The 144,179-nt window shown below is 33.8% G+C and overlaps 6 long non-coding RNA genes and 1 other non-coding gene across 7 annotated transcripts; 5 read left to right on the forward strand and 2 right to left on the reverse strand.

Annotated features, from left to right (window-relative positions):
* The first annotated feature begins 6,247 nt into the window (after positions 1–6,247).
* Positions 6,248–9,173, forward strand: LOC149484954 (uncharacterized). The gene is made up of 3 exons (XR_016316331.1): positions 6,248–6,533; positions 8,338–8,551; positions 8,992–9,173. It is a non-coding gene; the product is annotated as an uncharacterized LOC149484954 (long non-coding RNA).
* A 1,704-nt stretch (positions 9,174–10,877) lies between these two features.
* On the reverse strand, positions 10,878–116,446 carry LOC149484955 (uncharacterized). The gene is made up of 2 exons (XR_016316330.1): positions 116,156–116,446; positions 10,878–11,048 (listed from the first exon to the last, which is right to left on the reverse strand). It is a non-coding gene; the product is annotated as an uncharacterized LOC149484955 (long non-coding RNA).
* Positions 51,397–51,468, forward strand: TRNAM-CAU (transfer RNA methionine (anticodon CAU)). The gene has a single exon. It is a non-coding gene; the product is annotated as a tRNA-Met (tRNA).
* LOC149484957 (uncharacterized) lies at positions 89,439–90,664 on the reverse strand. The gene is made up of 3 exons (XR_016316245.1): positions 90,375–90,664; positions 90,187–90,248; positions 89,439–90,112 (listed from the first exon to the last, which is right to left on the reverse strand). It is a non-coding gene; the product is annotated as an uncharacterized LOC149484957 (long non-coding RNA).
* LOC149484958 (uncharacterized) lies at positions 93,856–95,170 on the forward strand. The gene is made up of 3 exons (XR_016316246.1): positions 93,856–94,429; positions 94,556–94,617; positions 94,692–95,170. It is a non-coding gene; the product is annotated as an uncharacterized LOC149484958 (long non-coding RNA).
* LOC149484959 (uncharacterized) lies at positions 100,054–101,199 on the forward strand. Its single transcript, XR_016316247.1, has 3 exons — positions 100,054–100,271; positions 100,398–100,459; positions 100,534–101,199. It is a non-coding gene; the product is annotated as an uncharacterized LOC149484959 (long non-coding RNA).
* Positions 116,447–123,555: 7,109 nt separating the features above from the next.
* On the forward strand, positions 123,556–125,400 carry LOC149484960 (uncharacterized). The gene is made up of 3 exons (XR_016316317.1): positions 123,556–124,131; positions 124,258–124,319; positions 124,394–125,400. It is a non-coding gene; the product is annotated as an uncharacterized LOC149484960 (long non-coding RNA).
* The last annotated feature ends 18,779 nt before the right edge of the window (positions 125,401–144,179 follow it).

Consider the following 144,179-nt stretch of genomic DNA (forward strand, 5'->3'; position numbering starts at 1 on the left):
ACCACTGGACGTATCGGGCTGAAATTTAGCATGCAGGTAGATGTTAGGACGTAGGCATCCGCTAAAAAAGGATTTCTCGAAATTCTTGCGGGAACGGGGAAAAACGGGAATGCACGTACAAAGTCGTGGGCGGAAGCTATAGTTCCTCCATATAATCGATTTCATTCTTATATATAGGTAGGTATAAGTAAGCCTTAAATATTGCTAGATATTTAAATCTTTAGATATAAAGTACATGATAATGATGGCATATTTCAAATATAGGTATATAAATAACAGTAGATCTGTTTGAAACACTTTTAATCTCATGCTACGACCTGGTTAGGATTTCTATCAACCAGCTAATAAAATATTGAAATGACAATTTATGTGTTTGTTTGCCGATCAACCATTACCATAATCACATTTTTAATTGATATTGTCTAAAATATAACCTAAGGAAAGACAATTTTATCACTCTTTATCTGCTTTAGAAAAAACATTGTCACATAAAACAACTGCAACCAAAGTCAATTATTTAGGCTATGTTCTTTAAAACATAATGTATTCAACGTAAATGCGCCGGCGCCGGTCTCAGACGCGTAATTTCACGCATCGCGGTACGGGCAAATTGTGTGTTGCACCTACCATACATACACACTAAACGGTCATAATCTTCGCTTTTTATTTCTTACATTTTCCGTTTAGACGTTCAACTTTTTGTTACAAATCTTTCTATTTATGATACAGGTAAAAACAACTCCATTTCAGCAATAACCATAAATTTGTCTATGAAAGAACAGATTTCTTTGTGTAATGGACAAAGTAAAAAACTGTTGCGTGTGTTTTAAACATTTTAGACATTCTGAGATACATCATAAATTTGCGTTACGGCGTTATTTTCAAAATGCTTAAATTATACGAATGTTTAATTATTAATAGATACTTAAGTATTGGTAGTATCTACTTTTGTTCATGACAGTAAATTCTTTATAATATTAATATGTGGCAGTTGATGTCTATAGATAAGTAAAAAAAATACTTTGCTGCGCCTAAGATGATATACCTGCTTGAAGAAAAAATAAATTAATGTATGGATCATTGATATTAATACCTACTTAGGAAACAATGAATTTCAATAGGAATCGCATTGGTACTTTTAAATTATGTAGGTAGGTAAGTATTTTCAATCGTAATTCTAAATGCATTCAGTTTTTAGATTCCTGTTGAGGAAAACACAAAAAAACACAGAACTAATGATTTAAAAAATACTTTCTGTTATTGTTTATTTTCAAATTCATAATTCTTTTTACTTTCTTGCATTTGCAATTGTATAAATCAGAAGTTGATATTCGCAAAACTAACAGCAAACTTAACAGCCATTTACCTTCCTCGCTTTGCTATTAATACGCATCTACTATCGATTCCTAAAGCATATAGTTAACTATAACATAGTACATATAGTAAACGATAACACGACTCATTTTCCGTACAAATAAGTAGCCAGTAAACTGTCTCGTCCATTGTTCACAATCATTTGTGTGCGCGCTGCGTGAAATGAACTTAACCGCCTACACACACACACATAGGTACATACACACCTACACACATACGCATTATGTAAATAATCGTCACTTTCCATACGAGGTAATGATGTAGTTTTGGTATTGGTTCGTCTTTGTCATGTGGTTACAAAGAGGTGATGTTAAAATGCATTGGAATCACTACGGAGTAGAAAACAAAGTCGCTGCCCGCTAACTGTCTGGCCCTATATGTGTTTAGATCCTGAAAAATAAGGTGCAGATTTTGATTTTGATTTATTTAATAGATAGAGTGGTTTCAGTGGTAAGTTTTAATATGGTATTTTTTAAGTTGTAGACAACGGGCGAAGCCGCGGGCGAAAAGCTTGTAAAAACAATATTTTAAGCTAATGTTGTAGAAGGAAATGTTATAATTTCATAACATACATAATTAAAAATATGTTGTTCATAATTAACACTAGTATATCGATAATTGGTGTAATTATAAAAAAAATATAACAGTCACACATTACATTATAAATCAAACTGAAATATGCGTTCAACAATATTAACAAATAAAAACGATTCGTCGAAATTTGTCACGCCACTACAATAATTTATTTCTAACCGTGTTTACATTAATTATCCCAGTCAACACATTATGTATATAATTATCTATACACATACAAAACGCATGCAACGCAAGGTGTGAAATCTCGATCGACATTGAAAAAACTCACAGATAACTCGCTGCATGTATAAATTATGTTACGAATTAATGAAGCAAGGTCGCTTGAATACATTTTCCGTTTACTTTCGTGTTCAACGTGCTTACTACGTCATTATAATTTATGTTAACTATATAATAAATTCATTACGACGCGCGCTCAGATACGAACCATTCGTTCCGCTACCCGCCGCTAGATGGCGTTGCGTGTACTGAAACAATTTGACGTCTGTATTTTCTATCGCCTGAAGCTTGTAATAAAAGTTTGTTTTGTGTTTTTAAAGGCCGCTTGTCTAGGCTGCAGACTCAACACTGACGTAGTTATGTTAATATAGTGAGTCGGTTTAGTGGGATCATTACAATATTTCAGTAAGTAATGCTCAACCGCACGCAAAGTTTGTTTTTAAGGTTTTTGACATTGTCTCTCTAATAGAGGCTATTAATGAGACGTTTTTATTAAATGGATTATGTTGTAATGTGGTAGTGTTATTGTGGATGTGAATTATGCTGGGTTTAGTGGTTATAATTATTCACTGTTAAACGTAAAAGTTTTGATAAATATAGAGGTTTTGTGTAAAAATAAATACTGTTACTAGTCAATGTGAAAAAAACATGTTTAGGAACTAATGAATGAAAACATTTTGACTGTAGTTATCTTTTATAGGCTAAAAAATGCGAGGGAAATAAGTAAAACAAATCTCTCGTGTTTCAGAATAAGGTTTATTGTGACTTTACGAATATTTTTTTATTTCTTATTAGAACTTAATTAGACCATATCGACAGGATTGTATAAATGAGATTTCACCTTATTTCCATACATTGTATACTGAATAGTAATATTGTACGCAGGTAATTTATACTTTCATACTTATTTGTCATTTTGACTACGATTTAGAAGTATTATCAGAATCTATGAGTTATTAAGAAAATAATATTTATGGAGCACTTTATCTTTTACTTCCAAAACTATGCGTACATCTAATATACATTTGTTTATTCCTATGCAAATTCCCTAATAACTTAAGCAAAAACTAGTGTTTTCAATAGATTATTCCCTCTAGAGTGACATTTTAGTGCTAACGGAAAATCACAACACATACTCGTATATAAATTATCAACTGTCGTACATTCCATTTTCCGCACACACGCATAGATTTCCATCTGTCTTTGTGTGCAACTATCTCTTTCGCACATATTACAAGCGCATTTCCCATCTCACTCGCCTATAGTGAAGTGATGTATTTTGTAGTCTATTATGCAGCGCTTAGTAATTCAGATGGTTGGTCATAAATTGAAATTTTTCGTGACCTTGAGGTGGAAAGTTGGGTTTTCTTTGCTTTTCTTTGTATATTTTGTTCCTTTTGCAAAGATTGATTGTTAAAAGTTAGCTAGGTCTAGAGGTATGCTTTGGCGGTAGAGCGATGTTTTTCATAATGCATAATTGCTGAATTTACTTAAAAAATATAATTTTGTAGGCTACGACAGTTCTGTGAAGATTCTCATTTACCTATGCATTTCTAACTTATAAAGATTTACTAAACGATTGCTTGTTTTAAAAACGTTTTCGTGTCTTCCTCACAAATACGAAACATATAGGCTACCAAACGTATACAAAAATATATTAATTACAATGGCTGTCGTGGCATAGGAAAAATCCCGTCCTAGAGTGTGGTGTACGTTATCTTTCAATGACCAATCATACAAAATACATTTGCTCGTCCACCGGGCGGGTCGGGCGGGGGGGGATGTAGGCGTTGCCGCGCATGCGTCCCGTTGTCAAGACAACCGCACGTAACTGCGTCTGTGTGAGTTACAGCGTGGATATCAGCTTTTGGTGTTCCGTTTAAAAAATTAAAACAGCTGTTTATATGTTGTTATTTTTCTGATTAGATTTTGGTTATAAAATATTAAATAAACTTGTAAATTATTGTGATTAAAGACATGATAGCAAGATATACCTAAGTTCTTTGATACCTATGGAAAAAGAATCGATATGTGCCTTCGTTATAAAAGAATGCGTTTCTTTATTGAAAATTATTGGAAGCATTCCAATCGTGAAACAACAACATAACGATTAATAAAAAACAACTGTATTTTTGAAATATTTTAATGCATATCAATTTTTTGCATGAACAATAACATCCCGTAGATCGGCTATATAACAAGAAATAATTGTACAAAAACGACAAGATATCATTCAAGTATTAACATTAATAAATAATATAAACAAATAAGCGTTCCAAACCGAATCAAAAGCACATGTCTTCAAAGTCAATGACACACTGCACTAAACGATTTATTTACGCATATTTCTAAATATATTAAATCGATGACGTCACAACACGCCATTACACCGTACGAGGACTACAGCACACATGCGCGCGGCGCGCACACACGCACACCGCATGTATTTACTGCGTCACGTCGCACGCACACAGACGCACCACGCCCCACTATCTATGCTATACGTAAATTCCGTAGAGACCTGAAAAGGAGATTTCCAAGGGCCTTTTGAAACCTTCGGCTTTTAACCGTTAAAGCCTTTGTGGACTCTCACGGGAGATAATCGTAAAACCGAGGATTCTTTGATGCCTGATAGAGGGCCTTAAATGTAAGAGCCTGGTATGTACTACCGTTTATATAAGCTTATGTATTGCTATTTGTGCTTGACAATCGATTACAGCTTTGTTGCACGTTATTGCAGTTTAAATATTGTTTATTCACGGCAAGAAACAGCATATTTAAGGTTAAAATGTTCTTTCAAAAAAGTGTCCGCAAATAGAGTGTTCACATAATATCTACCGTTGTTCTATAAAAATAACTATGTTGACGTAGTAATAACTAAAATATCATTATGTCTCATAAAATTCAGTTTTTATTATGAAATTTATATGTTCTTTACTACTTTCATTTCGTAGAATTTTCATTCAATTTCCCAATTCGCTGGTAACATGTTTAGGTATTATCGATGCTAAACTTTATGACATTTTACGATCTGTATGAACAATAAAATATTTCAAATTTATATACTGAAATGAAAATAGTCTGTTATGTTATGGAATCATATAGATATTGTCCAGATGTTTCCTAATATATTAAAATTATTTATGTACCTATCGTTACATGGTTAAAGCTGAAATTTGGCTAGAAACCACACTTAAAAATTTAATAAAGTATAAATTACATACAAATAGGTACATTTAACAGCAGATCTAAATACACAGATATTCCTTTCTATTATCACAGTTTAACAAATCATGTACCTAACAGTAGGTAATATTATTTCCGTGGGTTCGCATTTAGTCATTTTTCTCAAAATTGTTCTCATTTAGGATCAAATCCACATATTCTGATCGATCGACATTCTAACTCTCTCTGAAATCGTAAGAAGCGGAGATCATCTATCTCAACTTCGGAAATTCTTTAGAAAACAAAAGCGAAATAACTAAAAGGTACTGAAAGGACTATAATGTCATTGTCATCACAAAAAGCATTCATACACTTCTGGATCTTAGGAAGTGATGAAATTTTGTTGTTCAGTGAGCGTCCGGCAGATTCACAACCTACCACCACTGCAACTTTCTTTTAAAAAACAAAAATGTGAATCATACTGTCACTGTAGGTACACTGAAATGGTAAACACTAAGCATCTACCAGGATCGCAGGAATCGCAGAGGCCCTGCACGCGTGCTGCGAGCGCCTTCCAACCTACCACCACTGCAACTATCTTCTAAAAAACAAAGTATATTGAGTCACTGTAGATCATGAACTGCATTGTCCTTGTTACCACGTATAGCATCTACCAGGATCGCAGGAAGCGCAAAGACCCACGCCGGCCGCGCGTTTCGTTACCACCTACCACTGTATTGCATGGTTTTTTCAGGAAACAAAACTAACCAAATGAGAGGAGCACTGTAGTTCATGGATTATAACATCACTGTTACCACGTATAGCATCTACCAGGATCGCAGGACCCGCAGAGGCCTACGGGCTGCGCGCTGGCAGCCTACCTACCACCACGTTTTTTTTCAGGAAACAAAAAAGCGAATCAAATAAGAGGCACTGAAGGTCACGGCCCCATCGATCCGACGAAAGTGAGACCGCCACTACTAACACCGTCCCGTTGGCTATGCAGCCTGAATTAATCGCGCATATATTTGAATACATTTGAAGCGGTGGTCGTCGTCCTCTTAAGTTCAACCGATTTTGTTTCGTGCACGCTTTTTCGGGATGTTTGTAGGAGAATCTAAATATGAAGTAGCTTTGTTGATCGCAAGGTTGGTATCACCTGAGCGTGGAGACGGTGCGTTTGATGCATCTGCAATAAATAAAAAAGATAGTTTTCAGGTTTTACATGCGATCTGTTAAAGATAATTACCCGGAAGGTAATGCTATAAAATTAATCCCAAATTGATTATAAGAATGCAATTTAAGTTAAATTAAAGAAAAATCAATTAAATACTTTTTTCCAGTTTTCGGTTCAGCTCGAACAAAATGATTTTTCTTTTACACATATCTCAAAATTTAACGGAAAACGGCAGAAAGTTACCATTATTATGAAATAGTGATTAGCCTATATCCAGCCAGCAGTGAAAGATGTAGGCTGATGATGATAATGATGATGATTTAAAAATGAAACTAATAATAATATCCGAAGCTACAAGTTGACTACTATGTAGGCAAGTTATCTTAAAAGCGAACCATCATTTCCGTAGCTCAAAAGGATATTAACAATGCAGTAGTTTATACAATTGACGCTTGTCCTCTGGAAATAGCAAGCTGTTAAGATACAGTCATATGAACTGAATATTTTATTTAATACAGTATGTATTTTATATTATGTAACTAGATTCTAAAATTCATACGCAATAATTGATGGCGCATTGTTTATAAGTAACTAGCTTACCGCCCGCGGCTTCGCCCGCTTTGTCCTAACCTAATAAATTATATACTAAAACCTTCCTCTTGAATCACTCTATCTATTAAAAAAACCGCATCCAAATCCGTTGCGTAGGTTTAAAGATTTAAGCATACAAAGGGACATAGGGAGAGAGAAAGCGACTTTGTTTTATACTATGTACTAGTGATAAACACGTAGGTAAGTAGTTTCATAAATTTTACGACATATTTTGTTAAGATCAAAATATCTGTAGTCATTTAGATGTAGGTAGTTACTTTGTTTCCTTTTGCAATTTAGATGGTATCCTAAAAATTTATCTACAATGACTTCAAAAACCAGCATAATATTATAGTAGGTATACAATACAATCCTTACAAAAACTTCTTCTGATTCTTGTATTTTCTGTTAACACATTTCTTCATTGATCGGTTGAAAAAGAAGGGTTTTCTACATGTCCTACACAATATAACTCGTCTATTTGTATCACGCATTATGGTCGAGCCCCTATGGAAAGTGGGGTATTGCTATTCCTGTCTCGTCCCTGCAGATACCTTACGAACATTGTCTAATATGAACAAAGCGGTGTGTTGTATTTTGTACTCAGTATAATTAAAAAGGTGGCACTATATTTTTCTATTTATAGAAAAACTGACTAGTACCTACAAGAGAAGAAAATTTGGCTGATTTTAAATGTTACATTTTTCCTTACTTTTCATAGATGCTTCATCTAAAAATGAACTAGGTATGTAACAAGAGGAGACGTTTTCAATTCGGGCCAGTAGTTACTGAGGTAAGCTCGATCAATCAAACAAATAGTATTTATTAATAGATATATTCGTAGGATTATATTTATCATCCTCCTTATTATTAATGAGTCTGAACCAAACTATCACAGTATTTTCTTGTACCAGTTCACAGTTGTTATCGAATTCTTGAAACCTTAAACCTACAAGTGTAATTACGCAAAAATGTATGATATGTCATTAAATTCTACGGTCTAGAGGTCTAAATAAATATCTTCCATTTTTTTAATCAGTACTGTAAGTACAATTTTGTATTCAAACTTAAGATACCTAAGTAAATAGGAAAAGCAATCTTTTACGTACCTACATATGTGATAATTTTAAAAAATAATTCCTATTTCGCTGTAACTTAACTAAATATTTATTATTTTCAATTTTTAAAATTACACATAGATAAGATAAAGTCAGCCAATACTTATATAAGAAATAAGCTTACGTAAAGCTCGTATCGGCGGCCATCTTTGCCATCTCTATCGATATTGCTCGCTGTACCAGATTAAAACGCTTAGACGTGCCTACAGCATTGTGCTGCGTTTTATACAGATTATTATGAATTAATTAATATATAACACGGTGTTCGATGGGAGGAAATTAACCATATATGACGTGTGTTGAAACATAGGTGAGAAAATTAAAGTTTCATTCTATTTATTATCGTTATGGTAATAAGGTTTTGGAGCAATGATTGTTGGTAATCATTATCACTACATAGTATAAAACAATGTCGCTTTCTCTGTCCCTGTGTATGTTTAAATCTTTAAAACTACGCAACGGTTTTTGATGCGGTTTTTCTAATAGATAAAGTGATTCCCGAGGAAGGTATTAGTATATAATTTATTAGCTTTTGGAAGAAGTTAGTTTGACCAATAAAATAATGGCATCGCGAATCATAGATTGTACCTACCTACACTTTTTAAGTTCAATTGTATGCATGTCGTTGGAAAAGATATTCATTTACTTATTTTTAAAAGTATTATCAAAATCAAGTGACTCCTCAAATTAAATTGCTTACTAGTATGTTAGTTTACCTATATGTAAAACAGCGTTATTTGCTTGTTTTAGAATCGAAAACTCTACCATCATAAAAATTTCTACTCTTTAAACTTGAAGTTCCTCCAATACTTTTCAAAGCTTCTTTTAATTCATATGAAGACATAGCCCACGTATCCTGCTCGGGGGCAACGACCTGATTAAGATGCGACACACGCTTGACTTTTGTCGCCGACTGAATAAGGTCGGGCTCATTGTGGATGTGGGTTACAAACAATGTTTGATTTGTTTGTAATGACGCTGAACAGGATACTTAAAGTTTAAAAATACTTCATGGAGGGAAAATCTTGAAATTGTACTTACAAAGCTTTAATTAGCGGCTTTTAGTGTGATTTGGGCAGATGATGATAACGACTTTGTTAATCTTCTTATATATAATAAAACCGGCCAAGTGCGAGTCGGGCTCGCGCACAAAGGGTTCCGTAGCAGCAAATATAATAAATTACAGTTAAATCAACCTATCTCAAAAACTATAAGAGATACTTTGATCAAACCAAAAATCGTTGAAAGAGTTAATTAGCATGCATCACCTCTATTTTTTTTAGAATTTTATACCCCGTAGTTATAAAAATAGAGGGGGGGGGACATACTTTTTACGACTTTGAGAGCTGATATCTCAAAAACCGTTCACTTTAAGAAAAATGTTTCTTAGAAAACTTTATATCATTTTAAAAGACCTTTCCATTGATACCCCACACGGGTATGTACATCGAAAAAAAAAATTTCATCCCTCAGTTACATGTATGGGGGGCCCCACCCCCAATTCTTTTTTTTACTATTTAGTGTCATATTTTTGTAGCGGTTCATACAACACATATTCCCATCAAATTTCATCACTGTAGTACTTATAGTTTCCGAGTAAATCGGCTGTGACAGACGGACAGACGGACAGACGGACAGACGGACATGACGAAACTATAAGGGTTCCGTTTTTGCCATTTTGGCTACGGAACCCTAAAAATGAATCGCAAAATGTGTTGGTAAGCGCATAACTCGAGAACGGCTGAACCGATTTCGATAATTCTTTTTTTATTATATTCCTTGAAGTACTAGGATGGTTCTTATGTAGATAAAACGTAAATATTATGTACCACGGGCGAAGCCGCGGACCGCTAGTTGTCAATAATTGTAGGCAGAAGTTTATTACATCTATAACCTATTAACAGGTATGTATAAACTTTTTTTAATTTATAGGCACCTTACTTGTATTAAATAAAAGTTAAAAATGCATTTTCCACAACTTATGTAAATGTTTATGACCCAATTATGTAAAAACTACTAAATCAGTGTGGCTTAAATTTCTTACATATAGAGAACTTGTTCTTAAATTATACGTGGGCTTAAGACTCAAAAAATACACTATACACATATTTCTATCTATCTTTTTTCCACAGCCACAGTAAATTTAAGAAACAGTATCGTATAAAAATTTATAACTCTTCAAGGTCTGGAATCGCGAAACAATAAGTTTTCACGGGCAAGCCGGGACATCTGCTTTCTTTGAAAGCGTATCTTATGCATTTTACATGAGCCAGCCTACACACATGCAGTGACGCCACAGATGGGGGAAAACAGTAGACAATTTAATAGATAGTTTTGAAAGTTGTGAAAATGTTGAATTGAGGAATGGTGTTATTTATTATGAACTAATGTAGAGCTATTAGAGCAAAATATCTCAAAGTTAATGAAGGAATGATGAATTATAATCTATATAATAATAATCGTTGTAAACTTTATTAAAACTGTCAAGATTTTAAGGAAATTCAACCATTGCCCCTATTACTTAATACGTACTAATCTATTTGTTACTTTTTACAAGTGTTAATTGATTTTAAGATGAGCAAGTGCTATTTAGTTTGTTTGCCTGAAAGAAGGTACCAATAATAACGCAAAAAATGAAAGTTTTAAATTATATTTTTAATTGAACACCTCCTAAATTTTCTTCGCGTCCTGTTTATTTGAAATTCTTCTCTTCTTGTAGGAAACCTTTTGGTATCTGCTTGTAGCTTCTCAACTCTGTGTCCACTCATTACACAAAATAATGTATATGTGTGCGTGTGAAGGCTCATCTGCAACAAACAAAATATTTGATTGTTATGATAGGTTAGTGACATAGAGGTGCAAACTAGCATCCTTGGTATAGGGGTAAGTGAATAATATGTGAGACTAAACAGTGTCTACCTGTGTTCAATACGGTAAGGTAAGTTTCCAAATTGAACTATTAAAAATAGAGCATTCGGTTTCAGAACTTTTGTGGTCAAACCCATGCGCTACTATGCTAAAGAAATACGTCAATTTGCCTGGTTGCAAAAACTATTTGCAAAATCTTTTAACGATATTTAGCGTGGACAAATATTATATTATGGTAGGAACAATATCTCAAAATTGTTGCAGTAATAACAAGTGAAATGGCAAATCGTTAAATAAATACACAAAATATTCAATTTCGCATCCAAATTTATCAAGCAGCTTTTGATTCCAGAAAAGATAGCAATTTTCGTAGAGCACATTCAATACGAATTTGAAAAAAAAAAAACATTTACACACATTGTAAACTATAAGATGAGAGATATTACAATTTATACAATTATTCAAGATCCTACGAATGTAGGAACGCAATTATTCACCGAAACTAAATTAAAATAAACCACCACCTTCAGCAAATATTTCATAACAGACTTACAATATTTACCTTCCCCGGACAGGGTGGGAGGGGTTAATGAACCTGCCGGGATGCAAGCCGACATTGCTATAATAGTTCCCAGGATATACTAGCTTGTATCTAGATTATCGATTTTGAGAAGGTTTCAATTTAAAGGTTGTGTATGCTGTTTAAAACGAAATATAGCTGCTGTTTTGTATTTCTAATTTAATGCTGTTTGAATAGTGGATTTTTTAACCATATTTATTTGTAGTACCTATGCTTTATGTACTTATGTTACGTTTGTTGATTGGCGACGTTTGTCGCATACAATTTGGTGACGCATCTTCTAGCTCGATTTCCAAGTCAACATTGTACATTTTCTTGATGATGATTGAAATATACAATCTTAAAAATATCTTTTATGTCATATCAATGTTTGTTTTTCTAAACAATATTATTATTTTTGAGAGATGTGTTTACATGGTTTAGGGCCGATTTTTTAATGCTTGGTTAAAACTTATCCGTCCAATAAAGTATTACACGATAATATTAAAATGTCACGTAAACTATCAAATACGGGCAATTAGAATACGTTTTTAAAATGGTAGTTTTATACATTATTCGATGAATAAGTTTTAACCAAGGATTGAAAAATCAGCCCGTTAGTTAAATATTTGAAAATCAAAGGCTGTTATGTTCTTTCAATTTCAAAATTCCATATCAAAGCAGAATTAAAAAATGACCGCACCGATTTGACTATGAGAGGACTATTTTTACCTATATAATAAACACAAACAGAGAGAAAAATTGGGATTTTTTTGTTGAAATCAGCAAAGTCACAGACCTCGAATAGTTCACTTGCTATCAATAGTATATCAGCAATCAGGCACACGAGGATATAAGATAAGGGAGTAATAAAATTACTAATTCCGCCTGAATGTCCTTAGAAAGCTCATTTGGCGGGTCCAATTAACATAAAAGCGACCTCATAAAACCTCTCCTAAATTCTATGTGTTACATGTGACTTTGTTTGCTATTCTGTTGGCTAAGATATAAAAGATTATGGTTTTATTCCTAAAGATTAATGTTAAAGTATGGAACATTTACTGATAATATGATAGATTTGAGAAAATAATATGTATAAGTCTTCATAATGGGATGCTTCTTTAGAAAAAGAATGGTAAATTATAATTTTTCTACTACTTCTTGGGTGGAATATTTACTTTGACGATTAAGAGAGAATTATAAGTTTTGCTTTTTGTGTGCAGATTGAAAAATCTAATAAGAAATTATACTATCCTTTATTTCGGTACTATGCAATAATAATTCTTTAGCTTTGTTATTCACAAAATTAAAAGAAAATACAAATCATTTATATCGAACCGATCTAAACGAAAAATGCATTTTCACTGTACAGTGTGTCAGTCAATTATAAAAGAAATTAAGGTTCCCAGCAAAATAGAAAATCCTATAGAAACGAAACAATCACCATCACATTACAGGAAGACCAAAGCAGCGCGAGTCAAGACGCATGCGCAGGCGCAATCGATAAATGATTCTACAGTCTGACGTTGAAAACACCAGCTGTTCCCTCACAATGGGGCCATACTGACATTTCAATGGTCCCCATTCTGGAAATTTGTAGAGCCTTCCGCTTGAATGGGAACAAGTGAATCGGCGTCCATTTTGTCATCGCTGTCTCATGTCCTACTGTTTAATCAGTTAGCATTCAGGTACCGCTGACGAGTAATTGCTGTGATTGAAATGTTATTTAGTGCTTTGAGTGTGAACGTTTAGATGGTTAAGGTTTTATTAGTGGGTTATGTTTTGGTAGATGCTGAAATGTTACGTGTGTGTTTGGGAATGTGTAACGTATCAGCTCAGAGTGACGTGAGTGTATGTACAGGAATGTGTACCTTACACTTTAGTATAGACATAGGTCAGATAGATAGTGTCTTTGATCAAATACATGTTAGATTTTATGTTACATGCTTTTTGGACATGTTTTCATATATTATTTTTTTACAGGTTATTGCGTCGAATTATCTTTATTAAAACTTTTCTGATTACAATAATATATTAATTTATAATATTAAAAATGTTGTTGTTATAATCTAACATAGAATAACTAAAAATAAAATCTTTGCTTCCAACAGAAACATGGAAAAAGAAATCAAAGGCGAGCACAATTGAAATATTCAATGAATACAAACATACTTCGAGAGGCGTACAAGAGAGCAATTAGAGTCGAAAATATTATCGGGACCGAGAACAATAACGAACCTTACCATTAAAATAAACGGAATATAAATCAGTTGGGATGAAATTAAAAAAAAACCGTCGCGACGGATGCATAGGAATATGGCGTCTACTCTGGGACCAATCAAAATTCTTCGTCAATTAAGTGAGTGGAGATCGCAAAAGGAAAATTGAAGGAAAACTGAGGGTGGCTTTGGATAGTGAATGATTGGTGACAATCGCTTGTCGATGTTTTTGTCGATGCTTTTATTTGTATAATTTTATCGACCTTTGTAAGATTTGATGTAGAGTTTAGAAAAGCTCATAAATATTTTGTATATCTAACGCTTTTAATTTCAACGTAAATATGAATTATATTATAGTTAAATTTTATAAAAAGAAATATCAATAATTCATCATCTACTTGTAACTTTATTCTTTTTTATATTAAATTGATTAAGTTAAACAGTTATTTTAATATGATATTGGTTAACATGTGGTTCATCGCTCTAAAAGCATACCAAACAATCCTACTCCTTAAGTCGAAATCCTCACTGCTGAGGGTCGTGATCATTTTGGAGTTGTGATTTCCTAGTTATTTTACGCCATTTGTCTCGATCTTCTGCGATGTGGATTGCTTCAGGTACGCTAGTTTCTACGGTCGTTTTAATTTGATCTGACCAGCGCATTGGGCTACGGCCTCGGGGCCTTTTTCCTTCTACCCTGCCAGTTAGAAGGACTTTCTCCAGGTTGTCTCCCCTCTTTCTTGCAATATGACCGAAGAATTCCAATATTCGTCGCAAGCATGTGGAGGACAGTCTTTTGGTAATACCAAGCTCCTCGAGAATTGATTTATTCGTTCTACGTGCCGTCCATGGGATGCGAAGCATGCGTCGCCAACACCACATTTCAAAAGCATTTATCCGAGAGTAGTCTGCCTTACGCAATGTCCAGGTTTCGGAGCCATATAGAAAGATGGAGAAAATTAAAGAATTGACAAGTTTCCGTTTAGTTACTAGAGAAATATTTCTATCTGCCCACACTCTGTGCAGTTGAGACATTGCGTTTTTGGCGATTCCTATTCTTCTTCGGATATCGGGTTCGCATGAGCCATTGTTGGTAATAATGGAGCCTAAGTAGACAAAACTATCGACGGTATCCAAGTTGGTCGTGTTTGTCGCATCCATCTTGTTTGTGCGATCGACAACCATTAGTTTGGTCTTTGCTTTGTTAATAGTTAGCCCCAATTCATTGCTGATGCTTTCCAATTTGTCAAGGAATGAAGCCATTTCGACTTTATCATTTGCTATAAGCGTGGTGTCATCAGCATAACGCAGATTGGTGATTTTGGTGCCGCCGATATTAACTCCACCATCCCAATCTTCACAAACTCTTCTCATGATGTATTCACCATAAATGTTAAATAAAATGGGTGAAAGAATGCATCCCTGCCTCACTCCTTTTTCAAATTTGAATGGCTTGGACAAAGTATGGTCAACTCTTACAACTCCCTGGCTATTGTAATATAGTGATTGAAGCAGGAAGATTAAGTGCTGGGGTACACCGAGTTCAGCAAGTACCTTCCAGAGACAGCTCCAGTCGACACAATCGAAAGCTTTGCTATAGTCGATAAAGCACAAAACTAGTGGGATATCGAATTCATAAGCTTTTTCGACTAACTGTCTTACGTTTAGGATTTGTTCGCGTGTGCCTTTGCCCTTCACGAAACCTGCCTGTTCTTGAGGAATTTGCCAATCGAGATAATATCGAATTCGATTATTTATAATATGTAGTAATATTTTGCTACTATGTGAAACGAGGGCCAAGGTACGGTAGTTTCCGCAGTTTCTGGTGGAGCCTTTTTTGTGGAGAGGTAAAATAATCGATTTACACCAATCAGTTGGCCAATCACCATGTTGCCATATGTGATTACAGATGGAATGAATATAGTCTATACCTTTGTCCCCGAGGGATTTAAGAATTTCGGCGGTAACATGGTCAGAACCAGGTGCTTTTTTAATCTTAAGTGCCGCGATAGCTGCAGTAACTTCCGATCGTAATATTGTGGGTTCCAAGTCAAATTCATTCCAAGAGGTGGATGCGTTATTTAAGTTGTTCGTGCAGCAGTATAAAGCCGAGCAGTATTCACGCCAACGTTCAGCAACATCATTTAAATCATTAATAGGATTTCCGTCTTTATCGTTGATAATCCATGATTTAGGTTTAAAGTTCTTAGAGAGTAGGTGTACTTTTTTGAAAAGGTCGGATGTCTGATACTTCAAAGCATGAGATTCAATGTCGGTGCATATACTTTCAATAAAGATGTTTTTGTCCTTCCGGCATTCCTTCTTTATCAGCTTACCTAGTCTGGAGTATTCAAAGCGTGTGTTATCATCCAGCAGGCCTTCCGCCTTAAGCTCTTTTCGCCTCAGTATTAGTTCCCAAGTAGAATCTGTTACCCATGTCTTTATCTTCTTTGGAGTATTTACGCAATTTCTGTTCTGGATAATAGTATCAAGGCCGTCTAAAATTGCAGTTTTAAAATGTTCCCAACGTTCATTAGCTCTTAATTCAACAGGCAGACCTGCGGTTGTATTTTCTACAGCTCGACTGAATTGCAGTTTCTCACTAGGATCAAGGTCTCGAGGTTTGGATGGTTGAAATTTCCTGGCTGCCTTCAGGCGAAGATTAAATCTGGCAACAAGTAGATTATGATCAGTGCCACAATCAGCACCAGGAAATGTCTTTACATTTCTCACAGATGATCGCCAACGGGAGTTCACAATAATGTAGTCGATCTGGTTTCGATACCGAGCACCAGGAGATGTCCATGTATAAAGACGGCGAGGGTGATGTTGAAAACAAGTATTGGTGATACATAGGTTTCTTTCTACGCAAAATTCTATGAGCCGTTGACCACGTTCATTCCTTGTTCCTAAGCCATATAATCCAACAGCAGATCTGATATGATCGTCATTTTTAGTGTCTCCCACCTTGGCATTCGTGTATGCGTGTCAAATGTATGCGTGTACTAGAGTACACACGTAAGAAGTGAAACTTCTTTATGACCTTAAAAATGTCACGAGTATGGCGTAACGACAAAATGTCACGCGTACGGCGTAACGCAAAAATGTCACGCGTAGGTACGGCGTAACGCAAAAATGTTACACTAAATTTTTGTCCAACCCCGATAAAGAAGTTTCACTTCAAAAATCGCAATTATTAAATCAAATTTATCGACAGCGTCCCATCCCTAGCCAGCTAGATATATGAAAGCTATGGAAATAAAGTTTGTTCGTCCCGCATTGTAAGGCAGCGCTCGTAAATGGATTTTATCACTATATAAATATCCCCTTACCCGCTGTTACGTTACGGCACGATACGTCACGTTACGTCACGTCATTGCAGATTTACGTGACGCGGGATTCCCGGATGATATTTTATTACGTCAATGATATATGTGGATTTTATGTTGCAAGTGCAGTTATTGTGTATTGGCTCGGCTTAATATAGAAGAAAATTCTTAAGACAGTTGATTTACATTTGGTGACAAATAAATTAAATATAATATTTAAAAGCTAATAAGAATATCGCACTAATAATAAAAAAAAAATCTCTATCATGGTGAAATTGGTTTTTAGAACTGTTCCATGATTTAGTTAAATTAACGTATAGAAACACAAATCTTATATATAAAAATGAATCGCAAAATGTGTTGGTAAGCGCATAACTCGAGAACGGCTGAACCGATTTCGATAATTCTTTTTTTATTATATTCCTTGAAGTACGAGGATGGTTCTTATGTAGAGAAAACGTAAACATGTACCACGGGCGAAGCCGGGGCGGACCGCTAGTTATGAATAGAAATGATAAGTAAGTGGTCAAGTCATCTACTATTAACATTTAATCTTTAGTAGAAAAAAGCTACGAAAGGCTATTAAATTATTGAAAAAATTACCGTTTGGGGATGATTAACATCTACAGACATTTTATTATTATAAGAATCTCAGTGTCTCTATATTATTTCACCATATTATGTAAATCAAGTTGATTTGAGTTTTAATAAAGGCATCTGCTGTTTTGCAGTAACAAATGTTTTATATCAACGCAGCATTGTTGATGAGGCCATGAGTTCAAGAATCTCATTTATTTTGATAACTCCTATATTAGAATTGAACTTTTCTTCAACTATTTAAACCTTCACTAACAAAACTACCATGCCATATTTACAATTACTAAGGAAGCAGTTGAAATCGGAGAAATGAGAAATATAAATCTATACTAATATTTTAAGCTGAAGAGTTTGTTTGTTTGTTTGAACGCGCCAATCTCAGGAACTACTGGTCTGATTTGAAAAATTCTTTCGGTGTTAGATGAATGGGCTATTCATCGAGGAAGGCTATATAATATTATCACGCTAGGACCAACAAGAGCGAAGTCACGCGGGGGAAACCGTGGAGCACAGCTAGCATGAACTATTCAGGAAATACCAGGACATCACAATTCAAAAGATATATCTCTATATTATCACGCTCAAATTAACATGCTATCAAAAAAAGTACCAGGGCGGCATAAAGGCAAAGCAGTTTATCTTGTAGCGGTCATTTGCGACTTGGGCTTGTGGGCCGGTGAAATTACTCGCAAAATGTCCCACGGCTCATTCGCTCTAAACGGTGCATCTTTGATACCCAATTGACCCTTCTATTAAAACCCCTTCGTTGCGGTAATCGAGGACCGGACCAGGTGCTCAATAATCTTTTTGATGTTAGTTTTGGTATTTGTTGAATTAATAGATAGTAAATGAAGGTCCTTGGTGGTATTGGTATAGAAGCTTCTGGAAGCATTGGTTTCATAGTTTATACTCGAAATATGCAATCAACTTCATATCAGAATGTCAGTTAGGTATGGTTTTGTGTTCTTACTAGAACAAATAATTAATAGCAATTTTGGAAATCTGCTAAAGTATTTTTAATAAAGACAGCAAATTATTCAAAAGCCATCGCGATCTCGGATCAAAAGCAAGATACAATCTTATCTATCTACAAGTGATTCAGATATCATAATATGGAGAGTAACAATCTTGTATTAAAATTGGCCATTAGCCGTCTAAAATATGCCATCCAATAAGAGAATAAAGCCTTCCTTGTAAACTTTTCAGGAACAGTATATATCCCAATCTGGAAGCTACGTATCTATAGAATAGCAAGTAATTATTGTATTACCCGCATTTAGGTATCTTAGAATCTAACTCAATAAAGCAAACATTAGGGCAGCATAAAAAGCAAGCTCCGTGACCTCGGCTGCGTATTTAGGCTGCAGATGCACGGGTCTAACAACCTTATACTAAAACAGAATATCGATTACTTTCGCTACTATAATGTAATCCCCCGCCCACTTTTCGCTTTTTTAGCAAATGATGGGAATATGGTTGTCTCTGTTCTGCCCGAGCGAGGGTGTACTCCCCGAGTTCCGTCCTTTTCACTCCAAGCGCCCCGTCGTATGTAAATGATCGTCTCCGTGTGGATGTGTGCGTGCCACCCTCGTAGACACACCACACAGTGACGTTTGAGGTTTACTGCCCTGACAGCTTTTGTCCTATTTTAAATACGATTTTGATGTGAAGCGACGTTCGGGAATTCTTTGAAAAAGACAAGATTTGCAATAAATAGAATGATGTTTCATTTTTAAATACTAGCATACTATGATAAAGTAAAATTCGGTTTCCTGTCAGTATGTAGGACAATGTTGCCAAAATTTATGATTCCATATAGGTAATTTGCGGCGGGAACATCTTCTATTTCTGTCTGTGTTAATCAATTAAGGGCCGATTTTTCAATGCTTGGATAAAACTTATCCGTCCAATAAAGTATTACACGATAATATTAAAATGTCACGTAAACTGTCAAATACGGGCAATTAAAATACGTTTTTAAAATGGTAGTTTTATACATTATTCGACGAATAAGTTTTATCCAAGCATTGAAAAATAGGCCCTTAGTGTACCTAGTAGCAAATTACCGAAACGAATATTCTTTGACACTGAAAAGAATATTCTTCACCAAGAGGAACAACCAAAACTATCTATAAATTTAACAGATCACATTATATTAAGAGATAGGGTAATTCCGGGGTAGATGGCCATACAGGAGAGATGGCCTATCGAAATATTTCAGGTATTCGTTCACTAGATGTCACTATTTAACGGATAGTTCGCTGCGCGTAGTGTGTGAGGGCAAAGGTACGGCAAAAAATTAAGCGAAAAACAAAGAAAAAGTAAGTAAATCCTTTGTTTTTTTAATCGAATAGCATGAATATTTTTTAGATGTCAACTGTTTTTCACAACTGTGGTGTTAGTTTCTTAAAATAATGGTGATATTTGTATTTGTTGTAAAGTATACGAACAGTGTTACGTTTTAACCTCAAAATTATTTGTTTCATGTCATTACTTGTTTTAGTTTTTGATGTGGCCACCTCTCCCGGAATATAAGGACAGATGGCCAATTCCAGTCGGTATATGATGGCCATAGTGACATAATATATAAATTATGTTTTGTACAAATAATTGGTTTATTTTTATATTTGTTTTAGATGCCTAGTATATACAAGAGAAAGGCAGAGGCTGTGAGAGGTCGGAAGAATCGTTAAAAGCTATTAATGCTCTAATGATAGCTTATCTGTACGCGCGGCAGGGCTCCAGTGCCAAATACCTAGAAAAACATTAGAATGAAGAATAAAAATAAAAAGAGCGTGTGAGCCGAGCACATGTGTCACAAGTGAAACTTCTTTGGCAAGATTCAAAGATACCAAAATCATTGCCTTACATGACGGTATTATCGTGATGCGACCTTGAAATTTTACTCTCAACGTGCTTTAAGAAGTTTCACTTCAAAAATAATGTCAAGAAAGGACCAATGGGACCTACTTCATTTGGAGAAGAAAACGAAAAGAAATTTGTTACTTCTATCAAAACAATGCAAGCTAAAGGCCTTGCTTTAACGATGGATGACGTGAGATAAATAGCTTACGAATTAGCCAAACGGTTAAATAAGAAGTAAATGCATAATTTGAACTGCTTGAATGCGTCCTTATCCAAGACAGTGAGATATTATCTCCTAACTGCCTCTTTAACATGGATGAATCTGGATTACAGCTCAACAGTCGTCCGGGACACGTGCTTGTTAAAACGATCACTTAAAACTACAAAATGGGACTAAAAAGTAATCGAAAGCCTATAATTGAGTTATGGCCATCTTACCTCTAGTGCCATGGCCATCACGCCCGGACATCTCGGGAGAGATGGCCAATTGTGATTTTTAAAAAACTTAAATTAATAAGGTGATCAGATTAGAAATTATTACTTTTATGTTTAGAATATCATAGTTGAATCTTTAAAGTTTAATAATAAATAAAAACAATCACAAAAACAAGAGTATTTCATTTCTGATAGAGCTTAGAAAAAACTATGGCCATCTACCCCGGACTTACCCTACAGAAACACAATAATGAAAATAAATCAGAACTCTCTAATGTTAATACAAACAGAAACACAAATGCTTTATTCGGACCCAGTTAAACATAATGTAATTCATAAAGTAAATGCAAATACTTGAAACGGAACGTTTTGCACGTTATCAAAGGATCTTTACCGCTACTGTGACGTCACGGGCGAAACGCCGAAAATGGCGTTTACGAGCAATAATTTACATTTCGTCGCGTGTCCCGGGATTGATTTTGTATCTGGTAAATCGAATCACTACACGGAGTTATTTTGTAATGGTTGTATCGCGTGATTTTTTCCACATTGTTTATTTTTGTAAGGTTGATATGGCACTGTCGTCGCGTGTGATTAATGCCTGCTTGACGCTGGATATGTTAATGATATGAGTATTTGAAGGTCGTTGTGGATTTGCTGGTCGGTGTGGGTGGTTTGCTGTACTTGGGTTAGTTGTTGAAGATAGTAGGATCAGCAAAGAGTTGTAATATTGCTAAAATAATAAGAACCAACTGAGCTGATGATGGCTCTTTCAGAGTTACTGCATTTATCGATCACGTGTCGATGATTTGAAGATTTTAACTAACATATTCATTCTTATGTTCTGTTATAAACACAAAGGTAGAGCCATATATATATAGAGCCACATTAAACAACAGTTCTGTCGAATAACGTGAATAACACGATTGATTATTTTTTTAAGGAGCATATTCACTGAGAAAACGTAACGGCTATAAATAGACAAGTTGCTGCTATTTACAACCGAGTAACTTGCTTCGGAGGGAGCCTGCAAAGTTTGTTGCTAAAATTATACAAGTCAACTTTGTTAACGTATGTTGGTAATATAAACCCACTAAATTGGTCAAAAAATACGTATTAAAGGTTTGTTGCTTTTAACCTATTCACTCAGTAAACATAACAAACCTATTTACTATATTGAATCGTGTTACTCTGTTAATAATACCCAACGTGCTCTGCTGTTTTTAGCAAAGTAACTCAGTGAATTCAAATATTTTGCTTCGTAAAACTAGCTAAGTAACACGATAATGTTAATCATATTTATTGGGTAGGGACAGCCAATCTACTTTGTTACTTCTACTCAATTAAAAATTTGTATACGTAGCCAAGTTACTGGGTACTGTCAATCGTGTACATTGGGTAACTATAACTAAATACATATACTCTTTCTAGTCAATTAAGATTGGTATATTTAGCCAAGTTACTTTGTATTCTTAGACGGGTTAATTAGGTAACCATAGCTAAACTACTTTGTTGCATGTACTAATTCAAACGACACATATTAAACTATATATTTTCAGTATAAGCGGAAATGTTCGTAAAACCTATACAAGGTGTAACAGAAAGGGGATATACACATACGAACAGGGCGTGATGTACTGATGAAACTGAACAACTTTTCCCAAGGAAAATGGGTCGAAAGATGAAAAAAAAAATTAAACATCTCCATTATTTTCATCTTTTGACCTTATGTTCTTTGGGAAAAGTTGTTCAGTTTCATCAGTACATCACGCCCTGCTTAGATGTGTACCCCTTTCTGTTACACCCTATATACAATGTGAGGTCAGCTCATACTGAAAATATTTACCTAGTTCGATATGTTGTAATTTGTACCATTATTAGTGCAGAGGGCAAAATTTTGGCATGTCGGAAAAAAAGCCAATGAAACGTTCATGTAGGAAAAAAAACTTAGAAGAAACTGAAAGAAAATTATGCACATTAATGAAATTAGCTTTATTCAGTACACGATACAATCATTTCAAGTAACATACTACTTACACTTAAATACTACTACTTTTAAAAATAGTACACAATTCTTAATGGCAAGAAACGATACTGGTGTTCTGTGTTTTAATTTGCACAATAACAGGATGAAATATAAATCATGAGCAAACTTTTAAGGAATGACTCAGACTACGAAGTACAAACCTGAACAACTTATATTAGGTATAAGACCAAATCCAACATCGTAAAAGAAATATCAACTGTTTCATATACAAAAGTGGAATTATCTACTATGCCAAAATCTACGGAACAGCTGATTTTATTTCACGATGTTGGAGTTTGTTCTCTAATGAAAGTGGTTTAGGTTTGTTTACATAAAAAACAAACAACCATTATGGTAATGTAAGCAAGTTACTACACCTAAATTGTACTTATAAATGTATTTGATAAGTCAAGGAGAATAAGTAATCGTTTTGATCTAATAATTTTATTACAACCCAACAAGTAAAACCGTCATTTTTTTAAACATTTAATCTAATTGAAACATAATTCACATTCGTCGTCGGGGAAATGATCATAAATGCTAAACAATAACAATAACTTAAACATTTTTTGAACCAAAAAAAATTAAAGTACAATAAGCTCTTTACATATTGTTCGTTTTCTATTATAAAATGTTCTGGTTGAACCTCGTTACAAAATGTGAAGAAACCACACCCAAAACACTTTTTAGATAAAATGAAATGTGTCTTCACCCAAGGCCATTTTAAGTATTCCAGCAACTGGAAATGATTTTTATCCAAAAAATTGTCAACATCTAGGATTATAGACATGTTTGATGTGTAGATATTAGGTATATCCGAACTTTATCGTATCTTATGTAATTTACATATTAAAGTAATAGGTATATGACAATATCTTGCTTGATCAGAAGTAACTTACTAATTCAAATATTTTTGGCTTGATTGTGGGGAAGCTTTCAGTGATTTCGGTATATTGTCCTTTGGTTTTCAAAATCTTTTTCTAGCTGTAAACAAATTAAAAAAAATTAAGTAGGTATACAAAAGTAATTAAACTAAAGCAGACAATAAATTCAAAAAAACTGAACTCACCAGAAGATATCCTTTGGGTTTTTTAAGATCCGCATATTCATTGTATTGAGGTATTGGAGCTATGGTTAACCCTTTTGCAGGAATTAGCCTCGTCTCTGTAGTTTCTTGCCACTTTAGTTCTACGGCTGTCCATGGCTCAGAGGAGTTTTTGAGCCATAATAGTTTGTCTTCTGCATCTTGCTCTTCTATAATAGTTTGATGAATCAAAATGATGATGAAAAGTTATTGTTTTTAATGTAATTTTGAATCTGCCTTGTAGGTGCGGCGCTTCAACAGACACGTTCGTCACTCGACTATGATTTGATAGAAATGGCTGACTTTGCGGGCTACGCAGCCAATTCCTTGTTTAATTTTTGTCAAGTTACTCGGTCAAAAATAGTATTCGCTCCATTGTTAATTGCCGAGCTGTGCTTATCTACCAATAGATAAGTAACTTGTTTGTTTTTAAGTAAGAAACACGGTTATATGTATCATAGCAAGTTATTTAATTTTAGCCAAATAATATTATGTCTAAATTTAAATGATTTACTTGTCATTCAATGATAATGTGAGCTTGTTTATTTTTAACCGAACTCTGTGTAAATAGTAACCAACTATGGTTAAGTCTAAAATTAAATAACTTACTTATCATTAAATAATAACGTAAGCTTGTCTATTTTGAACCTAATTCGGTAAAGGTAATATTGACCGAGTCGGTAATTTTGAAATAAATAAGTACTTTTTTAATAATAGCCAAGAATATTTAGCAATACTTGCTTGTATAATACTAGCAAAGCTTTAATACACATTTTAAATAAGTCTTGATTGAATGCAGCAGAATAATTTTTAACCGAGCTAAATTGGTACTTTGCTAAAGCAAAATTTTCTCAGTGTTGAAGTAATCTGTGGCGAAGCATTACATAATAAGACTGTTTGACTTCTTCCTTGGGTGAACATTTAGCAAATATGACATTTTAATACAAGTAGGTAGATAATATTTATATTTTTTCATTGTTTTTTCCATCCCACTACGCATTTACAACATAATATGTATTACAAAACGAGCACACATTATATAACTTTCGTAGTAAATTCCAACAATAGTGTGACGTCACATCGCGAGATAAGGCCGTCCGCACACGACACCCAATTAAGATCTTCATTAAGCTTTGGTCTGGTGATCATGACGCACAACGCTGAGGTATGCGCCCCAACGCAGCGTCACGGCGCAGCATTTACCTTCCCTGCGGAGAGGTGGTCAGTTGATTTTGCCGCAGCTACCAAGGTAGACGTTAACATGAACAATTTTGCTGTAATTATCAAACTTTTATGTTTTTTATCTTTATTTTTATATAAAGAAGGATAGCTGCGAACTAATTCTATTAAATTGTCTTCGAAAAAATTCATATTGTCGCATTCATATATGCCGTGACGCATACCCGCACACCGCAGCGTTCAATCGAGAATGACGCCGCGCTGTGCGGGAGTACACCTCCCCACTCACCGCGCTTGCCCTTCGCCGCGGACGCATACTGCGACGGAACAAGAGAACATTGTCGACGTTTTTCATATGATTGAGTGTCCGGCATCGCAAACCGTATACCTCAGCGTTGTGCGTCATGATCACCAGACCAAAGCTTTAGGCCTTCCCCGAACGTCCTATCTAACACGTCGTGAAAAAACAACTTGCCTGAGCGAAATAAAATAAAGTTAACACTAGATGTTACTTTTAAACCATATGTGAGAACGGATGTTTATTTGGAAATTTGCAGAGGTCCAAAAGGTAGAACTCCTTTAAAATGAGACATTGAGATTTATCTATAAAGAAATGTGTTGCTAAGCGCAAATCTCGGGAATGGCTAAATCGATTTCGTTAATTATTTTTTTATAGTATTCCTTGAAGTACGAGGATTGTTCTTAGAGGAAACGTAAACATGTACCACAGGCGAAGCCAGGGTGGATCGGATCTATATAATATCATAACTCTGTAGTGCAAAATTCTTAGACAGTATTCGTAGAAAATTGTCAAAAGGTTGAGTAACTATGCAAATTTTTGCAAGGAAAAATTAGCTATTACACCAATAAAGATCTCATTTCCGATATAATAAGATCGTGTTGGCGTCATATTGACAGTGGGTATAATGAAATAATAGGATTGAACCGGCGACCTCTACTTGTAAGGACATGCAGTCTCAGATAATCGTTCGTTTGTCTGTAAATACCCGTGGATATGAGCCGCAGTGAGCTTGTAAATCTATGCTTTGTACTGTCGTGGAGAGAAGTGCTTTAGTTATAATTATTAGCATAAAAGACTAGGTCCTTATATCATAAATGAATTGTCACTCTTGACAGAGAAATAAATACAATATATAGGATGACGATTTCTTGGGGCAGTAAAAGTTAAATTCATCTTCATGAAAGTAATTCGAAATTCGTCGCTCCCGTTGAAACTATATGACATTCAAAAAGTTTGGCCAAATCGAAAAACTACATGTCATTAAAAATACGTTGTTAATTATGACAGGATAAATGTGAAAGGTATTCATGCATGCAGGCCTGTAAATAAAAATATTTTTAATTAAACAATTTAGATTTAACGAATTTAGCCGTATTGAACATGAGAGATTCTTAAATGTTTATTCAGATAAAATTTACGTTTAAATTTAAAATAAAATACAATAGTATTTTTTCGCTGACTGTACATCCACGTACTGATTTATCATATTCCGTCGCAGGTTGGCGCGACAATTGTAATGTAAAACCGACATTCGTGTTTGAAACTCGGCTGTACCTCAAATATCTCGACTGTACTTGACTGTACCGACAGACTTAGACGGGTTTATGTGCTTATATGTACCTGGTATATAATGTTAAGACTAGTTGAGCTATCGGTGTCGAGACTATATGGATGTTATTATGTGTACAGAGATTCTAAAATTTACGATGATGATTTTTATTTTGCAGACAAGAAAACAGTTCAATTTTAAAGTATGGATGTAAAAAGTGTGGTAATAAGAGCACAAAGCAGCTAAGTTTAAATGTACTGAATGTAAACAAATCACAATAAAGCATGCTGACTCTTATTTAAAAAAAATGAGGAAACAAAGTTGGCAATACGTTTCGCATTGCCAACGTTCAGAGATTTTAAAAGATAGGTAAAATAAAGTGTAAAAAATCCTGAATTTCTTCACTTGCCACTCGCTTTTCTTCCAATTTAGCAGACATTGGCATTTCGTAAACGCCAATTCAGAACGTATCAGTGGACTGGTAAGAAAGCAATGACTAAACTTATTGTGTAATTCTAAAAACTGGACTTACTGTCAACTTATCAATGGCCAGTATGACAGGCTTAATTAGCTGTGGCTGATGGATTCTCACTCTAATTGCTAGGCAATAAGAGTCATGCCGCACAGCACGTAAGCAAGGCTTCGATTCCATTGCAAGACTTTTTTCTTTCGGTATCCTGCGATACATGGAGTACGAAATGTGGATGAGATTTTTAATTCTATAGTTTGGTATGGAACTGATTTGCATATAACATCACGAGCTATTTTAATCAGACCATGAAACATAACATTACAACTTTCCAGGAAATATGGGATATTTATAGTTGTACCAAAATTCTTAGAAAGTTGTAGAATCTGGAGATTCTGAAGGCATGATGTAAAGCTGTTTATCATTCTATTTTAACATCATCGAAAAACTAAGTGATTACGATGATTTACCGCCATGATACTACTTATGTGTTTTGTGCATCCGTACCATATTAATTGTGGCTTAATTTACCACCATAAGATGACTAATTTGTTTTGCCAACCAACCAAGATCTCTCTCAACACCATTCGTATTCCGCTCAAACAGCCCATTGACTACCAATGCGTTTGATATGATCAATTATCCTTTCTAGACCGGAGTGATCAATGAAATTATCATTATCATTCATATTGGTTGCTAGGAGGTCTGTTGGTTGTAAAGCGGTCCCTTAAATGGTTAAGTACCCATTGCTTAGTGTCACGCATAGCCATTTAAATGTTTTGTTAATGTTATTATGGCGGTGCTATTATTTCTAATTCTTTAATTACTTTTTTATATTGTTAAATAATAAGATAAGTGGAGAATGTTGTACTTTTAATTGTTGATAGTTAAGGTTTTTGTTACAGAGCGGACAAACAATGGAACTTTATAAGGAAAATTAAAACATTTAATGTAAAGTGGCCCTGAAATCGAATAAAAGATGCAAGATGCACAAACTTTTGGTTGAATAATTGCAGGTTACTACAACCAGGAAGTCTTTATCTTTAGAAGACTGCTTAAGGATACAATTTTCAAATATAAAATGTAATTATTGAAAGATATGAATCGTTTTTGCCTCCTCCACTTGTTCCCGCTCGCCACCGTTTAGAAGACAATGAGCACGGCCCACACCGCGTCACTCTCAAACCTTTTGGCCTTATTTGAGCCTCCCTTTTGTTTCGGCTTATTTATTTTGTTGTGCGATCTTATTATTTCGCTACCGTTGACCGCATTGCACCGCATTCGTTTTTGTTCGCCGAAGCGCGTGGAATGAAGTAATACAGCCGTGCTATCGTATTGTTTCGTTTTTTCATTTATTTTCAGTTTTGTTAACGTGTTACCGGATTAACAGTTAATTATCGGAGTAGAGACGATTAATTTGTCACGTAGGAAGGTTTTTACCTCAAATTCCGTAGTGCGAGTGAGAATTTTATGGGCGAATTTTAATAGCAACAGCTTCTGAGAATTTGCGAATATGTCCGTTTGGTATGAAACTATCAGGAAATTATATTGAATTCTTCACATCTGCAAGATAAAGTTTATGGCCGGATTCTTATTTTAATATAGCATTGAGGTTTTTCAACTTTACTGTATCCAGATATAAATGCTTATTAAAAGAAAATTTTATTGTTGAATTTGCTTTCCTTATTAGTTTCATAGCTTATTCATTCTTTAGTTTTTGTATCCATATTGATGACAGTTTTATGTCTATAAGGCTTCAGAAATTCTACCATATTTTGCCCTGAACACTTTATTATCTACATTTGCACAATTGTGTCTCTATCACACTATATTTCAGAATCTAATTACCAAACCAACACCACAAACCGAAATAAATCACACGTATAATTAGTTAATTAACGGAATATATATTGGAATTCCGGAGATTACAGCGACACAAGCGCTAAAAGCAACTCGCTGTTACCCCCCAGGTAGCGAGGGGGGTTGTGATTAACGCTGCGCAAGCGCTTGTTGCGCTTAATTAGTTCTCTACTTCACACTCGCCTAAAAAGGAGATCTCAGTTAGCTAAGTAGTGGCCCGTGTTAATTCCTTTTGTTTCAGATTTTGGATGACATTCGTGTAAGGTATTTGCCTTTTATTTCTATAACGAAGTCTTTAGTTCTATACAAGATGTTTGTAACGATGGAATAATTCACGACTTTGGTGTGATTTTTATAAAATTCTTTAAAAAGTAATAGTAATTCAAATAATTTAGCAAGCCCTTGAATTCTTACCTTACAAGGTAAGTTGATTTGGCTTTAAGGTCTTGATAAAGCTACGTACTTGGTATCACAAAACATAGAGTTAACAAATGTATAGACTTTCCAAACATTAAATTTGATTATACAATAATGTTGTTATTACTATTTACTAGATAAAATTTGTAGAGAAAACATTATTTTATAACCACCATCTAACAATTACTTTTGAATCAATACGAATTATAAAAAAAAGCCTGTGATTGAGAACAAGTACCAGTAGACCTACCTATACCTATTTCACTACCTTATTTTTAAGATACCATTATAAACACTTTTTCCCATTCGTAGTTACTAAGTATATCTAAGAGAAAGTACCTATATTTACGGGAAACGTTTAGAAAAGAACTACATAATATTATAACGAATAATCGCAAAACGTAACGCTTCTGAATACATTATCTCAAATGACATCGCCATAAGGAAAACATAAAGGTTAAATAAGCGAACATAAACCGATTTCATACCATGTTGCATAAAACCAAAAAATACAGCGAGTCCGTAGACAATGTCTGAACTTTTTTAATGCGAAAACAATCGCTCCTGTCTTAGGAATTTATTGAATCGTACATAACAATCGTACACCTGAATTTAAACCTTGAAACGTTCACATAAGATGCATTTTACCGTTGCACTTAGATCGCGAACAGGTATTTCCAGAAGGATTGATCGAATCAGCTGTCTGTCTGTCTGTCTCGATACAGTGACATCTTTAATTTATGTATCGACTGTTATTTTAACATTGAATATGTTAATTAACTTAATTACGTGACACGCCTGTTTTTACTTGTTAACGATAATTAAGAGTAATTTTTTTCTGCAGTTATCTAGCCTGAGTGATAAATGTGCGTTTTGTTTTGAAAACAAATCGAAGGTGATATAAACAATGTACGGGTAGGAATGTTTCTTTTCAGCGGTCTATCTGTGGCTTCGAAGTTTTGTTTGCGAATTTCTGCCTATACCTATCTATATCTGTGTTATATACCTATCTATGTCATTTACGACTACTTCTTAACAAATTAAACAAATTAGTTGTCATAAAAGATAGTAATCAATGTCAATTCTGTTTATGTACGGAATTAAACGTGGTATGGATGATGGATCCCTGATAATTATGTCCAACCTAAAGAAATATAATTTGTAATCTATACATATAATAAAATCGTAGGAAAGTCAAAACTGTACATTGAATATTTTTTTAAAAGAATACATAATCCATGATCTATAATCGATATAGAAGCCAAAAACATAGTTTTTAGAATTTTTGTCTGTTTGTCGGTTTGTCTGTTTGTCTGTTTGTCTGTTTGTCTGTATGTTTGTCCAGGCTAATCTCAGAAAGTACTGCACGGATTTACTTCAAATTTTGCATGAATATTACTAACAGGTCGGGTCAGGCTGTTATATACATATTATCATGCTATCACCTTCGGGGGAGGAGCTGTGAACCTTTATTTTTCTTACGTATTCCGTGTACTACGACAGCGTACAATATAAAGACTCATGTTTAAATGTTGTTTTTGAGTAAGCCATGTTATTGTCTACCTTTACACTATAAAAACTACATCATTTAAGTAATTTTGGCAGAGAAACAGTATAATGAATCTTAGTAGTATAAAGACAAATTTAAAACAGCGCCATCTATGAGATTTCATTAAAATTAAATCAATTTACATAATATTAACGCTCCTTGGAAATTCATAATTTAAATATTATGATGTTGGTGAGTTTGTTTTTTTTTTAAAGTTAAATAAATAATTCATATCTTCCCAGAGTAAATTTCAGGTGCGCTTATATTTCATGTGAATATACTAAATTTTTATAAGTGAGGGTAGATGTTAGTTACAGTTATATAGGTAATAGACGTAGTATTTGTATTCTCTTTGGGTAATAGTAGATAACAGTGATTGTGTTCATTGGTTACATTTTTAAAAATCTTCGGCTTTTTTTTAATTTTCGCCTTCTTGCGTTCCCTCAAAAGGTAAGTTGTAGCTTTTATATTTATTGTTTATTATAATTATATAGTTAGACTCATGTTTTTAATTAGTTAAAGTTATGACAAAATAAGAAAATGATGAAATTTTATTTTTATCATGTATAACTTTTACAAGACTATATTATACGCCCAAAGAAGGTCACTTTAGTTCTTGATAAAACTTTATTTGTTAGTAGCTTTTTATTAAAATTAGGTACACTTATCTTTTGATTTTTTTTTATTTACAGATTCAATGTTCATAAAAATTGACGATTTGCGTGAGGATTTAGTGGAAATTAGTAACCTTGCGCGTGGTCAATCAATATTCAATACATATTATAATAAAATTCTAGAAAAGTGATGTCTGTACAATGAAAATGTATAAAAAAAATAGCAGGGGTTATTATTAAATCGATCTCAAACCCAAAACTGTAGTTATAATTTTTTTGTCTGTTTGTCTGTATGTTTGTGCACGCTAATCTCAGAAACGGCTTATCCGATTTAGATGCGGTTTTCACTAATATATTGTGGTAATCTTCATTTAACTTTAAGTGTTTATTTCATGTTAATCGGTTTGTAAATAAAAAAGTTATGACCATTTAAGTATTCACGGCGAACATTTGCTAAGGCATTCCATGGTACACTATTATACAGTGTACGTTAAAACGTAAGTTATCTGTTATACGCTACAGTTATTATTCCTTATAAATGTCCAGGTGATCATATCGAAAGTCCCCAAGGGTGGGGGGGTAAGCTGAGGTAGTAGGGGGGGAAGGGGTCAAATTAGAATTATGCTTACTTCTAGGTAAATTTTATACATAAAATGTCCTTTAAATTATGTCGTATTATATTTTTAACCCCTTTTAACCATTTTTAACCATCAAAAAGATGGGTGATAAGTGTTTGACCGCTATGTTTGTCTGTTTGTGCCACCGTAGCTCGCTAACAGGTAATACGAATTAGATGCGTGTTAGGCAGCATATTTTCCGACGCTGGTTCTTAGATAAAGTGTATCAAAATCGGTTCATCCATTTATTATACCTAGGTATATAGAGGTAAAAGTGGGAATGTGGGAAAAAATATTAGTTATATTTTTATCCAATTCGGTTTATCCATTTATTAGATTACAGCGGTGAAAGTGGGAATGAACAATAATCGAATGTGGTCAAATAATATACTCAAGCGGCATATCAAAATATAAAAGAGCAACGTGTTTTATCGAAATCGGTTCATCCGTTTATTACATTTAGGGGTGACAGTGGTTAGATAAATAAACCAAATGGAGCATCAAACGACAGGATATGACGTGTACATATAGGTATAATTAGATAATATGGTTTACATCAAAATCGGTTCTGCCATTTACTAGGTGTGGAAAGAGAAGGGTTGAAAGTCTGTGAAAGAAGAGGGGGATATGGGAGCGAGAGGATAGCCACACCCTGGAAATTTTGAACTCTACTCAAAGCCACATAGGCCTGGCTCTTGGCAATTTTTTTTCCTAAAGATACCACTTCTTTTGCCACTGTGATCCATTACAATTTGTGCACGGTTACGGCCCAACTTAAAAGATGTCAAGGAGCAACAAACTTATAGATATCAATATGATGTAGGAATGTAATATGGAGGTAGAGGTAGGTCTCGCTCACTTGAAAATATCACATGAAAATAAGAAACCGAAGTTAAAAATTTAAAAATTAAAAAGAAAAACCCAACGCAACGAAGGAAAAGGAATAAATAATAATTTTACAAACTTCCCGACGATCTTTAAAATTAAGTACCATTATAAAAAAAAATATAATTGTATATGATATTATGATAATGATGGTATGGCAGCTCCGACGACTTTGTTTTTTTATTTTTATAAAATATATTTAAAATGGTATTTATTTTTAAAGATCTTCGGGAAGTTTGTAAAATTAGTGAAACTTTTATTACATCGTCTCAAACTTTTTGGTCTGTGTAGCGCATGTCGCGTGACGGTCGGCTGCCGAGTAGGTATAAAGCAGTGTTCGGAGTCATTATCGTACAAATACGATAATTTTGTGCCTAAGTTTCACTTTTACCGTGGTTTCATAAAACCACACAACATTTTTTCCTTTTTCTATGCACTTTTCTTCGTTGCGTTGAGTTTTTTTTTATTTAATTTTTATTGCACGGTCTAAACGGTTTAGTTACTACGGCGTGAGACAGGAAAGATCTGAGCGCTGAGACAAACGTCAAAACGCAAAGGAATAGAATCCGCTATCGATACTAATTATTGTCTTAGGGTCAGCTCACACCGAGACGCGACGCGGCGCGACGCTGCGCGCACTTTTTTCATAGAGCGACTCAGAATATACTTTATTCACTACACGAAAAGATAGACATTACATTGTGAGAATTCAGATTACGTTGCACCACGCAGCGCTGCGCCTCGAGGTGCCTCGCGGCGTAGCAATGTGTATCTTTTCGTGTAGTGAATAAAGTATATTCTGAGTCGCTCTATGAAAAATGTGCGCGCAGCGTCGCGCCGCGTCGCGTCTCGGTGTGAGCTGACCCTTAAGCGTATGATGTTTTGATAAGGATTTGTTCACCTTACCAACGACGACGACGACCACGAACAAAATTTTCATCCAGTCGTAATTTAACAAAATTGTGCAAAACACAATTAAAAATAAATTATTAAAATTTCCTGTCGTTCTGGTGATTGGAATTTTTATTTTTGAGATCAACGAATGAAAAAATAGATTTTTCGTAGAAACGGTTATATATATTGTCAAAAACATCCATACAAGGAAGGAATTTATTTTTATTTTTTAGCTCAGTTTAGTAATAAATTTTACTAACAGTTCGTTTAATTATTTATGGTAGTACGTGTTTATTCAATAAAAGTTAAGTAGTAACTACCTACTATGCAGTCACTATTCCACGCGGACGAAGTCGCGGGCACAGCTAGTTACTTATAATTTTCTATGTACCAAGGGAAGAAATAAACAGTTATGATACAAAAAATAGGCAATCTCTCAAATTTGCATAAAAATACGTATAAGTTTTAGGTATACATAACTATTTCTGACTGAATTATTTATATTTTCTCATACCAAAAATTTTAACACTTCCAGGCTGTATCCAGTAATTTTAACTCTCCAACTATTTTGGTCGCAAATTGGTCCCCGTCTAAAGGTCATTTAGTAATTAACAATCCCTGGAGCAATCAAACTTGTCGGTGATTGGCTGCAATTCGGATTGGCCTGGGATCTGGGATCACATTCCAGGATCAAAGGTTGGAATATTTTACGTTTGACACCCGCCATGGCATGGCGGCCGCTTTTTGTATGAGCCAGTGATCAAAGTGTGTTTTGATCTTGGAATTATTGGGTGCATAGTTTATTTGTGTTTTGGTTTCGGGTGTCGATGGGTATGGTTTGATTGGTAAATGAAAATGTATGGATAAATAGTGGATTAAATTGCAAATTTGTACATCATTTATTAGCTGTTTGCTTTGGGGTTAAAAAGGACACCGTTGACGTGAAAATAGTATTGAATAGAATCTCATCATTTAAGTATGTAAATATCTAGATTCTAGATATTAGGTACAATACCTAGGTATTGTCCTGCAAATCTGCAATACTTAGTATAAGCTTACTATCAAGAACGTAATAAAGGAAAAGTTGACACGAAATCAAATTAAAATTCAAAGATGACAAACAATACATTAACAATTCAACAGTCCCGCTTCCATCTTAAGTCATAAGTCAAATCTTTCACAAGAACAAAGTCATAAATCCCCTGAATCCGTAAAAACCCGCCAAATAACGCCACAGATTCAAAATAATTAATTTTCGGTATTCAACGTGTAATATTTCATTGGAGTCTGTACGAAGCGACGATTTCATTGCTGTCTCGCTTGCACTTATCAAATTTGCATAATATCATGTCACCTGTCCTTTTCACTTCGCAAATGATTCCCGCTATCCAGCTTGTCACTAATCACGTGTTCTGAAACTGGGAGCGTTGGAGTATGAATCGTATTACTCGTAGTTAGGGTTGATTATTGTTTGTTTTTAATTTTATATGGAGGGTCGTTGGTTAGGTAAAGTTTGTGAAATAATTTCACGTAGATATCGAAGTTGGGATAGTCTAGTTGTCGACTTGCGGTACAGATAAGGCGAAAACAATTATTTGACGGAGGGAAAATGAGGGAATATTATGAGGCTTTAATTGAAGAATTGTTTCAGATAAAGTTTAATAGGTACAGGCTCGTGTGGAACATTTTTTCATAATGCATTTAATGAAAAAAATTTATATGCTGAACTAGGTTATTACTTTTAGGTTTTTGGTTAACTGTTGTGACAAAATAAAAAATAGTCTATATATCTCTTGATTACGTAAACCGAATAGGTAATGTTGTCTCTGTTGTAACTTGTAAAGTATTACTTTTTAAAAGGTAGGTTTTATGTTACAACTGCAATGATCAAAGTAAAGCCTTCGTCGGCGTGATTCTCTTTCCCAGTATTTAACTGACAAAGTCCTTAAGGCTTTCGATATCGTTCGCGCAAGTCATTAACCTCCAAGATGTCCGGTGTCCGCTTCCGGCGTGGCGCCGTCACTTCCGGTGTGACGTCATGTCCGTTGCGTGACACGCTTGTGTACTAGATTTTCAGATTCGTGTGATGTATTGCTGTGTGTTTAAATGCTTTTTTTTATATAAATTCAAAGAGAAACACCAAAAGGAAGGTATTGGTTGTTATTTAAAAAGATCTTCACAGTGTAACTCGTAAAATTTGGTGGAAGGCTGGATCTGATTCCTGCAGGATATGGTATTATTAGTATTGAATACAATACGACTAATAAGAAAAAACACTGAATCTTCTACAAAATCACAAAGAAGAATATAAATAGGTATTTAAGGAACATTCAGCAACGATTAAACGTAAATAGCTGAGTTGGAATTTAGACAACGACAACACAATTTCCGCATAAAGTTCTACAATAATGTTCTCTCTACATACAAAAATCACAAAACACAACCATTACCACCATACGAACCTGAGCAATTACAAAAACGTGACGTCACCGTCATTCCATGACCATAACTCAAAAGCGAATCAGTAAAAGCTGAGTTTTATGTTATCACACGTGTCCCAGAGAAACGGCGAAAAACATGGATCCAGCTCATGTTAATATTTGAACCGTTTTTATTTGAAATTTCCATTTACATCCCCCCTCGTGGCTCATACATATTCATGGCTGGTGCACCCTCACTTTCCTGCAGTTCATATCTATCGCTGAAAGAGATTTGATTTTATTTGAGAAGCTTCAATGTGATGTCTGTGCCTTTTTATTTATGTTTTGGAACGTATTGTAGCTATATTTAATATTATTTAGATTTACCTTGTTATAGAATAAGATGCACGTTGAACTCTTCAAGAGAAACATACTTAATGTACTTAGTATTTAAATTACTAATGTCTTTATTATAGAAATAAATTAACTGATAAATAAATAAATAAATAAATAAATAAGTTAAGTTTGTCCTTACTTCTTCTCTTTATCAGGAACTCCTGATTTAAACATTTATTTCATGTGTCCTTCCTAATAGTTCTAGTAGAAGTGTTTATTTTCAACGTTTATAGAAATATGAAGAATTTATTTTGTTAAGTAAGAATAAGGCCTGAATTTCAGGCTCTTATTTTTAAAATTTCTCAATTATTTACTCTACCAATTCCTTGTCCGCTTTTCATGTAATTTTTATTTTCATAACCTAGTGACTAGTCTATAATAATATAGCTGTTTCACCACTAAAAATCAGATTACACGCATATCCTGAAACCCAAAGTACCGTAAAACCAACCTTCAAACGTATTTAGAAATAAACATGCGACGATAAAATCGTTTTGTGTAGACGCGAAAAATAATAGCGGAGTTAATTGCTGTAAGTACTAATTACGAACACGTTAAACAACTATATTCGGTAAATATTTAGTTTTGCGTTTGCTTGGGTAACGTATTTTTGGGCAAAAGTGTGTGGCTGTTTCTTTTTGGTTCAAGGTTGGGGTTGTAATTGTTACTTGTAACTTTAATAAATAAATAATAATATATTTCCCTTTATTAATGTTTACTTTCTTTGAATGTCTCAAGTTATAGGTTTCCGGTGAACGAATGATTTTGACTTAAATAAACGCTATTTAAATTTTGCAAGATAGCAATGAGTGTCATTTACTTATAATGTTTTATTTTTGAACCACACATGCCTCTACTATTAACATTAAAAATGTACGTAGGTACGTGTGCTTTTTACGTGTTACGTTAAAAAATTCTACTCATAATAACATATTTTATCTAAACCATATTTAATAATATTTTAATGAAGCAACGGTCAGCATAATTTCCAAAATATGCTCAGAACCCAATTATTACATGCTTCAAAACATTCTATTCATATTCTATCCTTACATAATATATAACAGATAAGTACTCATGTAAAGGGAACCCTACATCACACAGAACTTGACTAAAACACTTCCCAACCACTCCATAGATCTCAGCCATCACCGACAGTAGCGTAACAATGTTAGTTCCACTCGACTCCATAGTTTTTTAGTTCCTCGCCTGCGTTTTAGCACCGCGACGAATTACGACGACCCTTGACAGTGTCTTATGTATTATGGTTAACCGACTTCAAAAATGAGGGCCTTGGTTCAATGTCGTATATTATTTTATGTTTTTTTACGAATTATCACAACAGGTCATTCGTATTGCGTACTTACGTAGATTACACATATAAAATAATAATATGATTGTATTGTACTTTGATTTGTAAAATTATTATGTGAAAATAAATGATTTATTTATTTACTTTAACTAAAGATGTAATAACAACTGGAGTTGTTAAAAAAAGGTGCTATAAAATTGAATTACTAGGACTTTTAGAATGTACCATACATTCCAAAAGTATGTAACGACTGACCAGTATAATCTCTCCCATAGCAACGTATGTTATAAAGAGATTTTGTGAACCTAATTATGAGCAAAGTGATAGTGAGTTGCTGGTTGCTTGATAAAATTTTCTATTCACTGCTATTTATCTAATAATAAGATAGCCCTGTTTTAGTTAAGGAGCTTTAACATTTATTTCACTAATGAACTTTCTTAATGAGCAATTAAGTTATCTGATTGCATTTCGACCAAGATTTAATAGATAAAACAATACCCTAAACATTAACATGTTATGAAACTCGTAAAAAATAATGATCTCATAATTATTATACTATCACAAGTTATAAGTAACAACCAGCACGGATTCCATTTTGTTAATGAGTGTACATGACTGCGACGTAAACGTTGCGCATCTGCCACGCGTCCGCAACGAATTCGCTGCGCAACCGCAACGTATTCGTTGCGCACCCGCTCCGCTTTGAAACCGCTCGCAATCCGCTAGTGTGATATGTCACTGTGTAAACAAACTTCTGACTAAAATTATAACACCTTAATATAATAAGCATGGTTAAAGTTTAGGACTTCGGTAGCACTCATAAATCATAATCACTATCACTACATAGTATAAAACAAAGTCGCTTTTTCTGTCCCTATGTCCCAATGTATGCTTTAATATTTAAAACTACGCAACGGATTTTGATGCGGTTTTTTATAATAGATAGAGTGATTCAAGAGGAAGGTTTTAGTATATAATTTATTAGGTTATAGACAAAGGGGGCGTAGCCGCGGGCGGAAAGCTAGATATACGACACCTAACAACTTCGTTTAAAGCATACAAGAAGTGACCTATAGAATAATACCACGAAGAGCAGAAATAGAGGAAAGTAGGAATACATCTTTATTTATTTAAAATCGTTGGTACAACATTACATACCTCATATATAAAGCAAATCTACACAGGAAGGTTTATTTCCAAAGAATAGGTTTATTAAGACGCGACCGACAACGACAATTCCCAAAACAAAATAGCAATTACGCTGTCAAAATCAAAAATAGAAAGATAATCGAATCATGCATCTCATTATCGCGGTTTTAAATTTGGGGACGAATCCCTACGAGCTTTGCGAGTTAGGCTGGAGACAGACGAAGTGTGTTACAGCGACGTTTATGAATATAAAGTTTTAGCATTATTTTACGCGTGCATTAAAAACGTACGGCATTACAAACTTAACACTAACTTGTAATATCATTGTTTCCATTCATTTGTTATTTAACTATCCCGAAAAAAATACTAACAGCTACTTCACTTGCACTAAAAATAAATAAAATCCGTTTTAAAGCTTTTGGTTTATAAAGCTAAATATAGCCTTTAAATGATTGATAACTAACCGCATATTAGAGTCAGCGTGTTTTATTTTTTATTATATTTTCGAAATTAGTTATCAGTAGCAGCTAGTCACAACGTATGGTAGTAGATTGTTATACCTAATTTAAGAACGAGACAAAGAAAAACTAATTTAAGTTTAATAAGGGTTCGACATTGTTATCATTATTTTAAATGCATTACATTTGCTGTTACAGTTACATCGTTGCAAAACCTCGTCTCCAATCACCCTAAAAACTAAATAAAGGACAGGGGATTGCGTTTCACTACAGTCCTATTACGTACCAACGCACAAATCTAACAGTTACCGCATTCCAATAGAGTCCAATTTGCTTCGCAATCAAAACTCGTATGAAAGATTGTGGTGAACCAAACAAGCTTCATTGTTTGTAGTGAAAGGCGTCAGCCTGTATGATAGGATTTGATGGCAGTATGAACTAATCTCCCTCCTTGATAACTCAATAAAGTGACATAATGAGAGGCCTTTGAAGGTCCGCGGGGAGGTGTCGGAATCCTAATTGGAGATAAAAAGATAACTTTGACGCAGCGAGATATTGAGATTGGATTTGCGATGCGAAATAACTATTTTTTTGGGGCTGTTTTGATGGTTATCGTGTGAATTTTATATTAGTGTTGTGTCGATGGAAATCTTTAGCAACTATTTGAAAAGCAATCTAAACGATATGTTATGTTAGAAACAAAATTAATTTATTCTTTAGTGCCTTTAACCTACACCAAAATGCTTGTTCAATTATATTATCACCTATTCCAAAGCTGAGAATATTATGAAAAAGAACAACTATTAACGTTTCTTAAATATCATAGAAACAGATGAAAATACTATATTTCATTATATTTTTCATAAATGTTTAGAAAAGTGTTCCTATACTTTATGAGTGTAACTTTTACAATTTTGTTGTTAAGATTAAGATCATCTTTGTATACATGTCTTCCTGTCCAAAAACGTTATCAAATTAAAATATTCCAATAAAAAAATTAACTAGAACTTAATTTAAAGTCAAGGTCTATAGTTACATCAGAATCGTATCAAAAAATTAAATCTAAATGCAGTAACCTGTCTCTCCATAGAGCGACATAAATAAATAGCCAAATTTAATCTAATGACATGTTAGTTATCGTTATAATAATAAATTTAATACATAAATGTACTGAGTACAAAATATATTTATTTCATTTCGTAATGTACATTGTACATGTCCATCATGTTAATCGTCAAAAGTAAAGAACTAGAAAATACACATTATACGATATGGTTGGCTAACAGTACATTTTATATAATGAAGTAAACATTGAATTAAAGTTACTTCTAATTACAACCCAGAGTAGGTGCTTTTAATATCTGTATAATTAACCCAATATTATTTATCTGTGAAAAGTTCGATTGTATAAACTTACATTAGATTTAATAGAACATTCATTTCGGATCAATGATGTAACGATTTATTGTCAATACGTCGAAAAACCTCTACATAATATTTTTAAAAGAAAAGAAATATAACGCATAAGAACATGATATATTTGTGAGCGACTAACTCGTCCCTCTGGAGACGCATTTGTATCGGAAAGCTCACAAACTTCGCTAATCCGTGCTCGCTACTGAATATCTTGTCTATTGTGTTTGGAAGATTTTTGATTTAGTCTCTTTTTAAACGCACGAAAAAGGACTCTTGTGTCTTTAGTTTAAGATTTGGAGTGCCTTCAATATATCGTTAAAAATGCATTTAAATTTACATTTTATAGCTGTTTTATAAGTTAACAAACTGTAATAAATAAATATATTAAATAAACAAAATATGATATACAATTAACAGTGTAGTATGGATTCTAATATTATTGAAACTCGGTTGAAATTGTACGTTTATTAGCATAAATTCTAAGCCGTCAAGCCTAACAGAAATTCACATTAATTGAACCGCCGTAGTAAATGCCTCACAAATTAACAAATAATATAAAAGGATCGACAAATCTGTCCGCTGAACGCAATTCATCAGTTCAACGTAGACAAGTGCGTAATTAACAATCAAAATCTAACCCTTCGAATGCTACGATTGGGTGTAAAGGACCCACAGACATTTCGAACCATAGGTCGTAGGTAAATACCTGCGTGGGTGGTGAAGGGGTGACCGAGTGATTCGTTAGGAGTCAGTCGAGCGTTCACTCGTGAATGGGGTCGGCTGTACCCCACCTGTTATGTACTAGTAAATATTTGCATATATCAAGGGAAGTGTTTAGGTAATGCGTCAGGGATTTTGAAGATCCTATTGATCTATTTGCGTTTTGGGGTGCCAAGTTTTTAATGTGGATGATTTTTGCAAGTGAGTTGGTCTTTTAGTGGTGTGAACAAATATTTAAAAGTGTAGGATCATTTTGGTAAATTCGATTTAAAATGATATTTCTCTAAATATCTATTGTATTCCTTCTATTCAACTCTGACGACGGTCATGACGCAAAATATTAAGGAATGATTTTATTTTCCTATCCACTGAACAAAATCGCGTAACACACGCAGTATCCCTCACCCGTTACACTGGACTTGACTGACAATATTATTTATACATAGGGTTGTTTCCTATATCCTTTAGTATCATACCATATTTCGCACCCCGGGTCTCCCTCCCGAAATCCGATCCGCAAGTCTCTTGGTAATTAACTACCGATTTCATTTCTTGATGCATTTTTAAAAGCGTCCGACGGCTTTTTAATGGTTATTTTATGGTGACGGATCGCTTATTAAGTTTTTATGGCGGCGCGATAGTGACAGATGTGATGTAGTTTGACACCAGATTTGAGGGCTCCGGGGTGGGGGGAGGGGGAGACTTGGTGCTGCGAAATTAATTGTAACGATTTGTTATTTCGCTTGTTATTTATGTCTCTGTTAAACAGAGATTATTGCGGTTGCGGTGTGTAGTTTGTAGTAAGCGATGGTAGTGTTTGTTTCTGTAATTCAGATAAATTATAGAAACAAACAAATATATTACTTGTTCTGCTTTGTGGTTACGTTACGTTTATTTTATTTATTGTTATGCATTAATATAAAACATGTCTAAAATAATAACACATTACGCAAGCTTACAATTATTGTGGTCAATGCTTTTAAAAACTTTGATGTAAGTTAAATTTTAAACGTATCAGTAAATTTTAATTATTAAATACAGGCTAACTCCGTACCTATACGTAGACACACAACCAACAAAATAAACTAAAATGAAATGAATACGTATTGAGTGCAATTTCCACAGCACATTCTTATCAAAACGGCTATTAAATGAGTTCGAATTAATCATAATGTCCACAATATATCGCAGCATTATCGCACTCCCCAGAGGCGAGATGAAAATTAAAACAGATGACGTAGCGGAACGATCACTGAGTTATAATTAAAAAGATAAGGAATATTTTCCTTTCGCATCGAGATTATGAAGGAAAACCCCTTTTGACCCTCGAATGGGGAGCCACGTTTTGGGACCAGTTAACCGGTTAAGGGGCCCCTGATACCATACATAGAATCGGTTGCGTTCCAGTGCTGATTAAGTAAACTAAGATAACATTTGCAATGTAGTAACGTCAAAAGTCAACAAGGGCGTTTTCGGAATGAAACGTTAAGTTGATTTGGCCGTATTCTCAAGGGTTGTTCGAGTATTGTTATCTCAGATAGTTACTGTTTGAGATGATTGGATTGGCTCTCAGGATGAGTGCTTCATTGTTTGCTCGATGTTTGTGTTACTAGAAACGGGTTATCTGTTGACATTGAAGATCTCGACTCGCTGATAAACATTTCTATATCCGTTTCATAGCTGACTCGCACGAGTAACAATAGGCTGAACTGTGTCGCCTGCACACTAACACAAAAAGGACACGCGATACGGCGGCCCATGTAGTAGTGATCAGAACTCATTTTATTTTAGAACTATGATGGAACTGTATCATGCTGCTTGTCCATGCTACAGTCATCCATACACAATACAAATAGAGAAAAAATGTATGAACCATATCGAAATGATCTTTCGTTGCATTTATAAAAACACCAAACTTGAAGTCTGTTTCAACTGAATTTGTTTCAACTACAGCTCGAATCTCACAAGCGAATCAGTTTAGCTCCAGTTCCATAACTTCACTGCAGTGAATCTTTGCACATATCAAAATAAAAGGTATAATTAGATCAGTAGACGGCGCTGCACGCGGCTGGCTCACGTACACCTGTTTAGTATTCCGGGCGAGTAGCACCCAGTATTGATTGCTGCCCCCGCCTGCCTCGCTAGGGCGCTTCAAAACAATCCAAAGATGTAATGATTTTTTCGCTATTGATGTTTTTTCTTGTTGTCGATGTGCAGCTTCGGTTTGTGGATGTAAAAACCTCGTGATACGATTTAAATACGACGTGTTAGACGCGAATTGGTCTATGTTCACGGTAAGCCCCAATTGACACCTTTGGTTTGTGAATGTGAAAATTTCTATAAACGTTAAAATTTCCGTAGAATTATGGAAATTTTTATACTGTTTGGTGCAATATAAGTACGAAATCAATGAGCATAATAGCAGATTGCTTTTATTATTTTCGTCTTACCAGGAACTAACTAGTTCGACCGAATAAGAAAAGGTAGCTTTAAAGTATCTGAGACATACATAATATTTACCTAATTGAAATATTTTATTAGTTTTTACTTGACTCGATGCATCTCATAAAATAGGTGTTTCGATATTTGATGCAATCTATTATTTCTAGAATATCAATTCTTGGTTCTTTACTACTATTTTCATAGCATCACCCGATATTTAGTTTTTATAGGATTCAAATGCTTTACAATTTATATAATTTTTATAGTCTCTAAAAATTTATATCATAATCCCCTTTTACCAGAATAATAGCGTACAAATTACGCACCATTCCGCTATTCCGTACTCCATCATTTGGAACGCAATTTAAATATATTTCACTATTCATTCTCACTGTATTTCCTATCTCCCCAAATCAACCGTCAGCGTCTTCGATCAGATAGGGTCGTTTTGACCCACGGCAGCGTTCAAGGGTTACTGTAGTGCTAACGTACTGTTTGGTACTTGTATTTGGTACTTATAGCCCGGTTAGTGCTACGTGGGTACAAACTTGAGGAGTTTTGAGTGCCTGATGAACCGTATTTGATCTTCGTCAGCTTGTAAATGTGCCTACCTATTCAGTGTTGAGGACAATTAATTTTGGCCGTTTTGGTCAACTAAATTAGGCAAGTTGTAAAATATGTAGCATTAAGCATACTAAATGTACGTTATACGTATACAATTTGTTTTGAAATAGTTTATGTAAAATGTTTAAATGTAGGTACTCTACATTACATATTTCAAGAAATGCTCCCCTAAAGACTTGCAAGCACAAAATATTACCTATGACATGTAAAACATCTGCTTCTAACTTCTAGAACCGTGACAATTTACACTATCACTAAATAAAAAGTAGTACCGTTTGTCTATTGGACTAAAAAATGTTTAAAACGAAATATAACTTCAACGATTTTTAATAACGAAGTCGACCATAGAATACATTTTACGACATAGCAATGATAATACGCATGAGACGTAATCTAGTGAACTAAATATAATTTTTACCCATATTTTAGTGAACATAAATAAATAAATAAATAAATAAATAAATAAACATTAGCACTCCACTACCATACAGACAAAACTATCCGTCACAAAAACAAACGGTAACAATAAATAAAGCCAACAACAAAGAAATGATCGGCAACACAGGCGTTCGTGCTCCTATCAATAGCACATTTGTTTTATACCACTTTTTCGCCCTCAGAAATCGCCCCATACAAAAATATTGTATCGCCATTGTTCTGGTGGGCGTCTCTGAGCCATATTTATTATTTTTGTCACCATTGTACCACGGATTAAAGCATTTAGATGAAATTGGGGATAAGGCTGGCTAATCTCTTTTTTTCGTGGTAGCTTTGGTATCGATTTTCGCGGCGTAGGCGCAGTTTACGATTACAATTTTAACTTTATAGGTTATAACTTTGAGCGGTCTATAAATTATTGTTAGTGTTTATTGCGTGCGATTTGATCGAAACATAGGTACAAGATTGAAGTGTTAGTGTTAATAAAATTACTTATATAAACTTTAAGTTTCATATAATTCAGTTGAGACTGGAGACATTTATTTTTGCTATACTAATAAAATTGAAAGAAAGTTAACAAGTTTTTGTATAAAAATGAAACATTTTAAACCCTTGTTTTATTTATTCATATTTTTTACTATTTCGTGATGAATAATATGTATCTTTTATTCGTTATTATTCGATACCAAATACTTAAAAAGTGGAATTAAATTATATAAACTACTGTCTTTATCATATAATATTTTTATTTGATACTATAGTTATTTAAGAGTATTTCTCTATGTAGCGTCTATGACTCGTCTAGAATATTTATTATATTCTTCTGCACTTCTGTGTCTGTTTATTTCGAAACCCATTCAAATGTAGGACAATGAGAATTCATGATCCAAACATAGAATCAAACTATAGTTACTAAGTGCTATTTGAGATAATAAACTAACGAATAAGGTAAATGCTATTCTACAACAAATTGCATAAAGCATAGTTATTTTGGATGGATTGAAGGTGTTAATTTATACTAATATTATTCAAATATCTCATGTAGGTGGATACTTGGGTTTAATCGATATTAAATTTATTGTGCTGAACCACCTGGTGGGAACCGAGGTAAAATAATTACAAGTAATAAGTTTCGGCTTTGTTCTCGTCAAAAATATGTTTCATAATTTTACTTTTTATGTGAGATTCTGCGAATTTTCTTGAATAAAGTAGCCTTAGTTATTCTTTATAAGGCTCCCGTTATGTTACAGTTTTTTCAGCATTAAACTGACGAAAGAGAGACGACGATAAGAGAGCAAACAATTTTTTACAGTTTCCTCATTAAAACACAATTAATTAACTATTTGTGACCTAGTTTGTCAATGTTTTGGTTATGCGAATGACGCATGTTCCAATTTCCAAACCACGGTCACTTTTTTCATATTTTTTCACATTTTTTTGTAATAAGTACCTATCGCAAAAAATCTATTGAAATTACATACTTACACAACACTAGCAAACATTATAAAATATAAATTGTCTTCTTCATTTCATCTTTTCTTATAGTTATTTTTCATGCGTTTTGCTTTAGGGAAGTATTTTAGATATTGATTACTTTTCGACTGATTTTAAACGCGATTTATCCATCATAATCACTTCCTACACAGTATAAAACAATATGTATGCTTAAATCTTTAAAACTACGCAACGGATTTTGATGCGGTTTTTTTTAATAGATAGAGTGATTCAAGAGGAAGGTTTTAGTATAATTTATTATGTTTAAACAAAGCGGGCGAAGCCGCGGACGGAAAGCTAGTAATATTATATAACATGCTAGTAATATTATACAACACTTCGGACACCTTTCAGACAGCGTGGCTACGGGAGAGACCTTCAGATTTACATCCATTTTTTGCCGTCTGTTCTATAAAATAAACTTTGCCACTTCTTATCACAAACTTAACATTCGAAAAACTATCTTACCTACGTTTTTAGACATTAACTCCGATCCCCAAGTACCAACTTTCGATCTAAACAGTAGTCCCATTACGCTCACGCCTAATCTCCTGCGCGGACGTTTTGGCACAAAATAATGAACGTCACGTGTTTGGCCCATGCCCCATACCCTAGTATAATTCTCTTTATACTATGCCCCACACCCCCGCGGACAATAGACGCGTGGCGATCGCTATCGGTGTGAAACAAACGTACTATTATGCTAATTTATTGATCATTTTATTGTTTTGTGAATGGTTTTACCGATGGATGGTGGCAAATTATTTTTGGGTGGTAGATAACTTCCTTGAGAGAGAAAATCCATGAAAATCTTTACATGTGACCGCAACCTTTAGATTTGTGAGATTAAAGACTTCCTAAACCTCACAATCTGATCTCCAGCAATGAATATTAAAATAATTTTGAAATTTAAGAATATATTAGAATTGTAAAAACATATTTTCTATTTTCTTTATAGATTCGCTGAAACATAAAAGAAGAACTATAACCACTATAACTATAAACGAGTAAAAAAATCGATACGAAACGATTGTAACATGACTTGCATTCGAATTGGCACTAAAATAATAATTATACACATGTGACGTATTAGCCTGTCATTACCGGCCAGAAACCACCCACATAAAACAATCCCCTAAAAAGAACTCTATCGTACCTGAATGGAGTTTAAAAACGAATGACAATCGATGACTTAACATTTTTATATCACGATAAAAGCGAGTAAAGGTCTGTTTGGACAGTGCTTCATACTTGAGCGTAGTTTGCGCAAACTCAACGAATCAAATGTATGCATTTAGATTGCGCATGCTTGCGAATAACCGTGTGGATAAGCATTTTTTACAATACATTGTATCATTTGTTAAACGTCCCTTTTGACTATTATTTTATGAATGATACGAGGGTAGTGATATGACCACCATGATATTACTTTTTACAGCGCAATTCATTGTTTTTATTTATAGTTAGGGGCTGAGTCTTTTGTATGGTGTATTCAAACCCCTCGTTTTCACCAAGAAACAAGTTAAATACTAGTTTGATACAAAACTTGTAGAATACTTTTCAAAACATAATTATTTATTTTACACATGTATTGAGACTGTCTCAAACATTCTTTCGTTCACACTTTGTAGCCAACAAGTATTTATACAAGTATAAAACACATTTGCGTTTACACTGAAGTCTGTGACATGGTAGAACTTGTCTGATCCATTGATAGCGTTCTCACCTACAAAACACAGTCGTGGTTTAGATAAGTATTGTTTATTTTATTGCAATTTCTGTATAATACTAGTAACAAACAAGTTTTAAACTTTATCCATGTTTGTTGTATAAAGTTTTCAACATACATACATATCACAAGTTTTTTTTTAATAGAAATTATAAAAGTAGTTAGGTACGACTGAATTTGTCTCGAATTCTACAAGTATTGCTACAACAAAAACAAGAGATCATAAACATGTAGGCAACTTAGATCAGGCAACTAGAAGTTTTCAACCAACAAGTTTCATATAAGTTATCCTACATGTATCAAATTTTGTATACAACATGTTTTACACATGTCTATGAGAAACGAAAACATTGCATCAAATTTGTAAAATACATGTATTATACTTTGGTGAAAACGAGGGGAAGAGAGCTGAGGGTTTGGACATAATAATTAATCTTTAGCTACATTTATGCTAGCGTAGTCGTCGTATTATAAAAGTCACTTCATACAAGTCCGTCATTAACCGACTTCAATAAAAGGAGGTGTGATCAATTCGGTCGGTATATTTTTTTTACGTAGCTGTAACTAAATAAATTATAAATAAATATATTCAGTCAATTGTACTTACATAACTTTTTCAATGTGAAACTTTTACTAAACATAATATTAGTAAGATTATAGAAGTTATACTTATAAGATTCATAAAATAATACCTATTGATTGAAAGAGAGAAAATTTACCATCTGAAAATAAAAATTATTATAGTTACTTAATTTACTTTTGAATTATATGCTGTTTTTATTGAGGTACCACCTCACAACTATTTTCATAAAACAATCACAAACACAAATAATCCAGTAATAAAACCTATTTTAAATTAGTCAAAAGTTATAACTTATAACATAGCTACTAATAGTACAATGCTCATTTGTCCAAACAGCGAGTAAGTCACCCCAAAGAATGGATCATAAACCAAAATTAAAAGTTCTCGATACATTGCATTCGCACAATAAAACCATTCCGCTTACTAAATACGTAACATTTAGGTGTCATTAGTCAAATGACGTAGTACTTTCCGCCTTTACACTAGCTACAATACCTCAAAGAATATTAAACTTTAATAGAACTACATAAAGTTTATATTCAGTTGAGTCTTATTGGCGTATACGTCGTTTAGTTCGGTTGAAGTTGTGATAAAAATTCTTTATGAATGGGGTTGTGTGACTGCCCCATTTCAATAAATTATTTCGGTAATTTTGCGAATTGTTTTATGATATCTGCCTGTTTATCTTTGTTCTTGTTATGTTATCTTAATAGTAATGGATACCCGATACGGTATTGCAATTATAAACGGGTTTTTTCTTAAATGAAAATAATTTGAACCCATTATGTTGCCTATAAGTTATTGAAAGCTAAATATGTATTCAATAAAATATTATAAAACTAATAAAAACCGATAAACTTTTTGTTTAAAACAATCATTAGCATTATAAATTGCATTTTATTTTATGCGAGTGTTATAAGTAAACATCTACAAAATATAAACTTTGTAACGGAGGTTAAGAGCTATTAATTTCTTATACTTATTTATTCTGATTTATCGAATGTAGATACAACCGCGTAATCACGAGTTAACTGACCATCAAAGTTCTTAATTTTTAAAAACAATCTCGCCTATCACCAATAAAGAAAAATATGGTCACTTCTTAATCATCTTATTTAATCGCGTTCCATAAAACCTAATCCTCCAGGATTAGAAATAAAACATCCGAATCCCATAATCATTCCTACGGAACCCATTTCTAAATGAGCTCTAGTAAAAAGCAATAAAACCCGGTGCAGATTAACCTTCTAGGGGCAGGCACTGCAGGGGGTCATTGTACTAGCTTATTGGTGACTCCCTGAGGTGACGAACTTATTGGTATCTTTCTGTCGGTTCTGCTAATTTTATAGTCTGTGATGAGATGACATTAACAAAACTATACATTTGGAAATAGATATTAGTTGTATCCTTATTGAAATAAAGTTTCAATAGAATCTGAAAATATGTACTAGGTAATAATTATTCGGGAAAATATAAATAAGTATGGTATCTGTATTCAATTGAATAATCAAAAATAATAAGTAAGTAAAAATAATGTAGGTATCGTACAATGCACTTTATACATTTAAAAAATGTTTAAAAATAATTACATAGGTATATTTACTTTAATTTAAATATACACTACTGAGTAGATACTGATTTTTTTTATATAAGAACAAATTACATTTGTCACACATCATGTGGAAATAATGAAGTAGTTATGGCTGGAGGCTACTATTATAGCCCCCATTGAAAACTCTTTTGAAGTGGTTTTAAACATTTTTAAGTATTGACAAAAAGTTTTAACAATTCATCGTATTACAAAGTTACGAATATTATACTTCAAAAATAAAAGCAATATTTTAATTACAATGCAACATATTATGAGACTGTAAAATAATAGACATGTTACAGTAGCTATTATCTTTATGTACAGTAATTTCAAACATTAAGACAAGAGCAGAGTGGCGCAGTGGAAGCGTGCTGGGCCCATAACCCAGAGGTCCGTGGATCGAAACCACGCTCTGCTAAAACAACTTTTTAATTTTTTTTCATTTAGTTTTTTTATTTATAGTGCCATATTCACTTATATTTATTTTTGGAAATAAAATAACGTTATTTTTTTATAATTTGAAATTTTATTCTAAGACCAATATTTTATTAGTTTCATCATACCTAATTATTTTGATTGTTTTTATTCTAAAATGCTTAATGCTTATCTTAATAATTATACTTTCCTTTATAAAGTATATAAATGTAATATCTAAGAAATTTTGGTATTCTTAGACAAATTTATTTTAATAAAATAAAAATCTAGCTCTATCTAACTCTTTCTCATATTTTCCTCAAAGAACATGTTAGATACATTGTTATTATTTTTAATCGCTTTTTAAAATACTTGTACTTAGTCAATACAAATATGTATACAATTATAGGTAATCCGTTTTCCTAGTAGTGTTTGTATGTTTGGCTCATGTTTTCTATTGTCTAGCTGCCAACTTATGTGAAACAATAATAAATATTTAATAATTCTAGGCACATTGTATTGCATCATGCAATAAGGTTTTAATGCATTTTTCCTAGAAGTAAAAATAATAATATTTTACTCCTACTTTCAGGCTTTCAAGAGATTATAACGATTTAAAAGGAATGGAAACAAAAATTGCATACTTTTGATTTTTGAATACATTTTTGAGTTTAATAATTAATAAAATTACAGAGTTTAATAATTAATAAAAAAACAGAACGGCTGAACAGATTTTGATGAAATTTGAATAAGTAGGTATTACATATTATTATTAATTTATGCTTAGGAAACAACAATTTGATATTTGTAAATACAAATTAGTAGGTACACAAACATTTTGTGTTCCAATATTACGTTTGTATTAAAATCTATAATAAAAATAACAGCAGGTTATATACTTCCGATAACACCTTATATATTTAGAAGCTCCTACCCCCAGAACATCAGGAACCAGACCATCAAACGAAGTTGTATTTTTAACATTGCACCGCTTCAAGCCAAACTGGCCCTAGCCAGCCGACTGTTAACAGTTTTCTGTATAAACACGCGCAAACAAACAACCATCGTTTGTTTTAGCATGGGATGATGATCATTTATTGCACATGTTGTCAAATGTTTTGCTAGCCCTGTTATTGTATTTATCGTTTGAAAATATCATACGTCTTTCATTTGGAATGTGTATGTTCCTCTTTTTACTTCAAAAGAGCTAAACTATGTTTGAATGTATGTTATCAATGTTCTGTTTACGTTGTAATTATTTAGTAATTTGTAATTCTATAGCGATATTAATAAAAAACAAAGTTTATGTGTCCGTTTGACCCGGCTTCGCCCGTAGTAGGTGAGTTTTTTTGTCAGTTTATCATGTCTGTCTAACAATTTAGATGGTAATGTATTCGGTCAACATCTTTTACCACTAAATAGCTCTAGAATACATTATCTACTTAACATTACTTAATAGAGTGTAAATGGAAGTTGAAAATATTTATTTTTTTGCGAAAATTATATTGTTATAAAATTTTCTACTTGTCGTCTAGGTGTCACTTTTGTCAACACTGTGCTATTTTGAACGAACCATTCTATAACGTCATTTGAAAATTGCATCTAATGCCTCGTAGTCGCACCCTCACACCCTGATTATTATGTAGATTCCAATTTAAAACCACTTGTTATCTAGTTAGCGACAAAAATACCTAACTACGGACCCCAGACTAGCTTCGGGCTGCCAACTAGCTGTGAGTAATCGATGGCAATCGACAAACGAACCAGCCGACTGTCAAATTCTAGTCTTCAACGTAACAAAAAGAAAAATTTTCCACCGGTAACATAAAAAACAGCGGATTGACAACCCTATGTCGTTGACTTATGAGTCATCTGTGCGGTAGGGTTGGCAAAACATTTTGGCAGTTGGTTTTCTAGGTGCGTAATGGGGGTTCTTGTTATGTTAATCGGTGCCCTGAGGCTCCGTGGTAGGGGACGTCTTCTGCCATCGATTGGAACTCAATTGTAAGAATATAACTAATTTTATTGAGTGCTCTTAACTAAGTACTCGTATGTGCTGGAGTATGTAATGGTGGGTGAACTGTATATAAATTAAGTGCTTGCATCTGTGTGAATCGAATGTTTCCCATAATATGAGATAGACATATGAGCGGATACAAAAACATCTATAAATTAAAGTGTAAAAAAATCGTTAATATTTATGTTTTATATCCTATTCAATAGAAGTTATTAGAAGTACATATATGAATTTGTTTAAAAATATCAGCATTAGGAATCAATGTCAAACCTCCTGTCTGTCTGTAGGACTTCCCCGAACTTGTAGGGTTTTGTGTGGTAAGCCTGTGCTTAGTGCTTACCGCCAAAACCATAAACAAACATACAATTCATATACCTACGTCCTGCACCATAAGCTGAAGACAATTCAATGTTTTTAAAAACAAATTATACGTTTTGTATGTCACGAATGATCTCATCGTTCGATGGCATGTCTACGGTATGCATTAAATGAAATCGTGACGTATTGTGTACTGCTTATTGTGTACAGCTTTTGCACGCGGTTTTACTTGAGGAGGATATAGAGCTGATGCGAAGGTAAGTATGTACTTGTAAAGTGGCCGATTTTCTTCGACTAGTTCGTTATGGCTTATAAATATTTTAGATTTGATTGATGTAGAAATACAGCATGATAGTGTAAATAGGTACAGTAAATCAATAGGATGGAGACCGATCTAAAGAAATAATATCATAATAATTAGTCAGGTAGGTGCCTTATTTTAATGTTACCGCTCACTCAAGTAGTAGGTACCTAGGTAACTTTACTAGTCGACCGAACATAATAATTTATTCTAAATTGTTCATAGAGTACCAAATCTTGCTTACTTTTACATACAATAATAATTATTGGACTCTACATGACTGTATTTATTTAAATAAATTAATGAGTACCAAGTTAAGAATTATCACTAATTGTAAATTACCTTTTTCATCAATTCCTTTTTTTCACAGTCATACTTAAGCAGCGGACCTCATATAAACAAAATATACCCCTGAACCATCCATCGTAAATCACAATCCAACCAGATCTTGCATGCCATCTTTATCAAGTCCAATAAAATTGTTTACGAAGCCTTATCTACAGTCTACTTACACGCAATGCATCCGTCTCCCTCTAATCTGCCATCTCGCTCGTTTGACAGATGTCAACGCGTTTACCGCCAAATCGTGACAGCACACACAGATTATAATTCACTTTGCTTTTTTTGTTTTTTTTTTTTTTTTACACGTTTTTTAAAGGCTAGAAGCTGTGGATTCACTGAAAGTCGTTGTCGCACTGAACTCGGCCTCTCCGCTAAATTTTCAATTCAAACAGGGCCTTTATAAGGGTAGTGACGCTACAAAATTTACATATCGACGTAATAACGCTGATTTAAATTCGGCGGACGTTGTTGAACGAATCTTTTGTTGTGAAATTTAATGCTTTTTTCTGTAGAATGTGATAATTGTTTGGTTGTGTTTTGTGAAACTTAGTTTAGTTAGAGATGTGTGATGATGATACTACTTATATTTTCGGTATTCTTTATAATTTAACCTTTTTCAATAAAACAAGATAACATACAATTTATTTTTGAAATTTTCATTCATTTAAATAATATATATAAGTACTTAGGTAGTTCTTAATTTTACAAGATAAAACATATAAACTCTACCTAATTTTTCTATAATTTTTTTCTCGTGTATTTAAAAACTATACATCTATCAGATTATTATCAAGTTAGTAACATGTTCACTTAAACAAGTACAATTTAAAAAAATACTACTAATTGCTAGGATGCTTCTAGGAACGAATCATAAATAAAAGAAAACTACTAGAAAAACTACGTTCGCATAAATGTGGTAACAAATGAGCATTCATTGAATATTTGTTCTGTGTTATGTAGCTATTATTAATATAAACTATTTACTAGGATATTTGTGGTCTTATGTAACACTTTACACTTGTATTTTATTAATTATTTTGTTTTAAGCAGCCACTAGAAAATTACAACATATTTTACAAGTGTAATTCTTTAAGTACGTTACAATAATTAATACAGTAATATAAATTATATTACATTAAACTAATTAAACAGTGATAAAATCATATCATATCATAAATAATATAAAATAAATCTCTGCGATTAAATGCTATAATAACATTTACAACAAAAATTTTAACATTGTAGAGCATTTTAGCTCTATCTCTCATAAGAAACTCAAGTAGGTAATAATAACTGCCCTGCCTGCTCTTTCTAATTATAGAAATAATTTAACCACATTTCTAGTATTCTCTACTAACGTAAGTGTAACTTGATCACATAACAATTTAACCAGTAAATATAATAATACAACTCAACAACTATTAGTTCCTCAAACTCAAAACATTTTGCTCCACTACAAAATATCTATAGCTCCATGAGATCAATAAAGGCAGGATATCTGCGCATATATACGCATAGTGGGACGATGTCTGCCCATAATATTCTTTAGGGTGCATCTCATTTGCTTAAGAACCTGCCTTTGTCAACAGTCGGGGTGAAAAATCGATAGCCGCAAACGACCTTCGATCAGATGCCTTGTCTCTTAATTCGGGATACAATTTAAATTTTACTTTTTTCCGTATTAAATAGGATTGGAGGTTTGCTCGTTTTTGTGGTAACTAAAATCGGTATAGTTATTTTGGTTAAATTTGGTATGTGATATTTTATTATTTACCTCAAGACCAGACTGCATATCAGTGCTGCAAATCTGCTATCATTTAAAAAACAAGCTGAACCTGATACTTTATTCCATAATAAGATCTTCGACGCTTACCATGTTATATTCCAGTTCTTCAGCAAAATCTAAAGTGTTATTTAAACATTTATCCTGTCATATCATCAAAACACACCAAACTTTTGACCATCACAACTAGACCATGTCATCTCATTCAGTACATCCATTTGCGAGGTACACTCCCACAGCCACAACACACAGACTTTTAAACCATTCGCAATCCCACGCTTCGACTAATACCCGTATTTACGCGTCACATAATGTTTATCTTTATTTATTTACGTGTTAGCGAATACATTGCAATAATGCAACTTTGATCCGTATGCAAATAGCCCCCAACATGCAAATACTGTATAAAAACAAGGGCGACTGTAATGCTCTTAACTATTTTAATATTTTAAAATAGATAAAAACATCCGAAACGCACTTACGATAAGCCTTTGAGAGAGATTTGGTAGTGCAATGCTATTTTGGTGCATATATTACCTATGGTTAGCGTTTAGCTACTATTATGACGTAGAGGTATTCTGTGCTTGATTCTGTGCTATGGTATTAGACTGTTTGTCAATCGATTGCAAAAAGAAAGCGGTGTGAAGTAATTCCACATTCAAAACAGGGTAAATAATTTAATGTAAAAATTCCCTCCTTTATTTTTTTAGTAAAATTCACATACAGGAATAATCTAGAACTTATGGCAGATTTTACTTACCTGAGTGTTTCTAGTAGAAGACTTTGAATTCAAACCTGGCAATCTTCAAGACCAAGTTCTACCTATTACCACTTTTAATTTATTTGTTTGAGATGAACATAAAATCCAATGAAAAATACTTGGACCAACAAGAGCCAATAGAGGTCATCAGGACATAGTGACGTGACGCAACATCGACTGTCGATGCTTTTACGGCGTGACGAGACGCATCGATAAAAAGATTACACGATGCCATACGAATCGTGCGTGATAGGAATATTAATGACCTCTCCCCTTGCTAATAGATTTTAATCGGCCCTGGCTAGTACACCATGTCGGTGACAATTCATGTTTTGTTGTTTTAAAACGTGCACAACTCTAAAACATATTGAAAGCATTTTTCATTCACGCCAATATCTGTTGTTCATTCAAATATTATAAAGCTGAAGAGTTTGTATGTTTGTTTGAACACGCTAATCTCGGGAAATACTGGTCCAATTTTAAAAATTATTTCCGTGTTAGATAGCCCATTTATCGAGGACGGCTATAGGCTATATATTATCACGCTAAGACCAACAAGAGTGGAGCACTGCGGGTAAAACCGCAGGGCACAGCTAGTATAATCTAAAAGTTAAGGTTTCACGCTATACTTGGATGGTTGAAATGAAATTTGATAAACAGACCGAACGAAACCCAACGAAATTTTTGAAGATTAACAAGTAGTGGTAGTTTTCATACTACACTTTGTGGTAGAAAAGTGGGAAAACAGTAAGTATGCGGAAAGGCTGTTGGGCGATAACGTAATGTACAACGATGCAGATAAACGTAATCTCGCTAGAAACCGCGGGTGGTTGCTAGTTCAACATAGTACGATAAAGACCATACTGTTCGTGTTTTTTAGATTACATTATATTCCATTGCAGTCTATTTCATTTTGATAATAATACAATAACATTAACACAAATCTTCATATTTCAATTAACCCACACGATCATTTGCAAATTCCGGTATAATTATAAAACTTACCCCGGTACATGATATAAGCCCGGGACAGGATTGACGTCTTAACGCACAACTTCGTTCGTTACCGTTGCGATACGACATGGTGGCTTTTAGACTATACGATATTTGATAATAATATAAACAATATTCGAATTTATTAAAGCTATATTGATATAGAAAAGGTAAATTCATGTTAATTCGAAAATATCTTAATTTCTAGTTTAGCATTCAGCTGAGGTTAAAAAGGTTGAGGACTAATAATTTGACTCGATAGAGGTTAAAATAATGAAAAAGTATGAGAGAACTGCCGATAAATAGAAATATTTATCTGTCAATTATGTACATCTTATTGTAGAGCCATTTTAATAGGCAACATTTGACAGTTCAACAAAATTCAACAACGTAACCTAGTAACCACGACATAGAATAACATGATATTTTGTTTTGTTAGAACTGCTCATTTGTTTAACTTTTTTCAATTACGATTACATATTTATAATAATAATATACCGATAGAAGTAATTTTAGGACTTGATTTTACTGATAAACCATTCTAAACATAATGAACAATTTCTGATTTAAAGAACTGACGTCGCTACAATTTTGTGTCAATAAACCTTTTTTCTTTTTAAATACCAGAGACGTTACTCTAAAAATCGAAATCTGACATCTAGAATCGAATGCATTGATTACTTGGGAATAAAAATTATCATAAATTATTGACATGTGTTTCAAGTTCGATTGACAAATGTTTCAAGTCCGTATCGATTAATTCACTTTAATCGATGTTTTTAAGCAGGTTACCACCCTATGAAGATAAAATTGATAGACGTCAAATGTTGCCTATTAAATTGGCTCTACTATAATACTATTTTAAGGGGCGAAAGTTTGTATGGATGTTTGTTACTCTTTCACGTAAAAACGACTGAACCGATTACAATGAAATTTAGCACACATATAGAGGGTAACTTGGATTAACACATAGGATAGGTTTTATCCCGGAAATCCCACGGGAACGGGAACTATGTGGATTTTCCTTTGAAAACGCGGGCGAAGCCGCGGGCGGAAATCTAGTCCTATAATAAATACATTATTATTATTTTCCGAATCAGCGGAAGCGGAAGAACATTTCTTTTGAAAACAAATATGGACTGATGATCACGATGATGATAGTTTTTGCATGGAAATAACGATTGTAAAGTTAGCTCATAATTTGTGATTTTAACTCCACAAATGTATGTCCTATATAATATCCTAGGTATATATGAAATAATATATTCACACCGTGCAGTGTAAATACGTCACAAGCCGTGTCTTCGTTATATAGAATAACTTAGATCCCAAACTCGATTAGACTTCTCAGTTCAACGCTCGCGTACATAGTTATATATAGGTAGGTAGATATGTTGTTTGCTAAATTATATTCGTTGTGAAAATAATAATTTATTCCACGATATTATCTCATAATAAAAGTTCTTATTTCCTTGATTTTTTATTTTCTATTAACTATGTACAAAATATAATGTTTCCAATTTTAAATGTTGCTGTGTGAATAATTATTATACTTTAATAACAGTTGGTGTATCGTTACAGTAAATAAATACATTAATTCTGTATGTAATGAGCATCAAAGCTTCTAAACAGATGAATCGATTTCAGTGTAATTTCTTTTTCAGTTGAAATGGACCATAGAAGTTTGGTAAAAATATTCGTACTGAAAATATGCAGTCTTCATTGCAACTAGTGCTTGGATCGTCGCCAATATTTAACATTTACTTATAGAAAAAGAAGAAAGCTATTAATGTTCTTTACAGTAGAAAATTTTAATGTGGTATCACGGCTTTACCTGGGTTATAAGGACTGTAACTATTAAGTTCTGTTTCTACATAATATGTTATATAGAATTTGATCATGAAATGATCTTCAATAAAGTATTGTGCATGATCCCACGAAGGTTTCTGAATTGGCTCTACCATTCTTCGACAGTGTACTACAGGTGAAGCCAAGTCCCATAGTATAGTAGTTAAAATCTCAAAATCTCTTTCTGTAAAGGTTAAACACAAATGATAATAAACTAAATTCTTTTTCATGTGTTCCGAAACAAATTGCGGTAAGCATCGGGAAGGAAGGGCCGACCTCTGGCCAGCCGACCCGCCTATCTGACCATCTGCCCTCCTTGCTACTGTATACAGTTTTATAGTTCTGTAAGCTGTGAGGAGATTATATTATTTCAAAGTCAATTTTATTTAAAACTTAAAACGCAGATTTAGTAGAAACTATATATTTTATTGCCATTAAGTTTGCTCATATCTTTGACTAGCTGCGCTCCGCGGTTACACAGATATATCAGATTCAGCATTTTACATTTTAGAGAGACAGGAATAAATGGTCCATGTAAATAATATTATGTAAATTCAATTCCTACAATTGACCCCAACTAAGAAATTAATATGAAATTGGTATTAGTATAATAATAAGTTGTGACGTAGACTATTGTCACGACTTATCATCTCTTATAGTTACCAGCTAGCACCAATATATAAATTCCTCGCCCAAGTTTTCAGATCTATAATACACATTTTCTTTGCTCCATCTGTTTCCATAAAACAAAAGCCTCTACTTTCCTCCAGAACCAATCAAAGGCTCGACAACGCCCCCAATAGAGCCTGATAGTTTAACGATTATCCGTTTTCCCCGTATCATCATGTGTCCCCAAGTTCCCACGGAACTAAGTAGTGTTATCGGACATCTTATCAATCTATATTAGGTTCGTCACTCCCTCAGTCAATAGAGGATTTCTTTTGTTTGATCAGAGACGGTGTCTTTACGTTTTATAGGTGACAAAATGGGTACTATTGATGCTGTTTGTGCTTATATTCTTCACGTGTGGAATAATGTATTAAATTGATGAACTGGTAGTGACAGTTTAAACAATACAATTTTCAAATGGACATTGTAATACCTTGCGGTAGGTATACGCTATCGAACTCGATTTAAATGACCTTTAAACCTTAGTTAAGTTATCAGATCGTCAATATATGGAAATGAAATCTCTACACATACACGTAGTAGCAAAAGAAATATCTTCATCTTCTGGTAATTTCCTCTTCTTATATTTCACCTTCGTCCACTTCATTCTCCATCCCTATAAATATTTAAAAGTCACAATTATGTCTAAGAAAAACATTTACATTTCCCATACCTTTTGAGTATATGACACTATTGATATAGTATTGCACGGTGCACCCAGCCTACTCATAGCTAAATCTTCATTGATCTCCAAAATGAGAGAAAAAGAAAATCTTGTAAAAACATGGAATTATTGAGATCTATTAGTAGTGATAATCACATCTCCGCATGTCTCCACAGTCTACACCCGCTGGTTTGCTCAACAAGTGTTAGGGACTTTCTTTAATGTGTCCGTTTCGCTGACCCTGCGGTGAGGGCTACATAACGTGGAGAGATGTTTATAAATCCATGAAGAAATGAACAATATTTCAACCAAGGCATTAATGGTTTTCGAAATTTGAGTCGTAACATAAATGAATAGAAAGAAAATTAACAGATACATAAGCGTCTCAAATCAATTGAACTTCAACTTAAATAGAGAAAATTATATCGTAATGAATATGTTATCACGACTACATACCTAGTACTCCGAAATGTGTAGTTACTCTAATTATTTTCTGTAGTTATTTTTATCATCCGCTCATCAGCTCATAAAACTTCCGACAATACCTACTTTAACAATATAAACTAAACTAAAACTTAAAATTTGTATTAAGCAGAACTCAATTTATTCCTACTCAGTGTAACAAACTCACAAGTCGTCTCCACACTAACCTATCCGATCAAGAAAAAAATCCCCAAATTGTGGTTATCGTAATCTGTGACATCTGACGTCACCCCAGTGTTTAGTGCACTTTGTGACCACAGTTTGTTCATCGTAACCTCTTGTACGTTTATGTCACCTCGTTTGAGCCTTTATTGTTTGTTTTGATTCTGGTAAAGATAAGGGAATCAGTCTTTTGCTTTGAGATTTTACGTATATTCTGTTGTGTGAAAATGGTCTTTAATATGATGAATAAAATATGATGAATGAATGAAAATACTTTATTTGCACCAAATCAATACGAAATGACACAGACAATAAAAATACGTATAAAAACTAAAAAGGCGGCATATAAAAAAAACCGTTATAGTTTTAGTTATCGCTAAAACAGTTATCTCTTCCAGGCAAACATTATCATTGTTAATTTATTAATCTTCTCTCAGGATTGAATCTCTCCTGTACTTCGTGACTCCTACGTATAAATAATGTAGTTCAATATAAAACATAGTTTTAATTCTAAAAAAAAGCTTTAGCTGTCAAAAATTATAGTTACTACTGCTCTATATAATATATTCATTACTGACATAATATTGTTACAATTTCGCACTAAAACTAAGATAATCTATTTTGAAATATCATTACAAAAAAATATTGGTAAAACCCAACAAATAAAATTTAAAACCCGCCAGCACGGACAAAGCCCGGTAAATGAAATTAGCAAGCAATTACCGGTCAAGTGGTTCACGGGCTATGACCAAATTGCCTGTAATTACATTATGGTGAAAATTATTCGTTAATTCTTTATTTTACGGTACACTGAACGATCTCTGATGATTTATATTTCCGGCATATTTTTGACCATTTTTAGCGGAACAGAACATATCGTGGGACATGTTATATTTTGCCCTTTTTATTAATTTATAGTTAATAAGGGGAAGATTAATTTCAAAATTGTTATCAAATTAGTATAATTTATTTTTGTTGTTTAATGTTATTTACGTAAGTAAGTATTTGGAAAGCAAATTAAAAGGTGCACGATGGTTGTTATATTTTGAGTTTTCCAAATTGTACCAAACCGTTAGTAACCAGCCAACCAACCAACTTTATTTTATGTAGCCTACAGACTAGTCATATAATTTAAATTTTCAATGACTCTTGAAGTCAGATTTTATTTCTACACTAAAGAACTGTTTTAATGTAAAAAGTAAAGAAAAACTTTATGAATATATACTTTTTTTTTCTACCAATATATAAACAACCTTGTAAGCCTTAAAACATTTAATTTTCATTTTAAACATCTATTGCGAAAGTGACGTACACTGCGTGCACATTAAGGGAACAATCACTATCGCAAAGCACCGACTGGCAACAAAAAAGGCCCACTTTTGTTTCTCTTTACGTGCGTATTGTCATTATTTGAGGCACGTGGTCTCGAATATATAATGTTTTATTATTAGCGGTTACGACTTCACGCTTTTAGCGGCGTCGTACGACTGATAGCGCTTTTGTTCTTAGAAATGTTTATCTCCCGTGCCGTTTTGTTTGGCCGGCTTTGTAAATGGAGTTTCGTTTAGAAAATGCTTGTATTGATTGTTAATAAAGGATTTTTAAGTGCTTTTTTTAATGATACGGTATAAAAATTCAGTGAATTTAATGTGAAAATTCATTTAGACAGTAAATTTTCACTAGCTAGGTATAACATCTTTACCAAACAATTTTTATGTTTATGTGACAGTAATGTTAAAAGTGGGGTGTGTATATATTTTAGAAAACATAATTGATATTGTTTATTATTTTTATGATAGTGCCACCGGACTTCTGACAAATGAAAATTCACAGATTACATTTGAAAAATCCCACATCGATACCTTGCTAAACAAACACTTGCACACAATTAACAACAGCGGAACAAACCGTGAAACAATTTAAAAATCATAATGATTACACGCAGTTCGATCGTAAAGATTAGCTCACATCAATCATTGTTGGCGGCAAGCGGAGCGAGGCGCAAATCATAGTCCTGCAGCGTCGCTCTGACACCCACATCCCTAGTGTGGACAAAGAGTAGGTAGAACAGACATGTCATGTATCTGCTGTTTATTTGTAAGATTTTAACAGATAATTTTTTAAAGAATAATTGAAAAAATTCGATCACGAGGCGGGACTCGAACCCTCGAAAATAGATTTTACCATGTTGTGTAGAAAATAATGTACTAGCTGATCTACCGTCTACGCTTCTTTGTTAGCTGACTCATGAAATTTTTTCACGTGATAATTCGTCAGCTCTCAATGGAGATAATATAATACCTAGATATTCCCTACCGAACTGTTGTAGATAATTATATTAATTTTTAACCCACACAATTATTAACTATGCCACTTACTTAAGTTTTAACTAAATACCTGAAATAAAATGGTATTTCTACCTTCTTAATGTTTATTTAATAAAAAAAATGTACGGTGTCTTGTTCAAACATAATTTGTGTAAATTTATGTCCTAAACCAAAATAAGAATTATAAATATAGCTATACAATTCTTACATTTACGAGGCATGAACTGATGAACCACCGCACAAAATACATGTGTCGGTTCTGCGTTAACTCTGCGCGCGCGCACTCTCAGTGGGAGACGACAATACACAGGAAGTGTCGACTAAATCGAATTACTCGCATGCATTTTGTTTCATTTTGATACGTCACCATTGTTTCCAATTGTTAGTTAGATTGATTTGGGCGTTTGACGATTAAATAAAAAATTATGTAGCGTTGTAAATTGCTATAACCATAGTGGTCTTTTTTATCGCTATTTGAGAAGTTTAAGAGGAACAAGATATAGGGAAATAAAGAGAGATAACTATAGTCCTTTTTACATGTTATTTTTAAATTTGTAGACTGGCCACATATATTTCAGGCTCTTGTTATGGGCTGTATCTTTACTAACTAACGATACAACATATTTAGTCTTTAGTAGTTTTTGTTTACGGTGATTCATCAGTCTTAGACTAGCTTTCATAAACGGTAAACCTACTTAGCAGTAAAACTTTTTGAATATACGTCTAATTTGTATTTCGTTCCTTATCGTTACTTCCAAAAAACAATCCCAATACAAATTTTATTTCTGAATCCTGGCACAAAATTCTAATAAGCCTTCTAGCACACCTTTACCTTTCAAACTGCTGCATTAAAGGAGGCAATAGACAATATGACGATATCCTATTGTCATATTGGCATACATCGCACCCACGTGCTTTCGAGTTCCCAGAAGTCTGCGGGCGCGCCGTATCGCGGCTGTAAATCAATATATGATTACAAATTTAATGCTACTGTTGGACTATAAATCAGGCATTTTAAATTACGAGCCGTAAGCCATGGGCTCGGCCCCCTAGTGCTCTCTGTCGACACTGTCCTGTGTAGGCAGGGCTGGGAGAACTAGTTGCACCTGTTAACTCGGTGCTAGTTTTAACGCCAAAAATAGAAAGAGTTGGAATCGCCTGAAATGTAACCAGAATTACCAATACACTTCTAAAATATCAGTTATTCCGTTCGCTGAATCTGACTGATGATTTATTTTATACTAGCTTTCCACCCGCAGCTTCGCCCGCGCAGTCAAAGAAAAACCTGTATAGTTCCAGTTTCCGTGGGATTTCCGGGATAAAACCTATCCTATTTCCCGAGATAAGAAGTAGCCTATGTCCTTTCTCAGGTATCAAAATATCTCTATATCTACCAAATTTCATGCAAATTGGTTCAGTAGTTAAGGCGTGATTGAGTAACAGAGTACAGACAGAGAGACATAGCTACTTTCGCATTTATAATATTAGTATGGATTTAGCAATAGGTACGATATTTCTTGTACTTTAAATTAAATATCGTACTGCATAAACAAAAAAGTTACTCGTAGCTTTAATTCTGATGAAAAGCTTCGGTAATTAAAAGTGCTTTAGAGTATCTGTAATCTGATAGTATAGTTTTATAAAAAAATTCGGTTACAGCATTTTTAAGAACTGACCTCAACGATATGATATTTAATAAAATCCACTAACATAACATAACCTCTATAACATATCAGTAACCTGTCAAAACCTAGATCTATCTATACTGGTTCAACGAAAACGGATAATATAAAATAAATATTGCAAATATCGATTGTATTGTAGCAACCCTCGGCTACATTTATAACAGCAATACAATAAACTGCAATTGTAAAACACAGAGCATCTTAACTTTGATATAAAATCAGACAATACCATAAAATTATAACAATAGTATGCTTTTTATAAAGTATTATTGTCTTTAAAAAAATTGCTTCTCATGTAATTTATTAATTAAATTATTACTTAATTCATTTAACATTAATCGATAATTCAAAAAATAAACGAACTTGCCTGAAGTGAAGTTTTATTGTTATCTGCAGACTGCAACCAAACTCATCGGATATGGCTAGACTAATATTTGTATTTGGTAGATTTCGTTGGGCTGTATATTATGTATCACTTCATAGTATAAAACAAAGCCGCTTTCTCTGTCCCTATGTCCCTTAAATCTTTAAAACTGCGCAACGGATTTTGCATGCGGTTTTTTTTTAATAGATAGAGTGATTCAAGAGGAAGGTTTTAGTATATAACTAGCGGTCCGCCCCGGCTTCGCCCGTGGTACATATTTCGCAATAAAAAGTGGCCTATGTCCTTTCTCGGGTATCAAAATATCTCTATACCAAATTTCATGCAAATTGGTTCAGTAGTTAAGGCGTGATTGAGTAACAGACAGACAGACAGAGTTACTTTCGCATTTATAATATTAGTATGGATGTGCTATTTATTAAATAGGTTTGAAGTTGGTGCCGAACATTAAGCACTTAGTATTAAGCCCGTGCACCGACATCAAACCTTTTTAATAAATAGCACATATCTGGGGGCACGGCAGTGCCCCCGCCAAGTCGAGCAAAAAAAAAGCGGCACGGCCGTACCATCCTTTTCTCGAAGCAATTCGGGCCTTTTTCGACCCCCTATAATTCGGTTGTGGATAAAGCAAGAAACCTGAATCTTCAGTAACTAATCCGGCATTGTATAAACACGGAATATTTAAAATTTCAGTCAATTTGAACCAGTAGTTTAAGAATGACAACTTGTTAAAGTTTCTAAATTTTGTCACTCACTGACTCACCGATCATCAAAAGTCCAAGGCACTTCTAGCAGACTTAGAAGCTTCATATTTGGAATACATATAGAGTTTAGTGTCTTAATCATGGGAAAACTTAATTTTTTTGTAATTTCGGTCCAGTTTTCCAAATACACCAACTGCATCAATAACTTTACCATATATTTATATGGGATTACAAAGTTATTGATGCAGTTGGTGGTTGGTGGTGGTATCAAAAAGAAAGGCTCTACAAAAAGAAGTGAGATCCCATCAAAAACATCCTGTAAAAAACCCAAGTCTCGCAGCTCAGTCTTTCTACCGTCAAAAGTTGTGAGATCCATGTAATACCAAGTCGGTTAATCTATTTAGTGTCTACTTGAAGGACCTTCTGTCTTAAGTTATTACATAAGTTATTATCATGCCAATATTAAAAATATTTAACGTTTTAAACAAATAGATCGACTTGGACATCGCATGAAAACAAAATGAATATTACAATATTATATTAGATTCTTTAGTCTCTCGCGCCTCACGCGATTGAAACTCTCGTTCCTGTTGGTCGCTGGCCCGTCGTGCTGTGTAGTGTGATACATACTAATAATCAAATCAAGCGATGTCCAAGTCGATCTATTTGTTTAAAACGATAAATATTTTTAATATTGGTATGATAATAACTTATGTAATAACTTAAGACAGAAGGTCCTTCAAGTAGACACTAAATAGATTAACCGACTTGGTATTACATGGATCTCACAACTTTTGACGGTAGAAAGACTGAGCTGCGAGACTTGGGTTTTTTACAGGATGTTTTTGATGGGATAAATAATATGTAGTAAATAATAATGTCAAATATTTTTTATTTCTTACTTTTCCGTTTTTGAAGTCGGTTGTTTTTAACGCAGTTATTTTGTATTAGTGAATATTAAGCTTACCGTGCGACTAGAGCTTTTTATGAAAATTAAGCTCTCCGTGTGATTAGCACTTCTTGTGAAAATTAAGCTCTCCGTGCGGTAAGAGCCTTTAATGAAAATTAAGCTCTGCGTGCGATTAGAGATTTTTGTGAAAATTAAGCTCTCCGTGCGATTAAAGCTTTTTGTGAAAATTAAGCTTTCCGTTCGATTAGAGCTTTTAATGAAAATTAAGCTCTCCGTGCGATTTTAGCTTTTTTGAAAATTAAGCCTCCGTGCGATTAGAGCTTGAGTGAAAATTTAACTCTCCGTGCGATTAGAGCTTTTTGTGAAAATTAAGCTCTCCATGCGATTAGAGCTTTTTGTGAAAATTAAGCTCTCCGTGCGATAAGAGCCTTTAATGAAAATTAAGCTCTGCGTGCGATTAGAGATTTTTGTGAAAATTAAGCTCTCCGTGCGATTAGAACTTTTTGTGAAAATTAAGCTTTCCGTTCGATTAGAGCTTTTAATGAAAATTAAGCTCTCCGTGCGATTATAGCTTTTTTGAAAATTAAGCCTCCGTGCGATTAGAGCTTTAGTGAAAATTTAACTCTCCGTGCGATGAGAGCTTTTTGTGAAAATTAAGCTCTCCGTGTGATTAAGAGCTTTTTTGTGAAAATTTAGCTTTCCGTGCGAATAGAGCTTTTTGTGAAAATTAAGCTCTCCATGCGATTAGAGCTTTTTGTGAAAATTAAGCTCTCCGTGCGATAAGAGCCTTTAATGAAAATTAAGCTCTGCGTGCGATTAGAGATTTTTGTGAAAATTAAGCTCTCCGTGCGATTAGAGCTTTTTGTGAAAATTAAGCTTTCCGTTCGATTAGAGCTCTTGATGAAAATTAAGCTCTCCGTGCGATTATAGCTTTTTTGAAAATTAAGCCTCCGTGCGATTAGAGCTTTTTGTGAAAATAAAGATCTCCGTGCGATTATTTTTTTGTGAAAATTAAGCTCTCCGTGTGATTAGAGCTTCTTGTGAAAATTAAGCTCTCTGTGTGATTAGAGCTTCTTGTGATAATTAAACTTGCCGTGTGATTAGAGCTTTTTGTGAAAATTAAGCTCTCCGTGCGATAGGAGCTTTTTGTGAAAATTAAGCTCTCCGTGCGATTAGAGCTTTTTGTGAAAATTAAGCTTTCCGTGCGATTAGAGCTTAGTGAGAAAAATTAAGCTCTCCGTGCGATGAGAGTTTTTTGTGAAATTAAAGCTCCGTGCGATTAGAGTTTTTTTGTGAAAATTAAGCTTTCCGTGCGAATAGAGCTTTTTGTGAAAATTAAGCTCTCCATGGGATTAGAGCTCTTTGTGAAAATTAAGCTCTCCGTGCGATTAGAGCTTTTTGTGAAAATTAAGCTTTCCGTGCGATAGGAGCTTTTTGTGAAAATTAAGCTCTCCGTGCGATTAGAGCTTTTTGTGAAAATTAAGCTCTCCATGCGTTTAGAGCTTTTTGTGAAAATTAAGCTCTCCGTGCGATTAGAGCTTTTTATGAAAATTAAGCTCTCCGTGCGATGAGTTTTTTTGTGAAAATTAAGCTCTCCGTGCGATTAGAGCTTTTTGTGAAAATTAATCTCTCCATGCGATTAGCTTTTTGTGAAAATTAAGCTCTCCATGCGATTAGAGCTTTTTGTGAAAATTAAGCTCTCCGTGCGATTAGAGCTTTTTGTGAAAATTAAGCTTTCCGTGCGATCAGAGCTTAATGAGAAAAGTTAAGCTCTCCGTGCGATGAGTTTTTTGTGAAAATAAAGCTTAGTGCGATTAGTTTTTTTGTGAAAATTAAGCTTTCCGTGCGAATAGAGCTTTTTGTGAAAATTAAGGTCTCCATGCGATTAGAGCTTTTTGTGAAAATTAAGCTCTCCGTGCGATTAGAGCTTTTTGTGAAAATTAAGCTCCGTGCGATTAGAGCTTTTTGTGAAAATTAAGCTTTCCGTTCGATTAGAGCTCTTAATGAAAATTAAGCTCTCCGTGCGATTATAGCTTTTTTGAAAATTAAGCCTCCGTGCGATTAGAGCTTTTTGTGAAAATAAAGCTCTCCGTGCGATTATTTTTTTGTGAAAATTAAGCTCTCCGTGTGATAAGAGCTTCTTGTGAAAATTAAGCTCTCTGTGTGATTAGAGCTTCTTGTGATAATTAAACTTGCCGTGTGATTAGAGCTTTTTGTGAAAATTAAGCTCTCCGTGCGATAGGAGCTTTTTGTGAAAATTAAGCTCTCCGTGCGATTAGAGCTTTTTGTGAAAATTAAGCTTTCCGTGCGATTAGAGCTTAGTGAGAAAAATTAAGCTCTCCGTGCGATGAGAGTTTTTTGTGAAATTAAAGCTCCGTGCGATTAGAGTTTTTTTGTGAAAATTAAGCTTTCCGTGCGAATAGAGCTTTTTGTGAAAATTAAGCTCTCCATGGGATTAGAGCTCTTTGTGAAAATTAAGCTCTCCGTGCGATTAGAGCTTTTTGTGAAAATTAAGCTTTCCGTGCGATAGGAGCTTTTTGTGAAAATTAAGCTCTCCGTGCGATTAGAGCTTTTTGTGAAAATTAAGCTCTCCATGCGTTTAGAGCTTTTTGTGAAAATTAAGCTCTCCGTGCGATTAGAGCTTTTTATGAAAATTAAGCTCCGTGCGATTAGAGCCTTTAATGAAAATTAAGCTCTCCATGCGATTAGTTTTTAATGAAAATTAAGCTTTCCGTGCGATTAGAGCTTTTTATGAAAATAAAGCTCTCCGTGTGATTAGAGCTTCTTGAGAAAATTAAGCTCTCTGTGTGATTAGAGCTTCTTGTGAAAATTAAGCTTGCCGTGTGATTAGAGCTTTTTGTGAAAATTAAGCTCTCCATGCGATTAGAGCTTTTTTGTGAAAATTAAGCTTTCCGTGCGAATAGAGCTTTTTGTGAATATAAAGCTTTCCGTGCGATTAGAGCTTTTTATGAAAATTAATCTCTCAATGCGATTAGAGTTTTTTGTGAAAAGTAAGCTCTCCGTGTGATTAAGAGCTTTTTGTGAAAATTAAGCTTTCCGTGCGATTAGAGCTTTTTGCGAAAATTAAGCTCTCCGTGCGATTAGAGCTTTTTGTGAAAATTAAGCTTTCCGTGCGAGTAAAGCTTTTTGTGAAAATTAAGCTCTCCGTGCGATGAGAGTTTTTTGTGAAAATTAAGCTCTCCGTGCGATTTGAGCTTTTTTGTGAAAATTTAGCTTTCCGTGCGATTAGAGCATTTAATGAAAATTAAGCTCTCCATGCGATTTTATGCGGTTATCAATTCGGCCGGTATATATTTTTTTTTATGTATGTACACCGTACACCGTATGTTTTTTCGGATAGGCCCAGTAGTTTTTATTTTATGAGCATTTTTGTCTGTACTCGATGACTAAGTTGATATGTAGCAAGTAACTTTGATTCATTTCCCGGTAACCGATTGAGCTGAAATTTTGTATACGTATGTAAATTTGATAGCGATGAAACATTATCATGACATGAAGCTGATTTGATGATGGAATCGGAAGGTGGCCATAGGAACTCATTAATATATTGACTCAACTTTATCGAGTTTGGGCTCATTTGATACGTGTTGAAAAATACACTAAAAAGAATTAAATAAAAATAACTGCGTTAAAAACAACCGACTTCAAAAACGGAAAAGTAAGAATTAAAAAAGATTTGATATTATTAACTACTACATAATATTATTGTACATATTTCGCAATAAAAAGTGGCCTATGTCCTTTCTCGGGTATCAAAATATCTCTATACCAAATTTCATGCAAATTGGTTCAGTAGTTAAGGCGTGATTGAGTAACAGACAGACAGACAGAGTTACTTTCGCATTTATAATATTAGTATGGATTTATTAGGTTCTAGACAAAGTGGGCGAAGCCGCGGGAGGTAGTTTATACTAAAAGCGACAAAGTAACATAGAAGAGTAATGTATGGTCAGCTTGTACGTAGATAAATACGTAAGTGACGAAGTTTTTGGATTTAACTACATAATATGTACAGAATATTTTATTACTTTTATGAACTGTTGTTTTATTCATCATTATTAACATAGCTATAAATTTAATCAATCATGACACTAGCGAGCGATATAATATGCATCTATAGACCAATTATAAATATATAAATCTGTTTTAATTGTTAATTTATTCATTTATTTAAATAATACATTGAAATCATAATTGGTTAATATTTCATAAATTATATTTATAAAGATGTATAATGTATGTGCCCTTTAAAATTAATATTTATGTTTCACACCTTATGTTTTAAGTTTTTATTAAATCAGGTTTGATATGGGACTGGAATTTCCTATCTTTACATGCTCTACATATTACAAAGCATGACTAAAAACTTTATTAATCGCATAAATTAATCAATCAAATTAAAAAATTTAATGTTAAAATTCAATTTGATCTAATGTACCTTTGCAAAAAGACTGGTTCGAAAAACTTGCCATTATAATATAATAAAGAAAAAATCCATCTGCCGATCAGAGGTTTAAACACTGATATATACTTACTTCCTTGGTGCATTCCAAATTGTATATCGATTTAATCTTACATTTGAAATACCTACATATTTGGGCTCTTGTATTCCGCAATTTATGAAAACTAGGTACCTTTTACTTATTAGAAAACTTTACTTATCTCATCATCACCATCTTAAATAAAAGAGCTTTTTATCAGGAATCTATTAGCCTGCAGGCGCTGTAAAAATGTGGGTGGTAAATAAATATGATTGTAAAATTTTCACAAGCATCTTTACGAGTCCCGACGACAACTCAATGACACCAACCGCTCCGGGGAATTGCTAAAATGTCTTGCTTTTTTAATTTTTATGCTTACTTGAAAATCTTGCTGTATTTATGTTATATGTATTATTATTACATCAGTAAAATAGGAGTTTATAATAATCACGTTATATGTGACGATCATATGATGATATCTTGAGGAGTGTACCTAGATTTGGTTTCGTCTTGTTTTAATTTGCAGATAGTCAATCTAAATAAAATTGGCAATTTATGGTTATAAGTAACATAGCCAACCATGTTTTCTATTCAAGGTCCTTGTAAGACATATAAAAAATGGAAAAATAATGTTTTGAATATCATACATTCTACTATAGAGTTTGTGTATGAGCCAATACATTAACATTTTTCCAGTTTAAAAATTACCAAATTTCTGGAACATTCATAAACGATTGATTTATTCTTGACGTGATTTAGAAAGCGACGTGTTTATCCAAAAGTCAATGAATTATACCAGATAATTGAGCGCAGTTTCGCCACTGTGAACAAAGGTTAAGTTATTATTAATTTGTGATTTATTATCGAAGATACAACGATTTTCCTTTAATTTTTGAACTCACACATTTGAGTTATGGCTGCCGAAAATTATGGTGTAAGCTTCAAGTTGAGTTATTTTACAAAATATAAAATGAATGCACCTAATTCTGTAGTTCTTGGTACATCATTTTGAATGTAGCTTCTTTTTACTTTCAGAAAAAGAGTTTCCCTATATACAATGATGGTTTCTACATATCACCGACTTGTAAAATATCCAACAATATTATAATAAATGTATTATATTGTACTTCCAATAATCTAGAAGGCTCTATCAAATGCGTAAATCTTTGAACCCCGTTCAATATTTAACCTGTATTCGTAACTCCACCGTTTAGCACGTCCCTAATGACGTGGCGAAACCGAACTCCTTCCAAAATTAAACAACATAAAAAACAGGCGAACGATTGATCACCGCTGGCCACAAACAAAACACAGTAAAAACCACGTGAACCGATGTATGGAACAAATTAAAAGCGCAGCATGAGGTGTTCTGGCCGAGGCTTAGGGCAAATATTAAAGCTGTCAGTTTTGTGTAATTTGAAGGGTCGTTTTCGAGTTATAAGTTATGTTATTGAATGTTTCGTGGTTCCCGCCGCGAGAATAGGGCTGTCTTTCTAGGTTGAGAGCCTAACGAGCCCCTAACTGGATTCAAATATGTCGATTATAATACACAATCAATTGTCTTAATTTATAAATAACTATATCTCCCATATAATGGGATAAATCAATAGAAATCGTATTTAAAATAAGCGCACTTTAAAATAAGATGAAGGATCATTAATTAGAAAAAAATCAATTAAGAAATATTAATTTCCAAATTAAGTATCATCGGCAACCCTATCAACTAACGAGCTGTAAGTAAATATGTGAAAGTAACGCTCATTTTTGATAATTGAAATGATATTGATACAATCAACGCGTCCTATGACGCTCCGATCATGCCGTAAATACCGTTGCTCCGGCTCCTTAGTGGGAAATCGATATTTAATGCCCATTATCGTGTTTGTCCAACAAATCGACTTTCGGTAATAAAAAAGCATTCAAATTAGCTGTCAATTCTCACACATGGGAATAGTAATGTAGAAAATATGTCGGAACTCGAACGTTATCTGTTTTTTTGGTCAGAGTTCAACGAATGCACATTGAATTAGTGACATGCGCCTTCAAACGTGTGGATTGAAATTATTTGGAAAAGGTAACTGTTAGTTTTAAACATATTACTTTAAGTCTCATACTAAATATTGAACCGACATTAATAACATACGTGAAGGAACTGACCCTTGCCAAATTGATTGCAATTATGTTCGTAAAAAGGGCAATTTGAAGATTGTTCGGAAAGATGGGCCGTTAATGGTACCGTCAGGTGGGGCAATCGAGATGCACTCGAGGCAATGATACGACCACTTTTCATTACAATGGTAATAAAAAAGCGCTAGTCACGCACTAAATGCCTCCACAATGCGAGGCGTCGGTCAAAAGAAACAAACAAAAGTGATAAAAGCGCACAATCACGCACCCACCAAATTATTTTTGCCTCGTAACACGTGTCAAGTTTCAATTTTACTAACGTCGGAATTAACAGTGGGCGTAAACAGATTATTGATATTTTCGTTAATAAAAAAGTAATCGATGATCGAATAGAAAAAGCGTCTATTGTTACGAGTTTCGATGTTTTTCGTGTTGGGCTTGACAAAAAAATGAAGTTCATCAATCAGAGATGGTTTTATTGACTCGACAATGCAATAGTGCTTTGCTCTCGATTCCACGAAGGTAACGCAATTTTTCACCTGTTAAGGGTGTTTGATTGACTCCAATTTAACTTTTACGGACAGGCAATTTAATATTGACTAATTTAAACGAAGCGATCTGTATCTATGATAGAATAAGCCATGTTCAGAATTTTAAACTAATAGCTATTGCTTTGCAGTAAAATATTGGACGTCATATTGTATTGTGTTGCAACATTTTTAGCCACAAATGTGCCCTTCTGTTAATAATGCTATAATCATGGGTCTGACACCCCGTCATGGTATGCCGTTTAAATCTTTGTCGACTTCTACAACGATGTGCGTTACATTGACGGTTTCTGATTATAACAAAAGTCTTTGTTGTCAATCCGCGGAGCATTGTATACAAAAATAAGCGATGTAGTTTGCTGGGATGGTACAAGGAAATGTTCTGGGTCCAGTTGAAAGTAGAGGAAGCTAATGCCGAGGATTGTGTGGGGAGCACACTATAATTATAGCAAATGTGCCGTATTTGTGCTGACAATGAGAGCTTACTGTTTTAGTTATTTCCTCGTCTCGAAATGTTTACTTTAGACGGGTTTTCGTGATTCTTACTAATGCTGAACATTCCTAAGTACAATACAAGCATTTGTCTTGTTGTTATATACTATCATAATAAAGTTCTTTTAGGAGTTTTTTTCATACAGAAATATATTTTACAATAATTATTTATGCAATCAATAAAAAATAACAATAAGTCATGAGGTGCCTTTTAGAAAATTCTAAAATAATTAATATTAACTTATTATTGTGTTCTTTTTAAAATATGGTTTAAAATATTACTACACAATTTTTTTTAAAGTTATCATCAATGCAATTTTTTTAGGACGACCACGTTTACGCTTTTCTTGGGGGTTCCAGTCAATTTAACAAACCTGGCGGCGGACAGTCATAGACGAAGCCAAGAAAATCGGGAAAACCTGGAGCGAAATCAAAAGAGAAGCTCTCGACAGAGACGCCTGGCGGAGCACTGTGGATGCCCTCTGCCCCAGCTAGGGGACACAGGAACATAAGTCAAGTAAGTCATCAATGCAATTTATAAAGATATCATCTGAGCACTAAAGAAAGTTATTGTAAAAATATGATTTTACTAAGATAACCTTTCTTGTACACGATATGTTTATCTAGATCCTGAGATAAAGAATATTTCTGAACATGTAATGGGACACATCACAAAGAAAACAAAGTCTTTATAAAACATGATTTAATACTGTTTTTTCATTTATCATACAACAATTGTGTTCCTCAGTTGATCTTCAGGATTATCGAAACTGTCATTACGATCGAAAAGGAACAAAAGTAAAGCGTTTGCTTGTCGTGCTCGTGCGCATGATTAATTCGACCACACCCTCCAACCCCGGGTTATGGTAATAAATGCCTTTGTCTCTTCGCACGTAGGCAGATCCTGTGGGCTGAAAAAATCCTCGATGAATGTTGTGACATCGATAATGGTAAGGATAATTATAATACTGACAGAACGCAAGAACATGATTTAGAGGTATTGTATAATGCGAATAGATTTTTGCCCTAAGTATTTAAACAAGATAAACAAAACGTTCTTATGACGAATGCATTTAAAAATCTACAAAAATGTTTTAGTCAGGATTTCAATATTATAGTTCTTGTACAAGAAAAAAAAATGAACTACAATTTGTAGAAATGTTAAACATTAATTTCGAAGTATTAAGCTAATATCACTAAATGTTTAAAATAAGGCATAAAATAAACACGATAAAGTTCTTGATAGTCATTACGATCTGAAATAAACATGAGGTCACAATCTAAAGAGTCTACAGACGTAATGATTGAAGGCTGGCTACCTCTACACAGAACACGCGTCATTATAAATTCGTGTAACCTTAATTACAATCATGAATGAACATCACTTCATTCAATTTAGAATTACTATCAAAACATGAATGGTTACCCGATGAATGAGACAAGAAACGCAATTGACGGACGTTCCTACATTGTTAGTTCATTGTCAGAATTTTAAAACATATTCGACCTTATGGGCAACTAAAAAGTATCATCGTGATATACTTGAAGAAATTGTAGTTAACATAATCGTGTAAGGGATAGTCAGCTTTACGATAAAGATGATAAAAGTCATATTGGTGAAGATGAACGAGAGGTTAAAGATGTCTAGTCATTGCATGTAAAGGGAGATGAAGATGACGCCCGATAAGTTACACAGGGCACAATGGATTTATTGGGAATTGATTTAAGATTTGACGGAGAAGGTGTTGTTGTAATGATTAGGAACTTGATACATTTGTATTGTTGAGGATTATTTTGATCCGTACTTCTTTGTTGCGATTGTTATTTTGGGAACAAAGTTACAAAGAACATCGTTTCGTATGTGAATAATGAATATGTAATTTATCTATTTTCGAAAATGTGGCATCTATTTTGGATATTTAGGCCACCGTGATGCTTACAAGCTCAAATTTTGTTAGGGAAGGTTAGAAGAAATCAGTGCCACATCTTTTGTTAATAAACTAAATAGTTATCGTGTACTTATAGACACTAAGCTAAGTTTTATATACGTAAAATATGTTCGTCAATTTAATAATAAAGAAAAAAGCAGTAAGTATGACTAAGGAAATTTAAACTTTATTTTCAATATCGTTGTTGAACAAAACATAACATATGGCTCTTACCAAAATGATAAATACAGCTTTATAAATCGTTCATTAAACTAAAATGAGTGGTTACAATTTGAAAGCACGCATTTGTTGGCTACAGAGAGCTTTGTTCACATAACTACAGATTGCGGACAATACAACGACTTGTGAGGGCTTACTTTTTGTCTTTTGCGCCTTTGCACCATGGATGTAGTAATACTGGTAAAGTAAAGGTGAATTCCATAATTGATACTCAAAGTAAATATTAAAATGAGCCCAATATCTATTTTATAGTCGATTCTATTGAATTATACCTCAGGAATCTGTTAAATAAAATTTTGAAATTTTTAAAACATTCTGATTATAAATATTCATACATAATCTAGCTTTCCTGTAATCAAATAAATAACAAACACAACTACTTTCACTATTACTTCATTCTTTATCCTCTCCTACTGATATTTAACACTAACCATTGCATTTAGCACATTATAATCACCAATTGTTTTCGTACCTTCATGTACAGGATACATTTTGTGAGGTCGTCGATGGGCGTTGTCCCGTCTCAAACAAAGACGTTTAATTGTCGGTTACCAACCAATAAATCCACACAACCACTCATTAGCAAACTTATCGGAACATTATTAATTGAAATCGAGTGTGTGTGTGCTTGTGTGATTGTGTGTCATAGAGGTTTTGGTTGATAAACATTTAATAATCTTCTCGTCGAAATGGCTTTGAACTGGTGGTAAATGGTAAAATGTTGCGAGTCAAAACTGCTTCTAGAGAAAGTCTAAATAAATAAGTGTTTTAATTTAAGTTGATTATTGGTATGATATTATACTACCTACAGCTGCTTCCTAGGGTTGTCGATAAAGCAAAGAGAATAATTTGATCACACAAATACAGTAAGTATATTTGTGTTAATTTACTTTCGTTAACATTGTGACAAAAAACGAGGAAATGATTCAGTAAATACTTAAGGTAATTTTCACAAGGCAAGACGCGTAAGATTTCATTCGGAGAATCTGCATTACTACGAAGCATTCAGGAACCGCACAAGACATGAAAGACTAACAGTACACAACATCAAATCACGCTCATACTCAAACTAAGCAGAAACAAGGAAAACTCTCACCTCTCAGCGTCCAACATTGATTTATAGATGGTTTATTTGATTCGATTGTATCATCAGGACGTCATAAATCGTCTCCCTACTTGTTACTTCCCCTACGTATCGATATTTCCTTGTGATCGTATTATGTCCATGTTTAGACGATAACTAAATCCTCTGTTGCGGAGTCAAGCTGCTAATGAAGTTTTTGAGATGGTTTTCTTTGTGTTGGATTTGTGTGATGAGATTATATTGTTCGTTTTTATAGTCAAAGCTATATTATGGTTAAGCTTTTGTAATAAATATAAATAAATACGTATAAATAAAAACGTAAATGTGCAGAATTGAAATGTTTTAATTATTTAATAACGCGTAGTGTTAATTCGTATTTATAAACTTTGTACATAAAATATTTATTTTGCTCAATTAATGAAAGCATGTTTTAATTTTAGTCACTTTATTTATAGTAATTATTACACGTCGTCTTTGGTACAAAATAATAACTATTATCGATATTACCACATTGAAATAAAAAACAACAAGACCCCTTAACCCATTGAGCCCCGAACGGCCCGATTGGTCCACGACACAATAGATTTTCTATTGTGTCTGTGATTCCGGGGCCTGAGTTATTAAAATTTTTCTTCCATACTTTATGACATAATTTATTCCTTTCCAAGATTTCTGCCTCATTTCTTCTATGAAAAATGCAGCCATCAATATAAGTGACCGTATCGTAAGTGAAACAGCGGATATAACGTCTCCCCAACGGCCGCGACACCCCTGACCAGAACCACATTTTTACGTCAAAATAAATTAATACAGGCGTCTTGGGACCTCCTAGACTTGTCAAATTAATTTCTCCTCGAAGACAATTTGTCTGGAGGGTAAAAAAGTCCAATATCGATTGGCCATTAGTTTCGGGAGTTCGCAGAACATCCCTATGGGAGACTATTGTTAATTAAAAAAGAAAAATTGCCTTGTTATTAGAAAAATTGCGAACTGTCGTTTGTTTGTTTAATGGTGCCCATTGTTGTGAGTTGGGTTTACTTTTATTTAGATCTCGGTCGAAGATTTTGAAAACATTTGATATCTGACAAATTAGTATACCTATTCGTTGTTCGTGTGAAGTGGCGTGGTTAAATAAAAGAAGTTGTAATACAAAAAAAAAACATCATAAAACCGTACGTACCTACGCAAAATTATGCAAATATAATGTATTTTATGCGATCAAAGATTACCATTTTGGAAAATCTTTTTAGCACAGCGTACTCATAGACATACCTATATCAGCTGTACTCTGTAGTACTAATGGTGGTCATCGAGTACACCTCCAAGTTTCATTAAATCTTCTCTAAAACGTTTTTATAGCTAATCAAATAAAAGGGGCGTCACGCACGAGCGTCCGCCCGCGTTCAAAATTAAAGTGCGCTTTTTTGAGAACGCCAATCTCGTCGGTCACACTCGATAAACCGTCTGCGTGACAACTGAGGTTTCCTTGTCTGGTGTGGTAAGGCTGGTTATGGGATAGCGGCTAACATTATGCATTATATACAGGGTGTCACACTATTGGTATACTAAGCGCGAAGAGACTTGTAGTTTTGCATACACTGATCACGTAAAAAATACTTAAACAACAAAATTACGTCAAAAATTTTTTGCTAAATTTTTCCTGAAAATCCATGTTTTCTTCTCTAGCTTCGCGCAGCCGGCATATACCGCTTCTCTAATGTGAGCATTTTGTCTATGAAAACATAATATTAAACGATAGCTCATGTGCTGGTGACAAAGTTGGGCGGGTTGCTTGTTATGGGTGTACACATAGAGTTTTAAGAATTCATCTACTTGAAAAAAAAAATGCGTCTGGAATTTTTTAAGTATTTTTTACGTACTTAGCGTATGCAAATCTATAACCTCCTTTGGGCTTAGTATACCAACAGTGGGACACCCTGTATAATTTGAAAGTGGTAATGAAGATAAATTACACTTGAATCAAAATACAAAAACGAAATGTGGTAGTTAGTGCGACTTTTTTGTAGAAAATAATCGTCATGCTGTTTTAAAAATGTATACAATTAATTTTCTATGAAATAATTTCAATAAATTTCTTACAAATGTTTTGTCTTATTATAATATTTCGTTATTTATAGCAATACCATAACATTGTTTTTTGCTAATTACATAAAATTATATCATAATCAAAATCTAATCTTCAAAGTCTCATATAATCGATGCATTAATATAGTGATTTAACTAAACGCTACTTTATAAACACCTTGTGATAGCCGGCCTAAAGAAAAGCTTTACAGCCAAACACTGAAAGCAGGTTCACAATTAGAGCCACTAATGGCTCCGAGATCGCTCGTTTGTGCACTACTCACTATGAATTAGAATTTACTAATGCCCATGAGCATTTTAATTCATAAGATAATAATAATATTTCAGTTTTTACATCCTTAAAAATATGAGAATAGAGTTACATCCGTATCCCTTACTAACAAAGTTTTATTAAACAATTTGAGAACGTAAAGTATTATAAAAATCAACCAATGTGTAAATAACAATTTATTGAACGAACGTCTGTGTTCGATTATTTATCTTTTAACCCACTGAATTAATTTTGATAAAACTTGAAATGAACAATGCAAGTTTTATCAGAATTAGTTCAACAACAAAATTATATGACCTAAATAGAACTTATAATATATTTTTATCAAAGTTCCCCCTTTTCCAATACATTTCTACAATTTCAATCCACATCTTAAAATCAAATGTAATATTTGACAAGTGTCAGCGGTTGTGTGCGGCGCCATGTGCGTGTGACAGATCCCTTTGTACGTGCGGTGTGGAGGGCCCTTTATAACATTAGTAAAACAATAAGTGATATTGGAACTGTTTAACTTTGTTAGATAATACCTTGTAAGTTTTATAACACCACTAGCGGTCCGCCCCGGCTTCGCCCGTGGTACATATTTCGCAATAAAAGGTAGCCTATGTTCTTTCTCAGGGTCTAAAGATTGTCTGTGCCAAATTTCATCAAAATCGGTTGAGAGGCGGGAAAGTGTAACAGACAGACAGACAGACAGAGTTACTTTCGCATTTATAATATTAGTAGGGATTCAATATCAATGAGAAATTGTTAAAGAATAGAAAAAGCTCTGCCTTGTGTGCCAGTGCCTTGTACTTTAGTAAATTTTAGTAATATTTTAGGAAAAATTCGCAGTAGGTATATTTACTGAGAGAACGTTGTTCGAGAAGTTATAAATATTCGACAATTTTATGTTCATTTTCAGTTTAATGAAATGAAATGAAATAAATGAAATGACGAGTTTTTTATGTTCATTGCATTCTGTTAGGTAAGTAAGGTTATAAAAATAATGGAATAATGCGTATTAGTCGCTACTATAAAAAAGCCTGTAGCGCAATATTGAAAGTGCGCAAACAAAATATTCTAAGAAAAATTCTGAATTCAATTACGTATATATGTTATGTAGCACAGTTGACAGATACATGTAGCTTAGTAAAAATTCTCACTCAAAAAGTTTTTAACTGCATGATATCCATGACGAAATAACGCTCTACATACACAATTCAGTCCCCTCAATCAAGTTATAATTGCCACAGTACGAACACAAAAACCGCAAAACATGAAATTACAGATGTACCCTGAAACTTTGTTACGTCTGCCCTTGTGGCTTGTAATTGTTCGGTAAGCTTTCGCGGGATGCGTTATGGTTTGGAGTTGAGTCTGTGGTGTGATGTAACGGGTTGCGAAGGTTATTTTGTTGTTACTTTTAATACATTATGTATAAATAGGTATTGTTGTTTTGGTGCAACTTATAATGCAATTGCACACAATATTTGTAACTTTTCATCGCAAGTTTTTATCTAGAAATGTTATGTACCTACCTATTCAACTTTTATATCGTTACCATTTTCAAAGTCTATTTAAAACGATTTATGATTAATCTATAGAACTTTTGACGAATGCATTTTTTCAGGACTGCCTCGAAACTGAGTGTGATCTTTTGGACTTTACATAATATGTTAAGTACATTAGTTACAATAAATTTATTATACCATTACTTTTACAGTCTTATTTTTTATACACAGAAGTTTAAAGTAGCAAAAATAACTTCAGGTACCCAAGTTAATTTTAAGATTTTACACGACTACCAAAATCACAAAATCCCTTCACCACGAAATCCAAACACTGTCGAACTCAAACAAAAGACTGCAGTTTTAATTAACTCTAATGAACCGGCTGCAAAGCCAAAATATCAATAAGGGTAGCCGCAGATCGCGACAGCTTGTTCAAATCGAATTATAAAGTGGGGGCGGAGACCCCAGCATTCGAGGAATGTGACAAATGATGGAGCCCTAATGATCTTTCAGTATTAACGCGTTTCATAAAGACTGAATGCATAAGGGTTGTGTAGAATTAAATCCCGACAAGTTGTCGAAATTACGTAAAATAAAACTTTGAATTGGTTCCTGAATAATACATTTTATCTACCACTGCATCATCATCATCATCATGAGACATAGATTATACTAGCTGTGCTCCGCGGTTTCACCCGCATTGTTGCGCTCCTGTTGGTTTTTTACATAATGAGTGTGATGATATAAGCCTTCCTCGATAAATGGGCGAATATTAACACCGAAAGAATTTTTCAAATCAGACGAGTACTTCCTGAGATTAGCGCGTTAAAACAAACAAACAAACTCTTCAGCTTTGTAATATTCATTGCAAGTAACTATCTATCTATCTTATAGATAAGCCATAATATCTTCTCTACCACTGCATCAATAATACGTAGAAGCTTTCATACTTTTAACCATATCTTCGATTAAAAAACACACCGAGATCGGTTTGTTCGTTTGAGAGCAATAACATCACCAAATTACCTATGTCAAAATATGGATTAAACTATGCGATAATAAGTAACTCTACAACGTTGTTAATATGGTATGACTCTACTAATCTTACATTTACTATTGATATTTGAACTCTTACAGATTTAGGAAGAAGAAAGAAGCGATGTATTACATTATTAGAATCAGTCTGCGACTTCTACTTTCAAGTTTCCTAAAAGTCAATTACTTTTTTGCCAAACTGACAACAAATGCGTCACATTTAAGCTATAACTTTCAATTACATGCACCTGTAAAAACTATCTCATCCAGCCAATATGAGTAGTTTAATGAAAGACAAGGGACAAAGGGTTGCAATAAGCCCCAGTCTCCCCGCTGATAGGATTAGCTGCCCGTTATTGTTTTAATTACTGATATATGGGGGTATTAATGCAATTATATAAATCTGTTCGCTTATATGCCAATATTTTGGTTAGAAGTTTGTTGGCGTATAATTTTAGAAATTATGTGATAAATGATGATTGAAATGTATCTAAAACACAGATTTTTGAAGTTTTTATCTGTTTCGGCATATTATAGGTATTTAAAATTACGTTTTTTTTACGTATCTTTGTCTTTTTTATTTTGTATTCTTAATCGTGCAATGTGTGAAAGTAATCATGCCAAATAAATTAAAATAATAATTGTTAAGTCTCTCCTAAAAAATAATGTAAATAAAAATTTGCCACTTGAAGAATTGTACATAGAAAAATCTCATTAACTTTACATAGAAGTATTGACATGATGGCAGGATTATCTATAATACGATGTGACTGAAGAGAAGCGAGGTGGAATTGACCACATATGTCGATTTTACCCCTAGCCCCTCGCTAAGTTTACGCTTTATAATAAATACCATGTGCGCGATGTAATTTCAATTGCTATTTCGAAATGTTATATTGATTTATTGTTATTTCTATACTAATATAAAAAACCGTCTGTGCTTATGTATGGAAGATTCTTAAAATATTAGGGCAATTACAGGAATTATATAATCATTTTGATGATTTTTTATCATTTTGATGTATGTAAAACGATGTTAAAAATATAATAGATAAACGATACTCATCCATTCCCGTATATTTGGGTTTAACCCAAAAAAAATGTTGTTTTATACTAAAAATATTTATTTAATAATCGAGTATTTCATTTGTAATTAACTTATTTGTTCATCCACCTGCCGACATATTGGACTTCATCATTTTGAACGTAATTAAAATTCATTAATTAAGGCTTTTAATTAGTATTTAAAAAGTTCTTGGATGGTACATTGTTAAAATGTATACACGTACTTAACATTATCTATACTAATATTATAAAGCTGAAGAGTTTGTTTGTTTGTTTGAACGTGCTAATCTCAGGAACTACTGGTCCGATTTGAAATATTTTTTCGTGTTAGATAGCTCATTCATGGAAAAAAGCTATTGGCTATATTATATCATCACGGTAGACTTACCGTGATGATATAATATATTATTGGACTCAATAAGACCGGAGCCACGCGGGCGAAACCGCGGAGCGCAGTTAGTATATCAATATAATAATGCATTGTCAGGCTCAAAATTTATCTCTTGAAATGCGCTGAATGATCGAAATTAAAGCTTATCTAATTTAAACTTTATTTATGTAATTAAGAGTGTACTTTACGATACGTATTAGCTATCCATGATCAGATGAATACGTTTGAAAGCGTTAGCAATAATCAAGTTTATTTACAAACTAGCGGTCCGCCCCGGCTTCGCCCGTGGTACATATTTACGTTTTCTCTACATAAGAACCATCCTCGTACTTCAAGGAATATAATAGAAAAGAATTATCGAAATCGGTTCAGCCGTTCACACGTGATGCCGTGACAACGCGAAACGGGTGCGGACCCGCCGCCTTTTTATAGCTCCCGCCGCGAAGCGCGTCGTACGCGGCAACTGATACACAAAAATAATCCTTATGGCATGATTCTGTAATTCACGCGCGATGACTTATAGCGTATTTTATGTATAACTTTGGTGTTTCTACACCGATTTACATGATTCTTTTACTATAACCTGCCCAGGAGTATGAAGAATAATTGTGCCAAATTTGGTTAAAATCCGTCGTGTAGTTTTTGTTTCTATAACGAATATACAGACAGACAGACAGACAGACAGACAGACAGACAAAAATTTTACTGATTGCATTTTTGGCATCAGTAGCGATCCCTTATCACCCCTTCATAGTTTTTTTTTAAATATATTTCATGTACAGAATTGGCCTTTCTACAGATTTATTATAAGTATAGATATAGATGAAATGATTCTCCAGGCAATGTGAAGTCAAGTACTTATTAATTTATTGGGAACTTTTGTTCTTCAATTATTAAAGGACATTATTATAGTTAACTGTCTTACTAATGACTGCAATCTTATTGTTTGTTTTGCGCAGGGAGGTCACAGGACTTAATTGAATGCTCGGTGTTATGTAAGATTCTTAAAATATAAAAAATTCCAAAAAACATGATAATAATTGGAATTTAATAAATCTAGAAAATTCCATGACAATTATCTAACAAAAACAGTTTATAATCGGATCGTTTGTCCTATACATTATTAAATTCTAATATTTAAATACAGTTACAAGTTAAACAAGTAAAGTTTCCAAAATATTATCTCATTGTAATTTTAATGTAAATTTACATAATACAAGCGAAATATTTGGACACGTTTGCATTCGTCGTCAACAATAAAAGTTAAAAAGCACGACTCTGAGCAATTTGTTTACACTAGAAACTAGTTATCCGTTTGCATTGTTAGAATAAAAATTAGTAATTTTATTCAAGCCGTGACGAAGGGTTCTCACCCTAGCGTAATCGAGCCACAGAGTAAAAAATATTCGAACAATGTATCGATATTCTTGCAGTAGCGTAACTTTTGGTGATCGTTTTAGGGTATACTGTGGCACGTATTTTTGTTAAGGTTAGGGACAACCGTGACGAAATTGTGTGGGGTATTGATGCAACCCTTCCACACACCGCGTTGCGGCAGAGATGCTGTGTACTGCGACTTGTATGTTTGATCGTAGAAAGTTACGAGATAACGTTACAAAAGGTCCGGTAAAGGTAAAGGTACGTTAAAAAGTTGTCATTATAATTTTTAAAAGTAAAGCTGTTTAAAGTGATAATATGACATGTATGTATATTGAATTTAACGAAACTTATATCATCTAAAATCAATTCAATCATCAAACTAACAGGTACACAAGGTAACAAAAGCCAATACTTTATCAAATAAAAAAAAACTTTTTTAACTGATTGCTCTATTTTTTTTGTCTTCTATGAAAAGTCAAAAATATATTCTACATAACACAACATTTTGATTAACAAGTAACCTCCATACAACAAGTATCCTGCGTTACATCAAGTATCAAACCGATAGATCGCAGTATAATCAACCCCACGTGGAAGCGTGAAATTCGTACAATAAATGCCTTTGTATTGCGGCCTGTTGACTTTCAGACGAAACCGCTAACAATATATAACTTGTTCGCTTTCTGTTTCAAGTTATTATGCCATTTTCCAAGCTTTTCTAACTACTGTACCTTATGAATTTAACGTAAAGCATATTAAAAATACGCTATGAAATTATTGATATTAAATAAATTTTAATAATGTTAATTGTTGCGTTACCATATTTTTTAGATGTTTCGAACACTTTAGAAAGAGAAGATTCACGTTTAAAAAGGTACGTTCAATTCTAGCTTTGATAAATTATTATTATTGACGTAAATCCCCCTGTAAAACCAAGCACACAAAAAAATAAAATACGCTATGAACTCAGAACATCCGTTGATTTTAGAATCGTGAAAATGCACCTGTTTTGTAAGTTGCTCTACCTCTTCTGAAATTAAAGGAAATCCTTTTTGAAATGGTGACTGATGGTAAAGTATAAAAGGATCTAAATTGTAAGAGCTAACAACATTATGACGATGTAAAATTTGTTGTTCGGTTGAACGCGCTAATCCCAGGAACTAGTGGTCCGAATTGAAATATTACTTTTGTGTTGGATAATCCTATTATCGAGAAATGCTTTAGGCTCATTTATATCACGCTTCGACAAATAGGAACCCAGCGGCAATGAAAATTGTTGCAAAAATATTACTTTTGAAAATAGACGAAGTTAGGGGGGTCAGCTAGTTTTATCATACTAATAAATTAATGCTAAAGTTTATTACGGTGGAACGTTAAAACTGCTGTACGGATTTGGATTATACTTTTAAGGAATAGAGGTGGATTCATACATCAGAATAATACATGAGCTATATAAATACTTTATTTTGCACGTAGGTTCGTATGCCGGTAAAACCACGCGCACTGTGAGTGTAGTGATAAATAGCAATTGGAATATACTTGAAATTAACTAAGTATTATAAATAGCAATGATAACTCAAATAAAATATAAACAATAAAAAAAAACATTCAAACACTCCAGTCCTTATTTGATACTAGATGGCGCTGCAACATCCGGGTATTTGTCAATGTAATTTTGCACCTTACACAGTTACCTTAAGATTTATTATCCTTCACCCCGTCCGTCCAGTGGCTAGTTATGTCCCGCCATTACTTAGCGATGTGACTGCGATCGATTGATTTTATCATACAGCTTGTTGTGATACCTATGTACGTGGTGGGGCTACATGGTGCTTAGTTTAAAATGATTTATATTGCTTTTATAGCAATGGTCTTATTGGAGTATAAGAGCTGATTCTTTCGATTCTATATAAACGGTAAGTTTTTTTTATTTTTATTACAGCTTTATAGGAGCTTTGTTGAATGAATAAATATATTTCTAAGCAATCTATGTGTTTTATTTTATAACCATTTGTAATTGAAGTATTTTAAAGTTAAACTTTATTATCAGTGTTAATTAATGATATTTTGTGGCGAGGGAATCATTTATTTAGATAAATTACTACCTAGAGCTTTTGGTATTAAAATTTTTATTTTGTGTATTAAAGAATAAATGAATAGAAAGCATGCAGGTTTAGAAACAAAATCAAACGTTGAAGCAATCAAATAGGCGTCCAATAGGAATTTCATTTTCATATTAAGACGATACACAAAAAAAAATCCACTGCTTGGCGGGCGGAGTCTAATAGCTCGCTATCGCGAACGCCGGTGTGCGCGAAGTCATTCTTGCATACTCGCCGCGCTGCCGCTGGCCGACTCGGGACAAACATGTATGGAGTCGTCATACAGTTATAATATTGTTATACATTTATTCAATTGTTGATTTATTGGTTTTATTTTCTTGCTTATAAACAAATAATCTTCTTTCCAACAACAACTTAGACATTATTAATAATTATTATTATTTCGTAATGTTTACTTTATTACAAAATAATACAGGTTATAAATAATCTTTAAAATATGTAACAAAAAATATTGTTACTCTGAAAAAATGAAATGGTACTCAATAACGCGGACTACTGAATTGATTTAGATAGAATTTGATGCTGACGTAGATATTACATCATGCCCAGAAATGAAAGGTACTATTTCTGAAAGAAGTTATAAACCCTAATTCTTCTCAGTCAAAGTCAAGAGTGGAAGATATCACTAATACAGTAAAACTGATGCGAAACTTTGGATGTTAATTTGTATATTTTTTTGTTAGTTGTTACTTAATCACGTCAAGACTACATTACCAATTTTGATAAAATATAGCTAATTGCCTGGATTTACACATAGGATACTTTTTATCCGAACTGAACACTTCTGTGGGATAAAACAGGATTCACGATATAACCTAATTCCACGCGGGCAAAGCCGCGGTCGGAATGATTTTTTTTTAATAAAAAAATTGTTTAAAAAAAACACAAAATATATTGACGCATGTATTTATTTTTTGCACTCTATTATAATTGTAATTATTCATTACAAATAATCAAAATAAAATAGCCAGAACAAAGTTAGGCCCTGGTAGGGTAGGTAGGCAGGTACAGCAATGTGAGACGAACACTGGCTTATTTATACCAATAATAATGTATTATAAACATTAAATTAAGTTTACTTTCTAACAACAAAAATACATAATATTAGCTAATGTGAAAGCGAATCAACCAATCATCCCACAAAAATGAAATGTGCACACAAATATTCATCCAAATCGGTTCATGTCAGATCACCCAGGAACTCAATTTAATATACTTACACAAAATTTTTCTAAATGAAAACTCACATTACTATGTAAATATGAATATAAACCTGTTTTATTACTAAGCAATTTCCCGCACAGGTGTAGTAAGTATAAATGAAATAAATATCAACATCAAATTCTTTATACAACATACTTATCTACCACCTTCTAAGAAATGTAATTCTTGAAATTATTTCGTATTTTTTTTAAATATAATACTACTCCAATGAGCTCCTGTTCCATATTATGTCCGCCATACTTCCACTAAGTTCACCATGATTTTTATTTCTTTGCACTTTGTTGCTTTTTGCTAAAAATGGAATCATGCGATAAAACCAGTAGAACGTTGATAACATACATTTTTGACTGAATAAAGGTACTTACGAAGGAGTGGGTTCACATTGTGAACAATCAGTGGGTTTATTTTCCTTCTGGATTCCGGATTTCTGAAAAGATTATCTATGCTATAAATGAAAAAATCTTACACATTCGTTATGTACTTAAAACAGGGGTACATATCAAACATCGTCTATAATACAATTATCATCAAATTTAAAATAAAACCAACTTACTTCATTAATTTGTTCCAATTGTAAGCATTCTTTTTCCTCCAACCTTTATGTTTCTTCTTCTTATTTTCTTTATTGTCCCCATTTGTCTCATTTTGTCTTATCGTGTTGTCACCCTTTTTTACGATTGCGCGAGCGACACAAGTTCCCCGTGTGACGGCCGTAGCGGGAATGACTCGTGCAGCGATCGGGGTAGGAAGGTACAGGGCGGCTCTCGCTATATTGGCTGGTCGCGCGCTAATTTCAAGTATTTCTTGTTTATTTCAAAACCATCGCATATTTCAAAATTCTAAATCGGTAGACGTATAGTTTGTATGTTTTATAGTTAATATCCAAAAAGTCGTAACTTTACGTTTGTTATTTTGAAGATGCCAGAGATTATAAAAAAATAACAATGAGAACTTTGTATTTTTTTTCTATCGAGAAAATATCATGGAATCATGTTTCTAAAACGGTAGACGTATTGTGTTACTATTGAACTTTCTTGTCAAGAATTTTCATCACGACAACTTTAATAATATAAAAATTACGAAGGTTTAAAAAGGGCCGTAAATGTTAGAAAAATTAATTCATCACCTTAATAGTATTTCGCAGACGCCATGTAAGCCTTGCTTAACCCACCACAGAACCAGTACCGGCAGGTGTAGACTCGCCTCCCGGGTGCGCTCATTATTGTTATGTAATTTAATTGCAACCATTAAAATACCTCTTTATAGCCCGAGAAAATTACATTTTTCTTCAAACACATCAGTTAACTTTCTTTTTTGCTAAAAGGTTAATTTTATAAAAAGTCTCCCTAACTTTACAATGGTCTTCGTAGTAGGAAGGTGACATAAAATTGAGTTCGGAATGTTTATTGTAAAAAATATAATTGTCTTTGATACTTGGAATGGATATTTCATAAACAATGATATTGCTATCGCTTAGAATATTAACAGGGTCGAATGATGATGTTTTTTTAATTCTTATAGGAGAAAAAGATGCCTTGAATATCTACTAAGTGACTGCACGTTGATATGTTTCTTTTTAACTTTTTGCACATTGTATTTGAACCTGTATATTGATATTAAAATAATATAATTATTCTTTGAACACCTGTCTATATTCTTCAAATATATTAGTGTTTAATAGTTGATTATTTTGTTTAAATATTACATTCCCCATGGAAATTCCTGTCACTTCTTCTTACTATTTTAAACTTTTGATGAATATATTTTCTAGAATATCTCCGATTTGTGTAGGTACCATACCAAAAAATTATGACTCTCTTTTGAGTATTTATTGTTTAAAAATCATATCATAAATGTATATTCAATCCTCAAACGTTGCTCAACCTTTTCCCGCGTAAATTGGAACAGGAAAATAAGGAATTAATGAGTCTTATTATAGCTTTAAGCTGGTACAATTGGAGATATTTGCGCGTCTATTAATCAACTGGCTTCATCGTGCGATTATAAGCTTTCGCGAGGGTGCAACAGCTCTATATAAATTAGCTGGTGATGAAAAGCTCTAGTGATGGGATGCTGAGTATTATGATTATTTGTCGATAATAGAGTATATAAATTTTCGATAATAACGTATCTTGTTTGTGGCTATAAGATTAATGTTAAAATAGTTTGGAAAATCCAAAAGTGCACGCCTCATAATTTTTTTTAATAATTATTTATTAATTATTATTTTTGTTTATTTAATAACAATTAAACCACATCGAATCAGACCCTGAAAAATGAAAGGGTTCTATTCCTGAGCATACTCAAGCTTAAGAGAAAAAAAAAGACTCGATTAGTAAAGTATTTCGGTCGCTATCGTGTTAACAAGAAAATCCTCCGCACATACAGACACACGGACGTCCAAGACAGAACTTTTTTAAACTGTTTTTTAACTAGTTTAAATAACAAAAATGACATCAAAAATATCATGAATGTTAAAAATAGTGTTTTTTCTTAATATGTGTGTGTATGTATTATCTTACAAGTGCAATGTATGATACATAAAGACATTTTAAGTTTGAAAAATCAGATGTTTTGCGCCAAGTGACAGTAGTACCCACCTCAACGCTTCGCTTATGAGGCGTGCAAAATTACCAATTAACTACAAAATAAACTTGCTCAAACCTTTGTGACTCCATTAAATTATTGTAGCTTACCCAGGCCAAGTTATAGAGCGATAACATTATTGTAATATAATTAATCACTTGTGTCTTTTCACATTTTTTTCACGTACCATTAAAAGTTAAAACACTGGATTAAAACATTATTAAATATTCCGTTACATTTTTAGCTGTAGGTAGTACACGTCATCAGAAATTACATCCACCAGCAAACGACAGGTAATTTTTTACATCTAAAAATAAAATCCACACAAACTACATTCAAAATTAATTGCCAATACATCACCATAAATATATCGATAGATTGTTATCGAGCCAAACATCGACAAATCATCCCATCCCGCGCAACCCTTTCGCGGCTGCATGGCCCCGAGCGCAACGGAACATTTAACGAAATTAAAGTGAGTGTGAACGCTGCAGGGTTAACTATTCCATTCAGTTTATTGCGCGCAATTCCCTCTTAACCCTTCGCTGCTTAATAAAGATATAGAGGCCTATTAGGTACTTTTAAATACCGATCGAGGGTTAACTTAATTTAATTAAGTGTGACCAGCTCTGCCCGCATAGATATTAGCATGTGCAACTTATTATGTATTTTAGGATGTCTTGGATTTTCCCTAGGGGTATGGGGCAGATGTATTCAACATCTGTTTAAAAGTTCGATTTGCTATACGTGACGGGTAAGTATGTGTATAAAATATATTATATAGAGAACAAATCCAAGACTTCTTGAGTCCCTAGCAAACCATTGTACCAAGGAGACACTGGGCATTGGTATAAACCATACTTAAATATAATGAAATAAAACACGGTATCGAAATAACAAACGATTTAATCACATAGAACATCAGGCTTTACAAAAATAAATACATTTACATAAAACACATCTTAATTGAAACTATTTTCGTCTGTTAACAAAGCATCTGACATACACCAGACGTGTACACAGGTAGGAACTATGTGAAATGATTATTCATAAGTCCAGTATTGTTTCATCCAAACAGAATGGATGTGTCAAAACTGTTATTGATATGATGGTAATTGAATAATAGCCAGTTTCAAGTTCTGGATGTGTTCTGTTTAGTTTATCTGTCAGTTTAGTGACAAATAATTTATTAGTTATAGTGTTGGTTATGGTATCAGTAACTTAATAAGCAAGTGATGAAACTGACGCTTACTGTGTTATGTTATAATTTTTATTTAATAACACTTTTTCATTCTAATTTATTTAGGATTTAGCTAAGAAAATAACAAATTTTAGAAGCGTGGTCGCTGAAGGGTTACATAGCTAATAATAAAATATTATACAAATAGTAAGGATGAAAAATAAACTTTTAATCGAAGTCCGCTTAACATGTCCGTTTATCAACTTAAGGTGATGAATTAATTTTTCTAACATTTACGGCCCTTTTTAAACCTTCGTAATTTTTATATTATTAAAGTTGTCGTGATGAAAATTCTTGACAAGAAAGTTCAATAGTAACACAATACGTCTACCGTTTTAGAAACATGATTCCATGATATTTTCTCGATAGAAAAAAAATACAAAGTTCTCATTGTTATTTTTTTTTAATCTCTGGCATCTTCAAAATAACAAACGTAAAGTTACGACTTTTTGGATATTAACTATAAAATATACAACCTATACGTCTACCGTGTTAGAATTTTGAAATATGCGATGGTTTTGAAATAAACAAGAAATACTTGAAATTAGCGCCTGACCAGCCAATATAGCGAGAGCCGCCCTGTATCTTCCTACCCCGATCGCTGCACGAGTCATTCCCGCTACGGCCGTCACACGGGGAACTTGTGTCGCTTGCGCAATCGTAAAAAAGGGTGACAACACGATAAGACAAAATGAGACAAATGGGGACAATAAAGAAAATAAGAAGAAGAAACATAAAGGTTGGAGGAAAAAGAATGCTTACAATTGGAACAAATTAATGAAGTAAGTTGGTTTTATTTTAAATTTGATGATAATTGTATTATAGACGATGTTTGATATGTACCCCTGTTTTAAGTACATAACGAATGTGTAAGATTTTTTCATTTATAGCATAAATAATCTTTTCAGAAATCCGGAATCCAGAAGGAAAATAAACCCACTGATTGTTCACAATGTGAACCCACTCCTTCGTAAGTACCTTTATTCAGTCAAAAATGTATGTTATCAACGCTCTACTGGTTTTATCGCATGATTCCATTTTTAGCAAAAAGCAACAAAGTGCAAAGAAATAAAAAATCATGGTGAACTTAGTGGAAGTATGGTGGACGTAATATGGAATTATGGAACAGGAGCTCGTTGGAGTAGTATTATATTTTAAAAAAATACGAAAAAATTTCAAGAATTTCTTAGTAGGTGGTAGATAAGTATGTTGTATAAAGAATTTGATGTTGATATTTATTTCATTTATACTTACTACACCTGTGCGGGAAATTGCTTAGTACTAAAACCGGTTTATATTCATATTTACATAGTAATGTGAGTTTTCATTTCGAAAAATTTTGTGTAAGTATATTAAATTGAGTTCCTGGGTGATCTGGAAACACAATTGGACCCGGAGGATGGCGCTGCAGTCACTCCTCCTAATCACATGAACCGATTTGGATGAATATTTGTGTGCACATTTCATTGTTGTGGGATGATTGGTTGATTCGTTTTCACATTAGCTAATATTATGTATTTTTGATGTTAGAAAGTAAACTTAATTTAATGTTTATAATACATTATTATTGGTATAAATAAGCCAGTGTTCGTCTCACATTGCTGTACCTGCCTACCTATCCTACCAGGGCCTAACTTTGTTCTGGCTATTTTATTTTGATTATTTGTAATGAATAATTACAATTATAATAGAGTGCAAAAAATAAATACATGCGTCAATATATTTTGTGTTTTTTTTAAACAATTTTTTTATTTAAAAAAATATCATTCCGACCGCGGCTTTGCCCGCGTGGAATTAGGTTATATCGTGAATCCTGTTTTATCCCACAGAAGTGTTCAGTTCGGATAAAAAGTATCCTATGTGTAAATCCAGGCAATTAGCTATATTTTATCAAAATTAGTAATGTAGTCTTGACGTGATTAAGTAACAACTAACAAAAAAATATACAAATTAACATCCAAAGTTTCGCATCAGTTTTACTGTATTAGCGATATCTTCCACTCTTGACTTTGACTGAGAAGAATTAGGGTTTATAACTTCTTTCAGAAATAGTACCTTTCATTTCTGGGCATGATGATCTACGTCAGCATCAAATTCTATCTAAATCAATTCAGTAGTCCGCGTAATTAGGTACCATTTCATTTTTTCAGAGTAACAATATTTTTTGTTATTTTAAAGATTATTTATAACCTGTATTATTTTGTAATAAAGTAAACATTACGAAATAATAATAATTAATAATTATTAATAATGTCTAAGTAGTTGTTAAAAAGAAGATAATTTTGTGTTTATAAGCAAGAAAATAAAACCAATAAATCAACAATTAAATATATGTATAACAATATTATAACTGTATGACGACTCCATACATGTTTGTCCCGAGTCGGCCAGCGGCAGCGCGGCGAGTATGCAAGAATGACTTCGCGCACACCCGCGTTCGCGATAGCGAGCTATTAGACTCCGCCCGCCAAGCAGTGGATTTTTTTTTGTGTATCGTCTTAAATAGAATTATCTGAGCGCTAAAAATTAAAATATACAGATTTATTTTCGTATTAATGTGCAAAAAGCATATAGGTAATTACGATAATAATTAAATAGTTATAACGTAAAAAGGAAATGGTAAAGCATCATAAAAACAAAAAGTTACATAAAAATGGTTTTAAATAGTTGATAGTTTGACAGTGCAGTAACTAGGACACGCCATGGCAAGAGGCAGAAGGTCTACGATTGGCGGGAAGAACACGAAGCAATATACTTTTGGATACGGTAATTTATATCTTTAATTTATTTATAACTTCACTGATTATATTTTGAATAAAAATTTAATTAAGCTCATCAGCATCAAATTAAGCGTGTTATGTTTTTGTTATAAAATGAACAAAACATCCCGATTAAAACTTTATTTGTGGGAAAATGAATATCAGTTTAAAACAGCAATAATTGACGGACAGTTACAGTACTCTACAACTTGTAGGTTGATTTTAATGCAACAAAAGACAACTCACTCAATAAAGAACACGCTAAAACAACAACTGCAGTAAAATCAGCCTTAATTCTACCCTACAGATGCCTCATCAAAACTTCACACTCATTACACTCACAGGAGCGTTTGACAGTTTTTCACAATCGCTAAAGGTTAATAGAAAGTCGGTAAAACAATCGAGTCCGTCACAATGGCTATTGTGTTTCGTGTTGAGTCACGCTGGATGTCGCGGTATGTTCTAGGTCGGTGTAGAATACGTGTGTTATAGTATTAATAATATCATATACTAGCGGTCCGCCCCGGCTTCGCCCGTGGTACATATTTCGCAATAAAAGGTAGCCTATGTTCTTTCTCAGGGTCTAAAGATTATCTGTGCCAAATTTCATCAAAATCGGTCCAGTAGTTTATGCGTGAAAACCGTACATACATAATTACAAACCTTTCCTCTTGATAATATTAAGTATACTTACGTAACTTAACAGTTAGGTGAATGAGCATCCAGAATTACTCAATTTAGAATTGTTAGCTGGTTCATTTATCGACGCTTATATACGGTACTGAGATTCTATAGGCATACGTGATAACTTATAGGTGTAGAGCAGAGAAGTAATGAAAAATGGGAATAATATTGCTTTTGCTTTTGAGAGTAGACATTGCGTGGGTCAGGTAGTATTATTTTAGAAACGATATTTATCATAAATCAAACACTTAATGAAAAATGCAGCTTAAATCAAGCTACTACCTTACGCTAGATTTTGCCATTAATTTAAACAGGTTTCATGCAAAGCTTCGTGTACATTTTTAACATTTGTGTCATCCGTCAATACAAATTGAGTATAATAATTTTTCTATACGACTCGAGTCGACTTTTGATTTAAAACAAAAAACGATCAATTTAACTAAACCCGTCTACATTCACCGCTAAATCTCCAAGCGCAGGCAAATGATGGAAAGCCTCCAATAAGGTAATTGTTTCCCGGCGGATGTGGGACCGTCCCAAATCAGGGATAAATCAGATAAGGGCGAAATAAAACGTCGCTACTGACCGCTGCCGCCCAAGAACTGCGGTTGCTACGGGGCCATGAATAACGCGTTTATTTCAACTTTATCTATTAACTTTGTTATAAAATTTCGTTATTAATCAAGATAAGTAATTAAAACTATTTAAAAGATTAGATTAGACTAATTATATTTTTCGATTCTTGTAATGTGCAAGATCCTTACATTTTAGTCAATAAAATTTGTGTATCAGAGCATTCAAATCAACCAAATTTTTATAAAAGTGAAGCGATTTATTGGTTTTTAAGTACCTATTTATGTTTGTGTATCATCCACCAGCTTATGAACTTACCAACATGATAATAAATTATTATATCGTTTTATCAATTTGTAGCCAGTTTCGTGGCCCGACAAAGGGCGGATTTGTATGTCCGGTATATGCTTAGTAGAAATGTGCTCGGATGGAAAATGAGACAGATGGCTCTCCGCAGGCCACTTATCTAAACCTGATCAGACTTTCACGTATATCATCGTTTTGTTTTCTATTTGTGTATAAGTCAACTTTATAAGTAACAAACTTACAAATTGTTACAAGGTTCAAAGTCAATCATTCAATATTTAATGAAAATATGTAGCAAACACAATATTCTGTACCTATTCTACTACCGTTGCCTGTACCTATTTAACATAACGCATTTAAATTAATAACTACCCACAACCAAGTACAACATTTTTATCGTACTAAACATCTGTAAATTCCATTCAATCAATTAATTTTTTCATGTAGAATTCGTACAACATTGTCTAAGGTCATTATTATTGCACTTCCCAAAGAAACAATTCGTCAAGTGACCGTAGGGCAGTTCTGAAATCTCCTGGGCGGGTCCTTATGCTCACTTTTTGCGGCATTATTGAATCTCATGCTCACGGGATTACACTTGTGAAGGGAAATACGAATACTGCCTTAGTTTTTAGTCGACATTCATAAGACAATAATTTTAAATGTGTTTGCTGAAAAAGACAGTTATTGAGAAAATATGCTCTAATCTTCAAAGCATATTCATCTTCATAAATATGCTTTATTTTCTTGTTATTTTGATACTAATACATTAAGGGTACTTCAATGTAAAAAAAAAATAATTCTTTCAAAATAATTTGAATCTGACTGAAAATTTAAGTGTAGATAGGTACCTACCTACTTGTTTTATAACTGCTTTCTAATTCGTAAATTACACCAACTCTAGAATTTATACAAGCCTGATGTTCCATCTTCCATACAGTATTCCAAATTGCCTCCAAAACATTCAACCCGTATTCCAAGCTCGAATAACAACGATCGAACCGTTGTATTGAACTCAAGACTTGTTGACATCTAATAGTCCCCTAACCCTAGACATTCCTACCGGACATTCTTAAGATGTCTCCCGAATTTTTGCAAGACAAATAGCAGCCGGTCAAAATGACGTATTGCTGGTACGTGGTACATCTCCCCCGGTCAATGATTTATGCGAATAAGTTTCGATGGACCCCGTTTTAAGTTGTTTTGTACTGATAAACTTTTTGAGGGCAGGGCAGGGCAGAACATTTATATGGAACAGTTCAGAATATGTAGAATAGCAGTGAAAAGGGATAGGTTAGGTAATTAAAGATTACTGATTAAGTAAACTAAGTTTGAGCCACTACTTTCCAAATGACTGACCGGTTGGTTGGGTTGGTAGTGATCCTGCCTTTCAAGCCAGTGGTCGTAGGTTCCCATGATCGTGCCGTGTGAAAATTGTCCAGAAATATTTAAAATTTTTAATTTTTAATACACTTTGTAAAACACCTTACAGTGTAGGTAGTAGGTACCTAATCGTGATATTTATTCAATAACAACTTATCAGTTACATAACTTAATAATGACAATATAGGTGTACAAACTTTTCTAAAATTAATATCTTTCAAGGTTTTTCTTTTTAACATTTCCTAACCAAACATAACCTTAAATTATAACACTCCAGTTCCTTACATCAATCTGTTCTCATAATGATGCGTTCTAAAGTAAATGATGATGTACAAGAAGCGGTTAAGGTGATGAATTAATTTTTCTAACATTTACGGCCCTTTTTAAACCTTCGTAATTTTTATAATATTAAAGTTGTCGTGATGAAAATTCTTGACAAGAAAGTTCAATAGTAACACAATACGTCTACCGTTTTAGAAACATGATTCCATGATATTTTCTCGATAGAAAAAAAATACAAAGTTCTCATTGTTATTTTTTTTTAATCTCTGGCATCTTCAAAATAACAAACGTAAAGTTACGACTTTTTGGATATTAACTATAAAATATACAACCTATACGTCTACCTTGTTAGAATTTTGAAATATGCGATGGTTTTGAAATAAACAAGAAATACTTGAAATTAGCGCCTGACCAGCCAATATAGCCGGAGCCGCCCTGTACCTTCCTACCCCGATCGCTGCACGAGTCATTCCCGCTACGGCCGTCACACGGGGAACTTGTGTCGCTTGCGCAATCGTAAAAAAGGGTGACAACACGATAAGACAAAATGAGACAAATGGGGACAATAAAGAAAATAAGAAGAAGAAACATAAAGGTTGGAGGAAAAAGAATGCTTACAATTGGAACAAATTAAGAAGTAAGTTGGTTTTATTTTAAATTTGATGATAATTGTATTATAGACGATGTTTGATATGTACCCCTGTTTTAAGTACATAACGAATGTGTAAGATTTTTTCATTTATAGCATAAATAATCTTTTCAGAAATCCGGAATCCAGAAGGAAAATAAACCCACTGATTGTTCACAATGTGAACCCACTCCTTCGTAAGTACCTTTATTCAGTCAAAAATGTATGTTATCAACGCTCTACTGGTTTTATCGCATGATTCCATTTTTAGCAAAAAGCAACAAAGTGCAAAGAAATAAAAAATCATGGTGAACTTAGTGGAAGTATGGTGGACGTAATATGGAATTATGGAACAGGAGCTCGTTGGAGTAGTATTATATTTTAAAAAAATACGAAAAAATTTCAAGAATTTCTTAGTAGGTGGTAGATAAGTATGTTGTATAAAGAATTTGATGTTGATATTTATTTCATTTATACTTACTACACCTGTGCGGGAAATTGCTTAGTACTAAAACCGGTTTATATTCATATTTACATAGTAATGTGAGTTTTTATTTCGAAAAATTTTGTTTAAGTATATTAAATTGAGTTCCTGGGTGATCTGGAAACACAATTGGGCCCGGAGGATGGCGCTGCAGTCACTCCTCCTAATCACATGAACCGATTTGGATGAATATTTGTGTGCACATTTCATTGTTGTGGGATGATTGGTTGATTCGTTTTCACATTAGCTAATATTATGTATTTTTGTTGTTAGAAAGTAAACTTAATTTAATGTTTATAATACATTATTATTGGTATAAATAAGCCAGTGTTCGTCTCACATTGCTGTACCTGCCTACCTATCCTACCAGGGCCTAACTTTGTTCTGGCTATTTTATTTTGATTATTTGTAATGAATAATTACAATTATAATAGAGTGCAAAAAATAAATACATGCGTCAATATATTTTGTGTTTTTTTTAAACAATTTTTTTATTTAAAAAGATATCATTCCGACCGCGGCTTTGCCCGCGTGGAATTAGGTTATATATCGTGAATCCTGTTTTATCCCACAGAAGTGTTCAGTTCGGATAAAAAGTATCCTATGTGTAAATCCAGGCAATTAGCTATATTTTATAAAAATTGGCAATGTAGTCTTGACGTGATTAAGTAACAACTAACAAAAAAATATACAAATTAACATCCAAAGTTTCGCATCAGTTTTACTGTATTAGCGATATCTTCCACTCTTGACTTTGACTGAGAAGAATTAGGGTTTATAACTTCTTTCAGAAATAGTACCTTTCATTTCTGGGCATGATGTAATATCTACGTCAGCATCAAATTCTATCTAAATCAATTCAGTAGTCCGCGTAATTAGGTACCATTTCATTTTTTCAGAGTAACAATATTTTTTGTTATTTTAAAGATTATTTATAACCTGTATTATTTTGTAATAAAGTAAACATTACGAAATAATAATAATAAATAATTATTAATAATGTCTAAGTAGTTGTTAAAAAGAAGATAATTTTGTGTTTATAAGCAAGAAAATAAAACCAATAAATCAACAATTAAATATATGTATAACAATATTATAACTGTATGACGACTCCATACATGTTTGTCCCGAGTCGGCCAGCGGCAGCGCGGCGAGTATGCAAGAATGACTTCGCGCACACCCGCGTTCGCGATAGCGAGCTATTAGACTCCGCCCGCCAAGCAGTGGATTTTTTTTTGTGTATCGTCTTAAACAAACAATGCGGTTAGCCCTGCCGCAAACGACTGCGGTTTCTACATGCGTCGGGACCCTTAGCTCCAATGTTACATGTACTTGGGTAATTCATTTTAAAATGGTTGTTACCATTTAAGAAAGCTCATTTATGTTATCTACCTAGAAAAATTTATATAAACCTGAAATAAAAATTGTATTATAAGTATTAAAAGGGCAGTTTTCGATTTAAATTAAAAACTTTAAGCTAAATTGGCTAATGTTTACAATTATACTTCTACTAGCTGCGCCCCGCAGTTTTACCCGCAATGCTCGGCTTCTATTGGTCTTAGCGTGATGACATATATTATCCTATTGCCATCCTCGATTAATGGGCTATTTATGAGTGAAATAATCTTTTAAATTAGACTCGTGGTTACTGTGATTAGCGCGTTCAAGCAAACAAACAAACTGTACAGTTTTATAATATCAGTATAGATTATAGTATACCAGTAAGTAAGATAATAAATATTCTACGTATAAAGATGAATAATGTATCTCAAATACCTGACGCACCACTCGTAAGCTAAAGATGTCAATCAAAGTCGGGTTTAGTCGGACATAACTCGAATTTACCGGGCAATGCCAATTTAGACTGGCCAAGGGTCAGTTGTATAATGACATGCGGGATTTAAGAATACAGGGATAAGACGATTTGTGTGACATTCTTAACAATGGTTCTAGTTGTTTAAAAGAGGGTTTAAAATGTGAGACCTTTTTTGAAGCAATTGGGAAGGGAAAAGTTCGAAATGTATTTTAAGTTTTTAAGAAAGGATTTAATGATTTCATTATTATTTGGGCAAATAACTGTGATAATAACAGAGTAAAAACATTTTTTGTACAATTTTCACGAATTTAGTAGTTTTGCATGCTTTAAAATATTAAATGTGACGCGTGCGTAAAATCTTGGAAAGTACAGATAATAAAATATAACAAAAGAGGAGTTTTATGGATATAGGTATCACAATACCAATAAAGGCAAGTAATTAAAAAGACATGCAACTGAAGTGCATAATATCACAAAATTTGCGAAATTGTGGGACCTCCAACGACGATCTAATTAATTTTTATTAGGGTCATAAATATGGGTAGTTTTCTTAATTCATGTCATTAATTAAAATACTTGAAAATTATATTCTGCTTGAAATCATTATCTTTTTCATTTAAACCGTTTCCCTTATTTCAATAAATTTAGGTACCTATGTATAAGTGTATAGTGATGAATATCAGATATATTTCTGCTAGATCTCAAAAACATATCAGCTAGGTTCACGCGAGCAAACCCACAGATTAAACTACAATAAATGATCAATATAGTTAATCGTTGAAATTCCAAAATTGTTTTGCAAATTTTATTCAACTAATAAGATTAAACAAATACACAAAAACATGCATAACTAAATTGTCCAAAAGCATTAAAACACAATAATACAGGTAATTGAGAAAACGATTAACGCTACATAATAAAATATCATGCGAAGGCTTGCGTGTACAAAACAGGTGAAATGTAATGTGCGTAAAAACCAAAAGTGTGAAGCAAAGCCGGGGGCTGATGATAGTCATCTTTCACCGTCATTTTGTAACAATCGATGATGACAGATACGAAGAAATAATTGGCTTTCGGAACTGAAATTTAAAGTAAAAAATGTACGGAACCAATAAAACAATTATACGGCCATTTGTGTCCTTTTGTGTAAGATATATGATTATCTTCGTGTATGAAGCAATTTCATGCAATACTTTTAAAAATTACCTTTATATTTACAATGGTTTTTGGTGTGTTATCAACTAATAATATTATAATTTTAATTTCTGTGAAAGTGTTTTTATAATAATATCTGAAATTCTTGTAAAAGTCTTGAAGCTAATCTTTCTCTAGTTCTTATGGATATTCTATTTTAAAAGAGTATTGTATTAATATTCATTATTACCTTATCTATATACTATAATGCTTTAATAATATTATAAAGCTGAAGAGTTTGTTTGTTTGTTTGTTTGAACGCACTAATCTCAGGAACTACTGGTCTGATTTAAAAAATTCTTTCAGTGTTAGATAGTCCATTTATTGAGGAAGGCTATAGGCTATATTTGTACCACGAGCAAAGCTGGGGCGGACTGCTAGTTATAAATATATTAATAATAATATCCTATACATCATCCGTTCATAATCGAAAGCTTTCCAGTAAACTTATCCAAAAAGTAGGTATAAATACTATTATATTTTCTCAAAGTTTGAAACAGTCGTACATGGAAAAGTTTCACATGTCTAGCGTGTACTCATTTACATAAACAGCACACAAATGTAAAATTGTGGTCGAGCCAAGAGCTTTTCGACGTTCAAGTGTTTCATTGAAAAATGTTTTGAAATACTATCTACTATCTATGAAGTATTATCACCAAATATTTATAAATAATTATATGTATTATGTAAAAAATTTGATTTTTATTATAGCTGTGTGCTCTATAATGTTTCTGATTTCGAAAATCTATACTAATATTATAAAGCTGAAGAGCTTGTTTGTTTGAACACGCAAATCTCAGGAACTACTTTTTTGATTTGAAAAATTCTTTGGTTATGGATAGCCCATTTATCGAGGAAGGCTATAGGCATAATATATTATCATCACGCTAAGACCAACAGAAGCGGAGCACTGCGAGTAAAACCGCGGGGCACAGCTAGTAAGTAATAAATGGATTCGTAAATTACAAAATAATGACACTTAACTAAAAAGATTATTTAAAAGTGTTTATAATCAATGAACTTTCTATAACCAATATAATCTCAATCTTCAATACTCAATTTAAATCTCACACGAGATAAAACTCCACAGTTTCAACCCTCTCTTTTACGACGCAATAAACACCAGAAAATGCCTTATACAGTAGTAAATTTGTTGATAAGGAGCTTGGGGTCATCTGATAACGGGGTGGTGTCGGACCCCACGGGTCACATGTCACGAGAGTCTCTTTAAGAGGCATTTTTCTTCCCAACTTTGGAATGGGACTATGGGATAGGGTATCAAATGTCGAATAGTGGTGAATGTTTGAGATTATAAGTTTTGTATGTGATTTGATATATGATTTGTTTAAAGTTTTATGTGTATTTAGACGAACATTATTATCTAAATTAATATAGATTCATTTATTGAAAACTTGTATTGATTCATTATAAATTTACTTTAACTTCTGCCTTGTGCAATGTTTTTTTTTTAATTCGTGACAAATCAATCCCTCTTTTTTTCTTTTCAATCTTTCATTTTTTCTTTTGGTATTAAGAGCAACAATTTAAGGTTATATTTGTTCGAAATGGAAATAAAACAAGTCACAAACAGTCATTGTTATTACGGTCATATTCAACTTTTAACATCCACTTAATTTTGTATGCAGATTATATCTCAGTAATCGTATGTCTACATAAACATCAAGTTGGATTTATGAACGAATCCAGTTATATTATCTTGTTTTATTAATGAAGAATGATTCGTCATTTTTTAAAGAAATTGCTCGTAAAATGAAAGTGAATTTGTTAACAAATGAAGCTTTACAATGTTATAGTAACTGTGCTTTTGAAATATACACATTGCTATTATGTTTTGTAAGTATAATATGTGCACAGAAAATATATACAAAATCTTTTAATTTATTGATTTATTGACTATCTGCGAATATATTTGAACGTTAATCAAAAATATCAGTACCTACCTAAAATTTAAAGCATTTAGATTTTTTTTAATCTATCCATAACTAATTAATAAACGTTTCTTCAAGCTGTATATTTTTTTTCTTCCTTCCACCAGCATCCGAGCCACGGACCGAACCAAAGCGTTTAACTACTGCACCAAACAGATAATTAATGTAAAAATAAATGTACCTACCACTTAAACAATTTCCTCAACTTTTGGCTAACCATATTTCTATCCCGTTTTCCGGCGGTTTATCGCTGCATCGCCAAGGTATTTCGACGAATAACGACGGACATAAATTGTCGAGATTTGTACTTAGATAGAGGGAAATTTTATCAACTTACATTTTGTCAAAACGTCGCATAAGACGTTATTTATTGGAGATGTGCTGTTCACTTTTTTTGGTTGTTTTGCGTGTTTATTGATGATGAGTTTTTTGTTTATATTTTGACGGTCTTACTAATAAAATGTTACCCATTCGCTTTGCAGTGGATTAGTTATTGCAATAACTTGTCTTGTTTTTATGATTGACGTTTCATATGAGCGAGAGCAAGACAAAGCTATAGTAGAAAATGGTAAAAATTTATCCATTGCTTAACTTTTTATTAGTAAGGCTGTAAGGATGTAGAGCACTATGATTTAAATTGAAGAAAAGAAAGAAGACGCTCATTTCATTGCCAATATGTGTAACGTGTATTGACTCATTTTGTACCAAATTATTAGTTTCTCAAACGGTCGTTTGATAAAATGCTAATTTACTTTTAATTGTTGTTTGAATTATTAACACGTTGTGCAATAGCTAGTGAAGTTTATTTAAAGTGCTTTGCCACATGTCTTTGTCAAGAGATAAATGCATGAGTTTAAGCATTTATCATCATTTAATTCCTTATTCACTTGATACATAATTATACATATATAGGTACTACTTATATATAAAATTCCTCCGGACCGCCTCCTTGGTACAGTGGTTGACGCGTGAGCGTAGAACCGAGGGTCCTGGGTTCGATTCCCGGTGGAGACGAAGAAAAAAAAATGTCTCGGTCTGGTAGGACACAGAAGGCTGATCACCTACTTGTCCCTAAAGAAAATCGATCAGTGAAACAGATGTATGCATAATGCATCTGCCCCTTACCCCACTACGGGGATACGGGACTTCACTTTATATATAAAATTGATTAATAGACCTACATTCTTTAAGAATTTACAATAACACACCTATCTGACTTCTAATGATATTAACTCGCATATTGAATATTTTTCTGGAAACTTCCCTTTAAATTCTGTACCTACACCCAACGCGTACCTACGAACTTACCAAACTTTGCTAACATTTCTCGACCTCCAAATTATCTATCACTGATCAACCAACGACTTAATAATTTGCCTTTACGCAATTGTAGTCCTATAGTTGTCCATTACACGCTTTCGTCATAGTTATTACGTAATTAAGTCCATCTGTCCGTCACCCCAACCACCCCTATCTTATCGAATAAGATCTCAACGTATAGAACCAATTCTTGAGACAAGCGTAGCTGTATACAACGATATTTAGCTTAATAAAATTTACAGGTAGGGTGTGTACACTCTCCCAAGGGATTTAAGACTCTAGTTTAAAGATATAGGGTTGTTTTTCCGTTGTGTGGTGGATGAATAATTGATATAGTATCCGAACGTTACGCAAGGTGTCTGCAAGGTGCGCGGAGACCGTTGCGGCCTGTAATGACACCGTGACAACTGATTAGTGGCCACGCATCTGGACACTTTCTTTATTAACTCGTATTTGTTGCCTATTAGCCTGTCTATATGAATTGAAAACGAGTGACGAAATCACTGGATTAGTCAGGTGATTAGCTTATTTGTCGTAGTACAGTTTTGTAACGATTCCAAACAATGAGGCTATTGCACGCCTCATAAGCGAAGCGTTGAGGTGGGTACTACTGTCACTTCGCGCAAAACATCTGATTTTTCAAACTTAAAATGTCTTTATGTATCATACATTGCACTTGTAAGATAATTTCTTATAATATTATTGATTGCATTTCATGCTTTTCGCGCTGACTTCGTTTTTGATCCCCATTGAAATATGTATTTGGAACAAAAATTGATTTATGAAATTCCAATGTAATTTTTAACCTTTTTCTACTGTTGACAGAAATCTGTGAAATACCTAGTTTTTTACCTACCTATTAAAAATCTCTTGAAAATATTGTTGTTTATTATAGGACTACTCATATTGGTTGTATCGGTGAGCCGGTCAAATTTCTTACAACTTTTGTTTCAAGCTCATATTAATCTTCTGTAGATGTATTAATTTTTCAAGCTCATATTAATCTTTTGTATATGTTTATTTCAGCTTTATTATTTTGGCCATGTTACCTAAAATAGCAACAAAATAAGTGAAATTAAGCGTGTTATTGGTTAGCAAATAACTCGTTCACGCATTTACGCACTTCCAGTATTCTCTCTATTGCGAAATAACTGCATTCGTTTGTTGGTTTACCCACTGTGCAAGGCGATATCGTAAGTTTTTTTAATTATTATGCGTAATAAATGTTTTTGTATAGAGCTATAAGAATTCGGTTGTTTCAAATCAAATCAAATATTGCACGCCTCATAAGCGAAGCGTTGAGGTGGGTACTACTGTCATTTCGCGCAAAACATCTGATTTTTCAAACTTAAAATGTCTTTATGTATCATACATTGCACTTGTAAGATAATACATACACACACATATTAAGAAAAAACACTATTTTTAACGTTCATGATATTTTTGATGTCATTTTTGTTATTTAAACTAGTTAAAAAACAGTTTAAAAAAGTTCTGTCTTGGACGTCCGTGTGTCTGTATGTGCGGATCCTTTTTCTTGTTAACACGATAGCGACCGAAATACTTTACTAATCGAGTCTTTTTTTTTCTCTTACGCTTGAGTATGCTCAGGAATAGAACCCTTTCATTTTTCAGGGTCTGATTCGATGTGGTTTAATTGTTATTAAATAAACAAAAATAATAATTAATAAATATTTATTAAAAAAAAATTATGAGGCGTGCACTTTTGGATTTTCCAAATTATTTATTTTTTCGTACTGATGTAAGTAATCAATCTCAAGCCAATATCTTTTTAAAAACTCCTTAAAATATTTGAATTGTTTTTTTATAAAAGCAGAAGTAAGTATTATTAAGAATTAGTTAAATCCGTGTTATTCGAGTATTTGTCGGCACGGTAAGCTATGAAAATTAATGTAGAGCAAGCTTTATAAAAAGTGAAAAAAATAATAGTGGAAGTTATATTTCAAATGAAACTAACACAATTTTACAAATCAGTAAAGACTTAGTAAAAGCAGATATCGAAACAAGTAGTGGTTAAACCTCATGAATAACACGCAGAATTATTGGTAAAATGCAATGTAAACCCGCGCTATTCATGTGCAAAATAAAAAAGCATTGCTTCAATAAAAGTATTGTTGAGCAAATGATATTTCATAAAATCATAATCAAAAATATGATATTATAATAATATGTAAGTATGTGTCTAAAGATACCTACAGAACTGATGACTATTTTTCAAACAAAGTAGAATAAAAATCATATATATAAAAAAAATGTTGTGTGGTTTTATGAAACCACGGTAAAAGTGAAACTGTTCGAACGGTTCCGAACACTGCTTTGTGTAGCGCAGGTCGCGTGGCGATACACGCGACATGCGCTACACAGACCAAAAAGTTTGAGACGATGTAATAAAAGTTTCACTTTAAAACCGTTTATACAAGAAAGATGATTATATTACTACAGAGATTCTACATGACAAAGAAACAATAAGAAAACACACAATCAAATGGAAATGTATTTCATGTCACGCCAATTAAATTTACATCGTGAAGCGATTAGTTACAAGATTATCATTTCATTTCAATTAAGCATTAATACACGCACTTCATAATTTTAGCATTAAGTTCTTAAATAATGATATTCATCATCCCACTACAAATATTATAAATGCAAAAGTTTATCAGGATGTATGTTTGTTTCTCTTTCACGCAAAAAGTACTGAACGGTTTTTGATGATACTCGTTAGTGAAATAACTTATGTAACAGATAAGCTATATTTAAATACTTACTTGCTTTTGCCGTGTTCGTCCGCGGGTAAAACCGCGCGCTGCAGCTAGTATATTAAATATAGGAGACTACTTCAGTATACTAGAGTAGTGGTGACGGAAATAATTGGCCATGTGCATAAAAAATAAATTAATTTTTCAATTCACTAACGCATTATCTTCTCACCTTAGTTTATTTGCTTACTGTCTAAGCAGTGGAAACAAATACGGGTTGATTATGATATGTCTACATTGAAACTTGTCAAACTAATTCATAATAGATATTTTATGATTGCGTAGTTATAATAATACTAGCGGTCCGCCCCGGCTTCGCCCGTGGTACATATTTACGTTTTCTCTTCATAAGAACCATCCTCGTACTTCAAGGAATATAATAAAAAAAGAATTATCGAAATTGGTTCAGCCGTTCTCGAGTTATGCGCTTACCAACACATTTTGCGATTCATTTTTATATATAAGAAGATTAACATAGACTAGTCACTAGAGGTATCGAATGCAATGCCTATATTTGTCATGCGTAGCATCCAGTGTATCGTCCTCTTTATACTCAGGGTGCTATTAACTATCAATAACTTATGTGTAATAAATAAAAGTACCCTCATAATAAACATGTAACTTTAAACAAAAAGCCGCTTAATGCGTATAAAAATTTATTGGCATCGCGAACAATTCCAAAACTTTTTTACCAATAATTTGTTGTCTTACGATAAAAAACCTAAAGGTGCATTTGGATATAAAAACGATTCGGTAGCCAGGTCTTGTCGTGCGCAAAATATTAATAACGTCGAAATTAAATGAGTTTTTGCGTAAGTACAAGAATTGGGAATTTTATGTGACAAGCAATTTACTGTTGCTGTAGCGTGTACGTGCAATTGTATGCAGGTGTTTATTATTTGGTATCGTTGTTTAAAATCTCTGTAAAATTTAACTATCTACGCTTATTTATTTTAATTTTGTGAGACTAGAAGTCTGGTAAACTAGCTTCTATTTATTTAGGGCCGATTTTTCAATCCTTGGATAAAACTTATTCGTCGAATAATGTATAAAACTACCATTTTAAAAACGTATTCTAATTGCCCGTATTTGACAGTTTACGTGACATTTTAATATTATCGTGTAATACTTTATTGAAAGAAAGAAAGAAAGAAAATACATTTATTTGTACCGATGCACATTAATTCATAAAAAATAAATAAAATTAACTTATAACTAGTTACAACGGCACAAAATGGATAATATCCACTCAGTGGTTTGAGAATCTAAGGACATATAAGACACGTAGATTCTCCACTGATTTTCAGTGGACACCACATTGACAACCTGACAGTGGCAGTATTATGAAAAAATAAAAATAAAAGTAATTATGTATATAATATATAAGAATATAATATAGTAGATAGGAAACATATATATATTATAAAGAATTATTACTTACATAACAGACAATAATACATTCTACAAGAAGATACAATACTAATACGCGATACATCATAATTATAATTAATAAAAAACAACTACAAATAGAATTATCACCAGAGCCGTACCGAGTCACGTGTTTGGAGCCCCGACCTCAGAACCTTTTTGTAAGCAGAGCAAATGGGACTTCAGTTTGTTTTTGAAGCCCAATTTTATTGGACGGATAAGTTTTATCCAAGCATCGAAAAATCGGCCCTTAGTAATGCAACAATACTTACACCTTTGAAAAACTAATAATGTACACCGATCTTGGAAAGGTATACAACTCCTCTGGCGCTGAAACCCCAAAGTGGGTCTTGGCCTCTGAGACGAGAACTCTCCATCTTCCCCGGTCCTGAGCGGTCTCTTGCCAATTATTATTATTGGCACGTAGCACGCGCAGATTGGAAAGGTATGGGTACTCTTAAAAACGTTTAAACAAAATCCATTGTTGAAATAGAGTGCATTAAATAAAGCCACCACCCAAATATTATAAAAACAAACATTAATAAGTTCTTGATATTCGAAAACATGATTCCAAACAAGAATAACCTCTACCAGTCATTTTGCACCACCAATTAAAAATACCAAAAAACTCCACACCATGTTTTTCCTAACAAACGAACAATACATACGCCCTCAACATGCCTGTCCGTGACATTTATTAACGGCCCAAAGGGTTCCTCAAGAATTCCTCACTATTTTTTACATCTACAAGGGTGACTGACTGTACTTTTGTTGTATTTCTATAAACAATTGGTAAAAACACGTAAATTACAATGATTACAAAGCTTGTTAGTAACTTGGTATGCCTAATTCAATTAAGATAGCAAAACAACCATAATTTCTGATAGGAATTGAAAAACAACCATAACTCCTACGGTAAATGTTGTTTACATGTAATAGTTCCGAATAGATAGGTATTAAAAACATTGGAAACGAAAGAGCAATAAGCGACCGGATTTTCGAATTCGGATGCTACATTATATTTTGTAGAGACTGTAAGAGCTCTATCTATATTTTACTATCGTATTACCTATATTACAGGCTTTTTTAAAGTATTCGGTATCACGCATTTCTAAAAATAGGTAGATTTGACTACCTAAAGTTTCAATTAAAACCTCAGTCTGGATTGTCTCTTCCTTAGAAAACGACCATCCATACATGCGAAATTATCTTTCTCATATTATCCTATGACTATATAAATTATATTATAACAAGGAATTTTACTTTACTCAGCGCAGTATTGTATAATTAAAACGATTGTTCACCATAATGAACTTTTAAATAGATTAAACTCCAACTTTATCGCTATAAAGTAATATTGCAAGTGAAAAGCAAATCAAAAAGCTATCCAACAAGCTAAAACAACTATCAAAGGGTCGCGCAGTTTCCGTGAACCGTCATTTATTCTAGCCGCGGTATAATAGTTTCAAATTGTTTTTAATATTGTATTATTAATAATGTAATGAAATTATGTTTAAAAAATACCTGTATTGTGTTTTGTTGAACGAATTCATAACATAATGGTGATAAAATATTGGAAAATATAATTTACTCAGTAAAAAAATTTGCAAATTTCCAGAGCCGTTAAGAAAAGTGGAGGAACATAAATTTTTGGTGTATTAACTGCAATACAAAATTGAAGATTTATTGGAACTTTTACCATTAGAAATACAATATTCGAACTCAATCCGTTAAGATTGGTAGTCACATCAGCACTGAAGAATCTTTGGAATTTGGCTTACCCCAAGGTAGTTTACTATCTCCACTCCTCTTTCAAATATATGTTAACGAACTTTGCCAACTTGCTTATCCTTCTACACGTATCATAGCATATGCTGATGATACTGTCCTTTTGGTGAGTGGCCGTGACTGGGATGAGGCAAAGAAAGGAGCGGAAGGTGCTTTAAGTGTTGTTCAAAATTGGCTTTCTTCAAACTTCCTGAGTCTAAATGTTCAAAAATCTAAATTTATTACCTTTGCCAGTAAAATATCTGCCATTCCACCTGAACCCTCTTTCAAAATTTTAGCCCACTCGTGCGATAGAGTAAATACCTGCAATTGTCTATCTATAGATAGGGCCGACACAGTTAAATATCTCGGAGTCTGGATAGACTCTTGCCTTTCCTGGAAACAGCACCTTAACGCTATCTCTTCACGAATAAGGAAGTTAATCTTTGTTTTTAAAAAATTACGAATCCCTGCTAATAAAGACGTTCTTAAAATAGTGTACACCGCATTATGCGAATCTATTATTGGTTACTGCATCACCGCTTGGGGAGGTGCTCCGAAAAACAATATTCTACAAGCCGAACGAGCTCAAAGAGCAGTGATTAAAACTCTTCTCAACAAACCCTTCAGATATCCAACGAAACAAGTATACACTGATTTTAAGGTACTTACTGTGCGCAAAATGTATATACTCCGGGCAATGATGAAGAAGCATAAAAGCCTTCCCGCAACTAAAAGTAAACTCTCAGATAAGAGGCGACCCCCGCCGATATGTCCAGTCATATATACAAATACTAAGCTTGCAAAAAGACATTACGACTACCTAAGTGCACATCTATATAATAAATTACATAAGACACTTAATATACACAACATGAACACATTACAATGTAAGTCCAACCTAACTAATTACCTTCTAGAGCTTAATTATGATGAATGTGAACACTTGTTAGATCACTATATTATTTAATCCAAACTACAAACTAGAAAACACACACACACACACACTACACACACTCTCTTACACACACACGCACTCCCACACACACACACTCAATACGTATATCCTTTCTTTTAAATTCTTTTAGATTTTTAGTTAAATTTCTCTCATATATTTTTTTTTTTTATGTAAAGAGTTTATTCTTTAAAGTCATTAAATTTTCGGCTAAAGTGATACTTGCATAGTATAGAATTGTTATAATATTCAGGTATATATCTTGTATCAACGGACGGATAAATGTCTCCTGTAACACAGGACATTTCCTAGCATAGGAGACATTGTTCAAATATTGCAATTAATTGTACCTACAGCTACGGTTTATGTTTTACTTATATGTAAGTTATCCTATAATTGCATGTACATGTATATTCTTTGTTGTCAAATAAAGAATTTATTATTATTATGTTTCTCTGTTCCATAATACTCGGGTACCACCAGAAGGACGGTACCCGGATCTTTGGAAGGCTTACGTGGGGACACGGATCCAACACGCAGAGGCCCTTTCGAGAATTTTAATGTGTTGTGGGACACCAGCCGCAGCCTGCCCATGACTGCACTATAGAGATACAGCCCTAGGCAGTCCGCGGCCGATGTAGGACTATTGCAAGATAAGGGAATAAAATAAACTGGGCTATGGAATGGGATGTTAATGGACCGGAATTAAGGACTATGGAAGACTATGGCACCTGCCTTTCTACTAAGATATAGCAAAAAATTGTTGGCAGGTGGTGACTCGCCCTCTCACTGTATGGGCCCCCGAAATAAGTCGCTGCAATAGTGCGACAAGGGGGCAACATATTGTGAGCAGCTAAGGGTGGAGAGGCGTCCCTGGACTTTAAACTACGATCACGCGCTCCCTGAGGGTCCAGCATCACGTGCCCACTCGCCACTTACGCTTCGCATCCACCCTTCGAGCTAAAAGCTCTCGCGACTCCACTCTGGCCGGCCGGTTAAGGCAAGTCAGAGGTGGGGGTCCTGTCCTCGTCAGGCTTCACTCCGACCGGCCGGTGAAGGCGAGCCGGAGATGAAGACAGGGGCCTCCCCCGGGAGCACTCGGTTCCCGCGGGGTCGCTACTCCCCGACACCCCGCCACAAGGTGTCCTGCGGGTTGACTGATTGCACGGGTGGAATATCTATTGTCACGTAGACAATAGATATTCCAACCGTGGGCGATGGGGTCGTCACATCCCTACACCCTTATTATTATTATTATTAATCTTCTGGTCACCAAATGCGTCACATACAATAAATACTTATAAATTATTTATAAATATCAAATTATGGCCACCATCAATTCACGATATTGTCTTGTCGGAAAACGATAGAAAAATGCATTATTAAGCCCCATAACCATTCCAATATATACAGTAAACAGCACCCTTTGAGCCGGTGTAAATTACGCGAAAGATCGCTAGCTTACCCCTTATTGTCCACCTTCGGCCACTTTGGGGTGACTTAAATCCGAAATTGGGTATTTCGAAATTCGCATGTGTCATTTATCATGACCCCCTCGAACGAAAAAATGCGCCTAACCCTATTTAAAAAACTACACCCTCTATAATCCGACGCTGGTACGCGCTAACAGTATTAAATTTTTCTAGTAGTAGCGTTTTTGTCACACATGCAACAGCATGCAGAATCGCATACGGTTTAATACATTGCTGGTTCAGTATCAACGCTTTGTTGGCACCCAATAATAATGCTGTTGGGGCCCGCAATGTATTTTGCGATAAAGTTAATAATCATCGCGTCGAACATCTGTAAAATTTTGGTTTAATACAATGGCGTCGGCGGCAAATAAATATTGGATGAATAGAACGGAGATAATCCTTATTAAGCGAAATCGAATATTAAATAGACCCGCGATGGAACAAAGAGTGATCACTTAATGAAAAATATTTTGTTGTCAGATTATTTAAAAACAATGGTGATGCTAATATAACTTTGGATTGTGATTCATCTGCGAAATGCAATAAATAAAACAAGATATCTTTGTCTGAAGAATTAAATATTTGTGCTAAAATGGAATGTTCTATTCGTTATTATTTGTTCTTTATGTCTGTCTAATTTAAAATAGGTCAGTAAAACAACCTATTACATTGTTGTAGGGTTATTTGCCAAGAAAAGCTGTGTAGAGTATTGAATTCGTACATACCTCTTTAAGATAGAAGAGCGAATCCATCGCGTCTCTCTTGCTATCACAACAATATATTTTACCCACAGCCAGATAAATTACAGCATTCACAATCAATGCCCTTTCAATTCATTTATCCATCACCCGATGTAAAGGCAACACCTCGAAATAATAGACGAAATTAAGATCGTCACGTGTCATATTAAAAGGAGCGCTCCACAAAGAATTTGAAGCACAATTTTGCGGTTAAAATTTTCAATATTTTGGTTGGCGCGTCGGTACCGCACGTGCCGCCGCGTGCCGCGTGTTAGACCCCTGCAGTTTTATTTTTTATTATTTTCATAATTCACGTTTCATAACAACTGAGGAGGCGTTTCGCACGGTTAGCTCATGAAACCACTTCTGAGGTAGTCGTGGTAGCTGCGAGCGGTTGGATCGCGACGTTTCTTTTATTTAGGACGCACGTCATGTTACATCTTTTTCTTCTAAAATATGTTGAAGTATAACTTCTTTAGACGGATTGAGAGCAAAATGTCAAGTCACGTCATGGCGATACCGTCACGTCATGGAGTAAGGTGACGAATTTGGTATCTTTGTATCGTGCCAAAGAAGTTTGCAATGTTTGTCAGCACACACGCTTGTTTTTTTATTATATGTTGCTGTGTGTGTGTTTGTGAAAAGAAATGTTTCTTTTTTTCGTTTTTGTTTCTTTTGGACAAAGCTGTTTATACTTTTACAATTTTCCACATATTGAGTTTGTGATTTAATCATAATTTATAGTGAAGTTTGGTAATTTATTATCGTTTTGTTTAATGGCCACATAAATTGATAAAAATTTACATTAACACGCTGATAGACTAGATTTGGATAACATCTCTATGTTTATTTTTTTTTAAAGATAAAATCAAATTTAACCATTAAATGAAACCTTGACACTATTATATATTATTAGTGACGCTTTCTAATAGCTATTGGGATATTAGATATGTAAATCAATAAGGGTTACTACACCTTTGAGTAACATTGTTTCGTATATAAGCAGCTTAATATTTCAGCATACCGCAAGGAACACTCACGGGCCCGTTTTTATTTATGTTACATTGCAGTGCTCGTTTTGTGATCCACTTTATCAAACGCTTTACTGAGATCGCCGTGGGGTTGAAATGACTTCAATATAATTTTGCTAGTGCTCTTATGACGTTGTTACGGCTTATTGTGTTTTTTTGCAGGATTAGCTAAACGTTGGGGGCTATATAAAAAGATTGACAAAGTTCGTGTGCGTTTTGTTATGATATATAAACTACGAGAGAGCTTTTCGCTTTCATCTAAAGTATCGGTCGAAGTAAATAAAATAAAGGAAGTAGATGTTACATTGTTTACATTGTTATTCTAGATCTGATATGTAATATTGTGATTTAAGACCCTGTTTCTTGATTTCATTTAATATCATGCAATGTGTAAAAGGTATTGCATCATGCTATATACCTATTTATTGTTTTTCTATCAGTTAAGCCGTGTCAAATAAACAAACAATTAATAATTAGTATATTCACGCAAGTTTAATCTTTGACCCCAACACGTTTTTGAGTTTTTATTGATGACGCTACAGACCGCGGTTAACCTTCACTTTAAAGTGATTAATAAACCGCATTGAAACAACATAACTATTGTCACCATTTTCCTACAAATTATTACGCTTAAATACAACCTCATCTTTCACAAAAACACGCAATAACATTACTTCTTCAATTTAGCAAACATCTTCGATGCAAAAATTAAAGTGTTCGAATTCGACACGGAAGCGGATTCCTTTAATTTTATTTCTCTGTACAAATTAATTTGCGGATAAATTTTCCTTTATGGACGTTTCTATTTGCGTGGGGTGGGCTCAGGGGTAAGTTTAGTTTTTTATCGGATGTATTTAAAGTCGTGGGGCGCTCGTACGACTTTAATACTTCCGTCTTACGTGACGTCATTTTATATTAAACGTCTGAATCCATGTTCGATGCTTTTGGAACGTTTTAAGTGATTAGGTACGTTTACAAGTCACTAAAGAGCATTATTTATGTCTAGACTTGAATACTTGTAAATCATATTATTTATAATGTAGATAAATAAATAGTTTATTTCCTCAAAAAAAAAACTTATAACTACATTAATAAAAGTACAAGTAAACATAACCAAGAGGACTGGTGTCTGCGATAGGCCGTAGCCTGTAGTGCAGATCGCCAAGCAGATAATACCTTTTAATTACTTAAGATGTAGATAACTTTGTTTTCAAAATAATAGCAATTGAAAATCCAAAGCATAAACGCAAATCTCTGCACCCGCAAATAGAATTAGTACAAAAAATTGAACTGAAATGAAAACGGACGGAAAACAAAACGTTAGCTTGTAACAAAAACTCCACCCCACAGTATCGAGGCTCACGTAAAATGTAATGGGAAATTACTCTAAAATAAAAAAAGTCTCCCTCAAGCGAACCCTACTGTTACGGCAATTTGGAGACTCCCCAGATACAAACTAAAAATTGTACTTAGAAGTAAGACTCAATATGCACACGTTTCCCTGTAATGTACAGGGCAATAAAAGTTGAACGTTTTTAATTGAAGAAGTTCTGGTGGATATTGATGGTGTTGTGTTTTCTATTAGGGACTATAGACTTGAAGCCAGCTTTACATATTATAATATGTTTGAATGATTATGATTATGTGTAATATGTATATATAGTATTGTATGATTTGCCTTTTATAGAGGTAACGAAGACGTACCTATATCAAATTAAATCGTTACATAATTTATTTCGCAGTGTGTTTTAGAATATTCAAAGTAAAACAGCTGTTGAAAACATTTATGTTACTATCAATATTTATCATTTAAACTAATGTGGACACACCCATATTAGCAAATAAATAAATATAAACTAAGCCATTATATTCACCAATATCTTTTAAATTTGATTTATTTGACAAACATAACGAATTATTACACCTAACATTATGTTCTCTTGTCGCCATAAAGTTTCTATTTTTAACGTTCAAAATAATTAAAGCTGTTATGCAAATTCAACACCTAACCAATATATCAGAGATGTATTTAAGTTCGTAGAAACAAATTATTGCTTCTATAAATCTTTTAAACCAATAGGGGATAGCTGGCAGTTACATGGTACGGGAAAACAAACAATTATATTTTGTAAAATATTATACACTAGCTTTCCGCCCGCGGCTTCGCCCGCTCTGTCTAAAACATAATAAATTATATACTAAAACCTTCCTCTTGAATCACTCTATCTATTAAAAAAACGGCATCAAAATCCGTTGCGTAGTTTTAAAGATTTAAGCATACATATAGGGACATAGGGACAGAGAAAGCGACTTTGTTTTATATTATGTAGTGATTGATAGTTAATAATAAAGTATTAATGATATTTTTCTTCTCTAATTCATGTGTGTTAAATATTTTTTCCATCACTAGTATGTGTTTCTAGAAAAATGTATTCCAGAACGAATAATCAATTAATTACAATAAAAAGAGTGCGTGTGCTGAGCACACGTGTCAGAAGTGAAACTTCTTTGGCAAGATTCAAAGATACTAAAATCGTCGGCTTACTCCATGACGTGACGGTATTTCCATGACGTGACCTTGGAATGTTACTCTCAAAGCGCCTTAAGAAGTTTCACTTTAAAAATATAGTTTCTGCTTACCTCTTTTCTTAAACATACAGATTTTCTTACAATATTGTACTCCATACTAAATCTTAATACCCTCCAACTATTGCACCAAGGTTAAACTTATAGATAAATAAAACACGTTTTTCAATCAACTAATGAAGGAAAGTAACAAATTATTGTGGGAACAAGATGACGAAATCAAAAGATTTTCGCTATTAACGTCAGCCTACAGCTAGCTCCCATATCTTTGCTTTGTGATTTATCGTGTATCATCGGATGGAAGGTTCATACTTTACGACATTTCTTTACAGACCAATCTCAACTCTATTCCGAAGTAGCTAAGGTATAGAATAGCATGGAATCAAATGTTTTAATAAAACAAATGCGCGGTGGAGTGTTCAGTAGATTTTATATCCACACTAGCTGTTGCCCGCGACTTCGTCCGCGATTCGGTCGTTTTTCGTCATTCGTCGTTTAAAAAAAATACGTGACACTTTATTTTTGAATGTTCTTAATTGTCTCTTATAAAATTTAACTACATTAAAATTGAATACTCTGATAAGAAAATCTTAAAATCATCGAAAATCATAGACATCGAATATCTGAGGAAAACATGAATGAATGTGATTTAAATTCTACATTTCTTAGTAATTAAAATAATAATCTAAATTAAATGTAGATTAACAGTTTGAGCGCAACATTATAGAATATTATGTACCTAAGTAATAAATTACGTTAGTTTACATAGTAACTTTACTAAAAACACGATGACTTTCTTTCGCGCTCGGTACCACAAACTAAACATGTTTGTGGTACGTGGCCCGCGTCACTTTACCCCCCACGAGTTCCCCTCCGTTGCTATGCGAAAATACATTCGTCGCCCTACTGTAGGAAAAATTGTAATACTGCGGCCTGGGCGTTATAACACGCTCAGGGAATTCCTGAGTGCTGATAGACTTCCGTCTATCGGCATTTATACCAATTTTATATTAATATCACCATCTTGAGGAAAAGCTTCTAATGTCGATTTAAAACGCATATATACGGATTAACCTGATGAATTAGCATGTTCTAAAATTGTGAAATGAGTTCAGTTTTAAATTCGAGAAATATTGATTTCTTGTATTCGATTATTCGTCGTAGTCGAATACAAAATATATTTAAAGAAACTTAGGTTGGCCTTCAGGCAAAAGGGATCCTATCAAATGATAAACTTGACCTTGTATCTTAAAAGTAAGAATGAAAGGAGCATCTAATAATTGTTGAGCACCAAAGGATCATTTAAAACGCAATACTATAAGAGCTAATATTGTCTAAGAACTGTTTAGATTGCACATGTTCCTCTAAAACTTAAAAGTAGTGATTTCAAAGGTTCCGGCGTATCTTCAAACGAAAGCCGACTCCTTACTCCACTTTAAAGCATTACAAAAAGAACATACTACGTTAATATCGCCTATACAGAAGATGATCTGTAATCAATTGTGAGGTTATAAGCAAACCCACTTTTATATTATTTTGTCGGACCACACCACCGAATTTGTAGATTGATCTTCTTTGTTTACCTCTAAGTCATTAAGACTATGTCGGTCGAATCTGTCTGCAATAAGACGGGCCTCTCGCTATTCGTCCGTTTAAAGAGACCAATAGTTTCAATTCTTAATCTTTCATTAAACAAACTTATTAATCGTTCTTGTCTCAAATAATGGTAATATTCGCGTCCCTACTCTAGTCATTGCTTATGCTCATGTTCATCTTCGAGAGATCGAATAATATTATGGTGCACCCTATTATTTGTCAAACGGTCTTCATATTGAGTAAAAGTTTCAGAATTCTCGAGATAAAATATGACGATCGTGATCAGCTGTGAGACGTAATTCCCTCTCAGTGAGGGTTTCGGTCTCACGGGATAGTACAATATGCCATTTGCGATCAGCTGTGAGACGTTATATATACCCTCAGTGAAGGTTTCGGTCTCACAGGATAGTACATGCCGTTCGCGGTCAGCTGTGAGCCGCAATTCTCGTTGTGAAGCGGTTTCAGGTTCGGCATAACACATGTTGTTTTCGGTCAATAGTAAGCCTCTTATCTCTAACGATCCTTGAGAACTCTTATTTCTCATTTTCTTAACTTTGCTCGAATTTCGATATATAAAGATTTTTTAGGTGGCACTGATGCGGGTGAATAAAAATTAAAACGGACTAAGAGTGTTATAATCTCAATCATCATCATCAATACATATAATAAAATTGTGGAAAAGTGATGTCTGTACAATTAAAATATGTAGAAAAAAATTAGCAGGTGTTATTATTATCGAGAAATCGAGAGAAACCATTTTTTTCTCTTAAAAGCTCCCCCCTCCCACTTCCCGAACTCCGATTGACCGTAATTTATTTTTCCTTACATTTTTATCATATCCTTTTCTAATGGGTTTCATCCTACTGCGATTTTTTTTTTGTTTCAAAAATTATCTACCCTGGTGTATAGGTAAATTTTCCACATAAAATGTCCTTTAAATTATGTCGTATTATATTTTTAACCCCCGACGCAAAAAGACTGGTGTTATGTGTTTGACCGCTATGTATTTCTGTGTGTGTGTGTGTGTCTGTCTATGGCACCGTAGCTGGCTAACAGGTAAACCGAATTAGATGCGGTTTTTTTTGTTAGGCAGAATATTTTCCGACGCTGGTTCTTAGATAAAGTGTATCAAAATTGGTTCATCCACTTATTATACCTACATAGGGGTAAAAGTGGGAATGAAAAAAATGAAAGTTATAATTTATTTTTAAAGATCGTCGGGAAGTTTATGAAATTATTTATTCCTTTTTCTATACACTTTTCTTCGTCTAAACGGTTTAGTTACGTGCTCTCTCTCTCTTCAGCCTTTAGTTAGGTGCGTGAGACAGGAAAGATCTAATTTGGATTTGTTTCTGGATTTGATAAAAACTGAGTATCGATTAAGCTGATCAGTGGCTACTGGCTACACCATAGATTATTAAAAACATCCGTTTAAGAAAGGAAGGAAATAGAATTTGCTCCTCTCCCCCCCCCCTGGTTCCTAAAAAATAATATGACATAATTTAAAAGAAATTTTACGTAGAATTAGTTAGGCATTACTTTTTTGATTTTCGATATTATATACTAATCATAATTTTTAATTACAATATGTCGTAACTATTTGGTATAGGTTAGGCATTTCATTTCTTGATTTTCTTTAATAATTTGGTACGTAAGTTTTTTAGCTCAGTTTAGTAAGAAATTTTAATAACAATTCTTTTAATTATTTATGGTAGTACAACAGTACAGTATGGTTGTACGTATTTACTCAATAATTGTATGTTAAGTAGTAATTCAGCATGGGCGTTGCCACGGTGGGGCTGGGTGGGGCGCTTACCCTGGCTTTGATCTGGTAGGTACTAATTGTGAAGGGGAGTGGGCGTGGGCGTGGGATTGGGACTGAACGTGGCATATGGCGTGGGAGTGCGAGTGGGCGCGGGAGTGGGAGCATGAAAATAAAAATGATTTTTTATTGTTGCCCCACCCTGAGCCCATGGTCATAAGGTCCCATAGTCACTATTCCACGCGAACGAAGTCGCGGGGACAGCTAGTAGACAAATATAATCAGAAAGCTTTGAACTCCTAAGCTCAACCATAAAAGATAGACATTTATGATGTCGGGAGATATTTTTTATATAATATGGAGAACATTTCTTTCATACTTGATTTCTGTGTAGCTTTAACCATTAAGATACACGCATTAAGGTGATGAATTAATTTTTCTAACATTTACGGCCCTTTTTAAACCTTCGTAATTTTTATATTATTAAAGTTGTCGTGATGAAAATTCTTGACAAGAAAGTTCAATAGTAACACAATACGTCTACCGTTTTAGAAACATGATTCCATAATATTTTCTCGATAGAAAAAAAATACAAAGTTCTCATTGTTATTTTTTTTTTAATCTCTGGCATCTTCAAAATAACAAACGTAAAGTTACGACTTTTTGGATATTAACTATAAAATATACAACCGATACGTCTACCGATTTAGAATTTTGAAATATGCGATGGTTTTGAAATAAACAAGAAATACTTGAAATTAGCGCGCGACCAGCCAATATAGCGAGAGCCGCCCTGTACCTTCCTACCCCGATCGCTGCACGAGTCATTCCCGCTACGGCCGTCACACGGGGAACTTGTGTCGCTCGCGCAATCGTAACAAAGGGTGACAACACGATAAGACAAATGGGGACAATAAAGAAAATAAGAAGAAGAAACATAAAGGTTGGAGGAAAAAGAATGCTTACAATTGGAACAAATTAATGAAGTAAGTTGGTTTTATTTTAAATTTGATGATAATTGTATTATAGACGATGTTTGATATGTACCCCTGTTTTAAGTACATAACGAACGTGTAAGATTTTTTCATTTATAGCATAGATAATCTTTTCAGAAATCCGGAATCCAGAAGGAAAATAAACCCACTGATTGTTCACAATGTGAACCCACTCTTTCGTAAGTACCTTTATTCAGTCAAAAATGTATGTTATCAACGCTCTACTGGTTTTATCGCATGATTCCATTTTTAGCAAAAAGCAACAAAGTGCAAAGAAATAAAAAATCATGGTGAACTTAGTGGAAGTATGGTGGACATAATATGGAACAGGAGCTCATTGGAGTAGTATTATATTTAAAAAAATACGAAAAAATTTCAAGAATTACATTTCTTAGTAGGTGGTAGATAAGTATGTTGTATAAAGAATTTGATGTTGATATTTATTTCAATTATACTTACTACACCTGTGCGGGAAATTGCTTAGTACTAAAACAGGTTTATATTCATATTTACATAGTAATGTGAGTTTTCATTTCGAATAATTTTGTGTAAGTATATTAAATTGAGTTCCTGGGTGATCTGGAAACACAATTGGGCCCGGAAGATGGCGCTGCAGTCACTCCTCCTAATCACATGAACCGATTTGGATGAATATTTGTGTGCACATTTCATTGTTGTGGGATGATTGGTTGATTCGTTTTCACATTAGCTAATATTATGTATTTTTGTTGTAAACTTAATTTAATGTTTATAATACATTATTATTGGTATAAATAAGCCAGTGTTCGTCTCACATTGCTGTACCTGCCTACCTACCCTACCAGGGCCTAACTTTGTTCTGGCTATTTTATTTTGATTATTTGTAATGAATAATTACAATTATAATAGAGTGCAAAAAATAAATACATGCGTCAATATATTTTGTGTTTTTTTTTTAAACAATTTTTTTATTTAAAAAAATATCATTCCGACCGCGGCTTTGCCCGCGTGGAATTAGGTTATATCGTGAATCCTGTTTTTTCCCACAGAAGTGTTCAGTTCGGATAAAAAGTATCCTATGTGTAAATCCAGGCAATTAGCTATATTTTATCAAAATTGGTAATGTAGTCTTGACGTGATTAAGTAACAACTAACAAAAAAATATACAAATTAACTTCCAAAGTTTCGCATCAGTTTTACTGTATTAGCGATATCTTCCACTCTTGACTTTGACTGAGAAGAATTAGGGTTTATAACTTCTTTCAGAAATAGTACCTTTCATTTCTGGGCATGATGTAATATCTAAATCTAAAATCTAAATGAATTCAGTAGTCCGCGTTATTGAGTACCTACCATTTCATTTTTTCAGAGTAACAATATTTTTTGTTATTTTAAAGATTATTTATAACCTGTATTATTTTGTAATAAAGTAAACATTACGAAATAATAATAATTATAAATAATGTCTAAGTTGTTAAAAAGAAGATTATTTGTTTATAAGCAAGAAAATAAAACCAATAAATCAACAATTAAATAAATGTATAACAATATTATAACTGTATGACGACTCCATACATGTTTGTCCCGAGTCGGCCAGCGGCAGCGCGGCGAGTTTGCAAGAATGACTTCGCGCACACCCGCGTTCGCGATAGCGAGCTATTAGACTCCGCCCGCCAAGCAGTGGATTTTTTTTTGTGTATCGTCTTAAGAACGCACACGCGACGAAAGCTTAAAAATGGAGTTGCTGCTCTGCTCACGAATATGAAAAATAATTGTACCAAGTTTCGTTTAAATCCGTCGAGTAGTTTTTGTTTCTATAACGGTTATAAAGACAGACAGACGGACAAACATTTTTGACGTCGATGTCGATCTCTAATCACCTCGTGATAGTTATTTAGGAAATATATTTCATGTGCAGAATTGACCTCTACAGATTTAATATAAGTAGGTATACATATATTTAGATTCCAATTTCCATGTAACGTTAAATTCGACTATATAATAACTAACAGACAACGCAGGTTACTCTCGTTTCCGTAAGTTGAGGCGGCTACATATTCGGTCCTAATAACATGACTTTTTGTGAACGAAACGACAGCGCGGTTTAATTCGATGGCAACACCATCAGAAAAAAGGAAATATTTTTAACTTTGAAAAAATATTTTGATTTACACTATTAATACTATTTTAACATTAACACAAAATATAAGACTGTGAGTGTGTAAAAATAAATCCAGCTAGTTTCACATCACACTTATGTTTATAATTAGGTATACGACATGAAAATATATTAATTACCAAGCAATAATCATACAGATAAATACTGAACAAAAGTATTAACAGTCAAAGTATATTTTTACTAACAACATGTAAATGATGAAGGAATAATAATTATCAACGAACTAACCTTTTTGTATTAGAGTCCCGCCTCGTGATCGAATTATTAAAACACGAAGATTTTTAAAAATGTAACCAATGAACACAATCAATATTAGATTAACTGTAATGGTGTCTAGTTTGACTTAAAATAATATACATCTACCCTCACTTTTAAAAATGTAGTATATTCACACGAATTATATAAGCGCACCTTATAGGGAAGGGAAGATTTATTATGGGTTAAAGAGTTAAATAAATAAATAACATAATTATATTTAAATTATTAATTTTTAACATTGTGTTCAGTAGTGTTAACATGTAAATTGATTTGATTTTTACGAAATCTCATAGATGGCGCTGAATCAAATTTGTCTTTATAGTACTAAGATTCATTAAACAGTTTCTCTGCCCAAATTACGTAAATGACGTAGTTTTTATAGTGTAAAGCTAGATAATAGCATGGCTTACTCAAAAACAACATTTAAACATGAGTCTTTAGATTGTACGCTGTCGTAGTTCACGGAATACGTAAGAAAAGTAAAGGTTCACAGCTCCTCCCCCGGAGGTGATAGCATGATAATATGTTTAAAAAAACCTCACACGACCTGTTAGTAATATTCATGCAAAATTTGAAGTCAATCTATGCAGTACTTTTCGAGATTAGCTCGGACAAACATACAGACAAACAGACAAACAGACAAACAGACAAACAGACAAAAATTCTAAAAACTATATTTTTGGCTTCTATATCGATTATAGATCATGGATTATGTATTCTTTTAAAAAAATATTCAATGTACAGTTTTGACTTTCCTACGATTTTATTATATGTATAGATTTCTGAGGTTGTAAATAAAATTTCGAGCCTCACCAAGATTAACATTACTGATTTATTTATTTGTAAGTTATGATCGATGGTGGAAGTTTTTCCTTTGGCTGTAAAAGATTTAAGTTAATACATTTAAACGACTCTAATTTGGAAAGAATTTCACTGTTTATTGGGGTTAGATATTATATTTCGACGCTGAATTGTTTAAAATTAATTCTTTAGTCTATAAATTTTATTTCAGCTATGACATTTTTTTCTACTGCATCCAATAAAATATACCTACGCTTCTTTAACATATGATTTTTTTTGTTAATTAAACATTATATTATTTAAAAATTATTTATTTAAACATTTCTGGATAATTCTTCAATAAATCTGACATAAGAAAATCACAGAAAAATTACAATTTAACATAATTTCAAATACTTAGAAAACACGAACTTAATAGGACATTACAACATTTTTATGAGATTGTTCACCAAATTACCTAATTTTTTACCAGTAAGTGCCTCAAGGGCGGGAGGTAAACTAACTGTCCTTGAAACTGTTATTTTTTACATCCCCTAAGAATTAAGCTGGGGTGAAGATTTAGAAGCAGTTTAAAGTAAACCCCAGTTATATTGATTGTAGGTAATTTTTTTGGCATGCAACGTTGGCTTTGTGATTTAGTTTATTTTCCTTGAGGCGTATGGATTACGCTTGTTAAATACAATGGATTTATTTTTAAAATTGTGTCATTTCAATAGAAAATTTGTAGTCTTATGTTTGGACATGCTTATAAATTTAAACTATTCATTTTTAAATCGCGATTTTATCATTACATCTTTTCGGTATTTTATAGGGACTGTAGCTTCAATTACGTAGACACATTTTTATAGTTTCTCAATTAAGTAGTGGAGTTGGTGTTGATTTATTTTAATCGTTACGATAATTATTTTCATTTAATTACCTACTGATCCAACTCTCTAGATTAATTATTATTTATCCCGATAAAACGTAGATAACCTGAAGCTAGAAAAATCGATGCCCTTACTGGGAAAGACCTTATAAAAAATATCTTAATTTAACTCTGTTCCTTGACAAAAAGTTTAGATATAAAATCAAACACACATAATCGCAATACTATCATAAACGAACAAGGTTAAATATAATAAAGTTCAACATTTTACTGCTTACAATACTTTGGGGATGCGAACATAAACGGCATAATATAAAGTTATAATAATATATTATGTTCTATACATACTGCATTATGAGAATTAGGAGAAATGAGAATTTGTAGAGAGTTTTTTTTTTTTTTTTTTTTTTTTTTTTTTTATTGGCAATAGGGAAGCGCTTGACCACAATCTCGCCTGATGTTAAGCTGAGATGTGGTCTAAGATGGAACGCGCTTCCCTAGAAGGTACCTGTTCACTCTACGCTTGAAGACCCCCATGTTGTACTCGTCGGGGAACACAGACTCAGGAAGCATGTTCCAGTCCCTCGCGGTTCGGATAAAGAATGTGGAACCGAACCGCTTAGTCCGGGTACATGGAACGTCCACCATATGGCGATGCCTAGAATCTGTGCGCCTCGACGATCGATGGAAGAACGGGGATGGCGGAACGAGATCGTGCAGTTCCGCAGCGCACTCTCCAAAGTGTATCCGATAGAAGACCGATAAGCTGGCCACTCTGCGGCGGTGACCGAGGCTCTGGAGCTTTTTGCCTACTAGGTCATCGTCGTTTATGAGCCTCTTGGCACGCCTCTCTATCGCCTCAAGCGCCTCCAGCTGGTACTTGGCGGAACCGTCCCAGAGGTGAGAGCAGTATTCCATGCACGATCGGACTTGTGCTTGATAAAGGTTGAGCAACTGTCCCGGGCTGAAATACTGTCTCACCTTCGCCAGAATTCCTAGCTTTTTTGAGGCTACTTGGGCTTTAGATTCAATGAAGGAACCAAAGTTCAGAGTAGGCGTTAAGGTGATACCAAGAAGCTCGAGGTGGTTAGTTATCGGCACGGACACACCTTGGAAATTCGGAGTCAGGTGGAATGGACTCCGTTTAGCGGAGAATAGACACGCCTGGGTCTTAGACGCATTGAACTTGACCAGATTGGCATCGCCCCAGTCGGAGACCGCCTGTAAGGACAAGTTCATGCGATCAACCATCGCCTCCCGTAGAGACTGAATTTGTGCCGTACTGGCTCGCGCGCTGGATACATATCTCTCCACAACAGTGCTATCGTCTGCGTACCCATAGATACCGGGTTTCAGCAGATCGTTGATGTGTAGCAGGAAAAGTGTTGCGGAGAGAACTGATCCCTGAGGGACTCCGGCATTTATAGCCATTTGGTCGGACGAGCAGCCGTCGACGACTACCCGAAGTGACCGGTCTCTCAGAAAATCTGAGATCCAGGCGCACAGACCAGCAGGCAGACCGTAGGATGGAAGCTTGCCAATAAGACTATCATGCCAGACCCTATCGAAGGCCTTTGAGATATCAAGGGAGACAGCAAGTGCTTCACCATGATTCTCAATGGCCTCGCTCCAGACGTAGGTGGCGTACGCTAGAAGATCCCCAGTGGACCGGTTTCGGCGGAACCCGTATTGTCGGTCACTGAGGAGGTCGTTCGCTTCTAGGTGTGCCAGGAGCCGGCTGTTCAGTACACGTTCCATAGTCTTACAGAGTATGGACGTGACTGAGATTGGCCTGTAGTTGGTAGGATCGGCACGACTGCCTTTTTTGGGCACAGGCTGCACGTTGGCAAGCTTCCATGATTTCGGTACTATTCCAGTCGTCAACGAAAGGCGAAAGAGGCGTGTCAAAACAGGAGCAAGTTCAGGCGCACAGGTTTTAAGAACTATGGCTGGAATTCCATCAGGGCCACTGGCTTTATTCACATCGAGATTCCGCAGCGTTTTAAGAACCTCCGTCTGACGGATGCGAATTTCCGGCATTTTCGCCTCGCATCCAGGTAGACTGGGAGGTTTTGCGCTTGCGGGATCCAGACGAGAATTTTCCGCAAATAGAGTAGCAAATAGGTTCGCTTTCTCTACGGCGGTGTGAGCCAGCGTCCCGTCAGGTTTCAGCAGTGGAGGAAGTGAGGGGCGGCAGAAATTCGATTCAACCGACTTTGCCAGGGACCAAAACGCTTTACTACCGGAGGGGTAAGAAGCCAGTTTGTTCCCTATACGGCTAACGTGGTCGAATCGAGCTTTCCGTAGAGCTTTCTTGCAGGACTTGGCAGCCCGGTTAAAGGCTTTCTTCTTTTCTGATACGTCCCTCGTTTTGCGGTGTCGAGCGTCAACCCAAGCCACATACGCCTCTTGCTTTAGCGCTTCAGCGCGTCTGCAATCGGCTCTGAACCAGGGCTGAGCTTTGCCGGACATGGCTACGTCGGAGAATGGAATAAAGTACTCCATTCCCTGTCGCAGCACATCAGTCACAGCATCCGCGCAGGTCGAAGGGTCTTCAGAAGAAAAGCAAACAGGCCGCCAAGGATATGATGCAAAAAAGGAACGCATCTCATCCCAATCTGCTGACTTGTATTGCCACACGCGCCGAGAGCCCTTAGGACTGGGATCGGGCGGCGAGTAGACAGATACAGATTTCACCAGACAGTGATCGGAGCTGCCAAGTGGCGAGGAAATCGCTACCGAGTAACGGTCTGGATCTGTTGTCAGCAGAAGGTCCAAGCAATTGGCTGTATGGCTCTCAACATCAGGAACCCGCGTCGCTCCTTGAACCAGCTGGGTGAGATTCAATGCTATAGCGAGTTTACGCATCTCTCTCCCAGCGAGGTCAGTGCACTGGTATGGGTATAGCCACTCCTGGTGGTGGGCATTAAAATCCCCCAGTAACACAAGCTGAGCGGAAGGGTATTTGTGTTGAGCAGCGTCCGCCGCCTCACTTAGGTACTCTGTGAGCCTGATCGTCTCCTGGTCTCCGCTGTGCGCTCGGTAGACACATGCATAGAGAAGTTTCTCTGGGCCTGTGTCCACCAGCATCCATAGTACGGAAAAATGGGGGTCTTCAAGATACCGGAGACGCCGACAACAGATGTCGTCTCGGACGTACGCGCACACACCTGACCGAGCTTTAAAATTGTGCTCCAGGGTGTAGCCGGGATAGGATAGGTACGCCAAGTCAGACGGACATCTTATCTGCGTCTCCGTGAGGAACAAGATACAGGGTTTATGAGTCTCAAGGTGGAAGTGGACTGCAGCGAGATTTGAGTGGAGACCTCTGATATTGGTGAGGTCCACTTTCAGCGAGAGGGAGTGCTGCCGCTGTGCAAACTTACTTCTGTATCTTGCCTTTTTCATGTTTTTTAGAGGAGAGTGAAGAAGGTAAGAAGGCGGTAGTGAATCGAGGCGCTTTACAACTGGACCTGAGACACACACTTAGAAGCCGCAATGACGGGGACTAGTCTGGAGACTGCGGGGACGCCCGAGCCCCCCCAAGTTGTCCATAGGGCCCTCTCATCCGGTCGCCAACCGGCACTATGGCGCAACTTGGGATTTTTCGCTGGTTGGCGGGGCAGCCTTTCACATGTGGCTAGCACGCTACTTGGGCCCCCTACTGACCAGCGGTCGGCCAGCGGTGCACCGTGCCTCGGATCCCGCTACCCTCCATGACTAGCCACCGGAAGCAGCAACGACAGTGTGCGTCAGATCGTCCCGATTGTAAAAGCGCAACTGATTCGACCCGCCTTCACCATGGCTACATCAGCTTCTTCATGCCGGAACACGAACGCTTGGCGACACGTCTTCAGCTGATGGGTGGTCCTTATAGCCGCGACGACTGTCTCCCACCATGTCACCTGTTTAGCACCACCCGGGGGCCACGTGTAGGGATTCAGAGTTCTGGGTATACTCCTACGGACGGAGGTGACTCGGCCCCCAAAAAGTTAGAGACTAGAGTTCCTTGTAGGCAAATAAATGAACTTTTATTTATTTATAATTAGAGTACATACTTTTTTAGAGTTGTCCCTAGTATGTTATGGATTATTGTCCTAAATCTTAGGAAAATTAATTTTGGGGAAATGACTTTCAAAAACAGTTTTTAAATTAAAACAGTAATTCATTCGCTCATCACATCTAGCAATAATTCATTTACAAAAAATCCCAAACATTTTTGCCCGCTACCTTGTCTAGAATTTCGACTTTTTCAATATGATAATAAGTTACGACTACCACTAGATTTAAAACACATTTCAACTTTTATCGCCATGTATTTGGTTTAAAAAATGCGATAGCTGAATTAAAATAATCTTATTTCATCCAATTACATTAATATATAATTCAATTTGAAATCAGGAAACATCACAACATCGTAAAACAAACCACTCAGACCACTTAAGCTATGCAATAATTGTTATTTATTGTTCTGATTTTTAGAAAATATCGAATAAAATGCGATAAAAGCAATTAATGAATATTTAGTTTTAGAAGACACAAATCGCATAAGTCTATTCGTGACAAAATACAACCTTAACCCAGTTATATTTGCGATTTACATTTAAATCGACCAACATTCTCTAAAACTTGTCACCATATTGTATCTCGCTACACTATTGATAGTGTTAATTCAATTTTATTTGTGACAGACTAATCAAACCGTCTGGCGTTTGTTATTTTATAATTTGAATGTAGATTGATTATGAATTACAGGTTGATTGGATTAAATGATTCATAATATAAAGACTACAGGCCCGTGTTGAAAAAATTATGGGTCATTTGACCCACCAGGTGACCTATCTAGAACGATATAAGAGCATAAAATAATAAGATTCAGCACTATGACGTCACTTGTAAGCTGACCTGAGTGCAGATGAGAATTCGAAAGTTCAGGTAGAGATTATTTCCTCTTGTCTCCATGATTTTTGTACGGCCGCGGCGTTGCGGAATAATGGTTTAAAAGCAGTATAGAAATAGTATGACACAGATGCCGTACCTGTAGTCTAATAGTAAAGGGAATCTAAAAGAATTAATATGAGTGAATTTTTTAGATATATTTCCAAAAGTATTGTTATCTTCTTATTTATCCATCTATTTCTGGTATATCATGATTATTATTAACTCTATTGTTATCTTTGATATAAATTTGTGTCTTACTCCATACATTGTTTTCAAAATTCGTTGATTACTAACTTACGAGCTTCACAGCTTCGCAGTTTTTACCTATCCCGAACAATAAACTAAACATCTAATAAATCCGTGAAACGTTACAGACTAATTGACAGACAAACGAATAAACAAGCGATAACAAGACGCTCGCCCACCGTCGTGTCTCGCAAATCCTTTATTTGAGACGTAAAGACATTCGTACAAATTGCTCTTGTAAATGTAATTCGGATTTCTTTAATTCGTACATAATAATATATTATGGTTCTTGGTTATTTATATAGTTATACATATAACTAAATTTTAATCTTATCTCTATACCGATTCATCTCCAAAGATACTGCTTTCTGAATCGGTGGTAAATGGTAAAACTATGTTATGGCGATTCAAAAGTGCTTCTAGAAGTCTTATTGAATAAATAAATGTTTAAGTTTTATTTCCTTAACCTTTTACATTAAGTATATATATATACACAAATACTGTGATGACGTATTCGGTTGTTTTGTTTGTTGGTTCATTGATTAACTGTAGTATTCGGATCAAGGAGGACATACATCGGATAAATAAATGTTTAAAAACTATGTAAACATTTTCATGAATTTTTATGAATTTGATTGAACTCAAATTTGCATATTCAAAATAATGCTAACTTATGCTTATAATAAATTGAAAGTATTTTTTCAAAATTTGATGTTGTTGTTGTTTTTTTTTAATTATTCATTAGGAATAGATAACTGTATTACCTACAATCATTAAATATTTAACAGTATGCTTTTAAATTAGAAACCACATAAGTTTTCTCTTCCTAGAAACAGGCTACCATAATATTTCCTAAAAAACCCACTTAACTTAATCAATCTATATGCAAACTAATTAATAATGAATTAGTATACACAAGTTAATTATTCTAATCCTTGCATACATCACTATATTATTACATATATAATACAAAAGTTGGTCTCGCTGTCTGTCTGTCCCTATGTATGTTTAGATCTTTAAAACTATGCATGTAGCATAATTGTATATTTTGATGTATTTTTTTTTATTTATAGAGTGATTCAAGAGGAAGGTTTTAGTGTAAGTATAATTTCAAATTTTTTGAGTTTTAGGCAACACAGGTGAAGCTACGGGAAAGTTCGTAAATTTATAAATACGAAAGTTGTGAGTAGGTAGTATGTTTGTTACTCTTTTACTCGAAAACCACTAAGCAGATTTGGATGAAACATTATAACACTATAGGTTATACATAAGAATAACACATAATCTATATTAGTACTTTTGCACACAGTTGAAACCGCGCAGCAAAGCTAGTTCAATATAAAATGATCTGTCACTTCCACGTTTCGGAATGCGAAGCCAAGCCGGCTGCATAGCGATCACACCTTCATGTCGCCACACAATACACAACAATATAATGGCATGGTTCCTATGTAATTATAACCTTGCTCTGAGATAGGATATATGTATGTAAAATAACTTAAAACATTTCATTCAAGGAAGAATTAAGAATGTGAATAAATGTAGCGTATTGTTCGATACAATATTAAACATGAATGAAAAAGTTAAAAAAAAATTTCGTCTTTAAATGATGGTTTATGTCTTGTCTTCTTCTTGTTTATGAATGACTAGCTGCGCTTCGCGGTTTCACTTGTGTAAAAGCAAGTACTAATATAACTTATGTGTTATTCTGATACATAAGCATCTCTGCCAAGTTTAATTAAATCTGTTTAGTTGTTTAATGTTTTCATACATCGATCCTCACAAACTTTCGCATTTATAATATTAGTAGGAAAAGCTCAACGCCGGCATCTTCGATAATATGACAATACTATCAGACAAATGGCCTTACTCGATAAATGGGCTATCTAACACCGAAAGAATTTTGCAAATCGGACCAGTAGTTCCTGAGATTAGCGCATTCAAACAAACAAACTCTTCAGCTTTATAATATTGACATAGATTTGTTTATTGTTTAAATGTTTTGAATGCAGTAAAGCTCTTCAATTTATATTCTAAAATAATATATGAGAATAAATTAGTGTAAATACTAGTCTACATTTTAATACTCAATTGTCCTAGACCTACTAACGGTTCCTTGCCATTGAATGAATATAATTTAGTTATATAATCTCTGAGTTATTTTGATTATGAATTGTGCACCGACTTTATGCTCTTTAAACTTGACGACTGCGCCACGATACGATATCGTTTGCTATAAATAATTCCCAATGGAACTCAGCAAAGCCAGTACGTAGGCGTCTAACAGGTGATGTTATAACATCGTATAACGTATTGATTTACAGCTCTTAATCGCGAATAAATGTTCTATAATTACTATTATTATAAACATTCCTCGGATATCGCAATTAGACTTTAAGTTGCAAAACAATACTGGTTGTTTTTTCATTCTATCCGTTTGTCAATAACAATTATTTATATAATTATAGGAACACGTACGCGTGTACTCGTCAACTTACTTTTTTATGTCGCAGTTGTAAGTATGTGTTATTTTGTATCGTCCTTGGTTATTTGTTTGTATGTTTGAACGCGCTAATCTCGAGAACTACTGGTCCGATTTGAAAAATTATTTTCGCGTTAAAAATAGCCCATTTATCGAGGAGGGCTTTAGGCTATATATATCATCAATACTACAAAGATAACCATTATTACCACCAAATAATTTTAATTAACGATTGATTAACAAAGTTCCTGAATCCCCTAAAAATCTAATCGAGTCTCGCTAACCCCATCATTAAGTTACTTACCCCTTCAGTCTCCATTTTGCGAAGTAAATTAGAGATATTATGCACTTGTTGACGTTTATTAATTGCACTAAATGTGCGAATTTATGTGATAATATTAATTTAATTACTTTCTTTCAACTTGTCATACATAGTAAGGATTTTTGGAAGTGAAACTTCTCTAGGCGAGTTAAATTTTATCTTGAAATGTCATGCCAATACTATCACGTCATGGAATAAGGCGACAGTATCTTTTAATCTTGCCAAAGACGTTTCACTTCTGACTTGTGTGCTCAGCACACACGGACTTTTTTATTAAGAGGATGTCTTTGATTTTTATATTGATACATTTCCTTTTTCGGGTATTTCAGTTTGCCATTTTCCATGTTACAACGGTGGTGGATTCGATTCCCCGTGGTGACCACAAAAACTAACAATTTAAGCAATTTGTCCCGTTGATTTACCAACAGTTTTGTAAATCTAACATGATTATAAATTAAAGATTAAATCTCCTTTTATCCATTAGATAACACTAATTAACATCATTTATTTTATAGATAACTTATAAAGCATCTCTGAGTTAATATTATCTTGTAGATATCTACATCTGCCATATAATCCGAGTATATAGAATCTATTGTTTTACTCTATCATATTATTAATAAGTAACAAAAATTGTTTGAACAAAGGTGAAATAAAGATATATTTTGGCTAAATTTTTTATTTATAATTTCCTTATACCATATGATGTCACACGAAAGTAACTCGATAGTTGTAAACTCACACACGATTAGAAAATAAAATGGTTGCACAATTCCATCCACGCCAGCTATGTACCGTTAGCATATCTGTGGCTAGCTATAAAAACACATGACTTCGGTACACGTGCTCAGAGATCTGGCAAAGATAGTGTCACAGAACCGATATAGAGTTCATGTTTAACTCTTAACAGACAAATTAAAAAATGTTGTGTGGTTTTATGAAACCACGGTAAAAGTGAAACTGTTCGAACGGTTCCGAACACTGCTTTGTGTAGCGCATGTCGCGTGACGGTCGGCTGCCGAGTAGGTATACCTACTCGGCAGCCGCGATACAGGCGACATGCGCTACACAGACCAAAAAGTTTGAGACGATGTAATAAAAGTTTCACTTTAAAAAAAATATTGAAAATGAAGTTTTTTGAAGCATTCTTAAATAAAATTATGACTAAGAAAAGTATCACGCTATAATTAGCTGAAAAGTTATAAGGAATATAAAATATTACGGCAACATTAAAAGCAAATAATTTATAATATATTAATAAAAATGATTTTGTGTAATAGAATATTATTTTTTTATATATGAAAATGAATGATCAATGGCATAATTAATACAAATATCACAAATTATAAGAATACATAAACAAATTAAATACTTTTTTGTCATACCTACCTAGTAGATATTCTTTGACATTTGCAGAAACTGCTACGGGCGCATCCCGCGCTGTAGGCCCAAATAATTCAATTAGATCTGCCAATAATTGCACTGCAGTGAACTGAACTAAATATCGACGTATTACTTGTTTAAAAACTGACTGTACATTTTATATATTAACTGGTGTATCTTTATAAATATTAAGATTTAATTTCATCTTGCTACATTGCTTCATCACCAAATCTATGTGATTACCAATTTTAATTAAGATCTGATCACCTGGTTTTGTATAAAAGAGTCAAAAACATCCATTTGTCGTAACAAAATTCATGAATTTAAAATAGTAACTGGATGTTGATATTTTTTTCAAAGCCAAGATTTAATTAATCGACATTTTAGTTGTCAACGTAAAGTCTATATTTCCCTCGCAAGAAAAAGCGCTTAGTTAAAATACTTGAACCATAATAATTAAATGATTAATTAATACCATAAGTACGTAAATGTAAGTGTACTCGGAAGATAGGTAAATGGTAGGGAATGTCACTGAGAGCATTAGAATCACAAACTCGTTCTGTAGAATCCGCAACTTTGTCGATTATCTGTTTGTTTTGCTAATTAATTGTAGAAAATTATCGATGCTATTTTTTATAAGTAGGTAAGCAATTTTTTTTGGAAATGTTAATAAAATGCTTTCCTTTATAAGATCAAAATGCCTTAGCGGTTTAGAGACTTTATATTATATTTTGCTACATAGGATCTTTTGTAGCGAAATTGTGTCCACTTTGTGGCAAGATAGGAATAATTTTCTTTAATTCGTAGATATTTTAGAATATATTCTGTTTATTTGTAATCATATCGAATCCTTATCCAATCCAGAATTAAGCAATAGCGACAGTTGTCCTTTGAAATACAGTCCAAATAATTTATAACATACTATTGTAGATAACGCCAATAAACAGGAATCTAAAGCAAGAATTATGATAGCTAAGAGGACAGCTATAACGCTTATTGGCTGCGTATTTATGCGAATTCGCGAACACAACTGTATTCAGCCTCTCAATACAATCCTACTCGTGGATTTAGGACGACTAGATGTCATAGCCCAGGACTTCAACTTCATAATACACTGGATAAGCTCGGGATCTTTTCGCTCTGTTGTTAGAATAGGTTTTTATTTAAAACTGTATTTGCAAGGTCTGTTTTGTATGTGTAACCGTTCTTAACATATTATTTTATTAATATACACACAAAGATATTCAACAATATTAGTAATAAGAGCTCTAATGTTTTTCTTTTTCATTTCAAATATGATGGATATCTGCTGTTTGCTAACCATGTCATCGTCTCCATATTATGATCATGCATCTACCTCAATTTAGACTTTTCCCATAATCTAAACTAATATTATAAAGCTGAAGAGTTTGCTTGTTTGTTTGTTTGAACGCGCTAATCTCAGGAACTACTGGACCCATTTGAAAAATTCTTTCGGTGTTAGATGGCTATCTAACTATCTAAATGGGCTCATTTATCGAAGAAGGTTATAGGCTATACATATCATCACGCTAAGACCGCCTCGGCGGAAGGGGAGCCCGCGTCGGCGCGGCTAGTATTTACATATAAGTGTTATTTCGCAATCAATAGAATAATAGTATACTACGTTTAAACCTTTTATTTTATAGCAACATCTAGTTATCTATAACTCTGTGACCCGGACCTTTCTGCAACTCCACCAAATATATTACAGCCATAAAAAAACCTCTTGCCATCGAACGAGCGTCATAAAAATAGATATACAATCGTCAATATACTTAAGATTTTTATTGGAAACCGTGCACAGTATTTTGCTTCTTATTTTGATGGATTGAAGGCTGGTTTCCTGTGAGGGTGTTTGGTTTTTGGTAAGCATCTATAATTCAAGATTACTCCGTATGATTTTGGTGTTCTTAAGGCTCTTTGATAAATTGGAAATCTAATTAGTACTTCGTCATTTATATTACTGTCATATATATTGGTTGTAGAAATTAAGGTGTTAAAGTCGACGTTACTTAAAAGGCAGAAGATAATTAAGAAATTAATTATTATTATTGTTGCTTAACTAATTTATCTGTGAAGTATATTTGACCGAAAACAAAGGAAATCTTTTGCTTTGCTTGAGATAAAAACATGTTTCAAAAAGTGAATAGAGAACACAATAAAAAATATATTGGGTATAATGGCTATTTGGCCACTGAGGTAGCTCTGCTATTGCTACTTTGTATATCATCATAGATAGGTAATTTTTAAGAAACATATTATTATGTTCATCATGACACAATATTGGATGTGGGTATGGTAATATACCTAGAGGATCTGTTAAAAGAGCCAATAGAAATTTGGCTCCAAGCTTGTCAACTGTTTATGTAGGAAGAACTTTATAACAATGAAGGTTTTATTACACACCACAAGTAAACGCAAGACTCATAAACATTTAAAAAACATACAGTTTCTCCAATCATTGTGCTTCAGATAATGTTGTGCCTGAATTTTTCCAAGCATAAAATGAAGTGAAATTATTTAGTGGGTTCCGTGAGCAGGGCTGTCAAAAAAATAACGTTTCACATTTAAAAAGAATTATAGGAATGAGGATCGTACGTGCTGTCGCGAAGGGAGCGACAGGCGAGCTAGGGATGTGCCCGGGTCGATAGTTTATTATTTATATGTATGTGTTAGTGTGTTTTAGTGAAATTTGTAAACAGTATTTAAGTTGTATATTTTTAAATAATAGATAGAAAAAAATATATAATTATTAATCATTTGAATGCAATAAAAAACTAAACATCAAATTCAGTATTGACGTTATTATTCTAGATTGTAAGATGTAGTGTATATTAGCTCTTTTTATTGCTGTTAGATTGTATCTGCTGGATATTTAGTAGATAATATCTGCTAGAAAATTAATGGACCATTGGAAATATGTTTAACGGCTACGCTCAGATAGAGATGAAGATTTTTTATTATTATTTCAAGATAATGAAAGCAATTTTAAAAATATTTAATGAATTAATGCAATAAAATAAGTATTAGGTAATATGATTAAGAAAAATAATTTTTAATTAACATATAAGTAAGCTAAGTAATTACATTTCGATTTGATATTAATTATCGAGTGAAATATTCATTAACAATAACCCTAAAATATAGTTTGACGACACAAACATCGACACACCATCCATCACTAGCGTCGCGCTTTTTGTTTACGATATCCCATGTCTCCAGCGCGCAATGTACTCACTGCCAGTTTTTGTGACGTCACTTTAATTAGCGACTCATATCCGATAGACCGAGGATGTCTGGTAATCGGTTAGCAAGAAAAGCAGCCACAGTTCGTTGAAAGGTTACAAAGTCGAGCGCGGCAAAAACGAATTGTTCTCATTGATCGAACGATTTTTCGTATTCCTATTTTTTATTCGATAACGTGGAGTAGGAATTGTTATTACATATATTGTGTGTGACGTGGATGGACTTAATTGTTCTTAATCGAATTATTGCGATGATGATGTCCGTATTGATGAGTGTATCGTGTAGGTGTAGCACAATTATTAGGCTTGACAGATGTGCAGCCTGTGCCAAGGCATCTTTGGAAAAATATTTTCCTGTATCAGAACAGTTCACTATCATTAACGATTTTATGTATATTATGTTCGTAACTGGAATTTAATCTATATCTCCAAACCCAGCTTAGACCTACGTAATAGCATACAGCTCAATCGGCATATATAAGTTTTTCTCCTATGTTCTACAAACGTGCCTCTAATCATATGAAATCTCGGATTTAAGACATTCAATTTAAACAATACTGTTATCCACTACATACATTCCATTCAAAAACAATATTATTCAACATTGTCGAGCTCCATGAATATAAGCCCGCGTACACAAGACGCCAGACGCAATGCGATACACGCACGTATGCATGTGCACCCCGCTTTACGCACGTACGGCCATGTTCTGAACGTTTTTCTAGGTTATCTGTGCGACGAAATATTGGCGGGAAATGAAACGTCAGTGAGATTGCAAGTAAAAATGTATGATTGGATGGATTAAAGTGATTTGATTTAAGCCAGATTGATAAATTGTAGAAATATTTTTCTATTGGATGTCGCAGGAAAATAAAGAACTAATAATGATAAATTTTATACGTAAAAAATAATATTACGATCCCTTAAAAAATCATGCCTTAGTACACACAATATCCTAAGAACATGTAATACCTACATATTATAATAATTATTAAATAGCCATAACATTATTTTAAACGTATCATCAAACTAATGAATCAAAACATTTACCTATTTATAAATTTATAAAATAAAAATAAATGTCTAATTTTATTTAATTCTATATGTACAGTTAAAAAATATATGACATAATCTGTGGGATTTCATATGATTAGATAGGTACCCAATCAAGTAAGACGTAACTATAATACGTATACAATAGATATTGTAAGATAGCATTTTCGTTGCTACTGTGTAGATAATAAGAAAGCCCCTTGATTACCGCTTCGATCTGACATCGATCCTAGTAATGTTTTGTTTTGGTCCAAAACATAAGAGCAAGCGAAAAAAATTGGCAGTAAGTGCAAAATTTTCATAAAAAATATAATACATACTATACTGTACATGAAGAAAATAATAGTTACCGACCTTTTTTTCCAGACAAGAAGAATTGGAGTACATAATATCAGCAATTGCAGTTCCATCTTCCAAATAACAAAAACAAAGAAGAAATCGCAGATGGAATGTACGAAACCTGAACAAGGTCTGATTGAATAAATAAATGTTTTAATTGAAGTTTGAGACTGAATTTAGAATAACAAAGAAATATCTGAATGCTGTATTCCATAACATTGTCCCATAACTTTTACTATTTTTATTAGCTTAAATTTATTCTCACGGTAGGAACACATTAATAATTTACTTAGTTTTAGGTTTCATGTGTGAGTCTGAATTTAAATTTATGAAGAAACCTATCTCTTAATCCTGTTTTCTCAATTTTAATCAGTCCATATTCCCACTGCAGGAACACTATCTCTATATCTATACGGAGATTTAGCTTAGTTCTATCAATAAACTATATTCTTACAATACCAAATCGCTTCAGCTCGTGCCTTAAACACCAAGTATCGCAATGTAATGGGGTGAGCGATTGCGGCTAGTTTGTATGCGCCTCGCGCCGCGCCCGAAGATTACGCGTCTCTCCAGTCGGTCAATCGATGTCTTGGCTGGCCACAAATCGCTCTGTGTTACATGTTTTTAACTGTACTCATTGTTAGAGTTATGCTGAACTTCAGTACGATTGCAGAAAGCGGAAAAATTTAAGTATAGTTCTTAAGGTACGTTCGTAAGGACAGTAAGGTATGTTCTATCATAAATGCTTAGCTGAAACTTTGTTGCTTGTACAGACCTTCTTCTTTTGTATAGTATGAACTATGATGATTCTAGTCCTGTTTATGATGGCTTATGTTAGCAGGACTCTACCAAAACCTCTGATATCTAAATACAGACTAAATCTGACATTACAAAGGCAGCTGAAGATGTAGATGCATTTACGATCGTACTGGTGATCTGTAAAATAGGTACCCAATAAAGAATACATCTTTATTGGGTGAGTATTTTACAGATCCTAGAATCCACCTTCTGCTTATCTAAGAATTCTTGTTTTGTTACAAAGTTTTACAATAACTTGACTGCTGGCGGTCGACAACTGCGCGCTTTAAACGGAGCTTCTTTCCACGCACAACAGTCATATGGAACCAGCTTCCTTGTGCGGTGTTCCCGAATGGTTACAAACTGGGGACCTTTAAGAAGAGAGCGTATTCCTCTCTAAAGGCAACACACTAACAATGTCCCCGGCGTTGTGGGTGGTCATGGGCGACGCTGACCGCTTACCATCAGGCGTCGCGTCTGCTCGTTGCCTCCTCTCTCATAAAAAGAAACAACACTTGGTCCTACGTAAACAGGTAATATCTATGTTTGACGCACATATGGAAGTGTCTGCGGCCTTGATCGGCGCGTGCATCTACTGCGCACTATATCCTACTTGAGACATTAAACAACGACAGTTTATACTAATATCCATCAACTAGCTGTGCCCTCCGGCTTTCCCCTGAGGGAACACATACAGTAGAAAATAATTATGTTTATTCAGGATACAGTCGTACCAAGTTTTATAAAAACACGTTAATTTGTCCGGATTTAATCGCGCTTATTATCCTGCTTCTGAATTATATAAAATAATTATGAATGAAAGCACAAGAACCAATTAGTATGAATAAATACATGTAATTTGTAGCGCGGGTCGAACTTTCTGGCTTATGATAATATAGGAATTATGATTGCTTACATCATAATAAAAAACAAATGTTATTTTCCAGAAACACGGGAGGAACGCATTAATATGCCCACTATGGTTCAGATTCACAATTTCTCTTCAGTCATAAGTCAAGACATACCTACTTAAAGTCTTGATAAATACTGATATTGAATGATATTGAAGATCTTATTAAATATGTCAATATAATAAACACATATTATTATATGACATATACCTC

This window comes from Colias philodice, chromosome 11 (genome assembly GCF_061535455.1).
Source record: "Colias philodice isolate Cphi_HAF_F1 chromosome 11, ilColPhil1 Martin Lab GWU primary, whole genome shotgun sequence".
Taxonomy (NCBI): Eukaryota; Metazoa; Arthropoda; class Insecta; order Lepidoptera; family Pieridae; genus Colias; species Colias philodice.